Genomic DNA, 142,105 nt, shown 5'->3' with positions numbered 1-142,105 from the left:
TAAATCTCAAACAAGCTATGTGTTTATATGTAGGGATGCTGCCATATCTTGGCGATCTACAAAGCAGTCTATCGTAGCTACCTCATCAAATCATGCTGAGATAAAAGCAATTCTTGAAGCAAGCCGAGAAGTTGTGTGGCTGAGGTCAATGATACATCTTATTTGAGAAAAGTGTGGTTTGAAATGTGACAAAATACCCATAATCTTACATGAAGATAATGCAGCATGCATTGCTTAATTGGAGGGAGGATTCATCAAAGGAGATAGGACAAAGCACATTTCACCAAAATTGTTCTTCACACACGAGCTCCAAAACAATGGTGATATCAACGTGCAACAGATTCGCTGAAGTGATAATATGGTTGATTTGTTCACTAAGTCTTTACCAACTGCAACTTTTGAGAAGATGGTGCACAAGATTGAAATGCGAAGATTCAAGCATTTGGACTGAAGTTCTCATCAGGGGGAGCAAATACGCGTTGTACTCTTTTTCCCTTAACCAAAGTTTTGTCCCAACTGGGTTTTCCTGGTAAAATTTTTAATGAGGCAGTTAACACTCAATGTGTATTACAAGACGTGTGTAGTCTTTTTCCTTCACTAAGGATTTTTTCCTACTGGGTTTTTTCTAGTAAGGTTTTAACGGGTCGCATTATCTATGGACATCCAAAGGGGAGTGTTATTTCCAATGTATTTGGTGGATGTCCATTCAATGAATGTTCTACTTATACATGAATGTAAATGATGTCCTAGTTAAGAAATGTAACTCTTGGGTAGTTCTTTCACCTTATAAAATAGGCGTTCATCTTTTGATAGAAAGTACACACAAAATAAAAGCTTCCTACTTCTCTCAGTTCTTGTGTCAATAATTTTGAAGCTTTAGTTTATAATTGGTGCATTTCTTTTACAACAGAATTCTTCAAAAATATCGATGGTGTGTATCGGATCCTTCAAAAGTAATGAAGTTTTAAATTGCCCGAACAACATAATAAAAATTTATGTAATCTGACTATTTGTTAAAAAATTAGAAGTGAATATCGATAAAATAGTAACCAATATATTATTATTGGTTAAACTGCACCGACAATATAAAAAATTTGTGACAGCATATATAACTAAGAATTATATCAGAAATAGAGAAAGAGGCAAACATCCCATTGTCAAAAACATAAAAGTTAACGAGAATGTTGGTTTTTCTCAGTCGAGTTTTTTTTTTTTTTTTTTTTTAACTTTGATGAGTTTTTTTTTTTTTTTTTTTGGATATGACATGTGACACTATTTTGTCGTATTATCATTATTTTCTAACCCATATTATATACATGAAATATGAAACGAAGAGAGACATTGACATGTGCAAACCCTGGCCTTTGAAGTTTGAACTACGTGCTTTTCCGTATCTTAATTCTTAAGCAAATCCTACAAGATTTTCTCCATGAATTGTGAACGAATTATTTTTAAGTTGTGATATAATTTACCGATAGTACAGTTCAAGGCGTAGATAATTCATCTTCTAAAATTATTCTATCTCTGTATACATGGAAACATATAGCTTGACACGTGGCATGAGAGGAGAGGAACACGTGACAGATGAAGTCAAGCAATGAAGTGTTAATTAATTAGACCGAGAAAAGCGACCCCATGTGAGTTCGGATCAAATCAATCGGAGAATTGGTACGGGTCATTTAAAAAGAACTAACGTTACATAACCGATCCGGATTCAATGTAAAACCATCGAAATACAATTACTTACACTCGTTTATACAATTCATTCTCTATTCCAAAGCAAAACTGTTCCGTCTATATTCTTTTGTTCCGGATTCGAAGTGTTTTTAAAGACTAAGAGCTCATCGGTGGTCATCCTCATTAAGAGATTCCTCCGAGACTCATTCAGCCCAGGCTTACATATCTTATTTATCATTTTCCTTATCTTATATTTACCTAAATATTATTATTATTTTCTTCTTGCTTGTAACAAATCAATTCACGTATTCTTTAAACCACTAATAAATTTAACTGTACCTTTTAAGGGGTAAACAATCTTTGTTTGTCGCTTTAAGTGAGCACTTTATTGCCATAAACAAACACCCAATCTATATAAAAGGCTATAGTTGTTCACTATTAAAATTTTGATGATTTATCATAATTTTGTGACAAACCCATCTATTAAAATCTAACGATTCGCTAAAATTGATTAGCAATTTGTTCAAAAGTTACGATACAACTTGTACTAAAATTTTGGTAATTCGTCGGGATTTGTGGCAAGCTCATTCACCAGAACTCCTAATAATCTCTCGTACTAAATCTTGCTGGTTTTGTGGCTAGAAAAATCTTTTCATCATAGGAATTGAACTCCAACTTTTAGCACGAAGATAGTTTTTGCACGACTTTTTAAAATGAGGCTAAAAGTTAAATATCGGTTCAAAATGATCCTATTTGTGTAAATCTCCCTATATTGTAGTAGAAACAACATTCAATGACACTTTTCAGTCAATGTATTTCAAAAATAATTATTGTCTTGAAGTTTCAAATTGGGCAAGGGAAACTCCAATGTCATCAACTTTATAAGCCGATGTTGTGAAATGTGATTTATAAGTCGTATTTATGAAACATCGATTTATATGTCGTATTTAACAATTGTAATTTATAACTTAAGGCTGTCGAATGCAATTTAATTGCACTTCTAAAGTGAGATTTATAAATTGCCATTTTGCGCTACGATTTATAAGTCGTGCTCTTGCAGTTTTACTATTCATTTAAATTTGTTCAAATCTTTTTCAATACTGTTGTGTTTTTTGTAATGATAATAAACAAAATAATTAACCTTAAACTTTGAACTATATTATTCATAACATATTTTCTCACATGTAATAAATTTTGTAAAATATTTCCACTTTGGTAATAAAAAAAAAATTAATTACCAAACATTGAAAATTTATCTTAATTATTTCATAGGATTATACCAAACCTATGTATTTATTAAAAATATTGCCTAAGATTCCTTTTTGGGAAGTACAAACTTCAAAGTCAATTTATATCATTTCCTACATAGGAAAACAATTAATATAGGGATTTTACACGTTCAAAATCAGTTTTTGCTCAAGCTACTCCAAACACTGCTTTAAACAGGTACTATACCCTTCTTTATCTCTCAAAATTTGCATCCTTTTTTATGGTTTTTGCTTGTTTTTTGTGATATTGGTTTTGTTAAATTGAAGATATTCATGGTAGAAAATAGAAATTCTTGATTCTTTAGCTGTGAGTTTTTGAGATTCTTGATTTCCTTTTTTGGTTTAGCTTGTAGTTGTTATATGGGGTTTGTTGGATTGGTAGAAATCACTCAAAGTTGGAATCTTTAGCTGTGATTTTTTGAGATTCTTGACTTGGTTTTATGGTTTAGTTTGTACTTTTTTTTTATATGGATTTTGTTGGATTGAAGATATTATTGGTAGAAATCTCTCAAAGTTAGAATCTTTAGTTGTGATTTTTTGAGATTCTTGATTTGGTTTTATGGTTTAGCTTGTAGTTTTTGATATGGTTTTTGTTGGATTGAAGTTATTCGTTGTAGAAATCACTCAAAGTTGGAATCTTTAGCTGTGGTTTTTTGTGATTCTTGATTTTCTTTTATGGTTTAGCTTGTAGTTTTTTTTTTTTTTTTTTTTTTTTTTTTTTTTTTTTTTATGGATTTTTTTGGATTGAAGGTATTATTGGTAGAAATCCCTCAAAGTTAGAATCTTTAGCTGTGATTGTTGAGATTCTTGATTTGGTTTTATGGTTTAGCTTGTTGTTTTTGATATGGGTTTTATTGGATTGAAGTTATTCATGAAAGAAGTCCCTCAATATTGGAATCTTTTTAGTTGTGAATTTTTGAGATTCTTGATTTGGTTTTATGGTTTAGCTTGTTTTATATGGGTTTTGTTAAATTGAAGTTATTCATGGTAATAGACAAGTGAGGGTTGCTCTGTTGGTAAAACACCTCCATCCACGACCGGTAGGTCTAGGGTTCGAGTTACGCTGGAGGGGAAGTGTGGAAACATTATAGATCCTCCAAAATGTGGGATAAAAAAAAGTTATTCATGGTAGAAATCCCTCAAAGTTGGAATCTTTATCTGTGATTTTTGAAATTCCTGATTTCCATTTATGGTCTAGCTTGTAGTTTTGGATACGGGTTTTGTAGGATTGAATGTCTTATTGGTTGGAATTCATCTAAGTGGGAATGTGTAGCTGTGATTTTTGAGATTCTTGATTTCTTTTTATGGATTAGCTTGTAGTTTTTTATATGGGTTCTGTTGGATTGAAGTTATTATTGGTTGAAATTCCTCAAAGTTAGAATCTTTAGCTGTGATTTTTGGGATTCCTGATTTCCTTTTATGGTTTGGCTTGTAGTTTTTGATATGGGTTTTGTTGGATTGAATGTATTATTGGTTTGAATTCATCAAAATGGGAATGTATAGCTGTGATTTTTTGAGATTTTTGATTTCCTCTATGGTTTAGCTTATAGTTTTAATATGGTGTTGTTCGATTGAAGTTATTCATGGTAGATATCCCTCAAAATTGGAGTCTTTTGTTGTATTTTTTGGAATTCCTGATTTTCCTATATGTTTTAGCTTGTAGTTTTTGATATGGTTTTGGTTGGATTGAAGGTATTATTGGTTAAAATTCATCTAAATGGGAATTTATAGATGGGATTTGCTTCAATTCTTGAATTTGTTTCATATGGGTATAGATTATATTAGGTTCCTTGCATCAGTTTTGTTAGCACTTCTGCAAAATGGTAGAAATTCTGAACTGGGGTTTTATGATTTTTGTTGCTACTAAAGAAATTAATGGGTAAATAATGAAAATGATCTAAGATTAATAATGAAACCTTAAAGGTGACTGCTTTATGGTATGAAGTGTTAGCTAATTGATCTATATTCTCGGGGGTAGTTGTAATAAAGTGTAGTTAGCCCAAAAGCGGAGCCAGAATTTTAGTTTATGGGTTCTGGACCACAATTCTTTTTGCTTACTGGGTTCTGCATAGATTATTTGTAATATTAAATGATTTTCTTAATACAAATACAGGGTTTGAGCCAAAGTTATCGGGTTCTGCCGAACTAACTACCATTGTGGCTCCTCCCTGAGCCCCAACTCACATAAATGTCATGTTATATATTATGCAACTATTTTAGTTTGCTTGAGGTATTAGAGTTGTTTTAGTGGTGTCTGATTAGATATTTATAGAAGTGCTCTGTACTTCCGAGATTTTAAACCGGAGCTCACTTTCAGTTGAGGTATGTGAGTTTGATCTTCTTCATGGCCAGCCTAAGTTAATTTTCTGGCAGTTAGTTACAGCTGGTGTATTTTTTCTGGTTAAAGACAGTCTATTTAGTAATGGAAGGGAATGGGCTTGAAAAGCGCGGAATGGGTAAGAGGATTTCGTAGTTGAACTCGGCCAGTTTAGGATTGAGGCTTAGTGGATTGAGTTAGTTGCAAAGATACACTCTGTACAAAAAAGAAGATTTGTAATGTTCTTAATCGTGAAAGTTCAACATTCACGATTCACTCTTCAAACCGGCCTATCGCTCTCCTCTATGAAAAGGTTCTTCCGTAATCATGTTTCCAATGATCATCATCTGAACAATGTAGCTTTAATTCTTATTAGGTTGTTAAAGAAAAGAGAGTTAATGTATTGTGTTCCATGGTGAATCTAAACATGTTATTGAACTTTTTGCTGTTGAAGCTGAAGGTCTATCTTGATGAGGTTTTGACACAGTTTTAAATTGTATCAAGAACATTTCTTAGTGATGGTATTTGCAATGGGCACTATGTTTTTGCTATGTGAATATCCAGCACCTTCTTAGTGCTCTGATTGATGAATACAATTATACTTGTTCGTAAAAGAAAAGCAGAAGTTTGTGATGGGAGTATGTCCAACTTCTAGCAAGTCTTTTTTGAAATTTTGAAGAATACAATAAAAACACCCATAACTATAGCATGAGAAGGGTGTATCAAGGCAAGCGAAAAGTGCCGGAAATTTCTGAAGATGTCAACTTGCCTAGAAATTTATCATTCAGACATCGACAGAATTAGAGGATAGTCACATTGTGACATGGACTTGGATACCATTTGATGTTTTGTAGTTAATGGAGTAGTTGGTACTTCTCTCTTTTCTAAGTAAATTTGCTTGAGAATTGAATGAAATGGTTTTGCTATTTTGCTGTCATATTTTTTGTATCTGCATCGAATTCCTTTTCTTTTTATTTTCCTTTCCTTTCCTTTTTTTTTTCTTTTGTTTGAGCTGAGGATCTTTCGGAAACACCTCTCTACCCACAAATGGAGAAGTAGGTCTGCGAACATTGTACCCTCCCCAAACCCCACTTTGGGATTACACTGGGTATGTTGTTGTAATTGAGTGGAATGGTAGATATAGGTACTATAAAAAGCAAAGTCTGTCGGTTTATGTTTGATGAAGAACGTTGAAGACGTAAAATAGATAAATGAATGTATGAAGAACGTTGAAGACGTAAAATACATAAATGAATGTAAGTGTCTCTTTCTTTTTTAACAACTTAAGCTTTTAGATAAGGTGATACAACATACTTCAACAGGCTCAACATAGTAGTAACGCAAGCAGAGACTCTAAGTTCAACTCTCATTGCCGCTCATCAAGAAAAAGATTTCTAACTCGTAATCCAAAGAAAAAAAAATGCATCTTAGGATACGGTGGCATGTTGAACACGTAAATTAAATAAATAAAAGGGTCACCTTTCTGACAACTTAGCTTTTAGATAAGGTAGTACACGGAGTCCAACAAAGCATAATTCTCTTTTGGAAACTACAGTATTGCTATCTATTCTTCCTTTAAAGTGCACATGCATGTTGTTGAGTACGTAAACCGATAAGACAGAATTGTTTGTTCAATTTGGACCTGTTAGATAGCTGATACAAGGATGCTAAAAATCTATCTGTTTTAAGTACTTCTGATTTTTTTTTTAAGTGGTGATGTGAAGTATGTGTTCATTTAATAAATCCTGATCATCCTTCTCCAAAATAATTACTCCCTCCGTCTCAAATTGTTTGTCGTGAGTTCTAAAAATAGTTTTCTCAAATTATTTGTCATTTTAGAAGTTCAAAGACAAAATTAATTATTTTTTCCCCTTTTACCCTTAGTAGTCATTGTTCTTGAAGATGACAAACGTCTCCATTATAGAGTAAATATTCAATGAAGAGAGATTATATTTTAAGACATAAATAAGGGTAAAAGAGTAAAAAAGCAAAACACTCCTAAATAATGTGTTCTTAAGGGGCGTGTAAAAGAGAAACACGACAAATAATTTGAGACGGAGGGAGTACTTTGGAATGCACTTGCAGTTTATTTTCTTATCTCATGTTTCTTCATTTCTTACGTACTTGATCTATGTGGACTCTAATTTGTTTTCAATATGCCTCTAGGTCAGATTGATTCGTAGCTGAGCAGGGGCTTGGGATCATTTGGCAATAATGGCAGACGGCCAAGAAAACGATAAGAATATTGAAATATGGAAAATGAAAAAATTAATCAAAGCCCTACAATCTGCCAGAGGAAACGGCACGAGCATGATCTCTCTTATCATACCCCCTGGTGATCAGATATCTCGTATTACCAAAATGCTTGCAGAAGAATACGGTACTGCATCAAATATTAAGAGCAGAGTAAACCGTCAGTCTGTGCTCGGTGCAATAACATCTGCCCAACAAAGGCTTAAACTTTATAACAAAGTTCCTCCTAATGGGTTGCTGCTTTATACGGGAACTATAGTGACGGATGACGGGAAGGAAAAAAAGGTCACGTTCGATCTTACGCCTTTTAAACCCATAAACGCGTCTTTATACTTATGTGACAACAAGTTTCATACCGAACCTCTTGGTGAACTATTGGAATCTGATGAGAAGTTTGGTTTCATCGTCATGGACGGTAACGGGACTCTTTTCGGGACCTTAAGTGGCAACACACGAGAAGTTCTTCATAAGTTCACGGTTGACCTCCCGAAGAAGCACGGAAGAGGAGGTCAATCGGCTCTTCGTTTCGCTCGTCTGCGAATGGAGAAACGCCATAATTACGTGAGGAAGACGGCAGAGCTCGCTACTCAATTCTATATTAACCCGGCTACTAGCCAGCCGAATGTATCCGGACTAATACTTGCGGGGTCTGCTGATTTTAAAACCGAGCTAAGTCAATCGGATATGTTTGACCCGCGCTTACAAGCGAAGATACTTAACGTGGTCGACGTGTCGTACGGTGGGGAAGCCGGATTCAATCAGGCGATCGAGCTGTCTGCTGAGATTCTCGCTAATGTGAAGTTTATACAAGAAAAGCGGTTGATAGGGAAATTCTTTGAGGAAATCAGTCAAGATACTGGAAAGTATGTATTTGGCGTGGATGACACAATAAAAGGTTTGGAGATGGGAGCTGTTGAAACCCTAATTGTGTGGGAAAATCTTGATATAAACCGTTACGTACTGAAAAATAGTGTGACTAATGAGATTGTCATTAAGCACTTAAACAAGTTACAAGAGGGTGATAATAGTAACTTCAAGGATCCTGCCACGTCAGCTGAATTGGAGGTTCAGGACAAAATGCCGCTGCTGGAGTGGTTTGCCAATGAGTACAAAACTTTTGGTTGTTCGCTCGAGTTTGTGACTAACCGGTCTCAAGAGGGGTCACAGTTTTGCAGAGGATTTGGTGGCATTGGAGGAATTCTTCGGTACCAGCTTGACCTGCGTTCGTTTGACGAGCCATCTGATGAAGGAGAATACTTTGAGGATTCTGATTAAGTCAGTTATGTTAGTTTGACGAGCCATCTGATGAAGGAGAATACTTTGAGGATTCTGATTAAGTCAGTTATGTCTGTCTACTAAGTCCAGGTAATGGATGAGAGATCTACAATTGGTGGAAGTTTTGGGGTTAGCATGGCAATGAGGTACCAGCTGTCATGCGAAATATAAATTGATGAGTATTTTCTGTTGTAAACTTTACTTGTTTTTCCTTTAAACGCGAACAGATTTCTTTCGAACAAATGTCAATTGAAGGGGACTTCTTGATTGTTTTATTGGCCTGTCTGTCATATTAATTTTTTTGAGTTTATAGCAGGGAAAATTTTGATTTATGGTGAATGGGACTCAATGTCTTGTTTGTAATAGACTTTAGATTCGAGTCGTGGAATCAGCCACTGAACTTGGTTGCCTACATCATACCCCTTAGGTTGCGGCCCTTCTTTGGACCCAGCGTGAACGGGGATGCTTCGAGCACCGGGCTTCCTTTTATAGATGTAAGAGATCTTCTGTTTATAGGATGTTCAGATTTAAGCATAAGTAGAATATGCCTTGAAGCTTTAGTGTGCCTAAGCCTCTAGATTGATGGTTTATTTGAGAATGAAGTGTCTCATTAGGTAGTCCTGCCGAAACAATGTCAAATTTTGGACTCCTTTGAAGTTTGGCTTTACCCATAGTAATATCTATACAAAAAAGATCTACAAATAGATGAAAAGAAAGAGTGCAAATATGGTGACATAGTACACAGATAGCAATTTAATCCGAGAAAAGTTGTGTTTTAGCCTTGCGCCCAAGGGTGTGGTATAGTGGTCTATGAAGTGGGTGGAGTATTATGAGGTCTCATGTTCAAATCCCAGCAGAGGCAATAATACTAGGTGATTTGATCCCCTCTATCCAAGCCTTGGAGGATAGAGTTATTCGGTATCTGTGTTGGTGGGAGGTAATAATTATCCGTGAGTTAGTCTAGGTACGCACAAATTTGCCTGGACACCGCAGTTATAAAAAGAAATGTTGTGTTTAGACTCTGCAACTTGTTTGTTCATTACTGTGTAATTGCAGGTTGAGAAGGTAATCACATGTCTGTTTAGGTGACATCCTGCACTACTTCCTAACCGAGCAACTCTGCCGAAATCACCTAATGTTTTTCGTCACTAGTGGACATCCGAAACTTCTCATGCTTGGTCATTTTCTTACTGCCCCAAATCTTGTCGCCTCTGGACCAAATGATATAGCGAAGAAAGCAATGTCAACATTGTTCTTTTCTCATTGCAATGATGAGTAAGAACTTGTAAAGTAATTGAAGCAGTTGTTGACAGTGATTGTCATTAAGTGGTTCCCTCTATTTTTGTTGGTTCTATAAGTACAAGAAAAAGATGGAACAGAAGCAGATCATGTAATGCATGCTGGTGTAAGAATCCTTTTATTGTTTAGTGGTGATTGAAACCAGACATTCATTATCAACTTTTAGTGATAAATTTCGTAAATATGTTTTATGAGTTCAGACTTGACTACAACATCTAGATGTTCTTTTTCTTTGGTTTCCCACCCGGTGTTCAGTGTTAAATGCTCCCTTACAAAGGCGATTTGATTTCCAGTGCTCGAGCTCAAGACCTGTGGTTAAGAATGGAGGGGTTTTTACAATTTGTAAGTTACCACCACATCACAAGTCCTCTTAACGCACGAAAAAGTTTCCGGCACAGTGGCAGAAGGGTTCAAAAAAATATTTTAGGTCATAGATTTGACTTTTAGCCTTCTTTTTAATTTCCCCGTTTCCAATCCTGCCTCCACCTCTGTGTTGTAAAATGCATGTTTCCAGTTGCCAGAGGATTTCAAATATTGTGGGTAAAATTTTACTCACAACAAACCTGTGTACAAACATTTTCTCTTAACAAATATTGAATGCAATATTGACAAACTAATTATTGGAGCAACTGTCTGAATGTATTTCTTTTGGCTCCATCAGGAAAATTGGACTTCACCATTTGGTTATTTTGTGTCAGTTCCATGGCCTCATTCTGCATGTTTTGTCCAACTTCCAAGCATGTGAGGATTAGTTCAATTATTTCGTGATGTTTTATAAGACAAAACTGGGAATCGTTTTTGTCTGAGGCTAGCGTTAACAGAAACAAATTCATGATTTGAATTTTATGGGTTCGAATTTGGAGTCTGAAATTTATTATTTGTACTCGTATAGTGATTTTTTAAAACAGATTTATATGTTCTTAATCAAAGTTAATGGATTCGGCTGAAGGTATATATGCTAGATCCGTGCCCCTGAGTGTTAACCATTCTGGCGCAGAAAAATTGGGTCGAAGACAATGAAAACTAGTGAGATATTATATTTACCATCAGGGATGTACGTAACGGAATTGATGAGATATCGTCATCTTTAACCAAAGTTATCGGGTTTGAGCTATGAGAAGGAAGCAATTCTTGATAGGGAGTGTTTTCCCTACACAGCGATAGTCCCCCAATATAGATATCGAATACCAAATAACTATACGAAAAAGTAAGATTTTATTTAAGATGGTTTGGTGCCATTATAGGAAGGGTTGAAGCAACTCATTGTAAATTAATTGAAAATTAAATGTGTTCAAATAATAATATAAGAACCGAACATAAGAAAATTGCATGCATATATCCCACTTTAAAGATAATGCTCCAAATAATGGCACCTATGGGTGTGGCCTATTATTTCCAAAATTGAATAAAAATTATGGGAGATCAAGGTTCTAATCTAAATCTGAGACAAAAATTATCACATGATTTTTGTTCATTTGAATAAGTTTTAGTAGACAGATTTACGCTACCTAATAATGTGGCGCGTGAGAAGTAATAATCACGCATTCATTGATGATTGAGGTGTGTACAAATTGACTCAAGGACTGCCATTATATAAACAGTGGTGGGGAGAGTACTTTAGGCGTGTGAGATGATTGATTGTAATATTGTAGATGGTGCAAGATGGTCCTATATTTTTTGTCATTCCAGGCTGTTCCTCTTTTTTTAATCAGTTTAAACTGATTTTCACAAACAATAGTACTCTCTTTCACAACACATGATCATGTCATGAACTTCTTAACTGCTACCACATGATCATGTACTTCTTATTACTTTTTTTATAGTCATATCGAAATTTTGGCACCAAGTCCTGCAAGTAAATGAATACGTGATGTTAGTGTTAGGATTTTACTAAGGGAATTCAATATATATATATACATAAAATATAATTTTGATTTTATATATACAATGTTTTGTTTCCGATGAATGGAGTTCGGACAAATTCATTGTGCCCCTTGCTCCGCCACTACGTGATGCTTCTCCTATCCGTAGTAAGAGTCGAACACCTTATTCTTCCTCTTTTTTTTTTTTTGGGTAAAGGTTGTGCCAAAATCAGCCTCCCTATCTTCCGAGATAGAAGTAAGGTCTGCGTACACTTTACCCTCCTCAGACCCCACATTGTGAGATTTCACGGGGTATGTTGTTCTTGCTGTGCCAAAATCAGTTTGCACGTATCTCGATCCACTATTTAATTGAGTACTGCTATTAGCGACAGAACCACATGGGGATTCAATTGAATTTCCTTTGAAAGTTATATATTGTGTAAGTAGTGTATAAATAATTTTTTTTATACATATATAATATTTTGAATCCCCTTAATATAAGAGAGATATTGGTTTCAAATTCCAGTGTGGCATTTTTGAATTTTGTTAAATCCCCTTATCAATACTCCTGGCTCTCTCATACTCTTCCTACCAACACAAGTACGGAATAGTTGTTCCCAACAACGCTCAACAAATGAGAAGAAATCACATAGTATTTTTTGTCTCTATTGGAATTTAATCATAGTGTTCTAAAATTTCTTTCTATTTCATTGATCACTAGGCCAAATTCTTAAATGTCAAATACCTTATTCTTTGTTGCCGTACTAAGCAAAGGCGTAGGTAGTAGAAGCTAGGTGTTTGGCAGAACCAAATAACTTTTGTTCATACTTTGTATTTGTCTTTAAAAAACTCATGTAATGTATACTAGTACTAATTACATGTTGAGATTTGAGTGAAGTACAATAAAAATCCTTGAAATATGACTTATTGGTGTACAGAATAATAAGTTAAGATTCACCAACACAAAAGGACTAAAAATCTCAACTAAAGTTTAAATCTTTAATCGTCTTATTAGCTTGTTAGTTGCTGATATTTTACAATCAACAACGGGCACATATAATGATAAAACATAGTACAGTAGTTAGCTAATTAATAAAGCTATCATTCCAAACCAGATGATTTTTGTATTTCTGACAATATCTAGACATGTAAATATACATTTATGACCCTTTTGGAGGGATGCACGACTTTTTTCCGTCTCTATTGAAAAGGGTAAAACGCAATTGTCTTATCCTCAAACTAGGAAGGTGACCTCAAAACTTTACATTTTTAGTAATCATGTCCAATCAATTTCTTATAATGCAATGAAATAGGAAGGGAAAAAAACACCTATAGTGACCTCATTTATTCCAAGTTATGACTTCTCAAGTTTGCTCTTGAATATTTTTGTTTCCTTCAACGTTTTTTTTGGGAAAAAGAGGGTGCAGTAGCCTATCTAGGATTTTTCACTAATGATGTTAATATTTGAAGAAGTGAATAAATGCATAAAATACTATAACAACAAGTAGTATCATTTTTCTATAACGATTTAGTTAAGAAAATTCAATGAAGTGATGTCTCGTGGTACCGTTTGGAGCAATTGGTAGGAAGGCACGTAAGAAAGGAAAATTGATAATGTAACGTAATGTACATAATATATATTTTTTCCTTTAGACCTGAGTAGTGATATACACAAAAGGGGATTACATTATCACCGAATGATGAGATATGATAGAATCGATCCCTCTGTTCTTAACCAGATTCTTCAGTATTTTAATTCCAAGAGTATAAAAAGCATTTGACTGAAGATGAGTCTATCTGGCATGAATCTAAATTAGCTGATCAATAAACTTCGCCGAGTAGTGTAGTAGGATGATTTTGATCTCTTCTTCTTTAATAAGAGTTCTTGAATTCCAGCTCCGGAAATGAAAAACCTTTTAATAGGGAATGCACCTACCCGATCGACATGAATCCAATTTAGTCGGGCCAATAAACTTTAGATATCGGATAATTAACCAAAAGAAGAAGAAGAAGAAGATTACACTAGATCCTAAGGGACTTCTCATTTTCTTGCTCCTCAATCTCCTTATGTCCTAAAGAAGACAAAGGAGAAGAGGGACAAGAAAAAGAAAAAGAAGCAGCAGAAGAATAAGAAGTAATTGAGTTATTCGAAGTAGTACTCGGAGTAGTAGGGATAACAAGTTCCATAACCAGATCGACGAAAGCACCTAAAACAAATCCATGATTTACTTCCCCATTCATCTTCAAATACCATGCTAATAATTCTTGCAAATTTTCCCAATCTTTAATACCTTGTGTCTCCACCATTTCCTTCATTGATTTCTTGAAATCCAAATAAGGGTCCTTTGATTCCATAGCCCAAATTATACTCTCTTTAAATGGCAAATCATCTTCTTGATTTTCACCTTCTTCTTGTTGGTTTTTACATATTTTTTTTGGTTCTTGAAATATTGAACTTGTAGTACCAGGTTCAAAAAATAGCCTTTCTGATCTAGCCCCTTTTATGATTTCTTCATGAGATTCTGTGGAAATGCTATTGCTGGCTAATGATTGATCTGATGATGAATTTGTGAAAAAAGATTCTGAGGTTTCAGTTCCATCAAAAGGGTCAAAAAAGACTGAATTTATAGTCTTGAAGATGTTGCCATCAGCTCTAAATGATAGAGTCTTGGAATGTGTACAAGAAGGCCATTGCCAAGTGGCTGCTGCCCCTGGTGCTTCTCTTTTCTTGAAAATAGAAGAGATCTTCAATTTCTTGGCCATAATAATAATAGTTTTGAACTTGGGACTTTGAGATTCTTCTAAGTTCTTGTTGAGTGTAGGTTTTAATGGAGTTTTTTGGATATGAAAACTTGACTATTGATTATATAAGGAAGGGAAGAGAGAGGAAGGTGGAAAGGAAATGGAGGCAGTAGGACATTTCATGTGTATATTTAATTGTAGGCTTGAAGAATTCAATTATATTAAATGCAAATGAACATAGCATTTTTTCATCCATAAGATATTTCGGGTTTGAGCCCTGACATGGAGAAAAACAACTCTAATAGAGAGATTATTTTCCGCCCTTAATCAAAGGTCTTAAGTTCGAGCTCTGAGAATGAATATCAACACTTCTATGTCTTTAACAAATAAAAAAATGTACATGGCACGAATTCAGATTAATCGGGTCCTAAAATAAATATCGAACACCGGTGGGAACCAAGAAAAAAGAAAAGAACATAGCCGTACATATTGTTTGTCAACTGAAATTAAACAATGGTGGACTTAAATAAAAAAAAATTAATCAAATGTGCTTAGCCACCGAATTGCAGCCTCCTTTATAGTTTAATGTCTTAATCTCTAACTCATGTACATCTCATGATTATACAATTATACGTTGGGTGTAGGATTCAATGGAAGATTTGTGATAAGATGTGTTTCCTCATACATCATATGCAATAATACCAAAGGAGTTTCCTATCTTCTTGCCATGGAAAATGGCCCTTTTTTTTATATATATATTTTCCCTTTTTTTCCTTTCCTTTTTCCTCTTAAACATAGACATTTTATCTACATGTTTATATATCCTTTCTTGATCAAGATGTATTTTCCCTAAAGAGAAATTTTAATAGTAAACTTGAATAGTAATTGAGTTAATTGAAGAATAGTATTTGAAGTCGAAGTAGAAAAAAAATGTGAAAGTTGAGTCACGTTAGGACATGAAAATCTTAAAGAATTGAGATCTATCCATGAAAACTAGTTTTCTTTACTTGAATGAAGTACATCTTCAAAGCAATATTTTAATTTTACTTGAAGTTCAAATGCTTGACTCGGCGTAATTTAGGAGAGAAACGGAAATTTTAAAACTTTGCGTCTTAAACATATCATAATATTTGTGTTATTATAAGATTTGTGATCTTAAATATGTCATAATATTTATGTGAGTACAAAAATTTCTCATTAGGGGTTAAAAATATGTATATAATTATTTCCAAATATAAGAAAAAAAGTGATTACCATTCATTTTTGGAATGGAATAGTAAGGAAATAGTATTGCAAAATATTAACCATGACTAAGTCAATGTGGTATAAGGAAAAGGACTTAATTGTCATTCTTATGAAACTTATGTCATGTCGTTACAATTAAGTAGATTACTAAAAAAAGAAAGAAAAGAAATTCAGCAAAGGCATGAATAGGCAGATATCATGTGAGTTATTTATGGGAATATTAACGACTCTCCCACACAAAAGCACAACAAATTATAAGATATACACATGACTGTCCTTGGCAATATAATTAAAGAGGTTAGAATTCAGAAAGGGACTGGATTCAAAATTTTATAATAAGTGATACTGAATTCAAATTTTATAGTAAGGTGGTACTGTTATTGTTTTGCTTCTATCACTTTCCTTTCCTCTTATTGCAATGAGTCCATTAATTATGATTGAAGTAATAAACACTAACTTTTACTATAAAAGAATAAAAAATTAGTGAGTACAAATTTCATCTTAAATTACAAACTCTAGTTGGTAATTTTATTTAGCGACGGAATAATAATGAGTATAAGAAAAATATGTTTAGTGAGGATAATTCTATTTAGCAACAGAATAATAATAAATTGCCGTATTAGGATTGCTACGTAATTTACTTATTTTGTAAGTCAATTTAATCTGAAAATATAAACACGTATACACTTTTTTGTGCACATAATAAACTCATTATTAATTATTATTGGCATATATTATAAGGTTTGTCCAACTCTATTGGAGATATCCCAACGGCCATAAATTGATAGCTGCTTTTTTAAAATTTATTTCAGTTCTTCACCAAAAGATGTATAGTTATGATGGGGTATATTCCACTAGTTGGACCAAATGTGCACAATTTTACAAACTTAAAAAAATCAAATGTGCTCTATAGTAGGGACATACTCAAACTCGAGGGATCAGTTGAGTTAATATTTTTTCTTAAAAATACAAATAAAAAATTATAAGATATCTTTATATTGGAGCTTCTATTTAGTTCAAGTTATACAATTTGTTTCAACAGAGTTGTTGAATATTCACCCAAATTAAGGTAAGATTTCAGTTTCTGTGATGCAACCTTATCAACTGCCACACTTTTGAGTTTCATCATCTTACATGGATATGAATAGTTGATGATGAGTTTCCATAACTGCTAGGAGGACCCAATTTTCTTGTCTATTTTAGACCAGACCTTATACTATTTCCCAAAAAAAAAAAAAATGTGAATTTGTTGCTAATATCTCGTTAAATAGTTTGTAGCTAATATAATCTTTTGACAATCTAGCATTAAATAAGATTAGCGATCGATTTTAGTTGTTTAGTGATAAAAATTATCTTTCAATGATTATTTTTTTCTTTTCAATGATTATTTTTTTCTTTTGTAATAGTATATGTTTTAACACCAAAAGAGAAATTTAGGGAAAAGAGAAGACACCAAATTTCTTGTCTCTCTCAGACCAGACCTTATACTAAAAAAAAAATAGGAATTAGCTATGAAATTCATTGTTAATTTGTCATTAAATAGTCCACGAAAGATGATTTTCAGATAATCTGTGTTAAATAGGATTAGCAATGGATATGTACTGTTTAGCAACAAAAAGTGTACGTCACCTTTATTTTTATTTTTTTTTGGCTGTGCTAGTATATGTTTTAACGCCAAAAGAGAAAGGAAAAAAAAAAAGACATTATTATATAGCAGGTCCACGAAGGGCTACAACACATGACACCATTAACTTCATATGTATTTGTACAAACGCCTTTTTAATAAGTTTAAATAATCCAATTTGGAGGAGTTTGGACACCTGATACATGTTTGCAAACTTAAAAGATTCATATATGATCAAGGTACGTAATATATTAAGGATGAATATAAACTCTATTTTCTTAATAACGAATGGTTTTGTATAAATAAGAACAAATAATATTCCGCTAGAGAGTGAGTCCTAGCCCGGTTGGTACGTACAGTCTGTCTGGCGGAGCCAGGATTCACATTAAGTGGTGTCAAAAAAATAGATATGTCATGATCAAGGTTCGAACCCGCAAATTTAGGGACTTCTTGCAAACCCTTAACCACTGCACTAATCCTTCAGCTTGTGTCAAGGGGTGTCAACACTTGTATACATACCTATAAAGTCAGAATTTCACCCTTCTATACAAGTAATTTTCCGGCGAAGGGGTGTCACACTGACACCCCTTGGTCAAGGGTAGATCCGCCCTGCGTAGAGTATTAGGTCCATCACTACATGCTTCCATAATTGTCAATTATGATTTGGTATATTTTTTAGAGGTTTAAGCTGAAATTTATGTCACAAGACGAATATTTTGTTTTCAGTTCAGCTTGTTTGCTTCAGTGCATAAAGAGTGTTTTGAAGTCAACAAACATATCTCAAATGAGCGGTGTATCTAAAAAATCAGGCACCTCCAGTTGTTTAATTATTTTTCTCGTCCATCCAGAAGCGGAGATAGAGTAGAAGATACGAATTCGACAGAATCTAATAATTTTGATCAAAATTATATATTTATCTTAAAAAATTCATATACTATGGTACAACTTACTGATTTAGAACCTATATAGTAAATCAAAAAAGTTAGAATTCAAGATCCATAAACTTTAAATTCTTAATTCGCTGATCATCAATTTTTTAACTTTATTAGTTTGTTCTCCATAAAATGCACTTAATCTATCACATGCTTCCTTTTCTTTTCTTTTAATTTCTTTTTTCCCTTTGAGAGAGTGGTGGTGGAATATCAAGGTAAGTAATCTAATTATATTATATAAAAACATAAGTTTGTCCACAAGTTTGTGAACTGAACTTTCAAGGATTGCATCCAAGTGCAAAGTTCCAACAAGGCCTCAATTATCTATTTTATTTGAAAGTCAATTGCTTTTTTATTTTTTATCTTAAATTAACAAGAAACTTCTGGTGATCCTTCACTCGTGTGATTAGAAGATTTGTGCTAATTAGAATCTTGACTTATTATATTGATATTCTTGATTTTTTTTAAAAAAATCTTTCAGAAGGGGAAAAAATGTATGTGTATGAACTGTTTTGGTCCCCTTCATGATTTATACAAATGCATGCATGGACAATTTGGGGGCACATGCCACCTTGATCACTCTATGATTGGGAAGATTGTCATCTATAATTTTATTAGTTAATCTCAAATATCCAATTAATTATGAGATTATGTACGATAACCACTGATCACAATGTCCCTTAATGAAAGTAGAGAGTCTGATTAATGTTGATAATTTATTGAACAATAAATTAAATAAAGTTGCAAGTGCGGTACTGTTGGTAATAGAAGTCAATTCATATGTTCTCACGATTAATGAAGTGAGTGAAAATTATGGGAGATCAACAAGTTCAAATATCAATAAAGACAAAAACAAGTAGTTCTCTTTATCTGCCTAAATCTTAGTAGGACGAATTATTCAATGTTTATACTGGTGGAAAGTAGTTACGTACTCGGTATGCAGGGGCGGAGGTAGGCTTTAACAAATAGGTTTGACATAATCCAATAGCTAGTGTTAGCCCAACCCTATAAATGTATTAAGTAATTTACTAAGTATGTATATGTACAGAAATTAAAGGTTCAGAAAAAAATTACTAACACTTGAGGTCGCTGTCCAAGAATGCAGAATTCATAAAGATCAAATTCTGGATTCACCTTTACCAGTGTAAAATTGTTAAGGGGTGCACAAACTAGCTCGACTGTTTTAAAAAAATATATAAGTCAATTAAGGACTTCCTAATGTGTGGTTGGGGATGATGTGCTAATATTTAACTAAGAACCAATAATGATAAGTTGATGTATTAGTTAGCATGCTCCAAGAAAGAACTGATGATTTATTCTAAGGTGCAACTATTAATCAAGGACACCCTACTTTCAGAAAGTAATTAATTATTAACTACTGTTTTGTGGTCAATGTCCTGGTGGTTATTCTGTCCAAAACTCTATTATTATATAGGTAGATGCCATACTAGTGTTTCAAAATCTATATATTGACCTAAGTAAGTCATTTTTAGGGGATGGGGAGAAGTTCGAAGATGATTTAATTTGGACATGATAGAAGTTAGTAAAAAGGGGACAACTAACTTTGAACTTGTAGAGTTATTGCACATGCATATGGATAAACAATCTAATCTTGACACAAAAGTTCCTCAGCATTACATTCTTTAAAATTAATGTACTTACTCTTTAAAATATATATGCCAAAATAACGTATTAAATTCCGTGATATTGTGTCCAAGCGAACGTCATCACATAAAATCAAATGAGGATACTTTTACATTTTTATTAAAGAAAAATAAAGCATAAGGAATCGCTGAACTTATTTCTTTAACTGATTATAATAAAAACTAAAAAGTGGATAAGACTAAGCACTAGACCGGTGGACCGGTTTACCGGTATTTTAATACAGGTCCAATTTTTAATTTTTGGGACCGGTTAATCGGAACCGGCCGGTCAAAACCGGTTAATCGGTCAACAAAAAAAAATTTAATATAGTTGTTGCCTGCGTGGACTGGACCATTGGGCAACGGCCCATTTTGCAAAAATGGTCGTTGCCAACTGCTCCAAACGCCCCTTTTGGCCCCCAAACCCCCCAAACTTATATTTTTTACACTTTAACCCATCCCCCACCCCTATATAAACCCCTCTCCATTTTCAATTTTAATCCACACCAATTCACTCCTCTTTCTCTCAATTTCTTTCAATTATAGCTACTTGCAACAATTAGCCACTTTAAATTTCTCTCAATTAAATATTATAAAGTTTAATTCTAGTTTCAATTATTAATTTTGCAATTATAAAAAAAAATGTTGGTGGAGTTGGTGATTTTGCAACAATCCAAAGTAGCTCCAAAGCTTTGGTGGATTTGCAATTCTAGCCGCCTTCACTTTGGTGGAAATTAATCCGGCAATTTGGTACCTTCATTCCAACTCTATCTTTATTTTCCGCTATTTAATTTACGCAATTTAGTTCTAGCAATTTAATTTGTTGAAATTTATTTTCTTGTGATTTATTTGAGTGTGATTAAAATTAATTCTATTTAATCATGTCGAAGAGATTGAGACGTGGTGCCGGTAGTAGTGGTATTGTTAGCGGTGGGTTTAATGAGGGAACATTTGTGAACGAAACACCTAATTTAGGTGTTGATATTGGTGGAAATAATCCACTTTTAGAGCATGAGGTAATGCCACAACACTATACCGACACTTTTAATGAAATTGATGATGATGATGATGAAACACAAGCCCCCGAAAATTCCATAGGAGATACAGGTCCTGCACAATCACATACATAAGACAAATCACCAAGAACTCGTAGGCCACCGCTAAAATTTGAAAATTTATGACTAAAGATAAGGACAGACAAACAGCTACATGTGGTATATATAAACAAGAATTTGTTTTTAGGCAAGAAACTGGTAAGGATGGTGGAACGGGTTCACTAACGGGTCATATGAGATCTAAACATAAGGTTGTTTGGGGAGAGAAAACGGGTTCAAATGTAGGGGTATTCAAATGACAATAGACCCACGAACTGTTAAAAAATTTAGCCATGACAAGAAAAAAAAGCGTGTAAAAATAGCTAAAATGGTTGCTTTTGATGCTCTACCATTTTCCTTTCCTTCGGGTTTGGGGTTTGTTACTTATATTCAACATTGCTGTAATCCGTTATTTGAGGGTATTCCTAGAAGTACTTGTAGAGCGGATATTATGGATTTATATAAAAAAATATAGATTTTATTTGCGCCATATATTTAATTCTTTAAATTGTAGTGTTTCTTTTACCGCCGATTTGGGTCTTAGTCTTAACAAGTTAGTTTTTTTACTATTACATGTCATTGGGTTGATGATAATTGGGTGACGCAAAAAAAATTATAGCTTTTTTATATGATGAAGGGAAAGCTCGTCATGACGGAAAAATTTTAGCGGATTCAATGTCAACTATTATGAATTTTTTTTAACATTTATAGAAAAACAATTTGTATTGCTTTAAATAATGCTTCTAATAATACAAAGGTGGTTGGTCTTTTAAAAAGAGAATTAAACCCTCCGCTAAAAAATATTTTTCATGTGAGATGTAGTTGTCACATTTTAAAATTGATTGTTAGAGATGGTCTTGACTATTTTGAAGATTCTATTAAAAAAGTTAGAAATGCGGCTTTTTTTCTTTTTTGTAATGCTAATAAGCAAAAAATAAGAGATTTTAACAATTCTTGTGTGCAAAATGGCATTAGACCTAGGAAAATTCAAGTAGAAGTTGACACTAGGTGAAAATACACTTACATTATGTTACAACAAGCATATGATTATAGGATTCCCATACAACAGGTTCACAACCATTTTAATACGGATAGTGATGATTGGTTAAATATTACCGATTGGGAAGATGTTAAGGAATGTATTGAACTTTTACAAAAAATTTATAATGCAACTCTTGCTTTTTCTAGACAATTCTATCCCACGGTAACCGAAATTTTAGCCTAATTAGCGGAAATAGCTAGAGTTTTATATGAGTATAAAGATAAATCCGGTTATCAAGCAGCTATTTTTAATATGACAACAAAATTTAAGAAGTATTTTTTTTCCATCCCAACTTTATTTATATTGGGTTCTTTTTTAAATCCTTGTTTCAAAATGTCTTATACTAGAGCATTGGTTGGTCAAATTTATAACTATTTAGAAATTGACGAGGAAGTTGAACAATCTTTAAATGACGCCGAGCTCGCGATTGATTCCGAGTTTAGAAAAAAATTTAGTCATTATTCTACTTTGGAAGAAAGTGCTACACCCGTTGCTCCACGCCCTGCTATTTCTCAAAGTAGCAAAAAGGGCTTAAAGGGTTTGTCGAATTTAAAAGTTTTACATTCACAACCAACTCCTTCTTGTCACGACCCAGCCCCGTGGGCCGCGACTGGCACCCTACCTGGGTACCCAGACCGAATCACACATTCATTTTCAAATCCAAACTTATTTCATAATTTTTCGAAATCATATCGAACATAATTGATATCAATTATGTCTTAAGCGGTCGTGCCAAATCAAAATATCATATCAAATACAAACTGAGCGGCGGAATGGACATCGCCGGTCAAAAGTGCAAATATAAGCATAAAGGCCATTTGGGGCCAGCATAACAAACAGACCGCCTTAAGACCAGAAAACGGAATCAGACAAACATACATAGGACCCTCGCCCCACATATATGACTACAGGCCTCTACGAACTCAAAACAAAGACATATGGCGAGACAGGGCCCCGCCGTACCCAAATAGTCAAATATACCGAATATATACAAAGCAAAAAGAGTCTGTACCAAAAGTGGACTCCGGATCAAATAGGAGTACTCCGGATCAAATAGGAGTACTCCGGAATAGCAAGAAGTGAAGCCTACTGCGGAGGATCACCGATATCTGCACCCGAGGGCATAAAACGCAGCCCCCGAAGAAAGGGGGTCAGTACGAAATATGTACTGAGTATGTAAAGCACGGAGTACAGAAATATGGATCAAAACCGATAGCAAATCAAATGTCAAAATGGAGTACAAATGGGTAGGTCAAAATCTAAATCGAAATCATATACGTATACATAATGCAAATGAAATCATGCAAACGCTTAAGAACGTGGTCGCCACTCCGACGCTGGCGCCACACACAGCATAACACCAGAAGGTTTCAAATCTCCGTACATCCCCGAACACAAACATAATCATAGGTGAGCGTATCGCATCACGTGCCATATCACAGCATAACTCCAAACGGAACCCGGCCCTATGGCGAAGCCTCGGGAACCGTAACACAGCATACGGCCGAATTATCATAAGGCGCACGAATCAAAACCGGCCCGGGAACCGGTGAACGAAGTCATCATAAGGCACGAGCGGAGTCGTGAGCAAACAAATGCAATCCATATTTCAAAATAGCCTTTCAAAACTTAGTAGTCTCATAAGTCATTTCATAGTACAAAATAATCGGATACTTAGCCGATATAAAGTTTCATTTATCAAAACTTTTCCAAAATAATATGTGTAGCTCAGAACGTAGCTTAACATATCGAAATTGTCGAAACATATCCCGTAGACGGGAATTCCAACATCGAAGGTGCCATTCCAAACGTTATTCAAAAGGACAGCCCAATAAGACAAATAGGGCGTCTCGGGGTTAGCAGGCCCACCTCGAATCAAAGTGAGGTGGCGAACATATTCTTACGAACATTTATATGCCAGGGGTCATACATAATCATTTCTAGGTTACCCGACCACATTTCGATAGGTTTCGGACGAATGGTGGCATTCTAGCCAAAATAGAGCCCTTAGGCTTCAATTGAATTGAATGAATAGTAACTTTTCTGTGGATCGGGTTTCGAGGAACAGAAATGCTCCGGAAGGTCTCATATTCGACTAACATACTAGGATATGCCAAATGAAGGAGTGGGAAGCTTTACATACCTCACAGACGTCGTATGCTCTTCCAAAAGTCCAGTCCCGTTTCGTCAAAAATCTGCAAATGGTCAAAGTTACCAATTGAGATTCTTAGGCTTAAAAATGCCTTTAACTTCAATTTTGCCTACCGAAATTTCGGCAGCATTTCCCCTATAAATCTAACATCCCCGAGGCTTAGCTCGGCTCAAAATGCATCAACCACAACAGCCCACACGTCAACAAACAACACAAACAACAATCAAACCATTCTAGCTTCAAGTTCTACTTTGTTATCTAAGTTGGCAACTTTCATTCAAACTTTCAAAGCTCCAATTCTACTCTACATAATCGAATTCATTTCTACATTCAAACTTATACAATCACATCCTAATTACAATCCAAGCCATACACGAAATTACACCAAAATCCATTATTGTCCAGAATTCTTTAAAACATCAAAATTCACGACGAACATTCTAACTCACGTCGTTTCATTCCGAATTCATTAACATCCTTATAGATTCATATCTAAAGTCTCTAGCACCTTAAATATACAATGATATACATAATGATACCGAAGGTATACGCTTTCCGATAATATCCAAAATCATTTTTCAACGCCAATTTCATTCATCAATTAATCATTTACGACATAAGGGTCACAACAACACATTATACCAACTTAACCAAAATCAATTCACATCAATTTTCCTCTCTATGGTTCACGGCCAATACACACTATACACACACACCCACGACTTTCTATTTACATCAAAATTACGGGATCTCCATCTATTTCCAATCCTTAACATATTTACATCAATTTTATAACATAAAAGGGGCAAAATTCTTACCTTTCCTTGAAACCCCGACTTGTCGCAAACGTCGTTCTTGCGCCAAACTAATTATACCCCGTTGAAGAGGGCCTTGAGTACTCCACAATATGTGAAAACTTTGAATTTTGGATCACTAACCAAGCTTGGGAATTTTCTTTCTTTTTTTTTTTTTCTAGGTTCGGCCGAACCTCTCTTATGGGGGTGTTCTTGATTTTTTTGTTGATTTAATGAAAAATACAAAGAGTTGTGGATATATATCCTACTATGAGTCATGTGCTATGCACATGACATTAATACTATGGGTTTGGGCCTACACAAGGCCGGCCACCCTTCCATGGTTTGGGCCTCAATTTGTGTTGCATTTTTCCTTGGCCCAATTAGCTAAAGTCCCGTTTTGTAATTCCCGAAACTAATTTCCGAAATTCCAAATTTACCCTCGGCCTTTCCCGATGTCTTGACATTAAGAATTCCATAACCAACATAGTCACATTTACTAAAATCAAATTATGTCCTTCTAACACCCAAGTCGTAATTATTTCTCGATTTCCAATTATACGAAAACACGGGACATAACATTCTCCCCCCTTTAAGAACATTCGTCCCCGAATGTTAAATTAATCTTATAAGGTCTTATGATCAAGGCAGGAGTGTCCCTTTTTAATAATGACATACATAATTTATTTTATCAATCAACACAACAAACTGAAAAAAAAGAAATTAGATTACCTGTGGATGTCGGAAACAAGTGGGGATATTTCTTCTTCATCTCGTCCTCCGCCTCCCAAGTCATCTCCTCCCGATTATTGTTGCGCCACAGGACTTTGACGGAGGGCACTTCTTTAGTGCGTAGTCTCCGCACCTGTCGATCCAGAATAGATACAGGCTGCTCGTCATAAGATAACTGCTCTGTCACCTGAATGTCGTCAACTGGGAATATCCTGGCAGGATCACCAATGCATTTCCGCAACATAGACACATGAAACACCGGGTGTACGACCTCCAAGTCGGATGGTAAGTCTAGCTCATAGGCGACCTCGCCTATCTTTCGCACGATCTGATACGGCCCAATGTACCGGGGGCTCAACTTACCCTTTCTACCGAATCTCATGACACCCTTCATGGGCGACACCTTCAGGAATACCCAGTCGCCAATCCGGAACTCTAACGGTCGACGTCGTCTATCTGCATAAGCTTTCTGTCGACTCTGAGCAGCCAATAATCGTTCTCGAATAAGCTTTACCTTATCTACAGCTTCCTGGATCACATCTGGCCCAATCAGCTTAGTCTCGCCCACGTCAAACCAACCAATAGGAGATCTGCATTTCCTGCCATACAGGGCTTCATACGGTGCCATCTGGATGCTGGAGTGATCACTGTTATTATAGGCAAACTCAATAAGCGGCAAATGATCATCCCAGCTGCCCCTGAAATCAATAGCGCAGGCCCGCAACATATCTTCGAGCGTCTGAATAGTGCGCTCGGCCTGCCCGTCGGACTGAGGGTGAAAAGCTGTACTGAGACTCACCTGAGTCCCTAATCCCTCCTGAAATGACCTCCAGAAATTTGCTGTAAACTGGGTACCTCGGTCAGTAATAATAGATATAGGGACTCCGTGAAGTCTGACTATCTCTCTGATATACAATCTGGCATAGTCCTCAGCCGAATAAGTAGTCCGAACCGGAAGGAAATGGGCTGATTTCGTCAGCCTGTCAACAACAACCCAGATAGAGTCGTACCTGCGTGGAGTGCGCGGTAATCCAACAACAAAATCCATATTAATCATCTCCCATTTCCAGGCTGGAATTTCCATCTCCTGTAATAATCCACCGGGCTTCTGATGCTCGATCTTAATTTGCTGGCAGTTCGGGCACTGACTAACAAACTCAGCAATATCTTTCTTCATGTCGTCCCACCAATATAAACACCTGAGGTCCCGATACATTTTAGTGGAACCAGGATGAACAGAATACCGTGCATTATGGGCCTCGCCCATAATCTGCCGCCGTAAGCCCGCAACGTCCGGTACACAGAATCTGTCGTCATATAATAATACTCCGTCAGGCGAGATCTCAAACTGAGTCTTTGATTTACTAAGGGCCACATCTCTGTACTGCATCAAAAGAGGATCCTCAAACTGGCGCTGCTTTACCTCCTGAATAATAGATGACTCAGCAACTAGACGAACAGAAATCCCAGAATCTCCAGAATCCACCAAACGGACTCCGAGGCTGGCCAGCTGATGAATATCACGAACTAAATCTCTCTTATCAGATGGAACGTCAGCCAGACTGCCCACGGACTTGCGGCTAAGCGCGTCAGCTACCACATTGGATTTCCCCGGATGGTACAGAATATCAACGTCGTAGTCCTTTAGTAGCTCAAGCCATCTCCGCTGCCGCAAATTTAGCTCCTTCTGCTTAAAAATATACTGGAGACTCTTATGGTCCGTATAGATATCCACATGGACCCCATATAAATAATGCCGCCAAATCTTCAAGGCATGAATCACCGCGGCCAACTCAAGATCATGAGTGGGATAGTTCTTCTCGTGCGGTCTGAGCTGCCGGGAAGTATAGGCTATGACTCGACCGTGCTGCATCAATACACATCCTATCCCAATACCAGAGGCGTCACAATAGACAACATACCCGTCAGATCCCTCTGGAAGGGCCAAAACTGGTGCTGTAATCAATCTCTCCTTCAGCATCTGAAAGCTGCGCTCGCAGGCATCTGTCCACTGGATAAGCCTCGTCAGTGGTGCTGAAATAGAAGAGAAATCCTCCACGAACCTGCGGTAATACCCAGCCAATCCAAGAAAACTGCGCACCTCTGTCGGTGTAGTAGGCCTGGGCCAATTCTGCACGGCCTCAATCTTCTGCGTGTCGACCCGAATACCGTCTGCGCCGACAATATGGCCCAAGAATGCTACAGAAGTCAACCAGAACTCACACTTAGAGAATTTAGCATATAACTTCTGCTGACGGAGAATGCCAAGTACCGTCCTCAAATGATCTGAATGCTCCTCGGCTGATCGCGAGTAAATCAAGATATCATCAATAAACACAATAACAAACATATCCAGAAAAGGCCGAAATACCCGGTTCATCAGATCCATAAATACTGCCCGAGCATTAGTCAGCCCGAAAGACATAACTCTGAACTCATAATGCCCGTACCGGGTCCTGAAAGCAGTCTTCGGGATATCTGACTCCCGTACTCGCACCTGATGATAACCAGAACGCAGATCTATCTTTGAAAAATGTCTAGCACCCTGCAGCTGGTCAAACAAATCATCAATCCGGGGGAGGGGATATTTATTCTTAATAGTCACCTTATTCAGCTGCCGGTAGTCAATACACATCCGCAACGACCCATCCTTCTTTCTGAAAAACAATACCGGCGCTCCCCAGGGTGATGTGTTGGGCCTAATAAAACCCTTATCCAGCAAATCTTTCAGCTGCTCCTTCAACTCCTTCAACTCAGCTAGTGCCATTCTGTACGGAGGAATAGATATAGGCTGCGTATCCGGCATCAACTCGATAGTAAAATCAATCTCCCGCTCAGGCGGAAGGCTAGGAAGCTCGTCAGGAAAAACATCTGGAAACTCACTGACGACCGGAACGGACTGAAGGGTAGGTACCTCCGCGGCAGTATCGTACACACGAACCAAATGATAGATATACCCCTTCTGGATCATCTTCTTAGCCTTGAGGTATGAAATAAAATTACCCCTCGGCGATGCTGTAGATCCGAACCACTCTATGACTGGTTCCCCTGGAAACTGAAAACGGACTACCTTTTTCTGGCAGTCGACATTAGCATAACAGGAAGACAACCAGTCCATGCCCATAATGACGTCAAACTCGAGCATGTCTAACTCTACCAAATCAGCCTTAGTGCTACGATCATAAATGGTCACAGAACAATCCCTATAGATCTGTCTCGCTACAATAAACTCCCCAACTGGCGTAGCTACCTCAAATGGTTCTATAGGCTCAGACACTATCCCAATCTTACTAGCAACGAGCGGGGAAATATATGATAAAGTAGAGCCAGGGTCAATCAATGCATATACAGATCTGGAGAAAACCAGCAATGTACCTGTGACGACATTTGGCGAAGCCTCCTGATCCTGGCGGCTGGCCAAAGCATATATGCGGTTCGAGGGACCGCTAGAACCTGAAGCGCCACCGCGGCCTCGACCGCGTCCTGCCGGTGCTGAAATACCTCGCCCTCCAGGGCGTGCAACTGATGGAGCAGAAGAAGAACCGGCGGGTGACCCTGTCTGCTGAGCAGCACTACCAGAACCGCTAGCCAAAGGACAATCTCTCATAAAGTGGCCCTGACCACCACACGAAAAGCAAGCTCCAGTCGCTCGATAACACTCCCCAGGATGAGACTTCCCGCAATGGGGACAATGGGGTCTGGGTGGCCTGGCCTGGCTGGGACCCCTGGGTACCTGTGAACCTGCTACTCTGGAGCTCTGACCGGCCCCAGACGGTCCTGTACTATCGAATCTCCGGCTGCCTGACTGAGTACTCCAGCCGGACGAAGGAAAATGCCTATCTGACTGCTGCTGCTGAGGCTGTCCGCCTCGAGAATCTCCAGAATAACCTGCGGACCTAGCCCTCTTGGGCGGCCTCCTATCTCGATCTCTGCCAGCTGGATCAGACCTGCGACGGTCCTCCATACCCATCGTATAGGCCTGAAGTCGGGAAATGTCCATGTCTGCCTGCAATGACACTGCCATACAGCTATCAACCAAATACCGGTCCAATCCCATAACATATCTGTGCATCCGATCGGACATATCTGCTACCACTGCCGGTGCATATCGGGCCAGAGAATCAAACTCAAGGTTATACTCGCGAACACTCCGACCCCTCTGCTGCAGACGTAAGAATCGATCAGCCCGTGCCCGCCGTAACTCTGGTGGCAAAAAGTGGCGGGTGAATGCTGTCACAAACTGATCCCAAGTGGCTGGAGGGGCACCCTCTCCCCTAGACAGCTCCCAAGTCTTGTACCAGTGGGTAGCCACATCTCGAAGCCGATGCGAAGCCAGCTCAACTGACTCGGTCTCTGAAGCCCTGACCAAGTCCAGTGAGCGTCGCATCCCCCGAATAAAGTCATGGGGGTCCTCATCGGGCTTAGACCCGAAGAACTCTGGAGGGCCACATAACAAAAACTCCCGAACTCTCAGGCTGTCCCGCCTGTCATCGTCATCATCGTCCCTCCGCCCGCGTCTGCGAGCCTGCCCTGCTACCAGCGTAGTCAGCAACTGTACAGCCTCCCTCAGGGTCCGATCCTCCGCCCCTGGCTGAGGAGCTGGAGTCTCAGGTGCGGGTACACGGACCTCTGGAGCTGCTGAAGGTCCTGCTCCAGGCTGTACTAGTGGGGGTGTAGCAGACCCCTCAGAATGAGGCACATCCTCAGGCAAATCATAAACACGAGCCCGGGTAGCTCGCTGCGCCTGGCTAGTCTCTCCAATCCTCGCCTTGCCCTTCTGGGCCGCCGTTGCCTTCTTCGGAGGCATCACTGCAAACACAAAGGCGAGTCAGATCAAAATCATCCTAATAGCACAGCTCTATCGCACGATCTAAGATTCCAAAGAAAGTAACATCCTAAATGCCCTGTAGCTTCCCGTTTATAGATGTGGTGCACAACACATCGATAAACAAGACTCTACGAGACACGGCCTGTAGACATTCCGAGGACAAACCGCTCTGATACCACTTTTGTCACGACCCAGCCCCGTGGGCCGCGACTGGCACCCTACCTGGGTACCCAGACCGAATCACACATTCATTTTCAAATCCAAACTTATTTCATAATTTTTCGAAATCATATCGAACATAATTGATATCAATTATGTCTTAAGCGGTCGTGCCAAATCAAAATATCATATCAAATACAAACTGAGCGGCGGAATGGACATCGCCGGTCAAAAGTGCAAATATAAGCGTAAAGGCCATTTGGGGCCAGCATAACAAACAGACCGCCTTAAGACCAGAAAACGGAATCAGACAAACATACATAGGACCCTCGCCCCACATATATGACTACAGGCCTCTACGAACTCAAAACAAAGACATATGGCGAGACAGGGCCCCGCCGTACCCAAATAGTCAAATATACCGAATATATACAAAGCAAAAAGAGTCTGTACCAAAAGTGGACTCCGGATCAAATAGGAGTACTCCGGATCAAATAGGAGTACTCCGGAATAGCAAGAAGTGAAGCCTACTGCGGAGGATCACCGATATCTGCACCCGAGGGCATAAAACGCAGCCCCCGAAGAAAGGGGGTCAGTACGAAATATGTACTGAGTATGTAAAGCACGGAGTACAGAAATATGGATCAAAACCGATAGCAAATCAAATGTCAAAATGGAGTACAAATGGGTAGGTCAAAATCTAAATCGAAATCATATACGTATACATAATGCAAATGAAATCATGCAAACGCTTAAGAACGTGGTCGCCACTCCGACGCTGGCGCCACACACAGCATAACACCAGAAGGTTTCAAATCTCCGTACATCCCCGAACACAAACATAATCATAGGTGAGCGTATCGCATCACGTGCCATATCACAGCATAACTCCAAACGGAACCCGGCCCTATGGCGAAGCCTCGGGAACCGTAACACAGCATACGGCCGAATTATCACAAGGCGCACGAATCAAAACCGGCCCGGGAACCGGTGAACGAAGTCATCATAAGGCACGAGCGGAGTCGTGAGCAAACAAATGCAATCCATATTTCAAAATAGCCTTTCAAAACTTAGTAGTCTCATAAGTCATTTCATAGTACAAAATAATCGGATACTTAGCCGATATAAAGTTTCATTTATCAAAACTTTTCCAAAATAATATGTGTAGCTCAGAACGTAGCTTAACATATCGAAATTGTCGAAACATATCCCGTAGACGGGAATTCCAACATCGAAGGTGCCATTCCAAACGTTATTCAAAAGGACAGCCCAATAAGACAAATAGGGCGTCTCGGGGTTAGCAGGCCCACCTCGAATCAAAGTGAGGTGGCGAACATATTCTTACGAACATTTATATGCCAGGGGTCATACATAATCATTTCTAGGTTACCCGACCACATTTCGATAGGTTTCGGACGAATGGTGGCATTCTAGCCAAAATAGAGCCCTTAGGCTTCAATTGAATTGAATAAATAGTAACTTTTCTGTGGATCGGGTTTCGAGGAACAGAAATGCTCCGGAAGGTCTCATATTCGACTAACATACTAGGATATGCCAAATGAAGGAGTGGGAAGCTTTACATACCTCACAGACGTCGTATGCTCTTCCAAAAGTCCAGTCCCGTTTCGTCAAAAATCTGCAAATGGTCAAAGTTACCAATTGAGATTCTTAGGCTTAAAAATGCCTTTAACTTCAATTTTGCCTACCGAAATTTCGGCAGCATTTCCCCTATAAATCTAACATCCCCGAGGCTTAGCTCGGCTCAAAATGCATCAACCACAACAGCCCACACGTCAACAAACAACACAAACAACAATCAAACCATTCTAGCTTCAAGTTCTACTTTGTTATCTAAGTTGGCAACTTTCATTCAAACTTTCAAAGCTCCAATTCTACTCTACATAATCGAATTCATTTCTACATTCAAACTTATACAATCACATCCTAATTACAATCCAAGCCATACACGAAATTACACCAAAATCCATTATTGTCCAGAATTCTTTAAAACATCAAAATTCACGACGAACATTCTAACTCACGTCGTTTCATTCCGAATTCATTAACATCCTTATAGATTCATATCTAAAGTCTCTAGCACCTTAAATATACAATGATATACATAATGATACCGAAGGTATACGCTTTCCGATAATATCCAAAATCATTTTTCAACGCCAATTTCATTCATCAATTAATCATTTACGACATAAGGGTCACAACAACACATTATACCAACTTAACCAAAATCAATTCACATCAATTTTCCTCTCTATGGTTCACGGCCAATACACACTATACACACACACCCACGACTTTCTATTTACATCAAAATTACGGGATCTCCATCTATTTCCAATCCTTAACATATTTACATCAATTTTATAACATAAAAGGGGCAAAATTCTTACCTTTCCTTGAAACCCCGACTTGTCGCAAACGTCGTTCTTGCGCCAAACTAATTATACCCCGTTGAAGAGGGCCTTGAGTACTCCACAATATGTGAAAACTTTGAATTTTGGATCACTAACCAAGCTTGGGAATTTTCTTTCTTTTTTTTTTTTTCTAGGTTCGGCCGAACCTCTCTTATGGGGGTGTTCTTGATTTTTTTGTTGATTTAATGAAAAATACAAAGAGTTGTGGATATATATCCTACTATGAGTCATGTGCTATGCACATGACATTAATACTATGGGTTTGGGCCTACACAAGGCCGGCCACCCTTCCATGGTTTGGGCCTCAATTTGTGTTGCATTTTTCCTTGGCCCAATTAGCTAAAGTCCCGTTTTGTAATTCCCGAAACTAATTTCCGAAATTCCAAATTTACCCTCGGCCTTTCCCGATGTCTTGACATTAAGAATTCCATAACCAACATAGTCACATTTACTAAAATCAAATTATGTCCTTCTAACACCCAAGTCGTAATTATTTCTCGATTTCCAATTATACGAAAACACGGGACATAACACTTCTAATAATGCAAACTTTGATGAATATCACCTTTATTTGATGCAGCCAAATGTGGATATCAACCAACTAGATGATTTGGACGTCTTAGCATGGTGGAAGAAATACAAGACGAGTCATCCGATACTTTCAAGAATGGATCGAGATATCCTTACGGTTCAAATATCAACCGTGGCTTCGAAAAGTGCATTTAGTCAAGGAAAATAACAAATTGGAGATCATAGACACTCATTATCCGGATTTAGCTTGCAAGTACTAGTTTGCATTCGCGATTGGATTAGATCGGAGCGACGCAACCAAAACTCAGAAGCGGTGGAAGGCGAAGAGGAAGAGATTGAAGATTTGATAGCAAGTGGAATAACCAAATGGAAGACTTTAAAGATATCTCATGACACACGTGACAACCCAAAAAATCTCTAATTGTGACATGTCACCATGTGTCGTGTTAGTGTCGTCGGGCACGCTTGGCATGTCACTAGGCCTTAGAATTGCACCAGGCAGCACGAAAAACCTCTAGCAGCGACATGATGCGGTTATGAGTACGACCGGGCGTGGACGGTACTCGGCCCTCCGGATCTTCAAGGGCCACCGGGAGCGCACCGGACACCACGCGACGTGCGGTGCTCTTCCAGCCGACCGGTGCACACCAGAGGCGGACCGGCCGGCCCATCCCAAAGTCCAACTATGACCGAAGTGGCGGATATTAGCCAAATGATTGACACTTCTTGATTTTATTATTCTACTACTTTTTTGCAACTCATGTATTATTTGCAAGTTAAAAAAGACTACAACTTGCAAATAAATCTTATCCATGAATGAATAAAATATATGGCTCATTGAGCTTTCTTCTATTTACTTGTGTTCATATTTTTACTTATATTAAGTTAGGAATATACCTATATTATACTAAGAATATACTTATAATATACATCTACTTAAATTAAAAAATAGAAAGCTATATACTTGAAAAATAACTAAAATATGCTAAGAATATACTTATAATATAAATATACTTAAGTTATAAAATAGGAATTTATAAACTTAGAAAAAACTTAAGTTATACTCCCTTTGTTTCAATTTATGTGAACCTATTTCCTTTTTAGTCCATGCCAAAATGAATGACCTCTTTCCTAATTTGGAAACAAATTCACTTTATAAGTATATATAGCATACATATAACTTAAACATATATAAGTATATATATATATATATATGTGTGTGTGTGTTTAAGTTATATGTATACTATATACTTATAAGTTATTAACTTATAAGTATATATAGTATACGTATAACTTAAACATATATATATATATATATATATATATATATATATATATATATATATATATATATATATATATATATATATATATATATATATATATATATATATATAAAAGTTATATGTATTATAACTTAAGTTATTTATAAGTTAAGTTTTTTCTAAGTTTATAAATTTCTATTTTATAACTTAAGTATATTTATATTATAAGTATATTCTTAGAATATTTTAGGTATATCTAGAATAAATATACTTAAGTTATAAATAGAAAGTTAAGTTATAACTTAATATATATATATATATATATATACATATATGCTATTAGTTAGTAAATATATAAACTTTAGTTATAAACTTATATAACATATATAAATTATACCTACAATATACTAAGAAATACTATAATATACATATACTATACAAAAAAACAAAACAAAAAGAGGTTTTTTTTAAGTATAGAACCGGCCGGTTCCGGTTTTTTGACCCGAAACCGGCCGGTTTCCTAACTGGTTGCCGGTCCGGTCCGATTCAGACCAGTTAACGGGCTTAGATAAGACGACACAACTAGAAGTTCTTTTTCTTTTTTTTTTTTTTTTTGGTTATTCACCATGCACCTACCAAAATTCTTATTCTCAGTGTGAATGTATAGAACCAACTGATGAACTCTAAGCAGTGCAAGGAGCACTAGACGTTCACTTTCTCATTAACAAAGCACATTATTTCACATGTTTTTCATGTATTCATTTACAACATAAAGTGATGCCACATGAACTAAACCAATTGCACATAATTTGAACTGTAAATTACTCTTCAGAAGCTGCTTGAACTAAACCAGAAATGAATTAGTAAATATGAAGCCAGACCTACTCCCTCCCATTCCAGGAATAATTGAAGAGGAGTTATCTCCAATTAGAAACATTGGCATAAAAAAAAAATTGGAATGAGTAAATAACACATAAAATCGAGGGCTATGCGAATCCTCAGACATACTTGAAATGGAATAAAGCTGGACCAAATGAATGTAAACACAATTTACATCACTACGGTCGGGCTATTGGACACAGGGTTAGAAGTGAATTATGAGTCGGGACGAATGTGCGCATCGAGCAACCACCTCTCATCAAATTCAGTGCTCTCCGAACCGTGCAGGATGGTTTCCGCGGCTCAGCAACTTGATCTTCCGCAGAAACCGTATGCCCAAACAGGCCCGGAAAAAACGATAAGGTCTAGCTTTCCTTTTCCACTCAAGTGAATGGCACATGCCATGCTTAGACCCCTTCTTTCCTTGCCTAATGAAAGAGTCCACCACCTGTCTTACTAGTCTCAAATAAGGCCATGGTGCATGTTAATACAGAAACCGTACTAAATTATGTCTTCTTGATTGAGAATTGTACTGTATATGTGGCTACTGTTATTTTATCGGTCTATTTGTTTCCAATAATTAGCCTTTGCTGACCCCGTTCAACAGGAATCACCAAATCAACAGCAATATGACTGATTTGAAACGGTCTATTTGTTCCCAATAATTAGTTCTCTTCGACCCCTCCAATAAGAATCATCCAATCAATATTGCTAAGCCGATTTGAAGACGCTCATATACGAAATGTGCAAAATAATACTCGGACTGGCAAATTCAATTCCTCAAAATTCAGAAACTGAAATTTCACCCCTACCATCAAATAGATTTAGTTAGCTAGGGCATTTACAACACGGCCTAGCTTTCACAAATTTCTTACTTGTACCTCTCCTTTTTTGAATTTTTGGTTTCAACTATATAATCCTATAGTACAACTACTCTTAAACTGCATCTAAAAATAGAGTTCTACTCTACAGGTGCTATGATTTCTACTCTACAGGTGCTATGATAAACCTGCCAAACCAAATCATCTTAACATATGAAAGATAATGGCGGGTAGTGGCAAATGGGCAGGTTGGGTTGATAACAGGTGAAACAAAGTCGGGTAAAAACCCAAACCAAACCACAGGGAAGATTTGCCAGTAGCAAAATGATTGTAATTGAGGAAATGTATCACATGCATTTTAAAACCAAAAGGGGTCATTCATCATTATGTCTCAACAATGAAAATGAGCTTCTAATTAAGAATCCTCAAAGAAAATTAGGGAAAACTAAACAACACATAATCTACCAAAAACTTCCTTCAATAGAACATAAAAATTTTGAAACTATTCTTATTAGTATTTCCTCCCAAAACCTCCTGCACCGCGACCATATGTTGGGAGAGCTGCCACTGCTTGTGGCTCAGCAGCCTGCTTGACGACACCTGGAAGGTCAGACATACCGAGGGCTGAAAGCATGTCAAGGGTCTCCTTGTCAACTTCAATAAGATCAGTCTTGATGGCTGACTCATCGGGAACAAAGTCCATGCGTCTCTCACGCTCCTCCTCTTGCAGTTTGAGGGAAATACCTCTAACGGGTCCCTTCTGGATACGTTTCATAAGGTGGGTGGAGAAACCAGCAATCTTGTTGCGGAGACGCTTAGAAGGAATTATGGCAACTTCTTCCAGGATCTTCTTGTTTGTGTGGAAATCCAAAGTCATTTTGGAGTAATACCTCTCAATTACCTGTCGAGATGACTTCTTCACGGTCTTGGTGCGCACACGACCCATCTTTGCAGAATTTCCTTAATTCAAACCTGTTACATAAATGTTTTTCAGTTACCCTATCAAAAGAAAATTAATGTTTCTAGTTATTCATTGTTAACTTTTCCCTAGGAGAAAAACACTTGCTGATGCATAGTTCATTTTCATGAGAACCTGAATATTTATATCAACTTACTGCAACTTATTGAATCTTTAAGTACAAAGTAAGCACCTATACACATTTTCTTTTTCTTTTGTTCTCAGACAGCAGATGAGAGAGCAAATATATCTCTGCACCAAATTGCATGGTATTAGACTCGGAAAAGGCGTCTTCTATAGACAACTAATCTGACACTAGCCTTCTAAGTCCTCAGACTGACCTGCTATAACTGTACTATCCTTCTGCTGGTTAACACACAAAGCTTCATTTGTCAATTGCAATTACTGGATCTAAGTATTCTATTCTACACAAAACCAGATGAACTGATTACGACCAATTGCAATGTGGATGTTCAAACTTCAACTTAACCGAATTGCCACAATGAAGTTTCTTAATGTCTTCAACAACTAATTTCAGCAATACCTTCAATAACCCATATACACAAAAGTTGTTATTTTTTCAATTCTACATAAGAGAATGCAGATAACTGAAAAACTTACCTTGAAGTCAGTATCCCGATTCCTTTCTTCTATCCTCAATTAAAACTCCAGTTCAATTCCAAATTAGTTTGGTTTTGGCTACAAGAACCCTCTTATTCATTCCACACTATACAGTGTCATTTACTATTCAGATATTCATCTTAGACTATATCTTTTGCTATCAAAAGACCATTTTTTATTTTTAATGGTGCAGTCTGGGCAAGGCTTGCACGCAACTCAGCTATCTCCCACCAACACAAGTTCCAACCCGGCAAATGTAAAAAAATCACCTCTAACTATTTTTTATCATTGTTGTGATTTGTGCCCAAATATCCCTGGTTCATTCAATCTACAATGACTATCTTTTCGCTAAGCCACACTATTGGGTCCCATCTTATACTATCTTTTTCGCTAGCATCAACCTGCAATCTCTTTCTGGACTATGTTGCTCGGACCCGGCACTTTTGCCGTCGTACCTGTGTCGACACGACACTGACATGGGTTAGGGTGCGGGATTCGCGTCAGATCCAGTCAATAGAGATTGGATACTTTGACCAAATCAGTCCGATCTGAGAAGACTAAATCAGCCAGAAAAAGTAGCATGGGTAGACTCTGAAAGTGTTGCAACCTCCACAGAAGAAGAAATGAGGTTGAAAACTGCCAGAAAAGTTCACCTGCGGCGCATGACACTGACAGTTGGCGCGTGATGACGCGTGCAAGGTCGGTTGCGGCTGGGATTTTCAGAGATCAGGTCCTCGGGAGTCGATCTATCTCATGGTGTGTTAGGGTTTATGAAAGGGGCTGGTATGAAGGGTATGTTTTCGAAGTTGGTGGGTTAGGGTTTATGAAAGGGTATGTTTAGGCGGAGTGGCTGGCCCAAAACCATTATAAACTCCTCAAGAAACTTCTATATAACCTATGATAGATAGGTATGTATTTTCCCTAACCCTAATTCACCTGATTAGGGAACAAACTAATTCTCTATAACAGTTTGAAAAAAATATTACTTTAAGGAACCAAATAGAGATTTTTTGAAAAGATAAAATCAAGAATAGAAAGAATTGAGAATACCTAATTTACATTTTTATACTTATATTTTAAAAAATTTGAATTATTTTTTGCCGAATCCCCGCACCCATATCCATACCCTGATCCGTACCCACGAATCTTAAAATTTAGATCATGCCGAATCCGACCTCTAGATCCGTACCCGTATCCGACACCCGCACCCGAGTCCGAGCAACATAGTTTCTGGAAGCTTGCATGCAACTCTACTAATCCACGGGTGCTAACTATACCCAACCAACACAGCTACCAACTCAACAAATGACAAGAAAAGTCACCTAAATATTTCTTCTTCTTTTTTTATTGACAAGGGAACCTGCAGCCGCTACCCTTCAGGTCCGCACAGGGTAAACCCCGCTCCTGTGCAATAGCCTGAAAACCACACAAGAGAGTTAACCCGCACAAGGCAAGTCATGTGCGACGAGCTCGACCCAAAAGGCAAATCCCCTACTTTCTTAATCATTATTGTGATATGAATCCTAGTATACCATTGTTCATTCCAAATTCATGAACAGCTAAGCCACACTCTTGAATTCCATCTTATACTATCTTCAAAAACCTACCACTTACAATCTCCTTGAGCAAACTTGCACGGAACTCTACCAATCCACTAACACAGGTACCAACTCGACAAATGAAAAAAAAAAAATCATCAACAACAACAACAACAACATACCCATTATAATCCGACAAGTGGGGTTTGGGGAGGGTAGTGTGTACGCAAACCTTACCCCAACCTTGAGAGGTAGAGTGGCTGTTTCCGATAGACACTCGGCTTAAGAAAAAACATTTCAAAGACTAATGAAAAAAAAATAAAAAAATCACCTAAATTATTTTTTTAACCATTGTTATGATTTGAATCCTGGTATACCCTGGGTGCCATATTCAACTATTTCATTCATTAATATGGATTTTAACAGTACATAATTTTGCTCAAATCCTAAAGCATTGTGATCAAATAAAGCACATAAATATAAAACGAATGTAATGGTATTATTATGAGAATAAAGCTAGAAAACTTACAAAGAAACGTAGCAGAGGGTGTGCGGCAACTGATGCTATGTGTGTGATTTTCAGCTGAGAAAGGTGAGACTATATTAGGGTTTTGTATTTGTGAATGTCTTTGGGTTTTATTGGGCTTGGGTTATGTAATGTCCACTCTGGGCTCAGGTTAACTAAATGGGCTTGGATTGGACCAAGGTTAACGAAGTGTCTTTTTTTTTTCTTTTTTTTTTTAAGAGAGAAAATAACAAAAAATAACCCTAAAATGCAAAATATTTACCCGCCCATGTCGTCTCCTAAGCTAATTTTGCTTTTACCCAGCTTGGCAGTAAATATTTACGCGAGTACCCCTCGCTCAGAAACCCTTCCTTCCAGTTGCAGAGCCAGAATTTTTACTAAGTGGGTTCAAAATATAAAAAGTACACACACGAAGAAGACAAAGGGGTTCATTATCTAATATATATACATAAAAATAATTTTAACCATGTATACACAGTGTAATTTTCTGCCAAAGGGGGTTCGGATGAACCCCTTGGCCCTTCCTTCCTCCACTCCTGCTTCCTTCATGATGTCATCTCAATGTATTTATATACCATGATGGTATAATTGACTATCTAATGAAAGACTGTAACAGTCTTCTATGATAGTATCTCAGTATATGATATATATCATGATGGTATCATGAAAAACTGAAGAATGTCTCGTTGAAGGATTGAAGCAGACCTACATGATACCATCTCACTATATGTATATAAGATGATATCATAGATACTTTTTTTTAAAGTGTTTTTCAAATAAATGAACATGATCCTCTATGATACTCTGTCAATATATTAGATATATCATGTGGATTTCATAGCGAGCTGATGAGTATTTTTGAAGAAATAAAAGAAGTCATCTATGATACCATCATGGTATATAGCAAGGGGTGATATCATGTTAATATCATAATTTTGGGGACATTTTGAATAAATAGTTTTGAAGGCATGAAAGTTCGAGGTATAGGCAGGTAATTATTTTATTTTTAGGGGCATCTAACATTCTTTTCCCTTTTTTTTCACTCTTTTTTTCACTGCTAGTGCCTGTTATATATTTTGAATTTAACTTAAGACTTATAGATAGTCTAAAAAAAAGGTTCATTATTAAGTCGCTAAAGAATCAACTATTATATGTAATTGTCTTCTATGTAAAGCATAAATTGGTCATATGTTATAAGGATAATTATATTAATGCATGTGTTGCTTTATAGCGATAAATATTACATGAATTGTTATGAATGAATTATTAATTTAAGAGTATTTTTGTCCATAAATATCTCTTATTCAGGTATTATTAATGCACAACTTATATCCTACAGAAAACAATACATAAATTTATGTACAAGTTATAGCACATATATTACAAGTGATTAGTTTAATACCACAAATCTGGCGAGACAAAAATAAAATGCGATGTTAAATATGCATAGTATTTCCTTACTTAGTAGCGTGAAAAAATTTAAACTATATTTTTCTTGTACGATCAACTAAAAGACGTAAGGCAAGAATCGCATTACCAAATCTTCACAAACTCGTTGGAAATATAGTATTTGACAAAATTGACATGTTACATAGAAAATTAGCATGATCCTTTCGTAAATACCGCGAATAACAAGTCCCACACAAAGCCATTCAACAAAAGTTCAACTAACAAAAAGAACTATTTAGTGATTAAAAGACCCAAAAAATTGCTTAATGCCTAATGCAAGTAAACACTTCATTACCTTTTTTCCCCAAGGGTGTGTTTGGTATGACGGGAATTATTTTTCTATTTTCTTTTATTTGGTTGCACATAAGATCTTCGAAATATTTTTCTATGAAAACTATTTTCCTCAAGATGAGAGAAAATGTTTTTCATAAAAATTTGAGGGAAAACATTTTCTGTAGTAATAAAAACACACCAATGTCTTCTCCAACTCACCTCACGTACCCCCCGCCCACCCCACCCCCCCAACTCCACCGCCCACACTGACAAACCCCTCCCCCCCACCCCAACCCTTCCAAAAATATTTAATTTTGTTTTTTTAAAGTCTTTTTTTTTTGTTTTATACACCCCCGCCCCACCCCCCAAATTTTCTATGTTACATAGTACTTTTTTATTAAAAAGAATTTTTTCTTACTCTAAACCCCCATCCCCGTACCCTACCCCACCTCCCAAATCAAACTCTCCACCACCAAAAGTTGCACTCCGAATTTAAAAACTTCCTAGTGATTTTGCTTTGAGTATATGCAAATGTTCGAGCATATGCAAATGCTGTTAAAATGACATTTTTCAGCTTGTGGACTAAACACAAGAAAATAAATAGAAAAAATACTTATATTTCGAGAAAAAATATTTTCCGTCATACCAAACACACCCTAAGATATTATTTCCCTATTAATTACGTGGACAAACATTTCCCAAAGACCTTCTTAAGGAAATAAATTTTGAAAATTAAATTTAAAAAAAAAAACATTTTTCCTTTTTAATTCTCTTCGTCCTCCTCCTCCAAGTACGTGGAATAAAATTTCACAAAAATCGAGAAAATAACAAATATGGTCCCTTATGTTTGATAGTAGTTCAAAATAATCCTTTAAGTATGCACCGAATAGTTTGGTCCTTTAAATTTGCTAAAAGTTGACATTTTAGTCTCTGTCAAATATTTACTAATTTATGGTTCGTTAGATTTGACGTAAACAATGGAAAAAAAATTGACCATAAACAACAAGAAATTCCTATTAAATCATGAAATATACAACACAAAAACTACACTAGATGCTATAAAAAAGAGTACAAATTAAATCTCAAAAAAGTGCACCTAACTCTGAAAAAATAAATCAATAAATAGCAGTAACTATAAAAATTGTACCTCTAAACGTGAGTTACTGCTAATTTTCATTGTTCTCATAATTCTCAAGTCTAACAAACAACATCTTTAAGGGACTATTTTGAACGTACCCTCAAATATAAGTGACCATTTTTATCATTTAGTTGAAGGGTAAAAAAAATATTTGAAAAAAGAAACTTTTCCCTTTTTAATCAATAATTCTCCTCATTCTCTCTCTCTCTCTTTATATATAGTTAATCCATTTTCTCATAAGACCAAAAAACCTTGTTTTAAATCGGCGATTAATTCAATGTCGACGTGGACTCGTGAAGACAACAAGTTATTCGAAGAGGGTCTTGTTTTATACCCTGAAAACATCGGCGATCGGTGGCAATTAATCGCCGATCATGTACCTGGGAAAACACAAGATGATATAGTGGCTCATTATGAGGATCTTGTTCATGATGTATGTGATATTGATTCGGGTCGGATCGAATTACCCAGTTATACTGATGATGACCCGGTTGAATTGGATCAGGTTTCGTTTGGGTCAAATAATAAGAAGAATTGTGAAATTGAAAGGAAAAAAGGTACTCCTTGGACCGAAGAAGAACACAGGTAGTTTTTTTTTTTTTTTTACCAATCAAAAAAAAAAAAAAAAGGGTTTAATTGTCTTGTCGTATTTCTTTTTTTTTTTTTTTTTGGATAATGTGGGAATGCAATTAAACAATTTTGTGAATTATTTCTATATCTTAAAGGTGAAAATTCATGTGTTTGTTGAATTTGGTGTTATGGGTTTTTGTTTATTTTATTTCTAAGATTGTGGGTAAATATAAAGAATAATACTCATTTCCTTATTAGTCCGTGCTAAAAAGAATGACCTGTTCTTATATTTGGAAATAATATACAATGATTTATAGCCACACAAAATATATGTGACTCATTTTACGCCACACGTTTAAAAGTTTTTTCTACTTTTTTAAACTCCGTGTCCAGTCAAATAGGTTCAAATAAATTGAAACAGAGTGAGTAGTATTTTTGGACTAAATTTTTCTTGTATCTGCTTGTTTGTTATGACTAGGAAATGGGTCTATTTTGATTTCAATTTAAGCATTTTTCTTTGTGCTTTGATCAGTGGGAAAAAAAGAAAAAGAGACTATTTTTACTCATCGAAAGAAGAAGAAAAAAAAAAGGAAAAAAAATCTTTGTGAATTATTTCTATCTTTTAAAGGTGAAAGTTAGTTTACATGTTGAATTTGGTATAATGGGTTTTTGTTAATATAGAAAAAAAAAAAACTTTTATATTCTAGTTTGTTATGGCTTGGAAATGGGTCTGTTTTGATTCCAATTTAAGAATTTTTCTTTCTGCTTTGATCTGTGGGAAAAAGAACAAGCTCATCAGAAGAAACAAAAAAAAAAAAAAGAAAAAAAAAAGAAGGAAAAATGTTATGTTGCTTGGACTCTTCAAAAGATGTCGACGGGTATGCATCAGATCCTTCAATAATTGTGCATTTTTTAAGGCTGACACAGATGCTACGTTTTTGGAGAGTCCGAGCATCACAGGAAAATTTGCTCTATTTTTGTTCAGTGAGCTGCCTAAGATTAATTCTCTAGGAGGTAGAGACTAGTTCACTGATATAAGAGTGATTCATGTCATTTGATCTTTAGCCAAAATGCTTAGGAAAGTATCTAGCCTAAGAATAATTCTATTCAAGAATTACATTTTTCTTTTGATCTCTGAACTGGTAAACTGATACAACTTGAATTTTCCTTCTCATTTGTGTAATCCATCTGTGATTGTTCTCTTCTCTGTAACCATGCTCGAAGCTAATAACTCATGCAGCAAAATGGCGATTTTTCAGCCATGTGGAGGGCGGTGGTGACTAATTTTTCCAGCTTGAGACAGTCGGGCCTCTTAATCTTCGTCACAGTAATTTGACTATTTTGATAGACATAGGCAGTTTTGTATTGTTCACTATTTAGATCATTCAAAGGATTGTTTGATTGGGCTTAATTGTATGGTGAATTGGTGCTTCCAAATATGAGCTTCAAGAGCTGTCGACAGATTCGTATGAGTAATTGCTTGCACATTTATTGCTTGGTCAGTAAGGATTCATATAACCGATCCTAACTAAATGGGATTGGGCGTACTTATTAATCTTGTCCCTGCCATTAGAGGGTCATGGGCTCATTTCACTAGAGTACATATAAACTACATTGCTCGGATTCTTCAAAAATTGTGACGGTTACATGTCAGATCCTCCAAAAGTAGCGGATTTTTGGAGGATCTGACATGGGTGTGGCAACATTTTTGGAGAGTCCGAGCAGTAGCATCTATAAATATAATTAGATAACTAAAGTTATACTTAATTGTATAACTGACATTGCTGTTCTATGGCTGTTATTTGAGGCGTAGTTGTTGTTTTTGTTGTTTATACAGTCAGACTTCTATATAATATTTCACTATAACAACCATGTTTTTCTGTGGAACAGATCTTTCATGTTATATGTTGTATTATGTGTTCTCTTTAACAATATTTTGCCATAGCAGCCTAAAAATATTGGAACAAACGATGTTATTATAGAGAGGCTTGGCTGTAACTCAAATTGTTGTTCTATGGTTGTTATTTGACTTAAAATCCTAATATTCTTGCGTAGGTTATTCCTTATCGGGCTGGACAAATACGGGAAGGGTGACTGGAGGAGCATTTCAAGAAATGTAGTGATATCAAGGACGCCAACACAAGTGGCAAGTCACGCTCAGAAATACTTCATTAGACAGCAGGCGATGAAGAAAGAACGAAAAAGGTCTAGCATCCATGACATTACAACTGCAGTGGATACCAACGCAGTACCTCCTCAAAGCAGCTTTCAGAATCAACGAGGCAGTCAAAATTTCAACTTCACAATGTAGGAGGTGAGTACTGAGTAGTAGGAAACAAAACGAACACTCATACCTGTACATAGAAGGGCCACCTGCAATCAACGTTCGAACTTGTAAAGTTTACTTTTTCTATTTGACAGTTGATTTTAATTAGTGAATCCCGGAGCTTAAAGAATGGGTATTTTCTCCCGATGTTGGCAGAACAGTTAATGAAATTGTTGGTAAAATGGTTTAAGAACAGAATGGTGCTGAACTATTTTAGCTTTAACGTCATGTATTCACTAGTTTGTGTCTTTATTGTAGTTCCATGTTTTGGTTTTGGTGCTAGTGTCTTGCCAGTAGGCTACAAAGCCGGTAAATGAACCTGGAAAAATGGTGGGAATTGTGGTATATAAAATTTTGAGTAAAATAAAAAACATTCAATATTCTGTTTCTCTTTCTTGTGGCCAAGATAACACTGGACAGAAACTTTGTTGAAAATTTTGAAATGGTCAACCTTTTGTGTGTGCATTTTGATATGTTCCTCAGGATAATCGAAAAGTACTGATATTTAGTAAGGGCCTGTTTGGACATACTATTTTTTTATTTTTTATTTTGCTATTCTCCACTTTATTTGTTTCACAGAACTCTTTGATTGTTATATATTGTATTCAATTTTTCACTCCAAATTGAATTTGAGTTTGTCAAGTTTGAAAAACTAGTTCTAACCACTTTTTCAAGTGAGAAAAAAAAAATTCCTCCCAAAACTTCTAACATTTTTTTTAAGTGAAATATATGTTCAAACGCAACTTCAATTTCTAAGTACTCTTTTTCAACTTAACATCAAAAACTATCTTTTGTCTAAATGCCTACTAAGTGTCTTGATCCCCTGACCTATTGCCATTCAAGTGTATATGCTGTGTGTTAGTGATAATAACAAGTCACTTTTATCTTCCACAATAGTTGGCTTTCCATTGGGAAACTTTTTATACATATGGGATCAAGTTGGATGTGTGCACAGGCTTGTCTATTTTGGTCCGACAGACACAGGCTATAGCTATATCTGAAAATTTACTAAAATTTTATCATATATTAAAGGCATAATACATAAATAGGTCCTCAAACTCGGTCTCATTTTTTAGGTATGCCATCCAACTTTGACTGTGCACAAGTAGGCACCTCAACTTGTCTCCATTTTATTAGTTGAACACTTTAACTTTCAAAATGATCATCTAGACACCTTCACATTAGTATCACGTCAACATCTGTGTTTACCTGTTCAATTTTTAACAAGTTGAGGTGTCTACTTGTGCACACCTAAAGTTGGAGGGCATACTTAAAAAATGAGGCCAAGTTTGACGGCCTATTTATGTATTATAAAATATAAATCATGAACCTACTATTTGGAAAATATAATGGGTTCAGCAGCAACAACTTGTTCAACCTATCAAATTTAAATTCTGAATTTGCCTTTGACGACCAGTGCACTTACTACTCATTTGTTGATAGTAGGTGCTAACTTCGTATATACACAAAAACCTTTCAAATACACACAGAAGAAGAGAAGTTTGGTTACCATTGTTAAGATTTAAGCTGCATTTGCCCGTCTTTTATGTTGAGGCCAAAGTAGAGAGACTAGATGTTCTATTCTTTTATATTTCTAGTGTAAGGACTGTAATGGTTTTGGTCTCTGATAATTATCACTTCATTAGTTTTCAACGATTAGTATAGTATCTAGCGCCTTTGAAATAACTGATCAGTGTAGTTCTTTTGTTTGACAAAGGGAGTTTACTTTGGGACCGACATTAAAGACAATAACCATATCGTATTTCACCTTGTCTTCTGCATTTTTTTAATTGACGGTGTGTATGGGCGACATTGTGCGTACATCAACTTGGAAGAAATCACCTAGAGCTTTTTTGCTTTCACATTATTCCCTAGTGTTTTTTGCTTTCGCATTATTTGAACCCGAGACCTCATAATTCTCCCACTATTCATTGATCACTAAGCCACGCCCTAGTTTTTACCTTTCGTTATTTTGCATCCCGTGCAAAATACTGTCTAGGAATATACGCTTGACCTGGACAGAATAGACGATTAGAGAACCCAAGCAGATGAACCTGGATCCACATTGTGCTGTATATTGTTCTGAAACTCACTGACCAACTAATTTGGATTCGCGCTAGCCCACTAAGGACATCACTCTGCGACACTAAAATCATTAAATATGCTTGCTTTGGGCCACAGCCATAAACAAGTCGCTATATCATTCCCAATACTCGAGACAGCGATAACAGACTACACTATGATTCACCACGCGATAACAGACTAAAATGTGGTGCCAACAGAATCAAACTGGTCCAAACAAGATGATATTGATTGTTGAACAAGGCGTGTTTTTCAGCCACATTGAAAACTCCAAGGACGAAAAAGCATGATGCATAATAACAACTATTGCAATAGTTTGTACAAGGAATGGCATGATCAAGAGCTACAGATAGTCATTATCCATTTATTTGTCGAAGGTACTTGAAAGCAAGAGTTTGAGATGTCAGTTGACCCAAACGCATATGAAAGCAAGAGTTTGAGATGTCAGTTGACCCAAACGCATACTTCAGCTCTTGTTAGTCTCTTCTTCAGGCTTCTGCTTAAAGAAAAGAAATAGCGGGGTGAGAAAAAGGGTCCAGGATAATTCTTTTTTAAAAAACAGACATAGATCAACAATTTAACCGAAGATCACATGCATATATCTGTAGCCAGGTGGTAAATGAATATCCAGCATCCTAAGAAAATGCTCACCCTATGCCAACTAAAACATGCACTTTTAACAAGAATTTGTTTGTTTTCAGCTGGTTAGCCAAAACCTAAAGATAGTAGCGGAAATCAAAACGTACCAAATACAAAATAAGGAACAAACTCATAGAGCAAAATTGAACATGTATGTATGACTATACATATAAAACAAGCGAAAAGAATAAGAGAAGGATTCAAACCTTATCGTCCTTCTCTTTCTCAGCTTTCTCACGCTCTGCCTTCTGCTTTGCCTTCTCCAATCTCTCCCTTTCCATTTTCTATTCACCAAAAAACAAAACAAAAAAACACATGAATCACAAAACTTACATCATCCATCAAAAAGAGAACATAACAACAGAGTTAGCTCCAATCCCAACTACTCGGAGTCAAAGCAATTCAGAATTTAGAGTTAATGAGTTTGGAATTGATACAATTATTATTCATCCTAATTAAGTTACACACACGTGATATACATGTATGTGTGTGCGTCTGACACATAATATACAGTTATACACATACATGATACATATATACAAAACTTAGAGCTTGTGAGTTTGGAATTGGTACAATCTATTATTCACAGTAATTTTTCTACACACTCGTGATTGCACATATACCTATGTGCGCGCGCATTCTCAGAACATAGAGTGTGAATCAAACCCATGTTTGAATTGAAATTGAGATACGGATGCAAGCATATCAGGTCTGACCTGAATGTAGTGAATTCTGTCAGAAAACCATTAACATCCGCCTATTATTCGTCCTAGTTATTTTACACACAATACACATATGTGTATGTGTGTACATAATATACATATTACATATACATATATGCAGAACTTAAAGCTATAAGATTTGAAAATGATACAATCTATTATTCATAGTAATTGTTTTAGATCCGCCTATTTTCGGATCAACTGTATAAATCACCTGTATCCATTTCACTCTATTCAATCACAATCCATTCAAATAATATTAAATAACAGTAAAAAATCATAAATTGCGAAATAAAAAATGTTAAAAAAAACACACGAAGACTTCATACATGATGAATATAGATATGTGTGTGCATTTATCTGTACATACATACATACATACATATACATATACATAATACAAGCAGTGTTATCAAAAGCGAAAAGCGCAAAAAAGCTCTAAGGTTAGCTGGGGCTTTAAGCGCAAATAAAGCGTGGGCTTTAATGAAAAAAGGCGCAATGGTGCAAAATACAAATCTATATATGGTTAGTCCAAGACTAATAATAATAACCATGAATAACAAATATATGGACAAAAGAATTGTAAAAATATTACGATAAAGTGAAATATGAATTATCTAGTGTCACCCCTTCAAGGGAGGCTCATTGGCAAGGAAAAGTATGTCTTAGAGCCTTGATGATGACATTGAAGCGCACATAAAGCGAGGCGAAGCGCTCAACATGGTTTGAGCCTCGCTTCAGGGCTTAAGCGCGCTTTAAGCGCACCTTTGACAACACTGAATAAAAGTAAAACTTAAAGCTCATACGTTCGTAATTGGTACAGTACTATTATTTACAACAATTTTCTACACACTAATAATTACACATGGGGATGCTAACACTTTTATTCCTTCAATTACTGGTAAATTCTAATTTTAGTCCTTGTGATATCTAACTAAGCACATTTAATCTTTAATTACTTGAACTGTGCACTTCTAATCCTTCTTATATTTATACATATTCTTAAAAGTATATTACCTTCAAATGCGGAGTAACAGTACAAACTTAACTTAATACATAGTTAATTAGATGGTGAAATGGTTATACTTCAGGAAATTTGTGACTATTCACAAGCAAAGGGATTAAAAGTGTACATTTCAAGGGTCAAATGGGCTTGGTTAGATATCATAAGGACTAAAATCAGAATTTACCAATAATTGATGGACCAAAATTGATATTAAACCCTACATGGGAAATTTGGGTGAATGATTAGATCCGCTTATTTTCGGGTCAACTGTATAAATCATATGTATCAATCTCACTATATTCGATTATTTCGATCACAATCCATTCAAATATGAACAGGAGCAATTTTGAACCCCCTCGACCAAAAATAAAAATTACAGTGTATATATAGGGTAAATTTTTTATGTTTATGTACAGATATTAACTTTTGAACACCCTGAATAAATGTAAAAGGTTAGCTCAAGCAGTCCAGGGTGTTCAAAATTGTCATGTGTCCTAGGTTCAATTCCTATCGATAATATTATTTTTTATATTTAGCTTTTGTTATTTTTTTCGAACCCCTGAGTAAAAATCCTGAATTCGCCACTGATATGAATAACATAAATTTGTGAAACATAAAATGAAATTAAAAAAAAAACAAGTGAAAAAATGGACCTTAATGTAAATGTTTTCTTGAGCACGTTCTTCTTCACCTAAGACTTTGCCATCACTGAAAGATCGAAGACCTGAAATTGATGATCGTTGACCTTCTATTAAACGACCTAATCCACTACGTGAAACGACAGATCTCATCGCCATTTTTTGCTTTTATACTGTGTGATATTGATGAGTGGAAATTAAAGAGATTAAATGTAACCTAAGTGTGATTGGTGTTTTGTTATTTATAGAGGATAGTTAAGTGGGTCCAGTTTTTGACCGGGTTTTTTGGGTCATGGATAAGGTGGAATATACCCACTTTTTAAATTACTACTTTCGTCTCAAATTATTTGCAGCTTTTTTAATTTATTCGCTCCTTAAAAAATATTAATTTAGAGGGTATTTGATTAACTTTACGTAATTTATATTTAAGTTATGATATCTCTCCATTAAATGCTTATTATATTTATGTGTCTATCTCTATAAATTACAAAATTATCCTAAGAATAAATAAGAAAAAATAATTAATTACCTGTTAATTTGAGACAGTAATCAAGATTCAGCCTATTATGTACTCCCTCCGTTTCAATTTATATGAATCCATTTGACTGGACACGATATTTAAAAAAGAGAGAAAACTTTTAAAACTTGTGATCCAAAATAAGCCTTGAAAATTTATGTGACTGTAAATCATTCATAAAGTGAATTTATTTTCAAATTAGGAAATAGGTCATTCATTTTGACACAAACTAAAAAAAATAGGTTCAAATAAATTGAAACAGAAAGAGTATTATTTGTTGTTGTTATTCTTTCTTTTCTTCATTATTTTCTACTTGTAGCATGTTGTTATGTTGTTGTTAAGTTCATGTCCAATCGCGACTGACTTCCAATCAACTACAATTTCAAATACTTTATTTTAACAATTTCACTCGAATATTATCCAAACGCCTTACCAAGATTTATAAAAGAAACAAAGGATTAAGTGGTTTTTGCATTTTCCTCATCACTTATAATCGTGCTCAACAAGTCTGTTGGCATTGGCCTCTTACTGATTTTCCCAACCTTGGGAAGAACCAAGTTCCAGAGTACAAAACTCAACAGATGAAATCCTGAAAATGTGCTCTTAGATCAACAGAGAAATCAAAGATAACTTAAGGTTGCAAGGAATTCATGCATTGTCATGTCAACTTTCATCTCAAAAGCTAGTTAATTCAGGTAAAATACGTAAGTTGCTTAGGTTTCATTACAGCAGTAATATCTTCAACATAGATAAAGATTCCTCTAAATGCTTCAATGTTAAGCCTGTGGTCTTGCAACAGGCTCCAGTGCTTCAATTGTCACCACGCTATTACCCCGAATTACCTGCAACATCAACCAAGTGAAACATTAATGACCGCCATAATTAAGGGATTTCTAGAACAAACGAGACTGTGAGATAACTTAAGATGAGCAAATACAAGATATCCGAGACTAAATAAATATAGAAATCATTCAATTTCAACACCATCAGAAATCCTGGAACAGGTGTAAACGAGATAGGGGAGAGGACAGGAGCAAAAAAGGCCGCAAAAGACTCACCACCATGCCAATCTCATTCTTCTCATTGCCATTGACCTCAACAGTGTTGTCAATAACCAAATTCATGAACTGATCGAACCCACGAAGAGTCCCCACAACTTGACGGTTCGCATTCAGCTTGACTGCAAAAGGTATACCACATTACTGTTCTGAAAGCTACATAATGAAGGAAATGGACTAATAGAAGAGATTATGTGATTCAGACGTTGAACATTGATGATTGATACTTCAAACTATGAATTCTTTCCTGATAAAATAACATTGATCCTTAAACTGTAGACATGCTGAAACTTCTTACACCACTTAAGTGAAATTCCAGTGGGTTAAGATAATAAATCTATTTTCCTGTTACTGTCAACAAATTCACACGGTTTAAGCTGCATTGAAAATATACACTTAATCAAAATGCAAGGATAGACCATCTTGTTTTTCACTTTGCATTACTTTTTAACACGTCCATCTAAATAAAAGTCACTCTTCTTCACATGTTGGATGTAGAAGATTTTTTTTGATCCCCGTATACAGTATACTAAAAGAAGAGAACCTACACATTAGATGTAGATGTAGATGTAGATGTAGAAGATAAGTCACTGCATTTCAGTTCTTAGTTTTTTCCTCAAATGTAAGCTTATATAAATACGCAAAAATAAGATCTTATTTTTCAATGCAGAGTAGAATATGATTCCGCATTATGCAAAAGTTGGCACATTATTTGAGAAATTTAAGCAAATCTCAATGGTTTGAAATGCAGAATCAGCAGTTGTCTTACGATAGCAGAAGCATCATGTCAAATGGGAGGAGAAAAAGGCTTACAGTCTCAATTATTACGGAAAACAAAACAAAAAACAAGTACGCCTCAATCCCAAATTAGTTGGACTTAGCTACTTGAATCCTCAATATCCGTTACGTTTTGTTTGAAGTTGTTTCATTCCAACACACAATAATTTATCTTCTTAAACAAACTAGGTACCCTGGTGAGAAGTGTTAGAACCTAAACTCAAACATGCGGCCTTGGATATAAATTTACCCATTTATATGGTTAGAAATTGTGGAAACGGGAAAACAAAACCCCAGGAACTTTAAAAATAAAAAATACATAAAAGCAAGAGTATACTTAAGCTGTAAACGGTCTTATCCTATGTGCCCTGAACCTTAAATACTAAACAATATCCCTTAAACCCAATATAAGATGCAGCAAAAAGGGAGCAGTCACACAAAGCTCAAAAAACATAACCACATTCATGAAAATCAGATTCTTAAAGGAATACTTAGTACCCATAACAGAAATCAATCCAAATACAGAGGGGTCTCCAATAGTTATTGATGCACCAATATTAGGGAAAACAAAAACCAAATAAGCAATAAAAAGACAACGAAAAGAAAACGTATGCATAAGCATAACTGGCCTTCTACGCCCTAAACATTAAACCCTACCTGGTATCCGTAAAAAAGAGTTTTTTTTTTTTTTTGGTTCCTTCCTCTAAACAAGTTGCAGCAAAAATAAGTGAATGGTCACACAAAGTTCAACAACTTAAGTAAGTTCCAAAGACTACATTTTGAAGAAATACCCACTAAAGATAACGACAACAAAATCCCAATCCAGGCTAAAGAGAAACAAATAAAGTGGATGAGTTTCAGAAATCACAACAAAAAGGGTTTTTATGTTCCCTTAGACTCTAAACGAGTAGCAGCAAAAAAGCAAGCAAATAACCACAGAAAGTTCAACACCATAAGTAAGTTCCAAAGATTGTATTTGGATGAAATACCCACTAAAGATAACACAAATAAAACCCAAATCAAGACTCAAAATAAAGAGAAACAAATAAAAGGGGTTGAAATTCAGACATAAAAACTAATTGGAGCTGCTTGTCCATATACCTAACCAACAACAACAATATGCCCAGTATAATCCCACCAGGTGGGGTCTGGGGAGGGTAGAGTGTACGCAGACCTTACCTCAACCTTTTGACGGGTAGAGAGGCTGTTTCCGAAAGACCCTGGGGAGGGTAGAGTGTACGCAGACCTTACCTCAACCTTTTGACGGGTAGAGAGGCTGTTTCCGAAAGACCCCCGGCTCAAAGAGAAATGAAAAAGCATCAGGAATAATAAACAGTAATAATAAGCAGTAATAGCATCAAGATAATACGACAAATAACATAGTAAACGATATAATCGGAGTACAAGCAAAGACAAGGACCTACCAGGCCTTTGAATGAATAATATATTAATATTCTGATCTCACTTAAATTTAGTTCTCTATGCTCTGTAGCCAATACTTGAAAGATGCGAGGATAGATTATGCACTTATAAGAACAGATCCAGTTAATCTTTTTAAAAGCTAACTGAAAGATTTACAAACTTCAGGGAAAATTTCATAGGAACAGCTGGAATCTGCAGCATGAAGTGGAAATCTAAGGCATGTGAAATTCTATAGCTCATCTGTTGACACTTTCTCATAGCTAGATAGTATAAATACACCTAGATTGCACCAAACTTTCTTCTCAAAATCATAAAAGGAAATTGAATGAATTTCAGACAAGACGAACATTGCAACAGAATTCTAAGATCAAACATAATAAAAACAATGCTTTATCTTCTTCTTTTAGAATGGTAACATAAAAAATGCTTTATCTTGTTAAAAAACTAATGCGCGAAACTTTTAGAAATGCTATAAGTAAAAAATGTGCTTTTCAACTAGAAGTGCTTGTCCATATACCTAACCAAAGACCAAAAACAAACTGGCCTTCTATGCTCTAAACCTTAAACCCTGTATAATATCCCTAAAAAAGTTCCTTTTTTCCTGGATAGGTTCCCTTAAACACTAATCACGTTGCAGCATATAATAAGTAATTAGTTCGCAAAAAGCTCACAGCTTTTTAAGTAAGTGCCAAAGACTGTATTTTGAAGAAACACCCACTAACCATAACACAAATAAAACCCAAATCAAGACTCAAAATAAAGAGAAACAAACAAAAGGGGTTAAATTTCAGAGGTAAACACAAAAGGGTTTTTAACCTACTTTGAAGCTGCTTGTCCATATACCTAACCAAAAACCCTAAAAAATGTTCTCCCTTAAACTCTAAACAAGTAGCAGCAAAAAATCAAGCTAACATTCACACAAAGTTCAACAACTTGAGTAAGTCCCAAAGACTACACTTTGAAAAATACCCACTATAATCCAAATCCAGACTCAGAATAAAGATAAAACAAACAAAAGGGGTTGAATTTCAGATATAAAAACAAAAGGTTTTTCACTTACTTTGAAGCTGCTTCTCCATATACCTAACCAAAAACAAACTGGCCTTATACGCCCTAAACCTTAAACCCTATACAATATCTCTAAAACCCTAAATAAAGCCCCCTTTTTGGGGATAGGATCCCTTAAACTCTAAACAAGTTGCAGCAGAACACAAGTAACATTCACACAAAGGTCACAACTTAATTACCTTCCAAAGACTCTATTTTTATCCAGACTCAAAATAATGATAAAAACAAATAAAAGGGGTTAAATTTCAGATATCAACACAAAAGGGTTTTAACTTATTTTGAAGCAGCTTGTCCATATACCTAACCAAAAACAAACTGCCCTTTTATACCCTAAACTTTAAACCCTATATAGTATCTCTAAAACCCTAAAGAAGTTCTTTTGTTTTTTGGATATCATCCCTTAAACAAGTAGCAGCAAAAAAGCAAGAAAACATCCACTGTAACAATAACATAAGCAAAATCCAAATCAAGATTCAGAATAAAGAGAAACAAACAAAAGGTGGGGTTTAAGTTTCAGATATAAAAACAGAAAGGGGTTTCAACTTACTTTGGAGTTGCTTGTCCATATACCTAACCAAAGACAAAAATTAGAATGAAAAATTAACATCTAAAAAAGAGGAAAATTAGATATATTTATTGATCAAGAAGGATGTAAAGATTGTAGACATACTTTTTAAGATCTGGAGGCTGACCTGATCTGCTCATCTTTTTCTTCTCTTTTTGTGTTTGAGTTTACTGAAAGAGAGGCAATGGAGGCTGAGCGGCCGCTTGTGGTCTAAACCCCTAAAAACCTTCAACTTTTATCTTTTGAAAACTTGCCTACCAGAAGAGACGAAATTACAATTTTAAACTATTTTTTATTTTTATTTATAAAATAATGCAAATATACTATTTTCGTTGATCGGATTTTAAAATAAATAAATATATCATTTAGGTTATTTTTTTATTAAAAAAATGTGACGTGACTTTAAAAAAAAGTCTATCTATCTTTTTGAGTAGACATACTTTTCTAAAGCCATATAATAATTTTTTTTTTCTGATGGGCCTGGTCTGGTTGGTTAAAAATGGGTAGACTTATTTTTTTAAAAGTCGGATATATTTTTTTAAACGAACATACCCGACACACCATGGCTTTAGAAAAATGTCTATTAAAAAAAAATAGGTAGACTTTTTTTAAAGTCATGCGGTATTTTTTTTAATTAAAAAATAACCTAAATGATTTTAAAAAAACTCCCGTCAGTAAAAAAAGGTATATTTGCACCATTTTGTAATTGTAGAGGTATATATATATATACACCACTTTTATAATGAGGGTATATCTGCTTTAAATCACAAAGTTGAGGGGTATATTAGCACCTTTGTCCTTACAACTATCTGATAGGAGTTTTTTAGATAAATTTATTTTTAATTTTACGGGTTTTTATCATATATTTTCGTTTTAGACATAGGATTTGAAAATAGCATTAAAAAATTTAGGTTTTATTCAAATGGTAAGTGGCCATAGAAAATAAAAGATCTACTACTGTAACTTTTTAACGTAAAATGCATATCTAAATATAAATTAACTTTCTAATATGCCATTTTTCTATTCAAATTCCAATACTCCATCCGTTCAAATTTAAGTGATTTAGTTTGACTGAACACATATTTAGATAATATAAAGAGAGTTATTCTAAATTAAAGATGTGTAATATACTAAGGTGCCGTTTGGCCATAAATACCCAAAAATATTTCACTTTTTTTTTTGAAATTTTGGAGTTGGAGTTGTGTTTGGCCATAGTTTTTGAAATTGTAGTTTTTGGTGAAATGTAGTTGTAAAAAAGTGAAAAAAGTGGAAAAAATTGAAAAACAAGTTTTTTGAGATTTTGGTATTCCGAAATACAACTTCAAGTTGTATTTGGAATTTTTATGGCCAAACGCTAATTCCAGAAAAAAGTGAATAATTTTTATGGCCAAACGGCACCTAAAACTTCCCTTGAATTTCATGATTTTAAACTTGTCACGTATGATATTGAATTGTGAACTTTCTACTATATTAGAAGCACCGGATGGTGCACTTTTTCGTCGTCCGTTTGTGGGCCCAAAAAAATTGTGGGCCCACATATTAAACACAAACCAACCAATATTAAAAAAAAAAAAAAGTGTGATCCCCATATTAAACACAAACCAACCAATATTAAAAAAAAAAAAAAAGTAAAAAAAGTGGAACCCACCATCTCCAAATTCACAGAGAAAAAAAAAGTGGACCTTATATTAACAAAATCAAACAATATAAAAAAAAAGTGAATCCCATATTAAAAAAACAAACAATGTCAATAAAAAAAAGGGGCAGATTTTGTATTCGTAACAAACACTAATATAATAAAGTTTTAGATATGGAGCACAAACTATAATGTTATATTAATCGTGTTTTGAACATTAAAAAAAAAAAAAAAAAAAAGGTGGAACCCGCCATCTCCAAACTCACGGGGAAAAAAATGGGCCCCATATTAAAACCTTTGTTTTCAGCTCTGAATTTCAACCTCTTTTCTTTGTTTCTCTATTCTCAGTCTGTATTTGACATTATTGCCTTTTCTGTTAATGAGTATTTTTTAGAATATTTTCTTTTAAACTATGGTTAAGTAATTGAGCCTTTTCCGCTTATCTTTCATAGAAATAATTATTAAGAGAGTAAAACCCTTCCCTTTCCCTTTGAACATAATACTTATCACTACTAGAGATGGAGGTAGATGGAGGTTTTCCCACCGACATTCAGTGGAAATTTTGTGTTATAAGATCTGATTTTCTCACCTCATTCCACCGAACCAGCTCACTAAAAAACGCATGGTGGGAAACAGGTTTCCATTGAAACGCTGGGGAATTTCATATTTTTTTCGTGTGAAAACACTCTATTTAGGTCTTTCCCACCGACATTCAATGGGAAATATCCACTGAACATTTTTCGGTGGAAAATTAAGTGGGAAAATAGGATTTTTTTTAGTAGTGTATGTTATGTGATTGTGCTACAAATTCTGATAAACATTTCCATGTATAAACATATGATGTGCCTACCTTTACATACATGTGAAATCATATTCTACTCTGCATTTTCAAATAACAATGATTATCACTGCTATTGAGGTGCTCATATTGTGTTTTCATGTTTGCATTTGTCTTCTCTATAACACAACCAGTCAAAATCTATATGTATTGAGTAGAGTGGTTTATGTTTTTGTGATAACAGAAACCCCAAGGGCCAATGTCCCACAGTTTGAAACTCGGTGTATAATTAATGAACCCGTCTCTCTACCTTTCTCCACTTACCAAGAGACATATAACTTTTTCCTTTTCGTTGTTTCAATTTTTTTTCCAAAACATTGTTTAGTTATACATTGGATTGATTTTTAGGTTAGTTTTGAAAGATGAATGAAATCTGGTCAATTTTTTTCCACTCGTAAAACTTCAACTTTTTTCAAGTGAAATGCATGTCCAAACACGATTTCAACTTTCAAATACCATGTTCAACTTCAACTTCGAAAACACTTTTTTCTAAGTTTCAACCAAATCTATGTCCAAACGCCTACTAAATACCGGATTTTTGTATGCAGTAATGTTCGAACCCATGACATGCCCCTAACCACAGTCCCACATGACTAGTGTGATCTATATCTTTGTGCTTTAGTAGAAAAACTCTTAGGATCTGGTTCGAGATAACCGCTTGTTTCAGCCTGTCTTGAGGCTTACATATGATTAAGATTGATTACCCTCTATCAAAATGAATGTGAATTCTTCGATGCTGTAAATATTCCACGAAATAGCTCAAATGCCAATTTAACAAATACAAGTCTACAATTGAAAAATGATAGGCACTTGTATGAATTGTCCACAATTGAACTAGCTCAATGCGCCCCTTCACGTGTGGGCTTATTCTTCATCTTGAGCCAAACACGTAGAAATTCCTTTTGATAATGGGGTGGCAGTTTGACTCGAGCCCAGTATGTCTGCCTGCCCTAGTATATCGAACTGTGTGACCATAAGCTTTTTAGAGAGAGCACATTTTTTAGTTACTATAGCATTTCCTAGGTTCAGGTTTATTAATGGCGAAATACATTGTAAATGTATAACGTATTTTGTATTTTATGTTTGTTATATCCAGTTGAGTAGGTGACACAAATTTCATTCATTTAACATGTAAAGTGTCCTAGATAGAGGAAGAAGTAGAAACTAAGATACACAGTCGACAATTATTTGTCTATTCTCCAGACTTTGAATTCAATTCATTTGATTTCTTTGTTCAAAAAGGTACTTTTTTACTTGCTCTGTTGGATTTAAGTGCACTAAATAGTTCGTCATCTCAAATCTCTTTGTATGTTTGTGTTACTTCTAATCTTTTGCATCATATCCATCTTCCTTATTGTTATTCTTCATTTTGCTTATATCTCTAGTTTCCATGTGCTGATCAACAACTGTTGAGAATATAATTAATTAAACAAAAGCATGCATTTCTCTAACAGCTTAAGCTTCTAGATGAGATGGTCACCCTCTTCATCAAAAAACTCTGTATATCGATACAAATGTATCTACTAGTCTTCGATGCCACCATTTGAACCTTTTATGTTCTGCTTAGGCATAATAAACAATTGACTTTGACTGTGTTCTTTTAATAGCATTGTCATGTATTTGGCGTGATTAATGTTTTTTTTTTTTTTTTTCTCTCTTTATTAAGAAGTTGCAATGTACGCAGTACCCGAAGCTATTGTTGAGGTCACGGACGAGAATTCTGTGCCTGGACCAGTAAACAAGGTATCATACAAGAACATTCTTTTTTTAATTGAACATAGTAACTTATTAGAGTACCTTTTGGAAATGTGCAACAACCCCTGTTTCTTCTTCTTTGTTTACTTGATAAGGAAATGGATGGATAAACCACGCGGTGGAAACGCCAGACGATGGTTGGAGGAGGATGAGCTGATCCTCCTTGACATTTTACATAAGGGGAAACATGTTTCCAAGTCTGATATCATCCTGGCACAAGCTTGGAGAGACATTATCCATGAGTTTTGGGCTAGGACAAGCGACCGCAAAAGGTATGATGAGCAATGCATCAAACGGCAATATCACAGACTTAAAAAGAATTGGGCGGATTTCAAAGAACTACTCTCGCCATGCTTGGGATATGAACGAGACCAGGAAACTGATAAAATTGTTGCTCCTACTGACGTTTGGGCAAATCATGTGGCAGTAAGTTTCTATCATTAACTAGTAAGTGCAGACGAGGTGCCAGGATAATAAAAAGAAATAAACACATGAAGAAACCTAAGGGATTTAACACCTATTATATATACACAAGAATAGATTTTAACCTTGAAGGACCGGTTGACACCCCTAGCTGCTTTGGCTCTATTTTTTCATAGAACTCATCGTAAGTTACAATTTGCTAGTTACCATGATTTAATTACATTATGTTCGAATTGAAGGGGTCTAATTGTTTATTCAAAAATTTAGTTTTCTTGTTTATGTTTTTCTCATTTTTGTTCAATAGAATTTGATCAAGAATTAGATCGAATCGTATAATACTTCTGTTGGATCGTGTGTTTACTTCTGAACCAAAATTCTTGCAAATCGAACCATATTAGCCCAAAACGGATCTAACTGATTGAATGTACTCCCTAATTTGATGTCTGTCATAGTGATAAGTTTGTATTAAAGACAATGGCACCTGTAACCTTCAAATTATGGATCCGCTTCTGTATATAGTGTAATTTTCCTGTGAAGGGATTATTCGGATTCAGATGAACCCCCTCGCGCCCCCTAGCTCCGCTCCTTAGTGCAGTTATGAACCAACTTGTTACACCAACTGGTTGTTTTCCGTCTACAGAGATTCAGTGATTACAAGAGGTGCGAATATCATGGCCTAAAACATTTTGACAAACTGGATGAGATGTTTGGGCAGAAAGAAGAACATAACAATGATGACTTGCCAATGTCTAGGCATGGTAAAAACATTGCAACTAGTTACACACCATACAGTGCAAAAATCTTAGACCACGTCAAGCAATATCTTCAGAGGAAAAGGGAACATAAGGAATCATTGCCGCTGCCTGAGCTGTTGGACAGCTTTTATTCAGAAAAGGTCGTGGTTACTCAAGTCAAGTAATGCATATTTTTGAACAGTTTCAAGGTGAAAAGATGCAATTTGGGAAGGTAGTAGAACAACTTTTGGACCGAGGAATGCGTGTAACGTTCATGGATATGACGGATGAAAATCAAGCAGCTTGGTGTAGAAGTTTGGGGAAAATGTGAAGGTATCAGCCTCACTTGTACTAATTGTATGGCTTGTTCTGTGTTGGTATTAGATTGAACGCTGGATACTTATTAATTGTTCGACTTGTATTGAATATTATGAACATATATTGTATATTTGACATGTACTAATAGTTGGAGTTCATGTTTGAGACTGAATTATATTCATCTAAAGTTGTCTTTCAAGTTTCAACTATGATGATTTTCATGGTTGTCTTCATACTCTGTTGTTTCAGATTAACTAAAAAATATCTAGTTTTCTAGACTCTCTGCTTCTGTTATACAACTTGTATATCGGAAAGATATATTGCCTACTTTTTTGTATGAATATCAATTAAAAGCATCCAAAGGTGTAGTCTAGTGATAAATAGAGTGGGAGGACAATCACGAGGCCACATGTTCAAATCTTAGCGGAGGCTAAAATCACGTGATTTTCTATTTGTTTAAGTCTTGATGGATAGAGTTATCCGATATCTAGTTCGAAGACCATCGACATTAAAAAAACAGAAAAGGGCAAAAACGGCCCTTAACTAGTGAAAATAAAGCAATTATGCCCTTGTTTGTTTTTTGGCACAAAAAACTACATTTACTGTTAGTGATCAAGTGGAGCAGATATGCCCCTGAACTTTTGGAAACAAAGCAATTATACCATCCGTTTGCTTTTTGGCACAAAAGTACCTTTACCGTTAATCAAGTGGAGTAGATATGTCCCTCTCTATAACTATCAAATACACCATTGTTAAATATACATATATTCTTGTAAAAAATGTTACCACCTTTTCCACTCGTAATAAATGTACGGCTACCTCCAAAACCAAAACCAACATAGTTTTCATTTACGTTTGACCACTATGTTGAATTAATCCTTAAAACAAATATAAAAGAAGAGTCTCGTTAATCATGCAGCCACCTTTTTGCATAGACCTCCAAAATATATGCGTGATTGCATGGCGACAAACAGTCAAACATGTCATTTTTCAAAAATATTTAATTAATGAAACATCCCACCCCAAAATAGACGGATCATAATTTGAAGTTTATGGGTTCCTATGACGATCTCAAACTAATACTCCCTTCGGTCCAAAAATAATTGAGTTATTAGACTTGGACACATGGATTAAGGAATTCATTTACTCTTAAAAATTAAGAGAAGTATTGACTAAAATACCCTTAATTAAGAGGGGCTTTGAAACGATAACAAGCATCTGTTCATTGAATTAAGATTGTGTCAAGGGTAAGTTTGAAAAAAGAACAAAATACCTTCTCGATAGATTAAAATCTCAATTATTTTGGACCAACTTTTAGAGGATAAATCCTTAATTTTTTGGACCAGAGGGAGTTTATAATAACAACTGAGTTCACAATCAATTATTATTGATATTTAGTAGATAAAAAGTTATCGAGTTCACGTGAAACTGCAAATGACACTCTAGGTTCGACCCTGCAGCTCCCTTTTGTTTCCGTTTATATGATCCTTTTTTTCTATTTGTTTAAAATAAGATTATTCCTTTTAATTTTGGAAATGATGATATAACCTAAAACATTTTGTTCTAGGTTACTGATAAGTTTTTATAGTCATGTAGATGTTATGACATGTTTAAGTTCACAAGTTTCAAATAAATTTACGAAAAAAATACATAAATTAGCTACGAAGTACATCAATAATCTGTCCCTAACTAGCTCGTAGCTAAAACATGTTTTTGATAATCTGTCTTAAATATGGCCGACGTCGAATTTTTCCGTTTAGCAACAGAAATTCCATGTTGATATCTAACTTTTTATATTATATGACATATTTATGATCATAAGTTTTAGAGATCTTTCTTTCTTTTGTTAAATTTCATGCGGTCGAAACGCGATCAAATAAAATGAAACAAAGGTACAATAATATTAAACATTATTTTTTGGCCTCACCAATTCCAGCCAAAACCCCATTTGGCCTTGCAACCACCAGGATAATGATATATCAATTCAATTGTCAAATAACATGTGGGAATTAAAATCCTTCTTATTCTCTTCCTTCACCTGCCTACTTTGAAAAAAGTCTTCTCCTATTCTCCCTCTTCTTCCTTTTATATATCTTACTCTTTTATCCATCTTTTCTCTCACAGCACATTCAAAATTTATTTGCTAGGCAAAAGACTTTGTCTTCAAAAAAGCCTTCTCCCTTCTACATTCGAAGTTATTGAAATACCAACAATATTTTCTATGAAAAAAGAATTCGAGCAAATTTGTATTCCTTTCCGGTAGAACATTTTCCGAAATAGGAAAAACTACAAGCTAAGCACCATTAGCTAAGCCTCACTTTTGCAAGACCTTGGCATTCTCGCTTTTGTTATTGATAATTATTAGCGATACGAGTGTAGCAAGAAAAGAGACTATAGGTGAGACAATACTCATACATAACTGCTACTTCTGGGAGACATCTAATCGCACGTCGAATCAGTGGCTGATCCAGTAATCACATGCAGGTTTACGGGTTCGGCAAAACCTAGCTAGTGCTACAAACCTTTTTAATATCTATACACTCGAAAACTTATAAATACAGTTAGATATATATTTCGGAAACCACATAGCCCTCTCAATTCAAAAGCCACAACGTCTAAATTCTGAATTCTGCCTCTCGTGTTGATTGACTATGTCTCTGCAACCTCATGATAATCAACAAACCCTTATAGACGATGAAAAACATGTTGTAAATTCTACAGAGAGATTTTCCTATCATGATCCACCTGAATCTTTTTGCCTCTCTAAAGATTCAGAACGAGATTGGTTTGATCAAAATGCAGCCATGCAAAGAAAAACCTCAATGAAATTTGCATTTTCAGGCAAAGCCAATAATAAAAATTCCAAGATTTTATCTCACAATTCTGTCTCATCTTTAAACCAACAAAATCGAAATCCGTCACTTTTTTCCATTCCCAAGACTAGAAAATCTTTCTCGGCTGATGGACATCCACGTGTCAACAAGGCAGCGAAACCAAAATCCCGGTTCACTAGAAGCCGGTCTGAACCGGGGAAAAAGATGTTGAGGCAGGTGTCTGAACCGGGTTCACCAAAAGTGTCATGCACAGGTAGGGTCCGCCGGTCCAAGTCAAAGAAAGATACTAGTAGGACAATAAGAACCGGGTTTTGGAAAAAGGTTAGAGCGGTTCTTAAAATCCGGTCCGAAGAAAAAGGAGTGGCTGGTGTACGAACTGCTGAACCGGACCTGTCCGTGTCCGGTTCAGTAGTTCTGAAGCGATCTACGACTCGTCGATGGTCAGAGTAATAAATTGACTTGTTTTTGGCATGTTGAAATTTTTTATGATAAGAGATTATCTATATGTTTGAAAAATATTTAGTTGAACTTTTTTAAGTTTTTGGAGTTTGGCTTGTTATGCTACTTAGTGTTTTGTTGTTAATCATATAAAAGATGCTTATTCTCTTAGTAGGTGAAGGATTATATTATTAGTCATGTTGAATGAGTACTTCGTTTTTGGTTGTTATGCAAATTAAAACAACTCCATTTGGTCACCAGATTTTTATAACAAAAAGAGTAGTTAAAGAGTACATGAAATTAGGTTGACAAAGAGTAGTTAAAAGTTGAGTGGTTATTTTCACGTAACTTCCACTTTAGAAGATAAGTTTAAAATTCTGAAAATAAAAATCATTATGTCACTTGAAATACTCCTCAAATGAATTCTTATCCAATGAATATTGATATGCCCTTAATGACTAAGGACAATTTCGAGCCAAAATTGTAATTGCAAGGCATGGATGAGCCAATCTTCTAATACATAAAACATCACACAAGTTCAATAGTCCCAAATTCAACAGTAATCAAATGGATAAGTTGAGAAAGCAATATGGTGTTTGACAAATACTTCAGGTTATGCCATAAACCAGACACAGTTATGCCCATCTGGGAGGCAACATACCGATTTCTTCATTTATTTCATTTCCGCATCTATGACACAAGAATTGTATCGCTCTCGATGAAGCAAAATGAACTCTTTAACATTTTTCAAACGACGTCTTCTTCCTTGTGCGTATGAATAACACAGTCAGCTCTCGGGTACGAGATACAGGTAAGCAAATAACCCTTCTCCATTTGATCATCATCGAGAAATGCACCTTCAGATTGATCAACTGATCCAGAAACCAACTGGCCCGCACAAGTACAGCAAGAGCCAGCTCTGCATGAGTAAGGCAACTCCATTCCCGCTTCCTCTGCTGCATCGAGGATGTACTGATCATCGGCGACTTCAATTTCGTTCTCGTTACCATCAGGGCCGATAAACTTCACCTTGTACGCTGCCATTGCGGAGACTTTGAAGGAGGACGATGACGACTTCAAGCCAAATGCTTTAGAAATACTCTTTATGGAACCCAAAGAGGTTTGGGGCTTGGTAAAGGCGGAGGATCTAATTGATGGTGCAACTTTGAGCAAAGAACCTGAAGGAATGCTTATAGTCGACATACCTGCACCTACATAGAATTGTTTGATTAATTAAGGTAATTTAATCTGTCAACATTATAAACCAAAATCTAACAGAACTAAATAGCAAAGAAGCATGTGTTGTGTGGAAGCAGATGAACACAAAGTCCTAACAGCAAGCATCTTGAATTTCATTAGCATCAAACTATTCCCTGGATATGCCATGCACAGCAACGATAAAGCAAAGATCCTAGCTAGTGGTAAAAGCCCCACAGGCTTAGCATCATCTCATTAGAGGGCTCCACTTTAATTAGCATATGGCAATATGCAGAGATCAATCAAGTGTAAGCAGGTTAGTTTTCACACGTGTCGGCTGCAAGACGAACTTGATATTTAGTTTCTAAGTGCTGAATTTACGGAGATGATGAGAGTGTAGGGAAGTGGAAAAATAAGTGGTTTCCAGAACCCAACAGAACCAATTTATCTATGCTTTACAAACATAGTTAAGAAGAAAATAGTAGTATTTGCCTTCAAAACATCTTGGATCAGCATCCCCTTAACCCATCCCACGTTGTCTCTACTTTATAACATAATTTCAATTACCTAGAATTTCCCAGTAGCAGAGCAAAAGACCAGTTCAATAGCCACTCAACCTTATTATTTAGCACACTTGCGTATCCAGGGCAAGTGCGTCGGTCACACACACATTTCAAGTGCTTTTTTTCTTTTTCTTTTGATAAGTCACATATTTCACATGCAAAGGTTCAATTTATGAGGCCTGAGACATTAGGAGCTGTATCTTGGCCTGATTCAGGATATATTGACATCAAATCACGATTTTATTTTCACAAAGGGAAATTCATTTCATATGTTAAGGGAGAAAAGAAGCAACCAAATGCTGTTTATCCCCTCTTTGGTTTAGTAAGACTTAGATCTTTATCAAATACGAGAAGTAAGTTTGTCTACCACACAGACAGACACAAATGAGTCCTAAACTTCCCCATGCTTAGTTCCAAGTATATTCTCAAATTTTTCCTTTTGGAATTCAGAAATTTTCTTTTAATGTTTGAAACTTTGAATCAGGGTCTTCCCAACTACAATTTTTAAAACTTAAATAATTGTTGATAGAAAAAAAAAATGCAACAATCTAATTTTTTTTTTCTTTTAAAACATCATGTTGCTTACACTCTGATTCTCAATTCATAAATAACTATCAAATGGTATTCAACTTACAAGAATCAAAGTTATGATACCTGTTGATTTTCTTTTAACGTGCAGTTTTTCTTTTACTGGAAGCTGCCTAGTTACCCCCCCCCCCCCCCCCCCCCCAAAAAAAAAAAAAAACAATGAATTGAAAAGTTTAAATTAGAAAAAGCATAAACGTTTGGATAAAGTACTGTTTAAAAGGGTAAGCTTGAAAAGTACTAGCATATTTTTCTTTGCACAATATAGACATAAACCTACTCAATACTCATAAAAAGTAGGCCAAGGCTCCCAGAATCTAAATCCTAACAAGTTTAGCCAATTTCCTCAAACAACACACCAGGGCCAAGATTCAAACAAACTTCAAAACATCCCTTTGAGTTTTAGGCAACAATTAATAAGCCAAGGATAATTCATCATTTACACGAAGAAAGAAGATAAGGTAGCAAAAGGAAGAAAAATCTTATCTTTTCTCCCTTGTAGGAATTTCACAGCGGTTTATGCATGAATATGGTTAATAGGAACAAAAGTAAATATTTAAAGACCAGAATTTCACGTCTTTTTATGTTGTGCATGAATAATGATTACTAGTATGAACATAAGCACTCTTTTTACTTTAATTTTGTATCTGTGATGAAACACACTAATTCTTAGTGCGGAACTGCGGATGGGACACACTACAGCCTACTTTGTGCATTTTCTGCAATCAGACTTGTATAGGAACACCGTTGGGCAAAATTGTGAACAGAGCTCGGAGGTTTCAAACATTCAAACTTATGCAATCACCGCATACGAACAAAAACGCACTCACGAATTCACACACGCATAGTGCTAAAAGATATAGACTTGGATCCGACTCAACTCTAAAAGTTAGCTCAACATATAAGGAATATCCAAGACAACATAAAGATACTATATAGCCCATACTAGCAAACTCTAACATCCTCACACGCCTAAGGTTAGACATTTGGAGCATGGATAACAACAGCAAAACCAGAATTTTCACTAAGGGGATTCAAAACACATAGTAAACACGCAAAGAAGCCAAGAGGAGTCAACATATACTATATACATAAAGAACAATTTTAATCTTGTCTAATTTTCTGGTGAACGGGAATTAGACGAACCCCCTTGCACCCCCTAGCTCCGCCCCTATGGATAACATAACATGGGGCCCACATTTGGTAACTCAACATAACGGACAAGTCACATCAGGTTACAAAAAAAAATGAACCTTGAATCTAACTCAACCCTAATCATTCAAAGATTGTATAAAGAGGCTATAACTCATACATTCACAACCAATGTACTCAAAAAAATCATAAAAGGGTGGTGAGTGTAGCATTATTCTTCATCAAGTTATTTAACACCCTGGATCTGTCTCTCTAAAATAAAAGCATACAACAAAATTGATTTGGTCCAAGAAACAACCATTTTCTCTTGAAAAAAAAAAACACCCATATACAAAAACAACAAAATAAAACAACCCCACAACCAGAGATCAACTGAATCATAAGATTCCACAAAAAAATCTCCCAATAATCAATACATAAATCAGCAAAGAACAGTAAAGGGAACATACCAAAGTGAAAAATATGAACTTTTAATCAATTAGTTAACTTTCAGTGCCTCAAAAAGCTCCTCTTTTGGTCTTTTGGAAATCTTTGTAAATTCAGATACAGAAAAAGAACTTTTGTTAAACTGCTGTATAGTGGCAAACAAGTGGAAGAAAGTCAAAAAAAAAAAAAAAAAAAAAAAAAAAAAAAACAAAGGAGCTGTCGTGGTCACGTGATCTAAGTGGGGCTATGGGCTCCACTGCACTTGACTTACATCTTTGGGCCTTTCCACACCTGCATGAGTCCAATGTTAGAGGAAGGATTTGCACCAGGTAGCCTATTTAAGCAGGAAATTACACCCAATTTGCATGATTGTCCTTCAAAGGCGCTGGTCTTTAATTTTTGTCTTTCGCTTAAAAAGGTGATCGAAGGTATCCCGAGATTCTGGGTTAGAATCCCCGTTCAGTAAAAAAAATAAAAATTGCAAGGCATAAGTTCATATGAAACTATGTCTATTCGCTATGTCAGGGGCGGACACACATGGGGCTAAGGGTGTCATCCGACACGGCTTCGTCAGAAAATTTTATTAAATATACATGTATACAAGATAATAACCCAACAGTGTGATGAAGAATAGATCCGAGAAAGAGACTTTCATTTCCAGTCTCCTATTTATTTATTTTTATTGAATTTTATATTTTCTAAAAGGAAAAATAGTGGATTATCTCTTTTTCTAACAGATAAAAGAATCTAAAAAAATACATAGATTAAATAAACTGACACCAATTCGTAACAAGCGTTCTTTAGTTCAGTTGGTATGTGTTTAAAATCTCGCATTTGTGGTTCCAGGTTCGAACCTGGCTTACAACTTGCGTTTTAATTTTTTAGTCTCTCTCTCCTTCTCCTGCTTTGGGTTCCAACTTCAACGAACCACTGATCTTTTGCCAAAATAAGGAGCAGCTGAAACATTTTATAACATTGATAATACTTATTTGAATCATTGTAGAATTGAGAATATTCAGGAAAATTAAGTCCTAACTTAAACAAAATTATTCATTCTTGTCTATCATTGCAAGTTTCTCTTAGTAGTTTTTTTCTTCTTCTTTTTAATTGGAATTTTTTTAAAGATATTTGACATTTTATTTTCTTTGTGGACTGAATTTTATGATATTTAAAGTTTATCTAAAATGATATTTTAATTTATAGTTTAACTTAAATTTCATTGAGATATATTATTATAAAGCTTCGAAAACTAAGTTAGAATACAAAATTTATCTAACGTGGAAGACAGGGTCAATGAGTCGAAGTAGCATCGATTAAGTGAGTTGTTTGGCACCTTATATTGAAAAAGATGTATTTAGTATTAATTAATTCTAATGAGGCTATTAATAATATTTTTCAAAAGAAGAAAACGACAAGGAGCGTTGTAGTAATGAATTGTGTTTTTTAAATATGATGTTGATAAGGAGTTGTTCACTTCTTTAAATGTCGACACCGCTTATGAAATATCTTGCGCACGCCACTGCGCTATGTAGTTACATAGAAACTATGCCGGACACGGCAAAGTCTTCAATGAAACTACATAGAACTTATGCCTATAAGCATAGTTGTGAAATTAAGGTAGAAGTTCATTTCCACAAACCTTTGCCGGACAAGGCATAGGTTCTATGTACTCCGCCTGAATATAGAAACCTATGCCTTACGAAATTATTATTATTTTCGACTCTGTTGGGGATCGAACCTAGAATCTCTGGTGCAAAAAAGGGTACTTTAGCCCATGAATTTTCATTAAATGAGAAGTAGGGCCAAAAATTAAAGACCAGCGAATTGGGCCAAAAATTAAAGACCAGTCCGTTTGAAGGGAAATCCACGCAATTTTTTGATAATTTGTTCTGAAAGTGAGTGGTCTTGAACTTTTGACCACCTCCGCTTGTCCCATGGAAAACTTTCAAGGCCAAAAGTTAAAACTTGTTAAATTAGAAGTTTTGTCTACGGGAAACGGGGTCAAAAGTTAAAGAGTCACCCACCTCCTAGGGGACAATTCTCACGGTTGTCCCTATTTTGGGGTGGTCTTTAATTTTTGTCCTTCGCCTAAAAAAGTGATCGAAAATACCCCGAGATTCTGGGTTCGAACCCCAACTCAAATAAAAAAAAAATCGCAAGGCAAAGGTTATCCCTTAAAAGGCAGAACTTAGTTATATAACTTTTGCCTTAAGGCATAACTAACTTTCGCGAAACTTTGCTTTGCGATTTTTTTTTTAACTGAGCTGGGGTTTGAACCAAGAACCTCGGGATATTTTCAACCACTTTTTTAGGCTCAGGAAAAAAAATTAAAGACTAGCAATTTGAGGGGCAAAAATTGGACAAAAATTAAAGACCAGTGCCTTTGAAGGACAATCCGTGCAAAAGAGACCCTCCAAGGTCAGGTATTGGGTTGTGTTTTAAATTGGTCCAGGTTTTAAGTAGTTTTTTAACTTTTTTTTCTTAATATTAAATATTGTCTCGTCATTAAATCTCACCGGAAAATAAAAAATCTGGTAAAGATGGCCATTGAAGCTAAGTAGGTAAAGTAAAGTAGCTTTTAAAAGACAAAATATAAATTCAGGACTTTGATGGTCAATTACTCAAAATTGAGGGACCATTTGAGCAATCAACTTCTTTGACGTGATACTACTGTCCGTAAATAAATATTGTCTCTATTTTCTTTATGAAGTTACAAGCAATTTATTCACGATCCAACAAAGCCTCATATATTGCTGATTAATTTTTTTTACCTACTTTAGGGAGTCTTTATATTCATAGAACTTTAGAGATGGTTTTTCATAAAAAGTCATATTCTTTCACGAATAGATATATTCATTCAATTTAAGACCCAAAATATTATAAACTAATTCTACCTCCATAATGCATATTTAATTCTAGTAATTTTCCACAAAGTGGTGATGAATTCATGACTTATGCAACATCTTTTTTATATTCTGAAAAGCCGCTTGATCCATAAAATTAGGAAAGAAATCAAGAATTATACAGAATAAAATTGTTAACACCAGCCAGTTCATACCAGAGCTAACCTGTCATTTGTTTAATCTATTCAATAACCTATATTCGTAATGGTGTACACCAGCACTAACCTGTAAATTTTTGTCTTTTTTGGTTAAGCAAATAGATTAAATTTAGTGGACCAGTTCTCAGTTTTGAATTTATGAATTCGGTGTTCTAAAAAAGGCAGTTTAATTTTTAGGTTCTGAATAAATTATTTATACATGATATTTAAACACAAATAAAAAAACAAAGATTTTAGGAGTAAACTTTTAAGTTATATACATTATACGCTGACAATTTAAAGAATCTTTACAGTATCAGTGAAATTCAATCGGTGATAGCTGGATAGTACCATTTTAATTACGTTTATCGAGAGATTTACCAGTAATTACATGATAAGTGACATGATTATATAGTAATATTTCTTAAACCGTCAATATACATAACTCAAAATTCAGTAATATATATATAGATGGGAAGATGCTCTAAATGGTGTTGGTTTAAGACTTGAAAGCACAATGGCATCATCATCAGTTGTTTCTTTGATTTCCAAAAAGATCATCAAACCCTCTATTCAAACTCCTATTCCTCTTAGATCTCACAAACTTTCCTTCCTTGATCAAGTTTTTGATATGTCTATTCCTTTTGCATTTTTCTACCCGAAAAGGGGCAATGACAAGTCTTCTGAACCTAGCCACGTGTCTCACCTACTTGAGAAATCTCTTTCTAAAACTCTTTCGTATTATTATCCTTACGCGGGAAGGATAAAGGGTGATCGCTCTGTTGATTGTAACGACATGGGAGTTGATGTCTCCAACGTTTGTGTCCATTGTCCCATGTCGGAAATTCTTAAACGCCCTTACACCAATGGTGAAAACGTAGCTTTTCCCCAACGTCTACCTTGGAACCACACGGACGAAGGAAATTTAGTTGTGGCTCAGGTTAGCTATTTTGATTGTGGAGGAATAGCCATTGGTGGATGCTTATCACACAAGATCGGGGATGCATGCACTATCAGCAATTTCTTCTACAATTGGGGGGTTTTGAATCGTGACAAAAGTGTAACATTATCTCCTCGCTTTGTAGGAGAATCCATTTACCCCCAATCTAATGATCCTTCTATTGTTTCAACTATCAAGCCAGAAGAACCAGGATATCTAGGGAAAAGGTTTGTGTTCCCTTCCGCTAAAATAAATGCCCTCAAAGCCAAATTTTCCTTTGATTCAGGAGTTCAGAATCCAACTCGCACTGAAGTTGTGAGCACGCTAATTTACAAACATGCTATAGCTGCAAGAACCACGAATTTTGGTTCGTTTAAACCATCTTCTTTGTTTCAAGTTTCATACATGCGCGAAAGGCTCAACCCGCCTCTTTCACAAGATGCATCCGGAAACATTGTGTCCGGCTTCTCTGTGGAAACAACTAACGAAAGAGAAGTAAATTGTTCTAGACTAGTAAGTGAATTGAGGAATGAGAAGGAGAAACTTGATCAGGACAAAGCGAGGGCTATAGAAAATGCATTTATCTCTGAAGTAGTTGATTTGCTTGAAAAAGGAAAAACCCCATTCAATAGCGACGTGCTTGACTATTATTTTTGTCTAAGTTTGAACGCGTTCCCTCTCTATAAGACGGACTTTGGTTGGGGGAAGCCAGCTAGAGTGAGCCTCGCGACGGGCCCCTTCAATAGGTGGTTTCATCTGATGGATAATCAAAGCGGAGGTGGCGTTGAAGCTATAGTCATGCTCGGCGAACAAGACATGTCTATATTTGAAAGAGATCCCGAGCTTCTGGAGTTTGCTATTCCAGTTCCAAATCATTAATACTCTTTTTCAACTTCAACTCCAGATACTCTTTTTTTTGGGACTTCGACAAACTATTGTCCAAAGGCCTAATCCTAAGGGTCATTTGGTCCTGCTAATTCTTATTATGTTTATGCTGTGAAGTTCCTTCAACTTGTGCCCTGTGCTAAAATGAATTGTGATTCATTTCCAGGTTGCATGAGGTATCAGTAGCTGTTAATGATGCAGATTAGTAACCATTTTCAAGTGTCATGTTCCATTTTTACTTAATTTTCTTCTTTTCTTAAATAAATCGGCAGGAATCTTTAGAAACCCCACCCCCTGCCAACTCATGTTTTTCTTTTTCTAAAAATTCTTGGAGGGAAAAGAGCTGAGACAAGTGTGGGCGTCAGTTGTTGGGGCAGATTCAGGATTTGAACTTTATGGTTCGAGTTCGAATTTTACTACTAACTTATTTGATTTAGTGGATATGAGATCAATTATTTGTACTTATTTAGCAATTTTTTAAAATTATATACAAGGTAATTCGAGCCAAAATTACTGAATTCTGATGAAACAATAAGGTACCACCCTCTACATCCGTCCTGATTGGCCACCTACTTATTGTCTTACTAGTGTCTGGACACGTGCGTTGCACGTGTATTCCATAATTTGACCTTATAAAATTTATTATCCACACAAAGTAAATTTTTTGCTATATATTGGAAATCTTTTGATAAATGAGTATAATTAAAGTAGACAACAATTTGTTTTCGTTTCTTATCTCTAGGACTTTGATTCAGGTAGAAGTATTACTTTTACTTTAGTTCTTTCTTTTACTATTAGTGGAACCGAAATTTTTACTAAGAAAATCCAAAATATAAAGAAGTTGACACATGAAGAAAGTTTTAGATGAAGGGGTGTCAATTAAGTCCCCTTAGATGTAAGATTAATTCAGTTGTTCCTCTTTTTAGTCATTGCTTAAACAAGGTCCAGAGTTAGAGAATTCACCTTCTTGTGATTGTTGACTATTACGTCTAATTACCTCTGTGGCTACAACAACTGAAAAAAAAAAAAAGAAACAAAGAGAGCACTACTTCCTACTAAAAACAATAGAGATTATTTCCTAGCCAAAATTTGCATAGATCAAAATATATTTCATCAATATAACTTGGAAAATATAATTAAGAAGAAGAGAAACTATAGAATAAGCAAAAACATTCACAAAAAGCATATTAATAAAGAATAAATCTACCTGATGTGAGGTGTGTAGATTATTTTTTGTGTGGCAAATAATGAACATGTATGATACATTAAAAGAATAATAATTTTACTAAAAGAAGAATTCATTAATTAACTTGAATATTTTCTATAATGCAAGGTCACAAATAACATAAAAAATAATCCTATCAAAAAATAATAATACTTGTGATCTATTGGAGGTTGGCTGAAGTAAGCCAAGCTAAAAAACTAATGGATTTCTGATAGAACCAGGAGAAATAGGATAATGTGATAACATAATCTTCTTTTAGTTACTGTACCCATATGGATCATGAGACTGGGAATTCAGAGGCGGAGCCAGGATCCAAAGTTCATGGGTTCGGGGTTCAAATTCTTTAAAGTTATTGGGTTCTTAATTAATTATTTGTACATATTTGACAAAAATTTTAATACAAATATATGATTCGGACAAAAGCTATTGCGTTCGGCTGAACCCGCACCCAAAGGGCTGGCTCCGCCCTTGACTGGGATGGAGGCTTGGCCCATCCAAAACTCCCATCACTTGAAACATTGCTACATATATGTACAAATACAACTATATCTACACATCTGAAATGAGGAAACAGACTACTTATAAAACACAACATACAAAGAAGAGCAAATATGTGCTGAATGCCTGATGCATGTAATCCAGAATACGTTAAGGCTGTGAAGGCATATGTTTTCAAGTTAAGCTCGGTTTGATAATATTTATAGCCAAGAAAATTAAACTTAAAACTGACCTAGAAATCTGTAAAGCCCCCTTGAAAGTCCAAGCATCACCATCCTTTAATATGTATTTAAAGGGAAATTATGAATTTATTATGAGCGCTTTTAACATTTTTATACGTTGAATTTTTTGGAACTCTAAGCATCAGCAAATAGTTGATCCAATTACACGTATCTAAGCCACTTTCTTGTGTTTAAAGGGGTAATTAGTATTTTGTATATTTGTTAATTTAGATAATTACTCCAATTTATTCCAATCCTTATTCTAGTAATTAAATTAAGTTTAAAGGGTAAAGATGTCGTTCAACATTTCATGGACATTTTAGTAATTTAACTTTTTATGCTACCACTTTTAGAATAGTCTGATATGATATGATGATAGATAGATTATTTAGTTTATTAATTATTAATAAAAGATTTTTTTTCTTCAAGAATAAATTATACCTGCATATGAATCTGGTCTATATTACTGAATCATTCAACGTAACTTTTCAAATTTTTAACCTTATGAGAGTAACTAAGAAAATTAATGCATTAATTGTTGAAAGAACAAATATTATAAATAGTGTTTAAGTGAAGGGTAAAATGGTTTTATTTTAACTTTTGAAAGATATTACTGTAATCTAACTTTTAACTATGGAGCTTCCCACTTTTAATAATATATATGATTCAGGGCAAAAAAGTGAATGGAGGAACAAATCAAGCTCAATTCAAACAACTCAAGAAAGCATTATAAATATTTTATCTTCCCATTAGGTCTTGTGTGGCTCATTAAATATTTTATTTCTTGCTTAAAGTTTTGAGCACATGGGTTTATTCTATTGAGTATTTGAACCATTCGCTGAGCTTTTTTGACTTCTTAATTCTTGCATTGCTTGTTTTATTCCACTTTATTATTATCTTGTCAACAAAGAAAATGTTTGTTTTATTTTTTCAATAATCTACTAGCTGGTCTGCATGTGAGGTGAAAAAAGAAAATGCTTGCTAGATTAGTGCTGTTATGCAAGAAACATCCTTTGCTTTTCATTGTTCCATCTAAAAGGATGTTCTTTGGTACCCCTCAGAAAAATTTCCCTGTGATTTGGCTTATGTTCATTCATTCCAAATTTGGTTATCTCTCTATCTCATTCTTGGAGCATATTTAATCTAAAAGGTGCAATCGTTTTTTCTTTCTATTGTGGGTTATTGATAGATTGTGGTATTTAGTGGAAATAGTTGAATTCTTCCAATTCTTGCATTGCTCTCGCAACTAGAAACAAAGGTTTTTCCCACCTCATTTCCATCGAACAATCTCACTGAGAAAACGCATGATGAGAAATATGTTCCCATTGAAATGCTGGAAAACTTCGTAAGTTTTCTGTGTGAAAACTCTACTATTTAGGTTTTTCCCACCGACATTCAATGGGAAATAGCCACTGAAATTTTTTCAATAGAAATCAATGGGAAAATAGTGATTTAGAACTGTAGGATTTAGCTGCAACTTCTGTTTTGTTCTGGGATTGAATGATGGAATATTCTTGGGATTTTGAAATGTCATTACAGAGTTTTTTGTTTATATTGGTGTTGGAATTTTCTTGTGTTTCTGGATTTAATCCTGCAGATAATTACTTAATAGACTGTGCATCCTCAAAAGATACTAATGTTGGTAATAGGATTTTTTTAGCTGATAAATCAGCTTCAAAGTTTCTTTCAACTGTTCAACATATATTGGCTAATACCCCTTCAAAATCAATTACAAAGGCTGATGATTCACCTCTTTATCAAACAGCTAGAATTTTTACTCAACAATCCAGTTATAAATTCCCAATTACCCAAAGTGGGAGACGCTGGATCCGCCTGGAGGTAGATGGAGAAGTAATGGTTTTGGCTAAAAAAAGTGGGGAAGTAATGGGTTAATTTTTAGTAATTTAACCGACGGCGGTGGGCTGCTGTGACAATGGCGGAGAAGAAGAAGGGGAAGAGTGGTTTGATGGGGAAGAAGATTATGTATTGTATTTTTTTTAATAGAAAAAAGAAAATTACATGGCAAGATTCCATTGGTATGGTATAAAATAAAAGAAAATTTATATATACACATGGCGTCTATGTGGATAGACAAGAGCTCCTAGTCAGCAATCCGTTAGTGATAAGGGTAAATGTAACAACTTTCTTAACGGAAGGGACAAATATGAATCAAAACTTTAACGGAGGCAACTCTAAACTATAAACTATAGTTGGAGGGTAATTTTGACCCTTTTCCCTTCTCAATTTGTAGAATGCATCACTGTATTCCCACAAGCACAATCACTCAAGTATTATACATCTCAATGTAAAAAATGGATAGGTCCATTCTTAATAGGTTTACGGAAGTAATTATATGCAGAAGTGGATTCAGAATTTAGAATTTACAAGTTCTGCCAAACTTTCGCTTGTCACCTAATCCAAGTGTTCCCACAACCCGTTTATATTACTGGGTTCACAGTATTTTATTTGTACATAATTGGACTTTACTGGATCTTTCAACATATATATGGGGTTTAAGCCAAAGTACTGGTTCGTGTCAAACCCTGTATAGTGTGCTCCCCCCGGGTTATAAGGTCATTATTCTCCTCCTATCTCAATGTAATTTTATTTTCTGATTAATAAACTAATACATAGTTTATTCTCCATGAGTATTGAAAAGTTGTGGTGGACCAGTAAGTATCCGTTCACCCTTAATTAAATCTTTTGAGTTCGTGCCCAAAATAAAATTACCTTTGGTAAGAACGCTTTATTCTCAAAGTGAAATTTTCTGACACAAATCCAAATTAGTCCGCTCTAAATCCAATACTGGTAAAAACAGAAAGTAGGTGGTCTTAAGAAATTTGTTACATATTAGCATTATTATCACAAAAAGATCCTGGATCCAGTACTATCAAGATAAACAATCAATTAAATTTTCTCATTCAAAAGGGCCTTCCATATATCATATTTTACACTATCATCCCCACAAGGAAACAAGTGGCCAGCATCTTGTTGCTCATGATAATTTATCCAGGGAAGTTTTTGTGCAATGAAGCTTTGTAATTTAACAGACACAATTCCATCATCAACGCCATGCCATAAATGTACGTTGCCTTCATTATTTGAAAAAGGATTTTTCATATCCATAGGATCAAATTCTGGTTTACCAAAACCAATAATTAGGTCTCTATGGAGGGACTCAAATTCTCCTTGTTGTGTAACATATGCCTGCATATAATTAATACCACTAGTCAGCAAAATAAAAGAGCACAAAACAATGTTTATTGGGTAAATAGGAAAATATATTTTCTAGTGAAAAAAATGGAAAGAAATATTATTTGGTTAAGGAAATTTTTTATCAAGTGAACAATTATGATTTGGTGGGATAGAGTTTATTTAAGAAAGAACGGAACACTTTGCAGAAATTCGTAAACTGGATGACCATATTCAATAAATTTGATTGTTTGGAGATGGGTCGGGTGGCCTGTCATGCCACGTCATCTTTCGGGTACAAAAAATTGATGTTTCATTTGAAATGATTTTTTGATAGAATAGGGTTAAGTTGGATGTTTTTATAGCGACAAAAGAGTGATGTTAACCCATAATTAGCTTATGATCATTTGAGAAATTAATTCAACGAAAAACTATATGTTCCTCTTGGACTCTTCAAAAGCGCTGCCATACTCTTGTCAAATCCTCTAAAGATAGATAATTGTAGAAGTATCCAACACAACCATGACATTATTTTTGAAGAATTTGAGTTACATAGACGAAAAGACTAAATTAAAGGGCATATTTATGTACCTGCTGAAGTTGCATCTCATCAAGCGAGGAGGCAATTTTGAGATCTTTTGGAGACAATTTAAATTCCCCAGTTATAACACTAAAACCAGGAATATATTGTTGTGTGTTCCACCAATACATAAGCCATGGGGCATAATATGCAACTTTATAAATCCATTGGTCTCTAATTAATTGCTTATCATAAGCTTCTTTAGTCAAATTTGCTGGAAGTCCTGGCCACCAATAATTGATTGCTGGGGCCAATAATGCAGCTCCTGCTAATCTATTATACCAACAAAACAAAAATATAAGATATTTGGATTTAGTTTATATTATACGCTGACAACGTTTATATCATGTTTAACTTGTTATAAAGTGTTAGTTATTATTTGTTCTAGGTTATCAATTAATGTTTATCGAATGAAGCTACCTGCAAAATATGTAATTATCTTTTAAATGATCTAATCATGTAAATGTATGTTATACTGTCACTGCGTAGAAGTTAAACTCTATAAGATTAACGAGAAGACAGAAAACCACAATGCTATGAAATTATATGACAATAAAAATAAGATTTAAGTTATACACACTGACACCGTATCGTTTTTTTTTTTTTTTAAATTTACGTACTATATCAGTGGACTAACAACATGTGATAGCAAGTTAACTGGTTACAATTTTTATCATACTATCAATTAACGCGTATCAAGAGATTTACCTATAAATTTTATCTAATAATTGACCAGATTGTGTAAAAAAAAAAATTGACAGCTAAGTGCATAGAAATTAAGTGGTAACAATTATATCAAAAACCCCAAAGGTTTTCCTTAATCAACGTCTAGAGTTCGAGCCCTACTGGTATAGAGAAGTCACCTCTGGTAGGGACTGCTTTACCGCCCAAAGTGAAACTTTACAGCGTGAAATTCAAATTAATCGAGCCCCAAAACAATAAATGCAGCAAGAAAAAGGACATACTAGTATAGTAAAAGTTGATGTTACCTTTGAGGTATGTACTTAAGGCAGCCCCAAACAAAGTGCGCACCCATAGCAAATCCCATAACATAGAATTTATTTCCAAGTTCCAATTGGTCAGCAAGCTCTTCAATATCAAGAGCTAAACTTTTAAAAGTTCTCTTTGGATGAGGATCACTTTTACCATAACCTGGTCTATCAAAGGACACAAAGTATACCCCTAATTCTTCAATTGCTTGCTGTGAAAAACAAGTGATTTCATCAGTCTATTTTTTTTTTTTAAATCTTCAAGCCTTGAAACATCTAGAAGATTGAGGATGTTTTTGGTATGACGAAAAATAAATCGTTTTTTAGTGTTTGGTTGTTAGAAAATATCCGCAATTCTTGTGTTGAAGACTTTTTAAGACCAGTAAAAACTGGTCACTAAAAATCTTTAGACGCCGTATTGAACGTTGTTTGGGGACCAAAATAATTTCCGTTGCTAAAATTTTTTAATGTCCTATTACTGAATCTCATCGCTATTACTATTACAGAGGGATCCTATAACAATACATGGCAACCAGAAAATTGTCGCTATTGACTTTTAGGGACCAGAACATGACTTTTATGGACCATTTTTCCGATCGCTAATAGCCATTTTTCTTGTAGTGTTGCTTTGACCAACATTTCACCATTATTATCGATTTCTGATACTCAAAATTAAAATTTCATTAAAACGCTATGTGATTTGCTAATATTCTAATCAATCTTTAAAAAAATATTTTCTTCAATTTATTTAAACAAAACGCCGCGAAACATTTACCAAAAAGTAAATTATTTTTCAATTTTTTTAAGGAAATATGACTTCCATCATACCAAGCTCACCCAAAGTAATTCGATAAGTTTTATACGCACCGGAGTTATAAGTGAAGCCTCAAATTTGCTACCACCAAAGCTATGGACATAAATGACATTATACTTAGCAATCTTTTTGGGCACACCATATTCTTTGTACACCAAATTCCTTCCATCTCTAAGTTTGATTCTTGGTGTGAGTGATGGAACACCAGCAGTGCTGCAAGTTCTTGGAGGAGGTGGAATAATGGCTTGATAGATCAACGCTAAAAGTACCACTGGTAAAGCCAATAGTACAACTTTCTTCATCATTGCTGAAAGACAAACACGAACAACTAATATAACTTAGAAGTTGTTCGTTGGTATATATAATAATAGCAAAGTTTTTGAGCTAATCGACAGTCTTGATTAGCTTCAGAGTGCAAACATACACAACTAATAATTCGAATATGTTTGTTGGCATAATAGTAATAGCAAAGTTTTGGGAGACCAGTGTCTTATATAGCTTTGGAGTGCAACAGTGTACTGTTGGTAGTGGGAGTAAAAGGAGTCAGTCCATGCCCTGCTACAATTCTTTATGGCTTATTAATTAACAATATTTATTTTAATCTATTTTATTATCATTTTTGTTAAATATTTTAATACAATGTCATCACTCATCTCACATTTTATGTTCTTTTCTTAAGAGAAACCTTAATCATATAGTTATATCTGACTAAAAAAATATTTGAAATAAAAGTATATGTTTTGTATGAAGATTTTTCTCGAAAACCCTGAAAAACCCAAGAAAACCGAATAACCAGAGAAAACCCAAGGTTGAAAAATCCAAATTTTATTGATTTGGTTTGGTGTATAAATTTAAAAACCCAACGCTATTGGTTTGATTTTGTATTTAAAAAGTCCGAACCAATCCAGTCCATGTACACCCCTACCTAACACTGAAGACTTCGTAAAAATGCTGTCTAAACTGTTATCACGGGTTAAATCACACTGATAATAAAAATATCTTTTATATCATCAGTTTAGTATCAGCAAATACATCACACAACATAAATGTTAAAAATGTGAATATAGAAAAAGTCCAAAGAATAGATATGCATTGATGATAAAAAAACCAAAAAAAATAAAAACAGAAATTGAAGAAGATCAGATATGAACCTGGGCCTGAATAAGCAACTCTTTGAGCTATAGAGGAGGAAGTGCTATCTTCACGTTGTTTGATTATTCTCTTGTGGTATTGTTGCTCCTTTTATTGAGTATCTTTCTGGATTTTAAAAGCATAAAACTTAATTAAGACGTCTTATATAAATTATTCATTACCATAATATAATTGACAATTGTAAAAACTTTACATAAAATAAGATAAAAAAATCGAGAGTGGGGTAGTTCCATAAATTGTTTGAATGCTTAGTACGCATTTGTACATAAATAAAATGTGATATTTAAAAAAAAAAAGAAGTTGAGAAACGAGTATTTGGAAATTGAAGATGTGTTTGAACATGTATTCTAACTTGAAAAAAAAAGTAGAACTTTTTTTAGTGGAACAAAAATTAACTTGGTAAATTAGTCAAAAACCACTTTTTCAAATTTGAAACTGTTTCAAAAATAAAAATAAAAAATCAGTTCAACATATTACCAAAGGCTGTTTTAAACTCTTTTTTTTTTTTTTTTGAAAAGGTATCATATCCAAATGGGCCCGTAATATCTTATTTAATCGAAATTTATGCTGCTTTAAAGAAAATGATGAAAATGCCACTAATAATACACTAATTAATTTCATTAAGTTATTCATATAGTTTCATTTTATTTTAAATTTCCTCTTATCTCTTATGTACGATTATTTCTTTTGTAGTTGTTGATCCACAACGAGACATGAAAAATGACCAAGTAGTATACATACAAACACACACAAAGATTATGGCCTCGACAATAATTCGTCATAGAAGAATGAACCTACTTTAATGATTGAAGCACGTCAGATTTTCTTTATTAAATTAAGAAGAAGACCAAGTAGTCTACATACAAACACACTGAAAGATTATGGCCTCGACAATAATTCGTCATAGAAGAATGAACCTACTTTAATGATTGAAGCACGTCAAATTTTCTTTATTAAGTTAAGAAGAAGAGTGTTTGAATTAATTTGCGCACACCTCGATTATTTATTCATGAAAATGGTCAGATTATCCTCCTGAATAATTTTAAATTAATTTGCACACACCTCGATTATTTATTCACAAAAGTGGTTAGATTATCCTCCTTACTAATTGGTTGAAATTCATTGTTTGTCCCCATTTTTTATTTTTGCATATGTTGTAAAAATAAGTTTCTCTAATTTTAAATATACTGCAGTTAATATTTTTAGCCTTCCATTTATGTTTCTTCTCCGATTCTTCTTCTTTTTCTGCAATTTTTACAAATTTTGCTATTATACATCTGATCCTTTTCATGTAAAATATGAGCAACCCCAAATCCTTCTACAATCCAAATCTTCATTAATTCTCCTACTCGTTGCTCTCTTGTTTGGCTCTTCCTTTAAGAAGTTATTGTGTAACATTCGCAAAATGTCCACCGAAACGCCTATGAATTTTACAGTCAACTTGATGAATTCATTTTAAGAATGGGACATCTCAATTGGGCAAGATTCATATTGAAAAACTATCCAAAAGCATCAAGTAATTCGTGGTTGCGAGTGAATATCACCAAGAATACCATAGTCTACAATTTTTAGATTGAAAATATTGTTTGGAGGGGAAAATTCGAAGTTAGATGATCTTTTATCGTTAAAATCATATGAGTACTAATTATTTGAGCTCAAATCTTTGGCTAAAACACTCATTTTGTAATTTGCTTGAAATTTTTCAAAACTCTACTATTGATCCATTGAAAGTGTTGAAGAAGACAAAGTGCAGATCATCTTGACATAGTGAACCGATTTTTTTTCGTAAGTCCTAACTCCAAACTAACGAGGAAATAGAATCTCTTGGCTTCTTACAATTTGAATATAAGAAAATGTTTTTTTCAGATCTCTATGTATTTTTTTTCAGGTCTCTTATGTCTAAAAATGAAAGATCTCTTGTAAAAAAATCATAAAATTAAAAAAAAATTGTAAAAGGTCAAAAATCCATTTCTCCGCGTAATGAGGAAATAGATAAATGATGGTTTTTGGTTTGACATACTTCTACAAGTGCACCAATTACTTAAATTACTTTGATGATGATGGCAAACAAGAACTTTTGGTCCCAGTGATCTTTTAGGTCATCTTTTATTTTTATCTTTATTTTATATTCAATAACTTCCTTAATCATTAGACGTTCATAAGATATAATAATAATTACGAATTATAATAAGTTGAAGCTGCGATATGAGTGAGATTAGGTGAAAGCTCAGCTCTTCATCCTTTATGAGTTCATGTCAATTATTGGATGTAGCTATAGTGCACGAGCAACATGTTGAATCTTACTTGAAATTGGGACAATTGCAAAATTGCGTATTGAATATTACTTTCTTGCCACTTGTGGATAATACATAATATCAGTGGAGGGTACATCTCTTAGGCGAGGGGTTGATTTGAATATTGTGTTTTCGATATAAAACATAGATATATAAGTGAAAATGTAATAAAATTTTAGATATGTGTGCAGATAATTTTAAAAGTACAATCAGTATGGTGTGAAGAATCTTAAAGGTCGAATTCGTTAACTTTAAATTCAAGTAGACCCGTCTCTAATTAATATACATATATACTCAAGTACACAAAATTTCTTATAAGCGGTGCTTCCATTTAAAGAAATGAACAAATCAAAGACAAAATAAGTAAAATACAATTCAAGAATTTAACTTCGATACTTTTAAACGAGTTTTCATTTCTAAAAGTTTATTCATGATAATTTAATCACTAAAAATATAACTCTCAAGAAAATTATAACTCAAGAGAAAATTCTTTTCCCTATTAAGACTTCAAAAATATCATCTATAAAAAGGAGCTTTGGCATAGTGTGTATAGTGCCAACACGGCAACACCTATTGGTGGTAATAACGATATGTGGCCGTAGGCTTAACGAAGGTATTCACAGGTTTATCTAATTTTGAGTTGTTTTTATTGGATTTGTCATATTGTTCTGTTGTATCTGTTTGAAGTTTGTACTAAATTATTATTAAAATAAGATCTATACTGATGTTGATATCGCAAACGGTCATCGTGATTATGTTAATATCAAATTCTAGAACCCATGGAGTGGCAATGTATTTACGGAAAAGGGTAAAAAAAAAACCAAACATATGGGAAATGACTCACAAATACCCTTCATTTATTTATTGGTGTATAAATATCCCTAACTTATTTTTTTTAGCTCAAGAATACCTCTAAAACTAACACCCCAAATTGATGTTTTTTTGCAAATTAAAATAGTCACATGGCTTATTGTGACCACATCTATTACTATTTGTGAGGCATTTCTCATACGTCGGGTGGATGAAGGGTATTTCTCTTTTATCTGTTTGAAATTTGTACCAAATAATTATTGAAGTAAAATTCGTACTGAAGTTGAAATCGCAAACGGTCATCATGATCACGTAGATATCAACTTCTGCAACCTATGGAGTGACAATGTTTCTCCTAATGATGAGTTTTTTACTGGATTGGTTCCGTTGTTCTCTTTTGTTTGTACCAAATAATTATTGAAATAAGGTTTGTGCTGGTGTTAGAAATAGCAAACGAGCATCATAATCATGTAGATATCAACTCCTACCACCCACGAAGTGGCATAGTATATATAGTATTATTTCCTTTTTATATGAATTCCGACCCAAATATACTTTGATAACTGTATGGGGTGAAATTACAAATCCCGACAGGTGGATGGATCAGGTGGTGACGCATGGGATCAGACATGTGTCATTCGAGAAAGCGCCCGGTCAGTTCATCTACCCTGTCAACGAGCATCCTGAGCCAACAATCACAGGAGTCGTGGCTCCGGAGAAGAGGAACCGAGCATAGGGTATTGACTGGACAATATAAGATCTAGAGATTAGTCATGTACAAAAGACCCCAGGACTTCGCCAGCCGTTACTCAACCTTGATAATGGGCATCCTTTAAAGGGCTCAATGAGAGCATGATTCGTGAATCTTGTTCCTTGAAGCTTAGCTATGAATAAGACCTTACATTCTTGTTGAAGGGGATTCAATTTCTGATTAACACAGAACACCACACTTGTATTTAGTTCCTGAAAGTTCTTGTTCGTTCATAAGCTTTGTAACATCGTTGCCAAGGTCAACTCAAGGCTCACTATGGCCACTTTGTCAGCTTATAACACCGAAATTCAGACTACTCTGGTTTATTTATTCAATTATTCACTTCTTGTTATTTTGTCCTTTAATCATACTCTTGTATTAAATTTCTCATCTAATCGAGGCGGTCATCTCAATTTCCGTGTCCGTAAATCATGTGTACAAACTCAATTGTACCATTTTACTGGTAAACAATAATTTTACTATAAAATTAGTAGGCGAGCTAAATACAATTTTCTAAAATTGCAATTGCATGTCGTAATTAATTTTACTTACGTACGATGTAAATATTTTAGATTTTGGGGTACAAATTTGACTTTAAACCAATTTGTTAAAACTCAATAATAATATAGGCCGACCCAAGATTTTAAAAAATCGACAAGAAAATCTATTTTCGACAGTGATATTTATTCCAAAACATTGATCTACTCACCAATACTTCTTCCGTCTCAAATTGTCTGTCGTTTTTTTTTATTTTACACGTCTTTTAAAAAATACTTATTAATTAGGAGAAGTATTTAACTAATTTTACCTTATCTATGTCTAAGTTATAATCTCTCTCCATTAAATGTTTACTCTATTTATGTCATGTCATCTCCATCAATGACAAAATTATACTAAGGGTAAAATGGTAAAAAATAATTAATTGTGTCTTGAACTTCTAAAATGATAAATAATTTGAGATAACTATTTTTAGTAACCATGATACATTTGTTAAATATACTCAATATTTTCTAACAATTAGCACCTAGCTTGTACAGTACTTTGCTAATATTCAATTTTTGTCATATATACGATGACATAAAAACCACGATATTTATCACAGGTGCAAAACTCAAACCTCTAGTTTAATATACTTTATTATTGTTACTTTGACTCTCTCTTTCCAGAAGGTTAAAAAGCACTCAAAGAACGATTTAAATAATTAAAATAATAAAATTGAAGATAAAAGGTACTGATTAGAATAATAATGGGTAATCAACTAGAATTGGGTAATTGAAAGGGGAATTGGGGGAATCCGTTAATATGAGGATTTATTCGAAAACTTTCTTAGCAATGGGGTAATTTTGGCTAGTCAGTATAACAGAGAATAGGTATGAACAATATATTAAAGTAAAGGAATAAATTTGGACCTTTTTCCTATATAATAATTTTTAGACAATGAAAACACATAACACTCCTCATTATTTTCATTAAAATTAAGACGTTTGAATCTGAATGTACATCTGAATGATTAAGATGTTGTCATTAGTTCTGAACACTGAATAATTAAGACTGTTTGTTTTTAACATCTGAATGTGCATAATATATTTATTTAAAAATAATAAATATACAATAAATATTAGAAAATAAATACAAATTTAACAATATAAAATTATTATTTGACAAAAAAAAAAATGAAACGTTTATGTTTGCTAGTAATGATGGAGATGTTTGTAGTGGCAGTAGGTGGGGTTTTTAGGGGTTGGGTGTAACACCTCAGACCTTTAACTAAGTTTTGATCATGATTCTAGATTTAGAAAAATCAGATAGAAGTGTTGAAGTTGAAAACTGAAAATTTCAGATCAAGTGTGGACCGTACTTCAAAGTACAGGATCCAAGTGCAGGACGCACTTGGAAGGACGGTACGTATAGGTGTACATTAAGGGGAAGAAAAAGAGAAGACTGGAAAGTGGCATCAAAAGTACGGGCTACAAGTACGGCCCGTACTTCAAAGTACGAGACGTACCTGCTGCCCGTACTTCACCAGAGAAATTAGCTACTCACTGAATTTGACATTCCAGGTACGGGCCACAAGGTGCGGCCCATACTTCAAAGTACGGGACATACTTGGTGTCCGTACTTCGTCCGCTTCAGTGAACAGTATAACTACACAGACTCAGCCTTATTTTATTATTTTCAAATTTCTGAACCCTAGAACTACCTGCTCTCTTCCTCCATCACCAAGAACACTAAGGTAAGCAATTCTAGCCTATTCCAAATGGATTCTAATATGTATTTATAAACATTAAGCAAGAATTCATTATTCTTAACCTAAGGTTTTCAAGAAAACCCATCTAAAGGGTTCAAGACTTAGGCTTTTGGGATTCTTCTCAAAGTTCGAACCTTTCTTGCAAAGTTTGGAGCATATACAGGTATGTGAGGCTAACTATCTGTGTTAAGAAATATTCATAATTCTCCCTATGCCTTATTCTACATGCTTATCAGTAATTTGACTCAAACTACAGTTTAGCCCTAGTTTCTTGAATAGTTCTAGAACTAAGAACTGCTATCTTCTAGGGTTATAGTTTCATAATTCGTTCATGGTGATCATTTTGAATATCATGAACTCAGTACGTAATCATTATAGACTCGTTTATTGACATCACATGAGTCTCTATCAGTGTATGGTCAGTTATTAGCTTAAGTTCCATAATCAGAAACAGTTATCATGCTATCAGCTATAGCCAGTCTCAGTCTTGTAAATTGTTTAATGTTGAACACCTGTATCTGCATTTTTGGGTCATAGGCCACATTTTATGCATACGTATTGCTTGGGCCTGAGGCCACAATTTTGGTGCACATTATTTGGACCCTAGGACAGTTTATATTTATAGTTATACATGTGATTCTTCATTCAGAACAGGAGTACTTCAGATCCTTGCCTTCTTGTTTAGTTCAATTTCAGTTTTAGTTTTAGTACTTGTATTTCTTCTTTCAATTGCTTTACATACCATTACAATTCAAATGTGCTGATGTCCCTTTTTATTGCTCGAGAGCCTGCATCTCGCGATGCATGCAACGATATATAGGTTGACGATCCAGCTTGCTAGGACTACTCGTCTCAGCTGCTTAGTGATCTCAATTCCTCCAGGGCGTTATCCTGCTTTCAGTCTTACCAGTTTTAGACAATTATATTTTCAGTATCTTAGAGGTTTCATAGACATAGTCTAGTCAGTCATATATTAGCAGACTTTGATGTGTTAGCCTTGATGGCATTTATTTCATATGTTTTAAACTTAAACATTATTTCCGCATTTTATATATTTCAGCCAGACTTTTTTTTTAGTAGATCCGCATGTGTTAATCTTGTTTCCTTATTTTTGCATGTTTTGATATCACATGTTGATTCAGTTAGCCTATGGGTTAGCTCGGTCACACGTAGTTAGGCACCGAGTGTCGTGTTACGCCTAGGCCATCGTTCGAGGCGTGACAATGGGGGGAGAGGGATTATGGAGGTGGTAGTGCGGTGTTCTAAGGGTAGGGGTCGGAGGTGGTGAGGAGGGTGGTTGAGGGTAAGGTTGGTGAGTGGTGGGGCTACGGTGAGGGGTTGGGTGGTGGTGGTGGGTGGGTGGGTTTTTAGGGTGGGGTGGGTATGTGGGGAGGTTAGGGTGGAGTAGGGTGGGGGTGATTTTGGTGGTGGTGGTGGTGAGTGGGGGGGTAAGGGTTAGGGTGGGTAGTGGTTGGGATGGATGGTGGGTAGGTTTGGAATGGTGGTGTGGTGTTCCCCCCGGGGGTGGGTAGTGAAGATTTGGGGTAGGTGGTGGGGTGGAGCTAGTGGTAAAAATTATCCATACAAAATACCTCTTAATGATATTAAGACTTTGTTCAAAATCTTAATGATTAAGACTTATTCAGACCAAATAAATGCTTAGATCTTAATGTAAACAAATGATTTAATGGTCTAAGGTCTGAACGATTCAGATCCTGACTTCCATTAAGTGCAAACAAATGAGGCTTAACTATATAACTAACTAGTAAATTTGCTCGCAGTTTGCGCAATTATAGTATACCTTACTAAATTCTTAAGATGAATTTTAGATGGAACTCTGGATATTAAGAATAACTATAAAATTTAATTTACACATACTTTTTATCTCTCCATTCTCTTCACAAATGTATAGTTGCATGTGTTCAAATATTTGTAACAAAACTCATTTTGAGATCTTTAGTTGTTAATTTATTATCGGCATTCTTTTTATTTAGGAAAAAAGAGATAATATTGTTTAACTTTTCTTACATAAATTTTGAAACTCCCTCTTTATATTTATAAATATTACATTTTGTTTGTCACACAATTAACTTTAGTAGAAAATTACTCCACTTCAATAGTTTATTCCTATTTTAACATGTCACAAAAATTAAAAGGGATTGAAAACTAAAAACAAAGGGGGCTACTACAACTTGATTTAGCAGATTTTCGACCTGTAGAATATTGAACCTCATAGAATTTGAGAATAAGTATATTCTTTTTTCATCCTGACTATCATCTATAGCTAGCAGAATTGGATGCTCATGTATTAGTTTTTGTTCTTCTTTTTCAAGTTGCCTTGGTTTTCTTCCTATTTTTTTTTTCAACTTAATTCCTTTCTTCTTTCTCCTCTAAACTTGGCACATACTGAGCAACTAAAATTGCTCTAGCCTCTTAACAAAAATAAAATAAATTTCCTTGAACAATCGGACGTAATTTAAAACGACACTTCCAATACACCAAAATCTAAAATAATCATCTTTACCAATTACAATTTTTCACGAGTTTCTTACATATAAAACACACTATTAAAAAAATAAAGGCATCATGACTCAAAGTTCAACGGAAAGAAAAAGAGAGAATATAATATGAGACTATGGATAGGAAATTTTTTGTGAGACTTCAATTTGTTTATCATGTATAAATTATATTATGATTTATAGGTAGAATACGAAGCACATACCCAAATTTTTGTGAGTGTGACTGCGTCTCCAAGGCTTCTGCCTTCACCGCCATCATTTTTTCCACCTTTGCAAACATATCGTCATTTTTTGTTGTTAAAGTTGTCGTCAATCTCATGTTGTTGAGCGAAATTTTGATATTTTCTATGGGTTGGTATGATCTTTTTTCAGAATTTAGTCGTTATAACAACAAAGATCTCTCCCCATAATTCTAAACGGGAACTTGAGAGAAAGTGTACTACTCTTCCATTTTCACTTATCTTTTACGGTGAAGAGCTGGCGGTATGCCTTTATTTACTTTCTTTTCGTGACATTTAATTTAATGGTGAAAAGTGAAATTGAGAATTGGATGGAACCGGACGGTAAATGCAATCTGTCCTTAAAACAAAAATAAATAATTGAATAGGAGAAAATGAAAATGCAAGAATAGGAGAGGAAATACAAAACGGTGTATGCAATGTATGGGGGAGTAAAAGTTAAAGGCTGACCAAACAGTTAATGCGCCTAACGTTTGGAAAGTGAAAAGGCACCAAAAGTGTTAAAGAAATGAACGGCTTTGAATCGAAAAGGCACAAGCATTGTAAAAGAGTAACTTTTGTGCTTGAGCAAAATAGAGAAAACTCAAAAAAAATGAGGAAAAAGATAAATAAGAAATCTGGCTTTAGAGAGTGCCACATTACCGGGCCCATGTCTCTCATTTATATAGATTTATAGATATCTAGCATTTTTTCAACTTCTTATGGCAAAACGGGAGGCCAAATGATCAGTGAGTTGAATGTTTTACAACTTCCAATATCAAAAGAGTTTAAAGAGGTTACAACTTGCTATGGTATCCTATTGTTCAACTTTCTTCATATTATATTACATTCATTTTAGTTTATGAAAAGCCACAAATAAACCGTTCTTTAATTAATTAGACCATATCATAATATCACAATAATACAACATAATCTCAATTTATAGTCACGGGCAGCTGGTGATTGAACACGAGAGGGGGTTCACTGTGAAGCGTGCGTTGGATGAATTTCACATCGAAATTGGAGAGAAAAATAAGAAAAAGTTTTAAAAAAGGCATTTTTAGGATTGGTAATTGAAAAATAGTCATAGCTTCAAAAGTTATTGAAAAATATTCACAGATTCAAACGTTAATGAAAATAGTCAATTTTTTGAAACCATGCAAGTGTCACGGATTTTGAACTTAAAAGTTTCAGGACACTGTTAGGGTTTTTTGCCCTGGATTTTCTTGACAAATAATTTTCATCTTCCTTCTTCACATAATTTTTATCACTGCTGCTTGTCATGATTAAAAATATTATGAGTTAAAAATTGGTTTGAAAATATTTTGCTTTATTTTTAAAGATGCACCAGCAGGAATGTTGAAAATATGATTGAAATTCATCTCCACATGTAGTATTTTGGACAAAATCTTCATTATCGCGAAATCAATTGCAACTCGATTTGAACTAATCGCCTTGAACCTCTCTTCAACCCGTTGAACCATTGGCTCTGATACCACTATCATTGTCAAGCATATCTTGGCAGCCATGACCGTCTGCCATCCATCCTGCCATAGTGTTATGTGGAAAAAGCAACTACCAGGCCACAGAATGGGTAAAACATACCCATGTCTGTGATCACGGGCCTAAGTAGCATGACTACGGCGAAAGTGGCCACCTGAGGAGTCAATAGAAGGAAATAGAGGAAAGCACTTGGTGTTTTGGTCCTGTCGTCTAGTATAAAACTTAGCACAAGACACAAAATCGGACCCACTAGGCTTAAGAGCTTGACATAGTTTGGTCTTATAAAAACTGGACTTTCCACTACATACTTTTTGAGTGATTCATAGGAATTGAACAATACACTGAAGATAGGTAGCATAATCGCCCCACAGAAGAAACTAACGCACTTTTTTTTTTCCTTTCACTCCCAAAAAAGCATCCAGGAGCAGCATTACACTGCACCCTATGTAAGTTATAATGTATAAACCGATCCAACATTTCCTCTACAAAATTACCCACCCACGGCAAAAACCCTTCTGAGTTCTACAATGGACAATTTAGAGAGGAAATGTTGGATCGGTTTATACATTATAGCTTACATGGGGTGCAGCGTAATGCTGTTCCTGGATGCTTTTTTGGGAGTGAAAGGAAAAAAAAATGTGTTACTTTCTTTTGTGGGGCGATTATGCTACCTATCCTCAGTGTATTGTTCAATTCCTATGAATCACTCAAAAAGTATGTAGTGGAAAGTCCATTTTTTATAAAACCAAATTATGTCAAGCTCTTAAGTCAGTGGGTCCGATTTTGTGCCTTGTGCTGAGTTTTATACTAGACGACAGGACCAAAACACCGGGTGCTTTCTTCTATTTCCTTCTATTGACTCCTCGAGTGGCCGCTTTCTCCCTAGTCATGCTACTTAGGCCCGTGACCACAAACATGGGTATGTTTTACCCATTCTGTGGTCTTGTAGTTGCTTTTTCCACACAACACTATGGCTGGGATGGATGGCAGAGCAGCCATGATATGCTTGACGATGATAGTGATATCAGAGCCAATGATTCAAGGGGTTGAAGAAAGGTTCAAGGCGACCAGTTCAAATCAAGCTGCAATCGATTTCGCGTAATGAAGATTTTGTCGAAAGTACTACATGAGGAGATGACTTTCAATCATATTTTCAACATTCCTGCTGCTGCATCTTTAAAAATAAAGCAGAATATTTTTAAACCAATTTTTAACCTTATTTTTAACCATGACAAGCAGCAGCGATGAAAATTATGTGAAGAAGGAAGATGAAAATTATTTGTCAAGAAAATCCAGGCCAAATGGGGAGATTCGTTAGGGTCTTTTGCCCTGATTTTCTTACCAAATTTAAGTTTTACTCTCTTGAAGGAAATTCAAAGTATTACCATAATTGATTTTACTTTTCCTGAAGAGAAAATATAATTCTCTTCCATATTGGCTATTCCTTGTCCTGGAGGAAAAGCTTTGCACATCTATAAATTGAAGACCTACTTCCCACAACTAGAACACAATAGCATCCACAATGTAGTCATTAAAGAGTCTTTGTTTAGGGGGAGATTATTCTCCCAATACAGTTTATGCTTCTTTATATTAGTTTTTTAATATGTAGGCCACTTGACCAAATCATATTATAATATTATGTATTTTTAGTATGTTTTATTTATTCTTGATTTATCGTCGTTCAATGTTTGCAATTGTAAGTTTTCGCATGACGTGCTGATTATTTCGATCCCAACAGATACTATCATGGTGTTCCACTTTTTTAAGGTTCGAAATCCATGACACTATCATGGTGGTTAACTAAAAAAATTTAATCTCTTTAAATTTTTTCTAGAAGATTTTCTTTTTACCTATACATGTCCACTCTATCTCCGTGGCCCTAAAATGATTTGATTAATTAAAGAACAGTTTACTTGTGGCTTTCGATAAAAGTAGGATATAAACTAAAAAGATTGTAATTAATGTAATATAATGAGTTGAACAATAGGCATACCTAAAAATGCTTCTGAATCAAACTCTTTTGAAACTGAAAGTTGTAAAACATTCAACACTTGAATTGGCCTCCTCATTTGCCATAAGATGTTGAAACTGCCAAATATTGGTTATATAGTTAGTATTAATATATACAGGAATGACGAAATTAGCCCATAAAAATATGATCCATTCAATCCGTTAAATTTGGGCAGGTTTAATGACCAATTATTTATTAACTCAACCCATTTTGACTCGTCCAATTTATCCCATCTGAAAGTTGGTTGATATGTAGTCCAAAGTGACCCATAAAAATCCTTATCAAAATATCTCTAATTTTTTTATTTGATATATTATATAGAACCATAATAAAGAAAAAAGTCGTTCTATTAGGTATTTCAAAAAATTATAAGAAAACAAATAGAAATTAAAACTTAGTACGAGGGTAAATGAATTAATTTAGCTCATTATAACTCGTCCAAATTCTCAGTCCAACTCGTATATTTGATACTCCTAGTACAATAAAACATTTCTATAACGACATTGTTTTCCCTAACTTTTTTTACCCACTAGCGAAATGTTGTTATCGAGAACATATATTTATAATAACATAACATGTAAAATCAATTCTAGAGAAAACTTGACCGTTATAACAAAACATTATTATAAAAAGTGTACATACCAGATGCTTAAAGTAGGAAGGCTAGAACACAGCCCAAATTTATTGAAGAACTCTTGCTATTGTTCATTGTGCTCTATGGAGAAAACAATGCAATTATGAAGACAAAAAAAGAAGTTGTTATTGGCTCCATGTTAAACTTATAGGGAGCTAGAGCCCAGGGGAGTAGGTTGTGCTTGTGGTTGAATATGAAGGAATAGTAGTTCTGAGTCGGGATGAAAATGAGATTCCCATTGACACATATATTAATTATAGGAATATTGTTTCCTTTATGTATTTTAAAAACATTATCACGCGTATGTCAATTTCACCTTGACATCATCTTTTCAATTATTGTACTTCTTATCATCTTGTGATGTGAAACGTTAGATATTATGGAGTGAATATGTTAGAAAAACTCTAAATTATAGTCATTTTGTTACTTAAATTATTGGATGTTTCTGTTATTCTCTAGACTGTATTTTCTTCAAAGTAAAAACCCCCAATTGAATATGTGACAAAATACTTGGCGTGACTTGTTGAGAGACGCATGAAAGATGATAAAAGTCTGAAAAAGGAGTCTACTTGTCACAATAAATTCATGGTAGTCAAGGAGGGTTCTGAGAGCACTCAATAGTACGATCATTATTTAAGAAAAGTTTTTATATCTTTATCATCAGAATTCATGGCCAACACACCCATGTTGGGTGCTGTTTCATGATACCACATTGTGGTTTTAAGAAAAGTTTTAACCTATTCACTCGTTCATGTAGGCTGTAGCATTTTATATTTCTCCAGGGGTATTATAATATGAGTTCATGTTAATTTAGGAAATTTTGGGAACACACAATAATTTAGGTATGAAACTCATAAAATGCTAATGCGATGAGATTCCTAGTGCCAAATAAAAATTATGAGTATTTTATCTCCCTCTACTTCTGTGTCAGATTTACTGGAAATTGATTGCCAAAGCCAATAGTGCAGCTCCGGTTAAATTGACTAAAATTTATGAGCAACATGTGAAAATGTCCGAACTCCTGCCTCACTTGTTTTGAACCTTCGTTCACACTTAACAAATTCTTTAAAAAAATCACTTCCGCCTATGAAAATCCACTAGGCAAAAGTTATGTTGATTGTTGATCATAAGTTATGGGCATAAATTAGTTCAGCCTATGAGGCAGGAGTTCAAAACATTTCAATAAGTCAGAAACATTGAATCTACTTAACTGGCCCCAAGTTCTGCCCCATAAACAAAAACTACATGTGTTTGCTTAAGTATTCACAAGTTATGACGGACAGGCAAAACTTGAAATGGAAGGAGTATATATATCTTTATTCAAGCTGAACAACAGTCAACGGATAAAGATAATTCCACTTCTCATGATCAGTATGAGCATTTAGGCAATCTTAGACTCCTCAGAGGCTTAATTTATTTTGAACATTCCAATCTTTTTGCCTTTAAACATCCAAGCTGAAAACTAAGGCTTTGAAAGACTATACAATTACTACCATTTCTGTAAAAATCAGTTAAATTTTTCCAGATAAAAGGGTCTTCCATATAGCATCTTTTACACTATCATCACCATAAGGAAACATATGTCCAGCATCTGGTAGCTCATGATACAAGATCCATGGAAGGTTTTGCGCGATGAAGCGTTGGAGTTTAACAGAGACAATGCCATCTTCAACACCATGCCACAAATGTACAAAGCCTTCATTGTTAGGAAAAGGATTCTTCAAATCCATAGGATTGAATTCGACTTTACCAAAACCAGTTGCAATCAGGTCTCGATGGAGTGACTCAAACTCCCCTTGTTGTGTTACATATGCCTGCATTTAAATATTGTCATGAGCAAATGAAAACAACATCAAATTAAGATACCTAAGGAATAGAACAAAGCCAGAAATTTTCGCCAGTTACGTTTTCCCTTTTTGGGACCACTATTTAGTAAATGACCCTCTTTATTTCTCTCGTAACTTATGGACCTTTTAGAACACGGTTGAAAGATCCCTGTTGAATGAACATGAAATCTTATGCGAAAACATTAGACCTTCTAAAATTTTGTAAGTAAATCAAACATTAGATGACAACCTAATGTTTTGTCTATAACATTGAGAAATATACGAGCAAACACTAGACCCCAGTCTAACGTTGTCTGAGAGGGTAATGTTCTGAGGGTTATTTTGGCAAAATTTTAAAAATAGGACAAAATCTATATTGGGGCTTAATAAAGGAACATTTGGATAATCAGCCAGCCATGGCAGGTTGCCCAAAGCTAGAAGCAAGATGGGGAATTTAAAACCCGATATCCTCCAATCCAAATGGCAGAGAAGTTTCCATATTTATACCTCCTCTAGTTCTCTTGTTGGAAGGGCAACCATACGTTAAACTACCAAGAAACTAGGGTAAACTAATATGATCATGACAAGTTGATCATTTACAAACCTATCCCTATCGTTAGGGCGCCTTTAAATCCCTCGACGAGGGAGGCCCTACGTCGCCTCTCCCCCTCCAAGCCCTGTAATTTCCTCTTAAGACTTTGGGAACAACAGCAAACTCTAAAAGATAGGGCTTTGTTCACCTTTGAACACGAACTCTGTTTTGTTCTCAGTGGAAACCCGCCTTACAGATTAAATGGCAATAAGATAAGTTAGAGTAGAATATTGAAAGCTTTTGAGTAAAATGCTTGCTTTTGCATAGGGACAATTGGTTCAAAGGTATAAAACTATTCATCGAAGTTAATAAACGAAAAGAATAATAGGTATGATTATGCACCTTTTGAAGTTGCATCTCACCAAGTGAGGATGCAATTTGGAGATCTTGTTGAGACAATTTGTGTTCCCCAGTTATAACACTAAATCCAGGAAACCATTGTTGAGTATTCCACCAGTACACAATCCATGGAGCATAATGTATAACTCGATAAGCCCATTGGTCTCTAAGTAACTGCTCATCAAAGGCTTGTTTAGTCAAGTTTGCTGGAAATCCAGGCCACCACAAATTTACTACTGGAGCCAATAGTGCAGCTCCTGCCAAGCTACCAACCAACAAGGTGGGGAAACAAAAAAACCTCAGAGATGTGAAAATATATCAAATAGTTAGCAGAATGGAATTTGTCCATATACTATCTGAAATTGAGCGACGTGAAACTTTTGGTATAATACTATCCCCCGTTAGGAAAAAGTCGCATTTCTGCCTTTACCTCTAATGCAATTTGTACTTTTTTCTTGAAGAATTTGGACATTTGAGTCCAACTATGTTGCTCGGACTCTTCAAACATGTCGATAGATGCGTGTTGGATCAGTAATGCAATTTTTGAGGATCCGACAAAAAATGCGGACATTTTGGAGAGTTTGAGCAGCATAGAAGTCCATGCATTTTATGCTGGAAGCCTGCTAATGGTAAAAGCAAACATAAAACTGATATGCTAACGGCAAGGTATGTGTTGATAAAAAGTACGGAAAAGGGCCTAAAATACCCTCCAACTATTAGAATTGGTGCAAAAATACCCTCCATCCACCTTTGAGCCCCCAAATACCCCTGTCATTCACCTTTGAGCTCCCAAATACCCCTGACATCCACCTATGGGGTCAAATATACCCTTATTTCTAACAGTCTCATGTTGATGCCCAATTTTGTCCATCCTTTTGTCCAATTTACATCGTTAAGCTTCTATTTTAATATTAATTATATTTTTTTTATCACAACCTATAGTTAAATTTCTTGATGATCTCTATTACTATTATTATTATTATTATTATTATTATTATTATTATTATTATTATTAGTATTACTATTATTACTATTATTATTATTACTATTATTATTATTGTTACTATTATTATTACTATTACTATTACTATTACTTCCCTCTACTTTTATTATCATTATGAAAATCGAGAAATCTATTTGAAATTACTATATTCCCCAAATAAACCAAATAATTTTTTTTCACCCATTTCCTAAAGTTTCTACCCAGCCCATAATCCCTTTCCAACTAAAAATCCCCAAAGGCATCAGGTTACCCCCAAAACCAAATATCCATAACTCATTGTTATTTATTCAAAATTTCTAAGACCCCGTCATCTCTAAATTTTCTTAAAATAAACATTCCCCGATTCTCGTCGAAATTCCCCGGCTACAAAATCCCTTTCTTTGTGCCTTTTATATTCTTTCATTTATTCTAGTTTGATTTTCTCTTCTCTTCTCTTTTCAATTCCACTTTCTTTCCTTAATTCATTCACCTTAATTTCTTACTAGTAATCATAAAAATCATAGCTTAATATCTTCCTTAATTGCGAAATCGAAACTTTCTCTTTTCATCTAATATGCCAAGAACAAAATGACAGAAGTTTGGACAAGGGCAAATTTAGACCTTTTCCCATGATAATAATGAAGAACATAAGAAAGAAATATAGAAAAGTAGGACATCTTAGGAGTAGCTTTGATCTTACCGTTCAGGTATGTACTTAAGGCAACCCCAAACAAGCTGACCACCCAAGGAAAATCCCATAACATAGAATTTAGTTCCAAGTTCCAATTGGTCAGCAAGCTCTGCTACATCAAGAGCTAAACTTTTAAAAGTTCTCTTTGGATGAGGATCACTTTTTCCATAACCTGGTCTATCAAAAGGCACCACATATACCCCTAATTCTTCAACTGCTTTCTGTGACAAACAACAAGTTCTTTCAGATGTCAATTTAAAGCCTCAAAAATGTAATATTCTCCTTGCCAATTTTATATGACACTATTTTCTTTATAGAGTCTATTTGACTAAACTTTTGAGAAGTCAAGCTTACTGTTTTAAACAAAAATGTTTATTGAGGCGTTTAGCTAAATTTTTAGAAAAAACGTAAGTGTTTTTGAATAGTGCGTAGCAGAAGCTGAAAAAAGTAAGTTTATCTCGAAACACTTTTGGAACCTTAGCCAAACATAAATTGGTGCTCTAATATTAGCAAAAGTGTTATTCAAATTGATTATTCAAACACCAATTTTTGCTCTCTAAAAGTTTTTTTTTTTTTTTTTTTGAAAAACACTTTCAAAATAAGCAAATTTTGGAAGCTTATGCCAAACCGGCTATACTCCCTCTATTTTATACAACACTCTTTTCTTTTTAACTTTTTGCGATTTCATCTATATTTGAAAAACCTTTAACTTTACTCTTTTAATTTTACCTTTAATGATATTCTCTTGCGACCATAGAAATATCATGACATATCTAAGACCACGAGTTCTAAGGTACATTTGGTATGTGCTATTTCTTAAACTTCAAACCAGTCAAAAGGCGCCATATAAAATGAAACGAAGGGAGTAGATAAGAGAAATCCTATAAGACTGAATAAATTTTACGTACCGAAGTTATAAGGGCAGCCTCGAATTTGCTTGTACGAAAGCTATGAATATATACAACTTTATAGTTGGCCAATTTTTTGGGCACCCCATACTCTTTGTACACCAAATTTCTTCCATCTTTAAGTTTGATTCTTGAGGTGAGGGATGGATCACCTGAAAAGCTACAAATTTTGGGAGGAGGGGGGGAAATAGCTTGAAAAACTAAGGCTAAAAGCACCAGAACTGAGGCCACAACAGCTTTCTTGATCATTGTTGAAGACAACAAGTAACTAATTAGAGTAAGTTTTGGATATGATTGTGGTGATCAATTGCTCTAATTGGGTAATAAGATTTGATTATGAATCTACATTTTATAATACTCTTTCCCATCATATTTAATTATGTATTCTACTCAGAGGCGGACCCACCTATTAGGAGAGGGTCACATGCCACCGCTAACCTCGGAAAAGCCATATAGTGTATATATCTTAAAAACCTTTATATATTTAAAAGGACCCCGATAGATATCGACTACTTTGGTGTAATTGGTTATTGGGCTCCTTATGTCCTTGCATGAGGTCAGCTCAATTGGCATAGGTAGAGGAACTTGCGTTTTAAAAAATAGGTTCGAGCCCTGCGAGAACCGAACTAACTTTGGTATTTAAGTGGAGATGGGTAGAGGGGCACGCCCATCATCTCGAGTTTTGAAGGCTGCGATTGGCCCAAAGGGTCAGCTTTGGACGGATTTTTCGATCAAAACAACAACAACAACATACCCAATAATATAGTCCCACAAGTGAAGAAGAATTTCTTGATTATAAAAAAAAGCCAATATTTCTAACCATAGGGACATGATGCGGTGGAGAAAGGTAGAGGAGCGAGCCCATCATCACTGAGTTTTGAAGGTTGCGGTTGGCCCAAAGGATCGGCTTCGGGTGAATTTCTTGGTCATAAAGAAATACCAATATTTCTAATAGTAGGGACAATGATGCGTGAAGAACTATGAGGTCTCAGATTTACATTATATGTATTAGGTGATTTCTTTCCATATGTGTGAGCCTCGTTGGGTAGAGTTACCCGATAGTTGTACTGGTAGGAGGCAACAAATATCCGATGAAATAGTCGAGGTGCGCGCAAGCTGACCGCGAACACCGTCATCATAAAAAAATACCACCTTTCAAGTCCAAATTATTCCAAGAAAAAACAAGAATATTTAAGTGATGATCAAGACTTTTGACCTACTTATTGAAGGAAATCAACCAAAAAAAAAAGGGGAAAAAACAAATGGGATAAAGTTATAAGTTCCTACTGATACATAAATAATACTCATAGTGGATTATTATGCACACCACAAACGAAGGAAAGATAATTAACAGTTGTGGTGATGCAGACGGCAAACAAGAAAATATATTCTATCAATTGGGGCTAGTGTTTTTTTCTGATCCTCTTTTATTTAAATCAGTATTTGTTATTCATACTTCCTCAACTGTTCAATATCTTTCATAAATTATAATGATAATTGTCCTTATTAAAAAAATGATAATTGCAGAAATAATAACTTGCAGCAGGATGTATAGGCGGGAATTTCTTGATAACCGAGAAATCCGCGAGGGCCTGTTGGCGCACGGTTCAAAATTTGGTGAATTATGAGTTTGCCCATCTACTCTTCTTCACTTAAATAATAATATTGTTGTTCATCGAGGATCTTAATGCACGCCTAACCCACACATCAAGAGTTGCGCTCTTATCACTGAAACAAATACATCATTATAATTGTACTCCATGAATTTTCAATTATTGGAATGTCTTTATAGTAGCCTCATTAAAATAATACTATTAAGTACTTCTCGTTCTACATAAGACACCGGGCAACAACTCAAAAAGTTCTTGATAAATTACCGACAAATCTCTTTCAATAGATGCAGTGGCAACTGCTAGAAGTAAAGCAAGTTTTGCTAAGCGAATACACAAGAGAAAAATTTAGGGGAAAGAACACCAATGCCCACTACACACAAAATAATTACCCTTTCATGCCCCCCTTACTTTCGTACACCAAAAGTATTTACCCTTTATACCCATTGTAACTTTTGTAGGTAATTGTCTCTTTTTTCTTTTTTTTCCTTTTTCTACTTCTTATCTTCTATTCTTGTTTTTTTTTTTTTTTTTGCTCTCCGTTTTTATTCATTTATTTTTATCCCAAACCATACTATTTTTTATTTTTCTTTTTCACCATAATCTGAATACATATTTAATTCTAGCTCCTTTCTTTTCATTTTTTTTTATTTCTTTATTTATTGTTCCTTTTTTTATTTCATTTATTTATTTATTTTCTTTTTTTATCTCCATAATCTACTCCATTCACTTTTTTTTCTATTTTATTTATTCTTTTTTTTTTTTAATTTCTACTAATTTTCATTTACTTTTTTCTCCTTTTCTTTCATTATTTCGTTATTTTCTGTTTTTTTTTCATAACCTAATTCTACAAACCTTTTGCCTCCTTTTTTTTTTTTTTTTTTTTGTGTGTAAATCAATAAAAAGATAACTGATATATTATCTTTTTAGTTTATTTTATTTTTTCTATATCTCAAAAAATAATTTATTCTAGCATATAGTATATCAAATCAGTAGCAGTTGAAGTATATTGTGATACCCACATGGTATATATGGGTATCAAACAGGACTGACGGTTCATTCCTTCCAAAAAATCACTCGGTCGTCTATGATACCATGTTATATATCATATATTGATAGGGCTTCATAGATGGCATATTCATTACAAATATTACTCATTCATACCCACATATTATATATCATATATTGGTAGGGTATCATAGAGGACTAGTTCATTTCTTCATGAAAAATACTCCTCAATCATCTATGATACCCACATGGTATATATCATATACTATATGTATACTGACAATGTATCATAAAGGTTAATTCCTTCAAGAAAAACACAACTCAATCCTATGTGATACCCACATGGTATATATCATATATTATATAATGATAAGGTATCATAGAGGACTGGTTAATTCCTTCAAGAAAAACACAACTCAATCCTCTATGATACCCACATGGTATATATCATATACTGATAGTGTATCATGGATAACCGAACCACCTGATATATTGTATACTCGCAAGATATCATAGAGGACTGATTCATTCCTCTGTGATATTGATCCATTCCTCTATGATACCAACATGGTATATATCATATATTGACATAGTTTCATAGAAGATTGATTCAATCCTTCAAAAAGAAATACTACTCAGTCCTCTATGATACCTACATGGTATATCATATACTGACATGTATCATAGAGGACTGGCAATTCATTCCTTCCAAAGAAACACCCAGTCCTCTATGATACCATCATGATATATAGTATTACTCAGTCCTCTATGATGCTCACTTGTTATATATCATATACTGGTAGAGTATCATAGAGGACTAGTTCATTTCTTCAAGAAAACACTCCTCAATCCTCTATGATACCCACGTGGTATATATCATATACTATATACTAATAAGGTATCATAAAGGACGGGTTAATTCCTGCAAGAAAAACACAACTCAATCCTCTGATACCCACATGGTATATATCTTATACTATATATTGACAAGGTATCATAGAGGACTGGTAAATTCCTTCAAGAAAAACACAACTCAATCCTCTATGATACCCACATGGTATATATTATATACTGACAGAGTATCATGGATGAACGACCCACATGATATATCATATACTCGCAAGATATCATAAAGGACTGATTCATTCCTTAAAACAAAAATAGCTCAGTCATCTATGATGCCCACATTGTATATATCATATACTGATAGGGTATCATAAAGATTGATTCATTCCTTAAAAATAAAAAAACACTTCTCAATCCTTTATGACACTCACATGATATATATCATATATTGACAGAGTATCATAGAAGACTGGTTCATTCCTTTAAGAAAGAGCCCAATCCTCTATGATGCCAACCTAATATATATCTTATACTGACAAAGTATCATAGTAGATTGGTTCATCCCTTCAAAAAAGGGCTCAGCTCTTTATGATACCAACCTGGTATCTATCATATACTGACATAATATCATAGAGGACTGATTCATTTTGATATTTTAACTTTCAGATTATTTTTAGCAAGTTTTACTTGTGAAAAAAGTCAAAAAAATAGAGTTATATTTTAGATATAGTTTTATTTGCATTATCAAAATAAGAAAAAGATGTTTCTATTAACTTAGATTAATAAATAAGCTAGTGACTTTAATCTAATTATTTCTCTCAATTACTTCTTGTTGTGGTTTAATTAATAAGTTTTTATTTTTATTTTTATTAGTCTCTAAATAATTAGCTTTTCACTCAGCATGTTGTTGTTGTATAAATAATTAGCTAATATTTTTACCGTATTTATTGTTAACATTGAAAAGAAAACAAAAAGACAAAAAAAAAAAAAAAAAAAAAAAAAGGAAAAAGAACATATAAAGACTATTTGGACAATTTATCCCCGTTTCAAGTGAAGACAAATTCGTAGGCAATGTAATTAGTTAAATACATACAATAAATGAAGGAAAAGTACAAGTGCACTACGTATCAGCATTTCCTTCGGTTGGGTAGGCGATGTAATTAGTTTTACTAGGGGCAAATGCGGGTAATTATTTTGATATCTATGGGTATTCAATGTTGTTTTTCCAAAAATTTAAACTTTTATTTGTTTGTACTAATCTTTCTGAAAGGTTGCAAAGCCCATTTAGATTAGAGAAATCAAGGTGTAATAATCTTTCTAAAATAGATAAATAACTCTCTCTCCCGGTTGTGTATTTTTATTCAATTTTTCTGATTTTTGTTAAAATCTGCAGTTTTTTAAAGCTATATAGGGATATGGGTATGAATAGCTAAATCAAACTAATTTTTTTTTTTAACAGCTAATATCCGTATATTAGTATGAATCAAATTTAACAGCTAAAAGAGAGTTAAATCAAATTAGTACTTTTTTCATAATTATATACAGTATGTAGGTATAAATAGTTAAACTAATAACTTTTGGAGCTAAATTATTATATGGATATGAATTTAAATGAATGTTCATAAATTGGCCGTTCCTTCTAAGCTGATCCTTTTAAGTTTTAACCCAATTTCAACCTAAAAAACAGAACGAACTCAATAACAATTCACAAAATGGATCTTTCCAGCTAGTAATTGGAAAAAGCCCAAATGCCATTAGAAATGGGTCATTTGCACTTTTATAATATTTTGTGCTGGTCTTTAATTATTGGCCTTCAAACGGGCTGCTCTCTAATTTTTATCGTTCAAAATCGAACTTACACCTATAGGACATGCGTTACGCATCAAAATATGCACAAGTTATGGCAGCGCCCTTAAAAAATGTTATGCCCATCTATACATAAGTTCGATTTTGAAGAACAAAAATTAAAGACCTGTCCATTTGAAGGCCAAAATTAAAGCCAATCCATTTGAAGAACAAACCGTACAATTACTTCATTAGAAATATAGATGGCCCAGATAGGTCACCATCTAAGCGAAGATCTGATTAGATAATTCAGATAAGAAAAGAGATCAACTGATAGTTGGGGATTTGGGGTGTGAAACTCGCGAAAAAATGATAGTTCATGTGACTTTTTTGGACAATTTTTTCCTTTTCCTGCAGTATTGAATATTCGCATTTAGGTCTGACTAAATTTAAATTCGTATCGAAAAATTTCACATTAAACGTAAAGTATTCTCCAACAAAGAAACTTCATACCTAGGGCTTCAAATCGAAATGTTTATTTAAGGATAAACAATAGGCTTCATATATTGTAATACAGTATTAGTAGTACTCCTAATAACTTACAAAATACTTGTAAAATTGTGCAATACAAATATCAATTTAAGATAAGTAAAATTTTGAAATTTGACAACGCCAAATCCAATTTATTCCGCGAGAACTTTTAACAATAAGTTAACATCACTTGTACAAATTCTTGCGCACACAATTGCCTCCATTGATGTTTGATGAGAAGATAAACTTATCACAATATAGCGGCGTAGATATTCCTAATGAAGCGGTTTCAATTGAATCTTTTTCGTCAAAAATTATTCTGCTTAAATAGGATAATATACAAAATTTCGTATATATAAATTATTGATCCTCCTTGACATAATTCACATCTTAGGTGAGACAATTTTACATTTTTTAAAATTATTTTTAAAAGATTCCAGCCCATGTGAAATAATGAAATTTATGGTCTAAAGAAAGAAAAAAAATGCTGCTTTCATGTCCTTAAAAAATGGAGAATCAGAATATTATTTTATTTATTATTTAAGTATTGGTTCACGACCTTGTACTGCTTGAAGTATGTACTGCATTACAAAGTGCATGTACTACCACAGAAATATTGTACAGCTCTAATATCTGATGAACACCTTTCTATCTAAATGTAGTTGAGGAAAATGAAAGTTAGGTCCAACCAATACTCCATATAACTCATACAAGAATCCTCTCATTTATGACCGAGTTATCTTTGTCCACTTTTAGTTATATACTATTAAGACTGTTGGATAATATTTTCATTGTATCTATTTTTTCCGTTTTACTTACAAATGATTTCACATTTTAGGGGATGATTCGCTTCCGGTGGAATGATGTAGGTGCCATCATGGCTCGTAATTTTATACCATTTAGTGTTAAGTTTCGTATTGGACTCCTGATTAATTTAAATTTGTACCGTATAAGATATTTTAAAGAGGAAAACTATTTTCTGTCAAAATCATTTTCCTACCCAAAATTCAAATTTGAGATCTTTAATTAAAAGTTCAGAAATCTATGTATCTCAGCATAATTTCATCAATGATATCCAAAAAATTTCTTACTTTAAATAATTTCATTAATTTACTTCTACTGTTAAATCACAAAGTAGAGAGAGGGAGCAAGTTTATAAGACCTTGATCGTATAAAATTAGTGTTAAATTTTCGTATTAGACTCCCGATTAATTAGAATTTGTACCTTATAAATGCTTTCTATCAAAATTATATTCATACTTAAAATTTGAATTCGAGACCTCTAATTGAAAGTGAAGAGATCATAACTATCCCAACATATACAATCATCAATGATATTCAAGAATCTTCTTACTTGAAATAATTTCATTAATTTACTTCTAAATGTCAAAATTAAAATCACAATATAGAGAGAGGGACCAAGTTTATAAGACCTTGCTACTGCTAGTAGATATTTAATCGACAATGAATGAAAACAGTTTAAGATAATGGTCAAAAACACATTTTGAATTATCACTTTTTCGTGAATTTCACACCCATGTTCCTTTTTCTACCCATAATCACAATTTATGAAAAATAGTTTTACAAACTAAATCAAATCCCAAATTAACCACCTTTTTATCATATGAAAGAAAAAGTTAAAAAGAACAATATAAGGAATCTAATCTTCAACAAAAAAAATGTAATCTTCTATTATTATTTTTCTCCTTTTTTCTCGTGTATAAATTAGCATCCCTTTTTCATGAAAAAGACTTTCTTTATAAACTATCACCTTTTGCGAATTTTATGTCCAAACTATCAGATGTTCCCTTTTCCTACACGAACTAGCACAATCTATGAAAAATAATTTTACAAACTAAATCAAAATCCCAAATTAACCTCCTTCTTATCATATGAAGAAAAGTTTTAAAAAAGAACAATATAAAGAATCTAATCTTAAATTTTTTTAAAAAAAATGTGATCTTCTATTATTATTTTTCCCCTCTTTCTCCCGTATGATTAGTAGTTTTTTTTATGAAAAAATTGTCTTTCTGAACTACCATTTTTTTGCAAATTTCACGTCCAAACTATAAGATACTTTTTTTGTCTATCTAAACTATCACAATCTATAAAAAATAGCTCTACAAATTAACTAAATCAAATTCCAAATTAACCGCCTACTTATCATACGAAAGAAAAAGCTAATAAAGAACAATATAAAGAATCTAATCTTAAATACTTTTTTTTTATCTATCTAAACTATCACAATCTATAAAAAAATAGCTCTACAAATTAACTAAATCAAATTCCAAATTAACCGCCTACTTATCATACTAAAGAAAGAGTTAAAAAGAACAAGGCAAAGAATCTAATCTTCAAAATATATATATATATATATATATATATATATATATATATATATATATATATATATATATATATATATATATATATATAATGTTCTATTAATTATTTTCCCCCTTTTTCTCATGTATAAATTAGCAGCCTTTGACACCTCTCATATTACACACAAATCAAAAGGTCCAATTTTTCTCTCTTTGACTTTCTAATATCACCATTTTTTTCTTCAAAAACCTCACAAATTTCTTCATCATGTCTCAGGTACTTTTAATTTTCTTTATTTCAAAATCATAGTTTTGAATCTTTTATATGCACTATGAATTAGTTTTTTTTTTTTTTTTTTAAATCATAATTTTGAATTGATTCTTTGAAGGGGTTGATGCGTTTTGCATGGTTAGTGGAAATTTCGATTTGGGTCATTTTTATTTTAGTTGAATATTAAAATATTAAAGGGGTTTGAATGAAATTGTTGTTTATAATGGGAAAAAAAAAATTCCCAATTTGTTTGAGATTAAGGCATAGTTGATTGATTAATTGAATTGGAAGAAATGAAACTAAAGTTCAATATTTAAATCTTGGTTTTGATGGTAATTTAAAGAATAGTTTTGTAAGTAATTTGGTGAAGAGTTTGATAAGATAGGAATTTTGATATGGGTAATTCTTGTTTCAGCTTAAAAGAGATTTTCTTGGAATAATTTTTTGTTTTAATGGGAAAAATTGAAGCTTTACATGATTTTGAGCTATTAACTGTTTGATGATGGATGAATTTGTATGTTTACAAACGTGCATGGTCTAAGCTAGGACAGCAGATCCATGAGCAAGAGCTTTGATAGCTAAATTCAAAATTCATTAACTAGTTTGATTGTTTTCCTTATAGATTAGAGTTTTGCCCCCTTTGGTTAGGTTTGATCTGTTTTGGTCAAGCCTGATATTTATTTCAGATTAGATATCTAGATTCTAGGTTTGTTTTTTTCAGTGCTGAAGCTTCAGTCTGTCAATTTTTTTTCTTGATTTTTTCCAGTTAAAGAGTTGATCCAAGTCATCCCTTGAGTGGCTAAACATCATTATTGATTTCCCTGTTTCAAATACGTGTCAGAGGGAGCTCTTTTTTCTTTTTCTGTATTACTGTGGTGTCCGGTCCAGCTTTCATGCACCTAGGCTAATTTCAAGGGGTACCTGATACCTCCTACCAGCACACAGGCACCGGGTAACTCATCCCCCAAGGCTTGGACAAATGAGAAGAAAGCACCTAGTGTTTTTTGCCTGGTTCTCCACCTACTTCATGGACCACTAGGTCACACCTTTGGGTGCAGATTCAGAGGGAGCTCTTAGTACTAGAATCATAGCAGAACTGAATCAACTGGTTCAGAAAAGTGCTTTTTCAATAAGTGTTTTTTAGTGAAACGAAATAGCAATTAATTGATCGAATTTGAATGAATGAACTCGTTGTTTTTTGGTGAGAAGAGGGGGAGGAGGAATGGTTGTTGTGAGTCCTTTGAAACCTTAGAATGTAAGTAGCTTAAACTGGCAACTAAATTATGTGCTGCCTAATTGATAATTGTGTAATTTGCTTATGTTTTAAGCTATCATAACTGCTTCCTAATTAATAAGTGTGCTATTTTCTTATGATTTATGCTATCATAACTCTACATCTCTGCAACTGTCAATCTAACAACAAAATTTTCTATGCCTTTGTGCTGGCAGACTGTTGTTCTCAAGGTTGGCATGTCATGCGAAGGCTGTGTTGGGGCTGTCAAAAGAGTTTTGGGGAAAATGGAAGGTAAACTGTTGTACTCAGAGTCCTACTGCTTTACGACATTTTACTAGCCTCCTGTGTAAGAATGCCACAAGGAAAAAAAAAAAAAAGGATTGCACTTATGGAAATTTCTTGTTACAAGTAAAATATATTACTTCTTTAGTTTCATTTTATATGACACTCTTTTCTTTTTAGTCTGACCGAAAAGAATGGAACTTTTCTATATTTAGAAACTCTTCAACTTTGAGATTTTTTATTTGACCCTTAATGATATACTGTTTGTAGTCATATAAACGTTATGACATGTTTAAGACCACAAGTTGTTAGGGTGATTTTGATCGGTCTTGCTTTCTTAAATTTTGTGCCCAGTCAAATACCACCATATAAAATGAAACAATGGAATAAGATTTTTTTTTTTTTTAAATTTTTTATGATTTTCTATTAATTGAATACATCATACCATCACTTTTGTTATATGGAGGTGATGGTATCCTTAGGTCCTTGTAGCCTTTATATATTCTAGTTTCTACCACTTAACAAATTTGCTCTGGGCTTGACTAATATCGACTCACATCTTCATAAACAATCTTCAGGTGTAGAAACTTTTGACATTGATCTGAAGGAGCAAAAAGTAACTGTGAAGGGCAATGTTCAGCCAGACGCTGTTCTCCAAACTGTTTCAAAGACCGGAAAGCCAACATCTTTCTGGGAAGCAGGTGAATCGGCTCAAACAGAAGCTGTTAGTACAGCTTGATGATGTCTAATGGCCTGGAATTGTATGTTAAGGCTTGAGCTTTATATGACTTTATCAAGAATTCCTCTGTGTAACAGTTCAAATCTAAATTCCAATAAGTTCTTGATCATTTCGGTGTTGTTTTGTTGCGATATAGATGGCGAGTGCATTAGTTATAATGGAAAGGAAAATGTTAGAACTACTTCTTGCAGATAATATTGCCTTGATTTCTGTCTCTGGTTAAACATATGAGTAAACAAAATGAAGGTGCTTGCAAGAGGAATTGAAGGTAGATCTAGCTGATCTGAATCCATGACCATAATATGGGTGTTTGAATCTGTTAATCAGTTTTGAGAAAATGAATTTGTCAGGAATTCAGTGCAAGTTCCTAAATGCTTACTTTGTCTGTTAAAATGCTTTGTTGGCTCTGTTGAGGAAAGTAAATTACTTGCATTATCATACAACTACTGAGCCTCAATTGAAGCAAGTTGGGGGCGGCTAGTTGAATCTTAGTGTTGTCTTGTGTGGATCCATCGCTGGCTGTCAATTTGCCTTTCTTTCTTTGACCCGAGAGTCTATCGGAAACAACCTCTCTACCTCCCATAGTAGGGGTAAGTTCCGCGTATATGCTACCCTCTCCAGACCCCACGATGTGGGATTATACTAGATATATTGTTGCTTGGGACCATGAACAAGCTCCCGCATGCAGAGTCAATTCATTCTCTCTACCTCCCATAGTAGGGGTAAGTTCCGCGTATACGCTACCCTCTCCAGACCCCACGATGTGGGATTATACTAGATATGTTGTTGCTTGGGACCATGAACAAGCTCCCACATGCAGAGTCAATTCATTCTTAGCATATGATAGCCGGTGAGGATCCATCGCTGGCTATCATATGCTTGCTTTTAATTACAGTATAATATAATTACCAGATGTACTGGCGTAAATTAAGACTGATTGTTGTTGCATCCAAGGGTGTGGCTAAGTTATTAATGGAGTGGATTGATTTTTCCTATTTGTCCAAGCTTTGGTGAATAGATTTAACCGGTACGTGTGTTGGTTAGGTACCCCATAGAATTAGTTAAGATATGCACAAGCTAATCAAACACTATGCTAATAAAACATTGTTTGTTGTTTTGCCATTATCATAGAAATGGAACTGATCAAAGAACAGGCAAGTCCAAGAAAATTTCCAAAATTGGAGTTTTGGTTTAAGCTACTAAACTATTCCAACCCAATTTGAAATTTAATCATTTCTCAAAATGTTCACTTTGATGTGCTCCCAATTATTCATCAGAATATCTTCACATACACTTGAGTTTCTAACATTGTGCCCGTAGAAGAGAGAACTGAAAAGAAGTTTCAATGTCTTGGCAGTACTTTTTCTTCATGTTATTGTCCATTAATCCATTATTAAAGATCCATATCTATGGAAACACTCATTTCATGGTCAAGGTAATGTATGGTGTATTGCTGTTAATCCATGGAAGCATCACATCCAAGTAAGATTTAAGTGTAAAATGTTGTTATAGGTGCGTAACAATCATCCTATGTAACATAGTTTAACTATAACAACCATAAAATATAAATACCAAATGTTACTGTAGGTGTTTAACAATCAATCATTATAACAAACAAACAAAAGGTACGGATAAACGAGACTAGTATATGGATGGTTGACTGTATTTTGGTTACCCACTTTCAATAGCTGGCGAAGGAAATGGTCATATAAAAAGAGTTATTGTATTGGGAGGTTAAGCTCTATGCAACAACAATGTAAAAGATCTTATATAATCACGTTACTTATAAGGTAATAACAACTCCTTTGTAAGGTAGTTATAGGTAGATCTCCATGTCAAACATTAATTAAACGTTGTAAAATTAGTAACTAACCCGCTATAGCCGGTTAAATTATAATGATAATGCAAAATTCTTTTTTTACGCTGTCTGTGTATATTTGTTATTGGAGAGATTCGTCTTCCTTTTTCTAATAGCAGAGAGCAGGCATGCCCCTTGCTACTTGTTATACAATAGGACTGGAGTTAGTGGTATAAGTTATCAGAGAAGTCATAATGAAAAGTCAGACTTTATAAAACTTATAATAACGAGTTGACATTTAATATCTGGGCTATGAAAAGAGAACATAGTGGCTACCAACAATTAAAATAAACAAGCAAACTTAACTTCAGATTGGACTAATATATCCATTTTCAACACTTAGAGGCTACCAACTACTCAAATAAACAAGCTTAAGAACTTTAAATGGGACTGTTTTATCCATTAAGAAATAGATAAAATTATATATACTAACAATTTAATAAAGTTACACCTTATCAATGTACGTTAACATGTAGCAGGTTAGTCGCCTTACCTTCCAGGTCACTAATCCCACTTATCATCGACCCTTACATAGATTTCGACCTGATAGTGTAAATAAAATGTTGTCAATAGAAGTTAAGCTCGAAAGAAATTACCAGGTAGATTTTTGTCACCGCGAGATATATTGGAAGCGGCTGATCATTTGATAGGGCTGAATTTTGGGATGAGTGCACTTGACGATATGAATCATCTGAAAAATAAACGTATTTGTCCTGTAATCTCCTAGTATATGAAAGCGCGAAAAAGTGCTTCAAAGCGTGTAATTCGATTTCCTACACTTTCATTCCATAGCCAGAAAATAAATTGTTGAAATCAAAATCATTTAGGTTGAAAAAGATTCAACAACGAATAGAAAGATCGATTCTCTGTAACACAACTCAACGGGATTCCCCTCTTTGTTTGTTTGATTCGAATAAGAAGAGCCCATTGAGTTATTAAGAATCATAATGAAGAAAAAAAAAAGACTGTCAAATTAAAATTTTGCATTAATATAATAAGGTGGTAGCTTTGGAACTCTTCAAAAGTCATACACACTTGAGAAAACTTCAACTTTGAAGTTTGTATTACAGGCAATCATGTTCTGTTTTAATAGTGACAAAAGATTCCTCAAGTGTACATTTTGGAAGTAGCTACAATGCATATTACAAACTATAAATGCTCCATGGAGTTCATAAATTATTCATCATTTGAACAAAAAGCACAGTAGCTGCTCTTGAGCCAAGAAAAAAGAAAAAGATGAATTCCAAGAGCTTCAATTGTTCTGTGGTCGCGTTTGTTTCCTGCTTGATTTTATCTCTTTCAGTCTCGGCCTTGGGTAAACGACCACCCTCCTGTCCGCTAAAAGTAGGTTACTATTACCACACTTGTCCAAATGCTGAAGCCATTGTGAGAAATGTTGTGTACAAAGCCGTTTCTCGTAACCCAGGCATAGCTGCTGGCCTTATCAGGCTACATTTTCATGACTGCTTTGTGAGGGTATGTTGACGTATTTTTCTCTAATTTTCTTGTGCTTCTCTTGATAATCTCATTCTTCGCGTTACTTTTTTCTGCATACTTCACAGTGTAACCATTTCATCTGAACTCGTAAGCTATTAGAGAGAAAGCACACTTTTAGTTACTAAATAATGTTAGGTCTTAACATGTCCCCTCACATGTGGGCCTATCTTTTTTCATGGAAAAACACGGGGAAATACTTTTTTGCTTTTTATGTGATGGTCAGATTTGAACTCAAGACCTGAGCCAGCTCTGTTAACGTGTTGAATTGTGTTACGAAACTCATTAAGCTTTTAGATGAGGTAGTCAGAACAGTTCAACACGTGCTACTCTTGATAATTTTTTTTAACTTAAATACTTTTTTCTGCATTTTATGTACTTTAGGGATGTGATGCATCTGTGCTATTGGATGGGCCGAATTCAGAAAAGGAAAGCATAGCAAACAAAAACAGTTTACGAGGCTTTGAGGTGATTGATGCAGCTAAAAAGCAGCTCGAGGCTGCATGCCCTGGAACAGTGTCGTGTGCAGACATTCTTGCCTTTGCTGCTCGCGACAGTTCCAACAAAGTCGGGAAAATAAACTATGATGTCCAAGCAGGACGTCGTGATGGGCGTGTTTCCATCAAGGACGAGGCCTTGGCCAATCTTCCCTCTCCGTTTGTCGGTGTCAAGGAACTAATCAAGAACTTTGCAAGAAAAGGGATGTCAGCTGATGAAATGGTGACCCTCTCTGGTGCACATTCTATTGGTATTGCTCACTGTGCTGTTTTCGCGAGCCGATTATACCCTCAAAACAAGCAACAAAATCTGCCAATTGATCCCGAATACGCAAGGATGTTAAAGTCCATTTGTCCACCAGAAGCACTTACAAATGGAACAGGAGTAGCTAATCCTGCTAATCTTGATGTTCTAACACCAAACAAATTGGATAACAGATACTACATGGATTTGAAGAGTAAGAAGGGACTTTTAGTTTCTGATCAAACATTGATGAGTGATCCTAAAACCGCTAAAATGGTGAACTTTAACGCAAGGTATGGTCGCGTGTGGGGTAAGAAATATGCGGAGGCTATGGTGCATATGGGTACTTTGGACGTCCTCACGGGGCGGAAGGGTGAGATCCGGAAAAACTGCCATTTTGTGAACTAATTTGTGTCATCGTGAATCAGGAGGAACTGCCTTGTTGTTAACAAATTTCTCCTTTTTTTTCGCCTTTAGAGTATTGTAAAGCTCTCGGGTATTATTTCAGCTTTTCTTGTTATTGTTATTATGAGTTGTAAACATCCCATTTAAGTGAGGATGTTTTAATCTTTGTTCAATTGTAACAGATGAATCTTCTTAATAAAAGTTATTCTTGATTGGAAGTTTCTTTGTTAAAGAAAGAATTACTATTACTTCTTTTCGTGCTTAGCATTACTCCTCGCTAAATTAGTATGAGATTCTGTGAGAACTGTGAAGTACCAAAGTCATGCAAACACCAAAGATCCTTCGGGGTGAAATAAATTGCTATTTTCTAATCACTTTGGCGATGATCGGTTTTTTTACGTTCTAAAATTGGTGCATTTTCCTAAATTAGTGAGGCCACTTTTCAAGGTTGAGATAGGCTCTAAACTCAGTGCTGCAACTGATTGAACATCTGTAAAAGCAGCAAAAAGAAAATGAAACACCTTTTAGATTCTGCTGATGTTAATTCCACTACGACAATGAGTTTAAGGCTCGTCATGTGAACCTGATATAACTCCCGGGAAGGTGAGCACAAGAGTTGGTACAACCTATATTACATTGAACGTACTCATGTTGAGTACGCAAGTGTGGAACTTGGAATTGGTGACGTAAAGTCAAACCTTACTAAGAGGCCTCAAACTTATCTAATAAAAATCGTATATTAACGAGGCAATGGACTTACTTTCTGATATGTAGATAAATAGCTGATTACCTGAGTAATAGAGTAGGAATGGAGTTTGTGGTATAAGCTATCAGAAAAGACTTAATCAGATAAAGAAGTCAGACATTTTACAGCTTGTAATAGAAGTTGACATTCAATACCCAGGATATGAAAAGAGAACATAGTGGCTACCAACTAATCAAATAAAAAACCAAACCTGACTTTTAGAATTGAATTCGTTTATCCTTTAAGAAACTTACTATGTAAATTTTTGGTTCGAAAAGAATGAGAATTTGAACTCCTGAGATATGAAAATTAGCCTGTGGATTCACATTTTGTAGAATGGAGGTATTCCTTTATCTTGTCAAAGCTTTCAGGCGGGCTTTAAACTATTTTCCTGCTAAATTTTTATATTAGAATTTTTTTTATTGGCTCGCAAGTGGTTATACAAGAGAAAGTCAAAGTCTGATGGACTGTTGATCGCTACAAGGCTCGTGTGGTAGCCAAAGGTACAACCAGCAAAAGGATACATACTACGACGAGACATTCAGTCTAGTTATGAAGATGTCATCAAGTGCGATTAGGTATGACTTGCTTGATGACGGAAAGAGAAGACATCCCTCAAAGCCCCATTAACGCAAAACAATTCGATTCCTAGGTTTTAAAAAATTTCATGGATGTAATAATGTGGTTGCTGTTGAACTCTTCAAAAGTCATACAGACTAAAGAATACTTCAACTTTGCAGTTTGTATTACAGGCAATCATGATCTGTTTTAATATTTTCTTAAGATTCCTCAACTGCATATTGCAAGCTATAAAATGATCCATGGTGTTCATAAATTATGCATCACTTGATTAGAGCTATATAAAAAAAAATATAATAGCTATCTGCTCTTGATCCAACAAAAGAATGGATTTCAAGAGCTCCAATTGTTCGGTGATCGCGCTTGTTTCTTGCTTGATTTTATCTCTTTCAGTCTCGGCCTTGGCCAAACGACCACCATCCTGTCCACTGAAAGTAGGTTACTATTACCATACTTGTCCCAGTGCTGAAGCCATTGTGAGAAATGTTGTGTACAAAGCCGTTTCCCGTAATCCAGGCATAGCTGCTGGCCTCATCAGGCTACATTTTCATGACTGCTTCGTGAGGGTACGTTAATGTCTTTTTCCCTAATATTCTAGTGTTCTCTTGATAATATAATTCTTCGCATTACGTTTTTCTGCATGTGATCTTTGTGACCAATTCATCTAAACTCTTAAATTGTTTAATTGTCCCAACTCGTTCCCTCCTGTGTGCTTTGATTTTTTGCCCTTTAGGTGGCGGTGAGGTTTGAACTCAAGACCTCAGCCAGCTCTGTTAAGCTTCTAGATGAGTGTGACCAGTTTAACGTGTGCTACTCTTGATAATTTCATCAACTTGATATATTTCTGCATTTTATGTACTTTAGGGATGTGATGCATCTGTGCTATTGGATGGGCCGAATTCAGAAAAGGAAAGCATAGCAAACAAAAACAGTTTACGAGGCTTTGAGGTGATTGATGCAGCTAAAAAGCAGCTCGAGGCTGCATGCCCTGGAACAGTGTCGTGTGCAGACATTCTTGCCTTTGCTGCTCGCGACAGTTCCAACAAAGTCGGGAAAATAAGCTATGATGTCCAAGCAGGACGTCGTGATGGGCGTGTTTCCATCAAGGACGAGGCCTTGGCCAATCTTCCCTCTCCGTTTGTCGGTGTCAAGGAACTAATCAAGAACTTTGCAAGAAAAGGGATGTCAGCTGATGAAATGGTGACCCTCTCTGGTGCACATTCTATTGGTATTGCTCACTGTGCTGTTTTCGCGAGCCGATTATACCCTCAAAACAAGCAACAAAATCTGCCAATTGATCCCGAATACGCAAGGATGTTAAAGTCCATTTGTCCACCAGAAGCACTTACAAATGGAACAGGAGTAGCTAATCCTGCTAATCTTGATGTTCTAACACCAAACAAATTGGATAACAGATACTACATGGATTTGAAGAGTAAGAAGGGACTTTTAGTTTCTGATCAAACATTGATGAGTGATCCTAAAACCGCTAAAATGGTGAACTTTAACGCGAGGTATGGTCGCGTGTGGGGTAAGAAATATGCGGAGGCTATGGTGCATATGGGTACTTTGGACGTCCTCACGGGGCGGAAGGGTGAGATCCGGAAAAACTGCCATTTTGTGAACTAATTTGTGTCATCGTGAATCAGAAGGAACTGCCTTGTTGTTAACTAATTTCTCTTCTTTTTTTTCGGCTTTAGAGTTTTGTAAAGCTCTCGGGTATTATTTCAGCTTTCTTGTTATTGTTATTATGAGTTGTAAACATCCCATTTAAGTGAGGATGTTTTAATCTTTGTTCAATTGTTACAGATGAATCTTCTTAATAAAAGTTATTCTTGATTGGAAGTTTCTTTGTTAAAGAAAGAATTACTATTACTTCTTTTCATTCTTAGCATTACTCCTCGTTAAATTAGTAGGAGATTCTGTGAGAATGTGAAGTTGGAAGTAAAAAAGTTTTGCAAACACCAAAGATCCTTCAGGGTGAAATAAATTACTAACTTCAAAGGCTTTAAAATTGAAGGGAGAGATAAAAGGGAGGTGACTTATTTCACGTATCTTGTATATATGCTGATGATACCATGATCCTGTGTGATGCAGATAATGAACAAATTATACATTTGCTAGCTTTTGAGGCTGTTTCTAGTTTCAAAGAAATAAGAGATGTTTTGAAAATCAAAAGGGTCATTTAGCTACTGTTAAAAATAGGTGCTTTCAATATCTTTATTTCTAGTGTAGGGGTAATTCGATAGAAAGTTTGGGACAGTTCATGGATTTTACAGAAGCTTTAAGATTGTAATTGTTATAGATTTGCTGTAAGTTGTATGCTTCCAGTTTCTTCTTGGTACCTGGTTAATGAAATTTATCACTGCTATGAGTTTAAGGCTCATCATATGAACTCCATATCACCCCGGGAAGGTGCAAACAAGAGCTGGTTTAATCCATACTACATTGATTCAGCATTTGCTTTAACGTACTCGTGTCTTCACAAGTGGCTCTTGGAATTGATGGCCTAAAGACAAAACTTAGTAAGAGGCTTTATTAAACTTATCTAATAAAATTCATATATTAATGAGTCATAGGACTTTACTTTCTGATATGTAGATCAATCAAACTGGAAGTTGAGTTATACAGTAGGAATAGAGTTTGTGGTAGAAGCTATCAGATAAAAGACTTGATCAGATGAATAATTCAAGACATTTTACAACTTATAAAATAAAGAGTTGACATTCAATTCCTAGGACATGAAAAGAGAACATAGTGCCTACCAACTAATCAACTAAAAAAGCATACTTAGACTTTTAAAAATTGAATTTGTTTATCCATTAAATAATTCTGTGCAACTTTTTATTTCGACAAAGATGAGAATTTGAACTCGCCAAATATCAAAATTTGCCTACGGATTTGCATTGTGAGTCAAGTTTTCCAGATTCAAGTATGTTTTTCTGTTCTACCAATAGATGTTTTTACCTCATCAACATGTGATACATTAGTTAAAAGTTTATCAATTTCCATTCAGGTAAACCACAGTAAATCAAAGCAATCATCTCAGCCTCCCTATGAGCACAACTTACTGTCATTTAGTGAAGGAAAAAGACTGTCAAACATGTCATGGATATAATAAGTTGGTAAGAGTGGAGCTCTTCAAAGGTCAGACAAACTAAAAAAAGACTTCAACTTTTCAGTTTGTATTACAGGCAATCATGTTCTATTTTAATAATGTCAAAATACTCCTTAACTACATGCTTGAAGCAGCTACTAAGGCATATTGAAAACTATAAATGATCCATGGTGTTTCATAAATTATGCATCACTTGATTAGAGCTATTGAGGAAAAAAAAGCCATAGTAGCTAGCTGCTCTTGAGCCACAAAAAAATGGATTCCAAGAGCTTAAATTGTTCTGTTATTGCACTTCTTTCTTGCTTGATTTTATCTCTTTCAGTCTCGTCCGTGGCCAAACGACCACCCTCCTGTCCGCTGAAAGTAGGTTACTATTACCATACTTGTCCCTCTGCTGAAGCCATTGTGAAAAACGTTGTGTACAAAGCCGTTTCTCGTAATCCTGGCATAGCTGCTGGCCTCATTAGGTTGCATTTTCATGACTGCTTCGTGAGGGTACGTTGATGCCTTTTCCTCCAATATACTAGTGCTTCTCCTGATAATCTCATTCTTCGCGTTATATGTTTCTGCATGTTGAACAGTGTGGCCATTTCATCTAAATTCTTAAGCTGTTAGCGAGAAAGCACACTTTTAATTACTAAGGAATTATTTCTCAACACACCCTTTCCCGTGTTGGCCTGATTTTCTTTCAACAAACACGTGGAAATACTTTTTTGCTTTTTAGGTGACGGTCAGATTTGAACTCAAGACCTGAGCCAGCTCTGTTAATGTGTTGAATTGTGTTACCAACTCATTAAGCTTTTAGATGAGGTGGTCACAATAGTTCAACACGTGCTACTCTTGATAATTTTTTTTAACTTAATTACATTTTTCTGCATTTTATGTACTTTAGGGATGTGATGCATCTGTGCTATTGGATGGGCCGAATTCAGAAAAGGAAAGCATAGCGAACAAAAACAGTTTACGGGGCTTTGAGGTGATTGATGCAGCTAAAAAGCAGCTCGAGGCTGCATGCCCTGGAACAGTGTCGTGTGCAGACATTCTTGCCTTTGCTGCTCGCGACAGTTCCAACAAAGTCGGGAAAATAAGCTATGATGTCCAAGCAGGACGTCGTGATGGGCGTGTTTCCATCAAGGACGAGGCCTTGGCCAATCTTCCCTCTCCGTTTGTCGGTGTCAAGGAACTAATCAAGAACTTTGCAAGAAAAGGGATGTCAGCTGATGAAATGGTGACGCTCTCTGGTGCACATTCTATTGGTATTGCTCACTGTGCTGTTTTCGCGAGCCGATTATACCCTCAAAACAAGCAACAAAATCTGCCAATTGATCCCAAATACGCGAGGATGTTAAAGTCCATTTGTCCACCAGAAGCACTTACAAATGGAACAGGAGTAGCTAATCCTGCTAATCTTGATGTTCTAACACCAAACAAATTGGATAACAGATACTACATGGATTTAAAGAGTAAGAAGGGACTTTTAGTTTCTGATCAAACATTGATGAGTGATCCTAAAACCGCTAAAATGGTGAACTTTAATGCGAGGTATGGTCGCGTGTGGGGTAAGAAATATGCGGAGGCTATGGTGCATATGGGTACTTTGGACGTCCTCACGGGGCGGAAGGGTGAGATCAGGAAGAACTGCCATTTTGTGAACTAATTGTGTGTCATTGGGAGATCATAGCTTGCCATGTTGTGAACTAATTTGTCATTCTTTTTCCTTTATGAGTTTTGTAAAAGTTTCTAGAACTATTTCAATTTTCATTTTATTGTTTTTGTGAGGTGTAAGCATCCTAAATAGTGAGGATGGTTCAATCTTTGTTGAATTGTTACACATGAATCTTCTTAATAAACTTTGTTCATGATTGAGAGTTTTTAAAAGATAGGATTGTTACTTTTTTTCATGCTTTGAAGTAGTTCTTAAATAAACTTATTTCAATTTGTTACACCTCTCCCCTCCCCATGTGAATTCACCCCGAGTGTAATGCCTTAAAGGCCTTTTTAAGCTCCTCGCTCGAACGGATTCGACAACCATGATGCGCCCTCCACCCACTTCTATTTTTGTATGTGCCCAAAAGCCAGCCCGCCCGGCTTTAGAGACCTCGGAAGACATTCAAGTGTTCCTGTAATAAAAGAATACCGACTCCGTCCGCCGTTACTGTGCGGGAATATCAACCGGTCGATACCAGGTCGGTCCTAGGACACTATTCACCTTGGGAGTGATTCGGCCATCGAGCTAATTTGTGGGGTAGGGGATATAACTAGAATTACTTCTGTTTGAACTAGTGTGACATGCTGCGAGAAATTGGTAAGTACAGAAGTTTGCAAAATGCAAAGCGCTAAATTAGATTGCAAACCAAAAGTTTTGGGGTCAAAGAAATTGGAATTTGCTGGAATTAGTACTAACAATGGGGCAACTGCATTGAAACTTAAGGCCTAGGGCCCAAGGCAGATATATCTACCTTGGAGGCACTAATCTATGTCACATTATTAGGAAGAAATTGAAAAATATATCTATTTTTTAGATATCTAATTAAGGTTAGGCAGGGTTTCAAATAACAAAAATGCGTTATCATACGCATATTAGAAGTATATAATATTTACTAGTTTTTGCGCACGTGCGTTGCACGTGTATCCCATGTCAATCAGTATAATTTTTTTTAAAGACATAAAAATTGTTACGAAGTGTATGTAACTGATTAACATAGAATTGGAGAAAAAAAAATACAAGTTCAAGATAGGGCGAAAACAAGAATTAAAATGCTTCAATGTTATACAATCATTCTAAAATTTCCATAAACTAGAACTACAATTTCATGAATGCTCATCAAAAGTCACATAAAAGAAAATGAACTTACTTGAATTGATACTTACAGAGTAAATTTGTGTTTTGCCAGACGAACATAGATAGCGGCCTAATTAAAATCACAAGATTTTTACGAAAATAGGATATTTCATTTGATTTCAAAGTCTACTTATATAAGTTATATCTGATATCAAAATTTGCTTTGAGTGGCTGATGATCTTCTTCAACAGAATTTCATCAGTAATTTAATCGTGCGCCTTTTCGTTTTCTTTGGCGGATTAGAAAATTCATTAAGATATTCATTATGGTAGTAATGGGTTTTCAGCTATAATTGCCATACCAAAAAAGTTATAATTGTCATTAAAATTTGAAGTTAATGTAAAAGAAATGAATGCTCAAGTCCAGATATATCTTTTCTGGAAATCAAAAAGGCTTCACGGAAAGCTAATTATCTTAATGGGTCCCACAGTTTGTATTTTTCTAATTTTTATTATTTTCTTGTAGAAAAATGTTACTGGAATAGTGTTTAATCGTAAGGGCAAATATGTCATAACATTTTATATGGACATTCTAGTAATTCAACTTTTGACTTTTCACTTCGATTGTTCCTACTTTTAGTATAATAATGCTTAAAAAGATTAATTCAAAGAAAACATCAATTTTGGACATGAAATACAGCTTTGGAAATCCATCGCTCCGATCAAACTCATGTACAAATTGAACTGTGGCAAATGACAATAGATCAACATCGCTTGTATAAAATCTTGACTATGCAATTAAGTAAACCATATCAATAGTAAAATCATAAATAACTATTGGCATCCCGCGTTTATACTAAAGCTAGCATTTTAATCTCAGTTATGAAATTAAATTTAAAATACATGGAGTATTATTTAACTATAGTTAAGTCATAAACATGTACTACTCCCTCCGTTTCAATTTATGTTAACCCATATGACTTGAGACGGAATTTAACAAGAAGAAAGACTTTTAAACTTGTGGCGTTAAATGAGTCACATATATTTTGTGTAGTTATAAATCATTGCATAAAGATAAATTGTTTTCAAATATAGAAAGGGATCAGTATTTTTGGCATGGATATAGATTCACATAAATTGAAATGGAGTGTGAGGACCCCACCGTGCAGCTCAATTGGTGAGAGTCGTCTCCTTTGGGAGAACAAAAGGCTTGAGGTCACGGGTTCAAAGCTCTGCAGGGCGCAGCGAACTGGTGTGATTTCCTGTCCATACAATACCTGAGTATGTCAAGCATGCATGTCATGGAGGGGGCCCGCAAGGGGTCTACTCACCGGTCCTGGGCGACCCAGGCGGTGGGGTCCTCACAAAAAAGGCGACTTTTTGTCGAGGATCCGAAGGTGTTACCCATACATGCAACGGGTTGCCCTCTCATACATACATGACATGCATACATACATGACCCACAGAAGGTGTTACCCATTCATGCAACTGTGAGGACTACTGAGTAATTGTGGCAGTGAAATCACAGACAATTCGAGATAGCACGCTGCAGCGCCTCGAACCCGTGACCTCAGGCCCTTTGTCCCCCTGATGGAGCGCCTCTTACCAGTTGAGCTGACCCCACTGGACACGGTTTCATAGACTCCCTAAGACTCTTGAACCTAGGCTCTGATACCAAGCTTTGTCACGCCCCGAACCATGGCCTGGACGTAACACGGCACTCGGTGCCTGACTGGATGTGACCGAGCGAACCACATGGCTTGCTGAATCATCATGATACATAACATAAGCGGAATATAACGTGAATGCATGATGAGCCTTTATAAAACATGGTAAGTCATAATACTTAATAAAATACTTGTTTAAACATGAGTGAGCCAAAATGGCTATACGACTCCAAATTTCTGACATGACATAACTGACTTGTCTAGTCTATGAAACCTCTATCATGAGTCTGACTGGAAAACATACTTACTGGGACAAGGCCCCCAGCATACCTTTAGATGCATAATTAATCATAAAATAAACGTTGACTAAACCCCGAATGAGATGGGGCTCACCAATAAGCTGATACGAATGTTGTCCTACTGGGCAGATGTGTCGTCCTGTATATCAGTACCTGCATCGTGAAATGCAGGCCCCCGGGCAATAAAAGGGGACGTCAGCACATTGAATGTACTGGTATGTAAAGCAACCGAAAGAAACAACATGGGACATGGAATAACATGATAAGAACTGAAACTGAAAACCTGGACATGAACATGGGTATGAGTGCATATGTATATATATAACATAAGTAAAAACATGATAAGTAGGGAGAGCAATAACTTATAACCGATCCATGGTCTGGTGCTTGCGTCCCGCCAGCAGAACACTCAGTCCTTGCCAGGGAACATGAGATTTGATAAAATATGAAAGGATCCAATCATTATTAGAGATCGTCCGGAACATGGGTGGAGCGATCCTCATCCTACGGTGGCTACGTAGTTTCAGGCTATCTGAAGCCCTCCTCGGTAATTAATGCAACTCCCAAAACATGAACATGAAAAATAGTGGCACTTGCTGCCCATGGTATATCATGAATCATAACTTGCTTGTACATAGTGTTCATGAATCATAACTTGCTTGTACATGGTTTTCATGAATCATAACTTGCTTGTACATGGTTTTCATAAGATAACTTGTCATAGTCTTGCAAAACGTGTTTTTCGTTCATGAGTAATAACAATAGTTCGAAATCATATATATATACTTGTCTTGAAAACATGCTTGTAACTTGCTGGATGAAATCATAAAGTTTCATATAAACATAATGAGAACACATGAGGAAGAATTCATGATTCATGGAGTAAGCTAGGATGCCTAATATCCGTAATGGAAGATTAGGAATACAATAACGAACATAGATACAAAATTCATGTACATACATACATAATTACGGGCTACCAATATGTTGGGTTTAATGCCCTAGGATTTGAACTTCATAGATTTTACGAAAACGGATCATGGGGAAGAACGTAGAGATTCCCACATGTGGATGGAAGTTCTACATACCTTAACTTCCCGCTTTTGAGCGTATCACAATGTCCTTCAATCCCTTCAACTTCAATCTATAGCAATACAAGCCATAGTGATTCTATATTAGCAACAATATCCATGTTTTGTTCATCTAAGCATTTTATCAAACACTTAGTGGGCATGAAGCTCTATAACCCTCATTAATGGTGTTTTCTTCACCCAATCCCCATTCTATTACTCCTAGCTAATTCTACAATCTCAATTAGATGTAATTAACATCATTCTTCATCAACCATATGAATACAACAATCCCAAGTCAACAATCCAAAAACCCTAGCATAGTTCATATAATTCTCTTTATCAAACCCATTTACTATTCTCCCAAGAACTTATCAACACTTTAATCATCATGAAATATCATAAAACTTACCTTGGTTATTGTAGGAATAAGCCTTGAGTTGAAATACTTCACTTGAACAAAACCCTAGTTCCACCTTCTATAGAATTTCTTGACTTGAATGGATTTGATGTGTTTCTCACACTTAGTTTTGGTGGATTGATGAAGTGGATCTTTTGTTTCACTTGCATTCTTGCATATGAAGTGTTTGGATGGCTCTAGAGAACCCTTGAGTCGTGTAGGAGAAATGGGAATGAAAAAAAAAATGGGTTTGGGTCTCTTATTAACATCTTAAAATCTGACCCATCGGGCAATTCTACGCCCATTTTTACGTTCCGTATAATGGTTTTACGGACCGTATAACTCACCGTAAAACCATTTCAGTGATTTGGACATTCTGTGCTCATTTTACGGTGGGTTTTACGTCCCGTATAATGGTTTTACGGTCCGTATAACTTACCGTAAAACCATTCCAGTGATTTGGACATTCTGTGCTCATTTTACGGTGGTCTGAGTCAATTTTACGGACCGTATAATTGTTTTACGGACCGTAAAATTGAACCGTAAAACTGACCCTCAAAATATCATTCTCTGTGACCATTTGACGGACCGTATAAATATTTTACGGACCGTCAAAATGTTTTACGGACCGTCAAATGGTCCGTCAAAATTCTTCTGCTCGGACAGTCTGTCGTATAATGGGCATAACTCTTTGCACAGATGTCCGTTTGAGGCCCATAATATACTGTTGGAAAGATATTTCAAAGGGCTACAACTTTCATCAAGGAAGTTTTCCCAAATTCCAAATTAATAATGGGGTTATGGTCGTTGTAAGTAAGACCATCTATAAACTCACTTGCGAACATGCCCCGTAGAGTGGTTTTCAACTTTGTTTTGCCCAAAGACTCTTCTCATGTCTTGATTGGGTTTCAAACACCATTTATACACTACTAAAATTGGGTTCATTATACCCCCCATCTTATAAGACAAATCTTAACCCGAATGCACGAGGTGTTACATGGAGGAAGTATAATTTAGTGTAAATGCGGAGGAAATAACAAAATGTGTTATCATACGCGTATTAGGGCCCAACTTATTCGAATTCTGGTCGTGTAAGACTCATTTAAAGTGGAAGTGTTCTCTACTATAAAAAACTTCATACTCAGATATGATCCAAGACCTCTAACTAAAAGTGGAGGAATAATATTGTCACGCCCCGAACCATGGCCTGGACGTAACACGGCACTCGGTGCCTGACTGCATGTGACCGAGCGAACCACACGGCTTGCTGAATCATCATGATACATAACATAAGCAGAATATAACATGAATGCATGATGAACCTTTATAAAACGTAGTAAGTCATAATACTTAATAAAATACTTGTTTAAACATGAGTGCGGAAATAACATGAATGAGCCAAAAGGCTATACGACTCCAAATGTCTGACATGACATAACTGACTTGTCTAGTCTATGAAACCTCTATCATGAGTCTAACTGGAAAACATACTTACTGGGACAAGGCCCCCAGCATACCTTTAGATGCATAATTAATCATAAAACAAAAGTTGACTAAACCCCGAATGAGATGGGGCTCACCAATAAGCTGATGTGAATGCTGTTCTACTGAGCAGATGTGTCGTCCTGTATATCAGTACCTGCATCGTGAAATGCAGGCCCCCGGGCAATAAAAGGGGACGTCAGCACATTGAATGTACTAGTATGTAAAGCAACCGAAAGAAACAACATGGGACATGGAATAACACGATAAGAACTGAAACTGAAAACCTAGACATGAACATGAGCATGAGTACATATGTATATATATAACATAAGTAAAACATGATAAGTAGGGAGAGCATTTCATAAACCGACATGTGATATCACCACGTGGGTACGTGGAGTCTGGTACCTCGCCGGACCAGCAGAGCCTCAATACCTTGCCAGGGTATAAGGTGGTAAATCACCACGTGGGTACGTAGAGTCTGGTACCTCGCCGGACCAGCAAAGCCCTCATACCTTGCCAGAGTATAAGGTAGTAACGTGCCTGATGGATCCATTCAGTGTAAAATTAAGGTATCGTCTTATCTGGGCGGAGCGATCTTTGTCCTACGGTGGCTACGTAGTTTCAGGCTATCTGAGCCTTCTCGGTAATTTGTGCAGCTCCCAAAAACATTAACATAATATAGTTGGCTAAGAAGCCCATGATTTTCGTGAATTAACTTGCACTTGTCTTGTCATAACGATTCACGAAATAACTTGTAAACATGGTTTCATGAAATAACGTGTCAGCATGGTTTCATGAAATAACTTGTAAATATGGTTTCATGAAATAACTTGTATTTAGTATGTATGTATCTTGTATCATAGCATGAAAGTAATTATATAATACAGTTGCATGAAAACTTGTAGACATGTAGGATATTCATGAAACAATCATCCTTAGTCAAAAACATGCATGCAAGAACCCATGGAATACAAGATATGGGTTTTCATAGATTACAGACGAATTCTCAATAATCATAAAGAAATATTAAGAACTCAATGATAGAATTATAACAATTCATACATAATATAATCATGGACATGGACCTAGGGTTATCATGAGCATGGTATTGAAACCCTAGTTTTAGTAGAGAATCATAATTTTATGGATTATGAGGCGTGGGGAAGAACAATGATGTTCCCACACGTAGATAGTAACTCTACATACCTTAACTTCCTACTTTTGAGCGTATCACAATGTCCTTCAATCCCTTCAACTTCGATCTATAGAAATACAGGTCATAGGAACTCTATATTAGCAACAATATCCATGCTTTGTTCATCTAAGCATTTTATCAAACACTTGGTGGGCATGAAGCTCCACAACCCTCATTAATGGTGTTTTCTTCACCAAATCCCCATTCTATTACTTCTAGCTAATTCTACAATCTCAATTAGATGTAATTAACATCATTCTTCATCACTCATGTGAATACAACAATCCCAAGTCAACAATCCAACAACTCTAGCATAGTTCATATAATTCTCTTCATCAAACCCAATTATTATTCTCCCAAGAATTCATCAATTCACAACTATAAATGATTAGGGAGTAGAAGCATTACCTTTTATGAGTAGTCACCACGAAATCAACATCCCCAAGTTCGATTTTTAGCTTAGAATGACGGCAAAAACTTGTACTACACTTTATCCTTCACGAGCCTCGGGATTCGGGGCCTTCAACTTGGTTGATTCTCTACTTTCTTTCTCTAATTCTCCTCTCTCTCCCTTTATCTCTCTAAAATCTGAAAATATGGAGGAAATGGGGCTGCTACGGTTAACATTTCCCTTAAATACCAAGGGGAAATGGGTTTGACCCAACTTGAAATCGGGTTGGGACCTTTCTGTCTTAAAACGTCCATATCTCCCTATCCCGATGTCACATGTGGACCCACGACCTATGGTTGGAAAAGTATTTCAATTATCTACAACTTTCGTTCTTTGAGTTTTCCCAAATTCTCAATTTATGATAGGGTTATGGCCTCTCGAAGTCAGCTGACCCGAAATGTACTTACGGACCAAGATACGCCCCATGTTACGGTCCCGTAACACGAAGTACGGACCGTAACTTGGTACCGTACCTTGGTGAAAATTTCCAGTGAGGTTCTGGAAATTTTCTCTGTGTTACGGCTCACTTTTACGGCCCGTAACACGAGTTACGGCCCGTAACGTCACCGTAACGCAGACGAAATTTCCAGCGAACAGACTTCAGTAAAATGGGCATAACTCTTTGCACAGATGCCCGTTTGACCCCCATAATATACCGTTGGAAAGATATTTCAAAGGGCTACAACTTTCATCAAGGAAGTTTTCCCAAATTCCCAACTGATTTTCACTAAAATGGACCGGAAGGCAGACGTATCGAAAACTTAGCCGATTCTATAGGATTTCAAGTGCCTTACTATTAGCCATATTGAGACGATCATATCTCCTTGCTCCGATCTCTGATTGGCTTTGTACTTATATCGTTAGAAAGGTATTTCTACATACTACAACCTCATTAAGGGTAATTTCCCAAATTCCAAACCGATCAAGGAGTTATCGCTGCCCGAAATAGGCCTATCAACCATTTTCGCAAAACGTTCAAACCTTCAGTGTTTCCACTAGAACTCTAATGATATGAGCTTAAACTCAGTTCGAAGATGCGGGGTGTTACAAATATCTATCCCACCCAAATCCTAGATGGTGAGTCAGAAGTACATAAGATAAAGCAAAAGGTCAGTGAGAAAAGCACCTTAAGAGACAACAGTAGAGTCCGTGCCTTAATGAAATTAAGTTAGTAATTTGTCAAACCTTAGCATTTGTTTGACTGATAAAATCAGTCTCCATAAATATCTTACTTCATATTATAAAGTTCATCCACTCATAACTAACCTCTTTTATCCAAAAAAAGTTAGTGCTCAAGGAATGAAAAGTCAGTTAAAAAATCATTACTTGTGGAAATACTCCTAACTCCATATAGGTGTATATTCATTGGTTCTTTCCTGATCTTTTACAATATACTAATCACAGAGCGTCGGACTAAAACAACTTAAAGATACTTTTAATATGGTATGACATTTCTTGTTATGAGCCATGCCCGTATATTTTCCCAAAAAGCACTACGCTGCATATGATTTTTTTTCCTTTTACCTACCATGCAGGACTTTATTCACACACTCAATAATATTCCTATCAAACTAAGTTTCACATGTCCAATTATCCCATGGGCTTATCCGGAGATATGCATGTCATCCACATCAATCTAGTATTTATTGTCACCAAAGTGTACTGACTTCTTTTTTGTGTATGCATCTTTAAAACTATGGATAAAGGTAGTAAATCAGCTTGCGAATTTGCTTTCTGCTTATCTATATACCTTTCTTCATAAATAGCAGGTCGAATTCACTGTCTACATCTTTTGGCCGGTACACATAGATTATGCGCGCTTATACATAATATTATACATAGATTGTATATTCAAGGGCTATTTTAGTTTAAGCAGTTTGGGGAAATTTAGGTTAATTCTTCTATCTTTTTTCTTGGCATGATATAAGACTCTTCCTTTGGTTATATCTTTTCAGTATATATAAAGGTGAAACTTCTGCACTAACTGTATTTGTGAAGAACTTATACGCAAACGTTAAGTCTTGAAAAGGGTGTTTGATTCAGTGACTTATATCTTTTATGGTTATCATAAAATCTTGAATTGACTGAGAAGAGGGTGAAAATGTCAGCAACTATAAGCAAAGATGAACTAGCCAACTCTATAAGCCGACGATCGACGAGAATCATGAGCTTTGGATCAGCAAGTGGAAGAAGTTGGGCTTCAGCAAGTCTTAGGGAAGTTTTTACTGCACCAGGAGGTGATGTTTTTCAGACAAGTGGGAGGGAAAACGACGACGAAGATGAGTTAAAATTGGCTGCAATTGAGAGACTTCCAACATATGATAGGGTAAGGAAAGGAATTTTGAAGCAAACATTGGATGATGGAAAGATTGTTGATCAAGAAGTTGATGTTACAAATCTTGGATTGCAAGATAAAAAGCAGTTGATGGAAAGTATACTTAAAATTGTTGAAGAAGATAATGAGAGGTTTCTTCTTAGGCTAAGAGATAGGACTGATAGGTAAAGTACTTTAATCTTTCTTGATACCAATCTCTTTTCATTATCGGGGTCAGCCTATGCACACCTCGACTATTTTATTAGGTATTTGCTACCTTACATGCTAGCACAGGAACCAGATAACTTTGTCCACTGAGGCTCAGGTAGATGGATAGAAATCACCTATTTGTCTCTATGATGATTTGAACCTTGTGTCCCATGGTTTTCACCCATGAACACTAGATATCATCCTTGGGTGCAATAATTTCTTAATCTTGGTGTTTGACATTGTTTCAATGATGCAAATTATGTGTATATGAATAGGAATATTGATGTTTCTTTGTGTTTCATGAAACAGGGTTGCGATTGATGTTCCAAAAATTGAACTTCGGTTTGAGCATCTTTCCATTGAAGGAGATACATTTGTTGGATCTAGGGCATTACCTACTTTGTTGAATGCTACCATCAACTTTATAGAGGTACTATTTCCTTTTCAGAAATTAATCTTTCAACAATTATTCTTAGGTTCTATGTTGTTTAATTTTGCTACCAAATGAGGACTTTGTGCAGTAGGAACATGTAATAATTAATTGTTTCTCTTTTATGTTACAAATTTCATAGGGGGCTCTTGAAAAGATCAAGCTTCTCCCTTCGAAGAAAAGGGTCGTCAAGATACTTCGTGATGTAAGTGGAATTGTAAAACCATCAAGGTATGTTCAATAAACGATGTTCCATCTATAATCTGTTTGGCAAAACTTCCAAGATCTGCTTATTTTTAAAAAGTGCTTTTCGTCAAATAGACATTCCATCTGTAGTCTGTTTGGCAAAATTTCCAAAATCTACTTATTTTAAGAAGTGTTTTTCGTCTCATAAAAAGTATATGCTTTTTGTATCTTATAGGATGACACTACTTCTCGGGCCTCCAGGAGGTGGGAAAACTACATTGCTAAAGGCACTTGCTGGAGTACCAGACAAGGATCTAAGAGTATGTGACTCTTCAACTTCCAAAATTATGGCTTAAAGTGTTTAGTCTATGATGTATATCTAACTATTAGTTCGTCTATTTAGGTTACTGGAAAAATCAGTTATTGTGGTCATGAACTGTCAGATTTTATCCCTCAAAGGACTTGTGCTTATATTAGTCAGCATGACCTTCATTATGGAGAGATGACAGTCAGAGAGACGTTGGATTTTTCCGGACGTAGTTTAGGAGTTGGAACAAGATATGAGCTCCTCACTGAATTGTCAAGGCGTGAAAAGGAATTGGGAATCAAACCGGATCCCGAGATAGATGCATTTATGAAAGCTACAGCAGTTGCAGGCCAAGAATCAAGTCTAATCACAGACTATATTCTTAAGGTTAGATCCTGATGTTAGTCATAATAATTCCGTGTATTTCAGAACTGGTATAAGGGGTATCTTATTATTTGGGTAATCTGCAGATACTTGGGCTGGATATTTGTGCTGATATAATGGTAGGTGATCAGATGAGAAGGGGTATATCAGGTGGGCAGAAGAAGCGGCTGACGACAGGTTTCTAAACTATTGCTCCATCCGTTCCATTTTACATGACTCTTTTCTTTTCAGTCTGTTCTAAAAAGAGTGAGACCTTTCTATTTTTGGAAACTCTTTAACTTTACACTTACCACTTACCCTTAATGACATGCTTTTATAGCCTGATAAATGTTATGACATGTTTAAGACCACAAGTTATAAAGGCACTTTTAGTATGTGTTGAAAGTCTTTCATTCTTAAATTTCATGCTGAGTCAAATGAGTATGCACCTTATGACACTTCGTATCAACTATTTACTGAATACAGGAGAAATGTTGGTTGGTCCTGCTAAAGTTTTCTTTATGGATGAAATCTCGACGGGCCTTGACAGTTCTACAACATTTCAAATTATCAAATACATGAGGCAGATGGTCCATATAATGGATGTGACTACGATAATATCCCTTCTTCAACCTGCACCAGAAACTTTTGAACTTTTCGATGATATCATTTTGCTTTCGGAGGGACAAATAGTCTACCAAGGTCCACGTGAGAACGTTCTTGAGTTTTTCGAAAGTGTTGGATTTAAATGCCCCGAAAGGAAAGGAATTGCTGATTTTCTCCAAGAGGTTACTTCTCTAAAGGACCAAGAACAGTATTGGTTCAGAAAAAAACAACCTTATAGATTCATTCCAGTGGCTGAATTCGCGGAATGCTTTGGCAATTTTCGTGTTGGACGTAAGCTTTTTGATGAACTAGGAATTGCTTATGACAAAAGCAGAGCCCATCCGGCTGCACTCATCACAGAAAAATACGGTATCTCCAACATGGAGCTCTTCAAGGCATGTTTATCAAGGGAATGGCTATTGATGAAGCGGAATTCATTCTTATACATATTCAAGACATTCCAGATTACTATCATGTCAATAATAACCTTGACAGTATTCTTTAGGACAGAGATGAAAGTCGGAAAGATTGCAGACGGAGGCAAATTTTACGGGGCATTGTTTTTCAGCCTCATCAATGTGATGTTTAACGGTACTGCAGAGCTTGCATTGACCATTTTCAGACTTCCCGTGTTCTTTAAACAAAGAGATTCTCTATTTTATCCTGCCTGGGCTTTTGCTCTCCCCATATGGCTTTTAAGAATCCCCCTCTCCTTTATGGAATCCTTGATATGGATTGTCCTTACTTATAATACCATCGGTTTTGCTCCAGCTGCAAGTAGGTATGTACCTGTCGTTCACTCCTATAGACTATAGCAGAATACTCCATCTGTTTCAATTTAACTTTTTTCTTTGACTTGGCACGGAGTTTAATAAAATAAAGAGTTTTGAATCTTGTGGTAAACTAAAGATGTGTGTTATGCACCAAAATTCCGTTTGAATCTTGCGATCTTAAAAATGACAGGCAAAATGTTAGAATTAAAGAGTTACCAAATATAGAAAGAGGCATTCTTTCTTAAACAGACTAAAAAGGAAAGGAAGACACTTAAATTAAAACAAGGGGGTATGATTTATGGCTAATGTGAATATTTAATACATCCTGAAACTAAGTTCAAAGTAATCAGACTTACTTTATTTTCACCACGGAATATTTTCAGATTTTTCCGCCAATTCTTGGTATTTTTCGCTCTGCACCAGATGGCATTGTCTCTTTTCCGTTTCATTGCTGCAATTGGAAGGGCTCAAGTAGTTGCAAACACTATCGGTACTTTCACTCTACTGATAGTCTTTGTGCTTGGTGGTTTCATTGTTGCGAAAGGTCAGTTAAATATTGTTATTTTACATCACAGATCTATAGGTGGACATAGATTACTAAAATTGATCGACGTTCACATTGATGTCCGATATTCTTACTGCCATTTCTTATTTGTGATTATAGATGACTTGGAACCGTGGATAAAATGGGCATACTATGTGTCTCCCATGTCATATGCACAGAATGCCATAGCCATCAACGAATTTCTGGACAAAAGATGGAGTACTGTAAGCTCTACTATTCGTTCATGATAAGTGACTACCATCGACATTTGATTATATTTACATACCTATCTTTTCATGTTCAGCGTAACAATGATACGAGTTTCTCCGAGGAAACGGTGGGAAAGGTTCTTCTTAAGTCAAGGAGCATGTATTTAGATGACTATATGTTCTGGATATGTGTCATCGCTCTATTTGCCTTCTCATTTCTCTTCAACTTCTGCTTCATCTTGGCGCTGACATACTTAAACCGTATGATAGAAATTCCCTCTCTTCTATTTGAAATTTCAGAAATTTATTTGTTGCTCTCTGATCCATTTTTGTAAATAAAACCGCAGCATTTGCTGATTCTAAATCTGTTACAATGGAAGATGACAAATGTAAGAAAAACGAGCAAAGAAACCGTAATCCCAAAGAAGCAACAGAGAAGAGTTCAGCATCTACCACCGCGGCGTTTGAAGGTTTGACAGTCATATACATATCCATTTTCCGTGTCTTTAGATTTCTAATATACTTTAGAGATACTGCTGTAAATTTAAGCAATTCCTGAATGATTGTTGCAGGTATAGATATGGCTGTAAGGAATAACTCGAGTATTGACGAAAAAGCAGCCAAAAAAAGAGGAATGGTGCTTCCTTTCCAGCCATTGTCGCTTGCATTTAACCACGTCAATTACTATGTCGATATGCCAGCAGTAAGAAACATTCATCGGGTTCCAACCGTTGATACTGTTATGCTTAATTTCTTTCTCATCACCCGGTTGTATGCCTGTCAGGAAATGAAAGCCCAAGGAATTGAAGAGACTCGTCTCCAATTATTACGAGATGTTAGCGGCGCTTTCAGGCCTGGAGTCCTTACAGCCTTAGTTGGTGTAAGTGGAGCTGGTAAGACCACTTTGATGGATGTCCTAGCAGGAAGAAAAACTGGTGGCTACACTGACGGAAGTATCGTAATTTCTGGTTATCCAAAAAACCAATCAACTTTTGCTCGCATATGTGGTTATTGTGAACAAAATGACATCCATTCTCCACATGTTACTGTTTACGAGTCATTGATATATTCAGCTTGGTTGCGTCTCTCTCCAGATGTCAAAAAGGAAACTAGGACGGTATAGACTCCTATCACCTTTTCCGGTTTGTTTATATTATGTTCATGTCCGCAAAAGTCTCATTTTCTGCTTCTGCATATGTTTCTAAACCTTCCAATAACAATAAGAATCTTTATTTATATTTTATGTTAAAGCCATGTTTAAGAAATCCGCCTGTGTGACCTTTCTGGTCACACATTGCTGGTCCCGAGCCGGGAAAAAAAAAAGGTCGTAATAGGCTGACAGCCAACATAAAACCAGCGTAAAGCCAGTCAACCCCATCTATCATGGGAGGTGAAGGACTAACTTGCCTAGTGTTTTTGTTCAGAATTTCGTCGAGGAAGTAATGGAACTAGTTGAGTTGAATCCACTCAAGAATTCTCTAGTTGGCCTGCCAGGGGTAGATGGTCTCTCAACTGAACAAAGGAAGAGACTGACCATAGCTGTGGAACTGGTAGCAAATCCATCTATTATTTTCATGGATGAACCTACATCAGGACTCGACGCTAGAGCTGCAGCAATTGTGGTGCGAACTGTGAGAAATACAGTGGATACAGGCCGAACTGTCGTGTGCACTATCCACCAGCCAAGCATAGATATATTTGAAGCTTTTGATGAGGTAAAGATCGGAATATTGGCTTATAAAGAACGACAACCTTCTATATTTAGAGTCAGTTTGACATAAATTTCCCGTTTTACTCTCAGTGACTTGATTTATAGCCACAAAGATGTCATGTTTAAGACCACAAGTTTTGAAAGTCGTTCTCTCTTTATTAAACTCAGTGCTCAGTTACACATTCACATATAAAACGGAGGGAGTATAACTTTCTTTCTGCTCACGCGAATGACTACCTTTGCAGCTGTTGTTAATGAAAAGAGGAGGACAAGTCGTTTATGCTGGACCTCTCGGACATCATTCTCAGCTATTGGTTGAGTATTTTCAAGTCAGTATCATCTCATCCAAAATTTTCAAATTCTCACGGTGACACTGTATAGATAAATCAGTAATTAAAACTGTTTTTTCCAGTTTGTTCCTGGGGTTCCTACAATTAAAGAGGGATATAATCCGGCTACCTGGATGTTGGATATCACCACTCCAGCAGTTGAGGCTCAACTTAATGTGGACTTTGCAGATATTTACACGAACTCGGATCTATATAGGTAATAAGAAGATAACATAGTCTTTTTCATTTTACTTTCAGTATTGTGTTGCTAACTACCTCACTGTCGTTTACAAATCAACTTTCACAGGAGGAATCAAGAACTTATCAAACACCTAAGTGTTCCAGCACCAGGGTCCCGAGACCTTTGTTTTCCTACGAAATACTCCCAACCGTTTATCAGTCAGTGCAAGGCTTGCATTTGGAAACAAAACTTGTCCTATTGGAGGCATCCACAGTATAATGCCATAAGGTTTTTTATGACAGCAATAATAGGAATTATATTTGGCATTATTTTCTGGGATAAAGGGAAGAAAATGTAAGTCATCGTCTTGCACAAGAACTCGTTTTTCTCCTTTTCCTGTCACTATTTTATCGATGAATCAATCATCTAGGCGTCATTTCATGGAACCCTGATGGCATAATCATGATAACAGGTACAAATTGCAAGACCTATTAAATCTACTTGGAGCTATGTATGCTGCTGTTATGTTCCTTGGCGGAACAAATACTTCAGCTGTCCAGTCTGTTGTGGCAGTAGAGAGAACGGTTTTTTATCGAGAAAGAGCAGCAGGGATGTATTCTGCTCTGCCTTATGCATTCGCTCAGGTAAAGGAAGCACCAAACAGAACATAATTTGTAAAAAACATATCATTGTCAAAGAACTAAATAGTCCATTTTGCCCTCTGCAGGTGGCCATAGAGACTGTCTACGTCGCAATCCAAACATTTATTTACAGCCTCCTCCTATATTCGATGATCGGTTTCCACTGGACAGCTGCTAAATTCATTTGGTTCTATTTCTTCGTTTTCATGTGCTTCATCTACTTTACTATGTATGGAATGATGCTTGTAGCACTCACTCCGAGCTACCCGATTGCTGCCATCGTCATGTCATTCTTCCTCAGCTTTTGGAACTTGTTCTCCGGTTTCCTTATCCCTAGACCGGTAAGTAAATCAACCCCTGCACTATCAAAATGAGTTTAACTTCTCTGCAAATTTTATACTATAAGATCACTTAAAAGTACTATCCAAAAGCACGCATTTTAGCTCAGAAGAAGCAGAACAACGACAACAACAATATTGGCGCCTCAGTCCCAAACAAGTTGGTGTCAGCTATGAATCTTTACGATTCCATTTAATCTCAACTCATGTCATCATCACATCAAAAGAAGCATAACACTTTAACTGAAATCTAAAACATTGAAAAAGATTTCAGCATCTGATACATCAAAATTTTGCTTTTTGCAGCAAATTCCAATATGGTGGAGGTGGTATTACTGGGGGTCTCCAGTATCATGGACAATATATGGTCTTGTAACATCTCAGGTTGGTGACAATAACGATAATGTTGAGGTACCAGGCGTTGGCGAAATACCATTAAAGCTGTATCTAAAAGAATATTTGGGATTTGAGTATGATTTTTTAGGAGTTGTTGCTGTTGCACATGTGGCATGGGCTGTTCTATTCTGCTTTGTTTTTGCCTATGGCATCAAGTTCTTGAATTTTCAAAAGAGATAAGTGGAGTTGAAGACAATAGAAGGTTTAGTGTACGCATAATTGTACATAAGCTAGGCAGAGAAAACAGTTGTTGCTGGTATCCTCTTCTATGTTGCTCGGACTGTCCAAAAATGATACCGCACCAGTGTCAGATCCTCCAAAAAAGCACTACCTTTGAAGGATTTTACACGCACCCGACGACATTTTGAAGAGTTCGAGCAACATAGATCATCGATTTATTTCTTGCATGTTACTCAAATAGTTCTTGTGTCATCCAGATGATTTATTAATTTTGATGTAGTATGAATTTCCTTTGTAAGAGTTTTGCTCCTTAACTCTTGTGATATTAAATAAGTTGCATGCATTGACATATGGAGTGTCAGATGGGCAGGTTCTGCTGCATTTGTACGGTTTAAAACCAACGTTCAACACAAAATCTTTTTTTTTTCATTTGTTTGTTGTTGAATAATCTGTTTAATTACCAAATCTAACTAATTCCCTTTTATGTATCATAACTATATCAAACTATACTAAAAAAACCTTGTGTTTATATGTTTTGATAGGTTTCTTGATGAGTTTGATCCAAACTTTAGATAGGCTGACTTGAACTATGTCCAAATTGATCTGTTAATGAATATATACCTGTCCAACCCACTTTTGTCCAAATGAGTTATATTTGATTGGGCTAAAATTTGACGAGAAAAATTGACGAATAGTTTTTTCTTTTGCCATCGTTTTAAATCTATTCAATGCTTAGCTACTTTTAAATTTTCCCCATGAAAAAAGAAGAGCACGTACTAAAATAGGAAAAGAGAGAAAAGTTTAGGATTAATTTATAGGGTGAGATTATGTTTTAGCCAGAATTTTGGAATTGCAAATTCTTTTTAGAGCAAAAAAAGGAAATCTTTATTATGTGGACCTTGATTTGGATAACTAGATCTCTAACCTTCAATTATTAACTAAGACATATGTCGCCCATCCAAGTAGGAAAATGGAGAGAATAAGAAATGGAGAGGAGCCTCATCAGGATTCGGAGAGAGTGGTATCCTAGAAGGAAATGAAAAAGTATGACAAAAACCCAAGATTCTGGTCATTTCAGTTTTATTGCTGTGCATTGTTTGTTTGTTCTGTTGGCTGATATTGTTATCTAGAGACAATTTTACCCTTTGGAGAGCCCATGTCACTGAATGAGGTGGGGCCACTGAATTTTCAACTTTGACACGTATGACATAAATAACACTTAACATATGCTCCTAATTAGACTTTGAGCCATCACTCATTAGCCCATCACCCAAAAAGGATAAAAAGGTACTCCTATGGGCTGTGATGATATTCTCCTGGAAGCTTGAAAATCAGATTTTTGAGCTGATTGAAGAAAGAAAAAAGGTACTCCTATTCTTGGACTCGAACTTTTTGTTAATTGAAGGTAGTTGAGTATCAAATTTTGGCATTTGATATACCTAACTAAAGCTAAAATATGTACAATTTTATTAGTTTATATTTTTTTTTGCCCCCTTTAAGCCTTGTCATTGTCGTTATCTTTTTGGGTTAATATATTATTAAAAAAATGAGAATTTTAAATGATTTTTTAAAAGATTATAAATCAGGGACTCTTTTTGAAATAAAAAATATGATATCACATAAAATAAAATGAAGGAAGTAATAAATGTCTGAAGTTCATTCATTTTTACCTGAACTTTAGGGAGAAAGCATGTCTGATTAGTTTCGAAGTGAGTAAACGTGCAAAAAGAAATTAAAAAATTAGTATAAATTAAATGACAGTGTCAAAATAAAATATGTCAATAGTATTAAACATAGACAAATTGACATAAATAGCTGAACCAAATAATAGCCAGCAAATGTGTATTCTTTATATATTAATGTATAATATACATAAAATATATATTTTTAATATAAAATAGTACATATTTTTGTATATTTGACTAACAAATGTAATTATTTTG

The 142,105-nt window shown here is 35.2% G+C and overlaps 17 protein-coding genes and 1 long non-coding RNA gene across 24 annotated transcripts; 10 read left to right on the top strand and 8 right to left on the bottom strand.

Moving 5' to 3' along the window:
* Positions 1-2,971: 2,971 nt before the first annotated feature.
* LOC132640117 (eukaryotic peptide chain release factor subunit 1-3-like) lies at positions 2,972-9,065 on the top strand. 3 transcript variants are annotated; one of them, XM_060356555.1, is made up of 2 exons: positions 2,972-3,123; positions 7,429-9,065. In XM_060356555.1, exon 2 carries the CDS (start codon positions 7,477-7,479, stop codon positions 8,788-8,790), a length of 1,314 nt encoding a protein of 437 aa, XP_060212538.1. In that variant the 5' UTR covers positions 2,972-3,123; positions 7,429-7,476; the 3' UTR covers positions 8,791-9,065. The 3 variants fall into 3 exon arrangements, with proteins under 3 accessions (XP_060212538.1, XP_060212539.1, XP_060212540.1); XM_060356556.1 differs by having other exon boundaries at positions 2,990-3,123; positions 7,434-9,065; XM_060356557.1 differs by lacking the exon at positions 2,972-3,123 and adding an exon at positions 6,501-6,518.
* A 4,517-nt stretch (positions 9,066-13,582) lies between these two features.
* LOC132642180 (transcription repressor OFP13-like) lies at positions 13,583-14,863 on the bottom strand. Its single transcript, XM_060359443.1, has one exon. The coding sequence runs from the start codon at positions 14,712-14,714 to the stop codon at positions 13,974-13,976; it is 741 nt and encodes a 246-aa protein (XP_060215426.1). The 5' UTR covers positions 14,715-14,863; the 3' UTR covers positions 13,583-13,973.
* A 22,340-nt stretch (positions 14,864-37,203) lies between these two features.
* Positions 37,204-40,669, bottom strand: LOC132640116 (small ribosomal subunit protein eS17). The gene is made up of 2 exons (XM_060356554.1): positions 40,516-40,669; positions 37,204-37,841 (listed from the first exon to the last, which is right to left on the bottom strand). The coding sequence occupies exon 2, from the start codon at positions 37,813-37,815 to the stop codon at positions 37,381-37,383; it is 435 nt and encodes a 144-aa protein (XP_060212537.1). The 5' UTR covers positions 37,816-37,841; positions 40,516-40,669; the 3' UTR covers positions 37,204-37,380.
* A 2,897-nt stretch (positions 40,670-43,566) lies between these two features.
* On the top strand, positions 43,567-46,491 carry LOC132640115 (transcription factor DIVARICATA-like). Its single transcript, XM_060356552.1, has 2 exons — positions 43,567-43,957; positions 45,998-46,491. The coding sequence occupies exons 1-2, from the start codon at positions 43,650-43,652 to the stop codon at positions 46,251-46,253; spliced, it is 564 nt and encodes a 187-aa protein (XP_060212535.1). The 5' UTR covers positions 43,567-43,649; the 3' UTR covers positions 46,254-46,491.
* A 2,067-nt stretch (positions 46,492-48,558) lies between these two features.
* Positions 48,559-51,575, bottom strand: LOC132640114 (uncharacterized protein At2g27730, mitochondrial-like). The gene is made up of 3 exons (XM_060356551.1): positions 51,371-51,575; positions 49,196-49,273; positions 48,559-48,846 (listed from the first exon to the last, which is right to left on the bottom strand). The coding sequence occupies exons 1-3, from the start codon at positions 51,512-51,514 to the stop codon at positions 48,817-48,819; spliced, it is 252 nt and encodes an 83-aa protein (XP_060212534.1). The 5' UTR covers positions 51,515-51,575; the 3' UTR covers positions 48,559-48,816.
* Positions 51,576-52,461: 886 nt separating this feature from the next.
* Positions 52,462-57,006, bottom strand: LOC132640111 (probable small nuclear ribonucleoprotein G). Of its 3 annotated transcripts, none has more exons than XM_060356550.1 (4): positions 56,890-57,006; positions 56,745-56,767; positions 52,931-53,052; positions 52,462-52,714 (listed from the first exon to the last, which is right to left on the bottom strand). In XM_060356550.1, exons 2-4 carry the CDS (start codon positions 56,761-56,763, stop codon positions 52,649-52,651), a joined length of 207 nt encoding a protein of 68 aa, XP_060212533.1. In that variant the 5' UTR covers positions 56,764-56,767; positions 56,890-57,006; the 3' UTR covers positions 52,462-52,648. The 3 variants fall into 3 exon arrangements, with proteins under 3 accessions (XP_060212533.1, XP_060212531.1, XP_060212532.1); XM_060356548.1 differs by having other exon boundaries at positions 56,868-57,003; XM_060356549.1 differs by lacking the exon at positions 56,745-56,767 and adding an exon at positions 55,950-55,972 and having other exon boundaries at positions 56,868-56,982.
* LOC132640113 (uncharacterized) lies at positions 53,121-55,943 on the bottom strand. The gene is made up of 2 exons (XR_009582162.1): positions 54,965-55,943; positions 53,121-54,892 (listed from the first exon to the last, which is right to left on the bottom strand). It is a non-coding gene; the product is annotated as an uncharacterized LOC132640113 (long non-coding RNA).
* Positions 57,007-60,643: 3,637 nt separating the features above from the next.
* Positions 60,644-62,585, top strand: LOC132642179 (uncharacterized). The gene is made up of 3 exons (XM_060359442.1): positions 60,644-60,979; positions 61,087-61,417; positions 62,055-62,585. Exons 2-3 carry the CDS (start codon positions 61,094-61,096, stop codon positions 62,331-62,333), a joined length of 603 nt encoding a protein of 200 aa, XP_060215425.1. The 5' UTR covers positions 60,644-60,979; positions 61,087-61,093; the 3' UTR covers positions 62,334-62,585.
* Positions 62,586-64,513: 1,928 nt separating this feature from the next.
* LOC132642178 (uncharacterized) lies at positions 64,514-65,920 on the top strand. Its single transcript, XM_060359441.1, has one exon. The coding sequence runs from the start codon at positions 65,118-65,120 to the stop codon at positions 65,748-65,750; it is 633 nt and encodes a 210-aa protein (XP_060215424.1). The 5' UTR covers positions 64,514-65,117; the 3' UTR covers positions 65,751-65,920.
* A 232-nt stretch (positions 65,921-66,152) lies between these two features.
* On the bottom strand, positions 66,153-69,840 carry LOC132640110 (ferredoxin, root R-B2-like). Of its 2 annotated transcripts, none has more exons than XM_060356546.1 (2): positions 69,685-69,840; positions 66,153-66,949 (listed from the first exon to the last, which is right to left on the bottom strand). In XM_060356546.1, the coding sequence occupies exon 2, from the start codon at positions 66,939-66,941 to the stop codon at positions 66,486-66,488; it is 456 nt and encodes a 151-aa protein (XP_060212529.1). In that variant the 5' UTR covers positions 66,942-66,949; positions 69,685-69,840; the 3' UTR covers positions 66,153-66,485. The 2 variants fall into 2 exon arrangements, with proteins under 2 accessions (XP_060212529.1, XP_060212530.1); XM_060356547.1 differs by having other exon boundaries at positions 66,153-66,943; positions 69,685-69,835.
* Positions 69,841-73,218: 3,378 nt separating this feature from the next.
* Positions 73,219-74,520, top strand: LOC132642122 (acyltransferase Pun1-like). The gene has a single exon (XM_060359391.1). It carries the CDS (start codon positions 73,219-73,221, stop codon positions 74,518-74,520), a length of 1,302 nt encoding a protein of 433 aa, XP_060215374.1.
* A 4,698-nt stretch (positions 74,521-79,218) lies between these two features.
* LOC132640109 (uncharacterized) lies at positions 79,219-83,305 on the bottom strand. Of its 2 annotated transcripts, none has more exons than XM_060356544.1 (5): positions 83,197-83,305; positions 82,099-82,352; positions 81,232-81,443; positions 80,254-80,515; positions 79,219-79,677 (listed from the first exon to the last, which is right to left on the bottom strand). In XM_060356544.1, exons 2-5 carry the CDS (start codon positions 82,348-82,350, stop codon positions 79,378-79,380), a joined length of 1,026 nt encoding a protein of 341 aa, XP_060212527.1. In that variant the 5' UTR covers positions 82,351-82,352; positions 83,197-83,305; the 3' UTR covers positions 79,219-79,377. The 2 variants fall into 2 exon arrangements, with proteins under 2 accessions (XP_060212527.1, XP_060212528.1); XM_060356545.1 differs by having other exon boundaries at positions 82,099-82,373; positions 83,197-83,285.
* Positions 83,306-97,481: 14,176 nt separating this feature from the next.
* Positions 97,482-102,334, bottom strand: LOC132640108 (uncharacterized). The gene is made up of 4 exons (XM_060356543.1): positions 101,524-102,334; positions 100,625-100,836; positions 98,946-99,207; positions 97,482-97,999 (listed from the first exon to the last, which is right to left on the bottom strand). The coding sequence occupies exons 1-4, from the start codon at positions 101,770-101,772 to the stop codon at positions 97,697-97,699; spliced, it is 1,026 nt and encodes a 341-aa protein (XP_060212526.1). The 5' UTR covers positions 101,773-102,334; the 3' UTR covers positions 97,482-97,696.
* A 7,421-nt stretch (positions 102,335-109,755) lies between these two features.
* On the top strand, positions 109,756-112,262 carry LOC132640106 (copper transport protein ATX1). The gene is made up of 3 exons (XM_060356540.1): positions 109,756-109,904; positions 111,348-111,423; positions 111,993-112,262. The coding sequence occupies exons 1-3, from the start codon at positions 109,896-109,898 to the stop codon at positions 112,151-112,153; spliced, it is 246 nt and encodes an 81-aa protein (XP_060212523.1). The 5' UTR covers positions 109,756-109,895; the 3' UTR covers positions 112,154-112,262.
* Positions 112,263-112,485: 223 nt separating this feature from the next.
* LOC132640107 (peroxidase 5-like) lies at positions 112,486-116,837 on the top strand. Its single transcript, XM_060356541.1, has 2 exons — positions 112,486-115,487; positions 115,890-116,837. The coding sequence occupies exons 1-2, from the start codon at positions 115,248-115,250 to the stop codon at positions 116,652-116,654; spliced, it is 1,005 nt and encodes a 334-aa protein (XP_060212524.1). The 5' UTR covers positions 112,486-115,247; the 3' UTR covers positions 116,655-116,837.
* Positions 116,838-118,301: 1,464 nt separating this feature from the next.
* On the top strand, positions 118,302-119,604 carry LOC132642177 (peroxidase 5-like). The gene is made up of 2 exons (XM_060359440.1): positions 118,302-118,541; positions 118,840-119,604. The coding sequence occupies exons 1-2, from the start codon at positions 118,302-118,304 to the stop codon at positions 119,602-119,604; spliced, it is 1,005 nt and encodes a 334-aa protein (XP_060215423.1).
* A 1,569-nt stretch (positions 119,605-121,173) lies between these two features.
* Positions 121,174-123,202, top strand: LOC132642176 (peroxidase 5-like). Its single transcript, XM_060359439.1, has 2 exons — positions 121,174-121,588; positions 121,986-123,202. Exons 1-2 carry the CDS (start codon positions 121,349-121,351, stop codon positions 122,748-122,750), a joined length of 1,005 nt encoding a protein of 334 aa, XP_060215422.1. The 5' UTR covers positions 121,174-121,348; the 3' UTR covers positions 122,751-123,202.
* Positions 123,203-131,842: 8,640 nt separating this feature from the next.
* LOC132640105 (pleiotropic drug resistance protein 2-like) lies at positions 131,843-140,511 on the top strand. The gene is made up of 20 exons (XM_060356539.1): positions 131,843-132,943; positions 133,278-133,398; positions 133,541-133,629; positions 133,820-133,904; positions 133,988-134,278; positions 134,362-134,452; positions 134,741-135,641; positions 136,017-136,177; positions 136,298-136,401; positions 136,482-136,647; positions 136,734-136,856; positions 136,959-137,089; positions 137,171-137,503; positions 137,811-138,101; positions 138,343-138,426; positions 138,510-138,643; positions 138,734-138,961; positions 139,080-139,251; positions 139,335-139,589; positions 139,893-140,511. Exons 1-20 carry the CDS (start codon positions 132,546-132,548, stop codon positions 140,160-140,162), a joined length of 4,428 nt encoding a protein of 1,475 aa, XP_060212522.1. The 5' UTR covers positions 131,843-132,545; the 3' UTR covers positions 140,163-140,511.
* The last annotated feature ends 1,594 nt before the right edge of the window (positions 140,512-142,105 follow it).

The sequence above is a fragment of the Lycium barbarum genome, chromosome 5, assembly GCF_019175385.1.
Source record: "Lycium barbarum isolate Lr01 chromosome 5, ASM1917538v2, whole genome shotgun sequence".
NCBI classification, from domain to species: Eukaryota; Viridiplantae; Streptophyta; class Magnoliopsida; order Solanales; family Solanaceae; genus Lycium; species Lycium barbarum.
This window is presented reverse-complemented; position numbering and strand designations above follow the sequence as displayed.

Bases quoted from the DNA above. Each gene is read 5' to 3' on its own strand.
- LOC132640117 (XM_060356555.1), top strand. From the start codon at position 7,477: ATGGCAGACGGCCAAGAAAACGATAAGAATATTGAAATATGGAAAATG.
- LOC132642180 (XM_060359443.1), bottom strand. From the start codon at position 14,714: ATGGCCAAGAAATTGAAGATCTCTTCTATTTTCAAGAAAAGAGAAGCA.
- LOC132640116 (XM_060356554.1), bottom strand. From the start codon at position 37,815: ATGGGTCGTGTGCGCACCAAGACCGTGAAGAAGTCATCTCGACAGGTA.
- LOC132640115 (XM_060356552.1), top strand. From the start codon at position 43,650: ATGTCGACGTGGACTCGTGAAGACAACAAGTTATTCGAAGAGGGTCTT. The intron at 43,958-45,997 runs GTAGTTTTTTTT...ATTCTTGCGTAG, and splicing joins TGGACCGAAGAAGAACACAG to GTTATTCCTTATCGGGCTGG.
- LOC132640114 (XM_060356551.1), bottom strand. From the start codon at position 51,514: ATGGCGATGAGATCTGTCGTTTCACGTAGTGGATTAGGTCGTTTAATA. The intron at 49,274-51,370 runs GTCCATTTTTTC...TTTGGTGAATAG, and splicing joins AAGAAAACATTTACATTAAG to AAAATGGAAAGGGAGAGATT. The intron at 48,847-49,195 runs GTTTGAATCCTT...TTCTTTAAGCAG, and splicing joins AGAAAGAGAAGGACGATAAG to AAGCCTGAAGAAGAGACTAA.
- LOC132640111 (XM_060356548.1), bottom strand. From the start codon at position 56,902: ATGAGCAGATCAGGTCAGCCTCCAGATCTTAAAAA. The intron at 56,768-56,867 runs GTATGTCTACAA...GTCTTTGGTTAG, and splicing joins CAGCCTCCAGATCTTAAAAA to GTATATGGACAAGCAACTCC. The intron at 52,715-52,930 runs GTGAGTCTTTTG...TTGATGTTGCAG, and splicing joins AGAATGAGATTGGCATGGTG to GTAATTCGGGGTAATAGCGT.
- LOC132642179 (XM_060359442.1), top strand. From the start codon at position 61,094: ATGGATAAACCACGCGGTGGAAACGCCAGACGATGGTTGGAGGAGGAT. The intron at 61,418-62,054 runs GTAAGTTTCTAT...TTCCGTCTACAG, and splicing joins TTTGGGCAAATCATGTGGCA to AGATTCAGTGATTACAAGAG.
- LOC132642178 (XM_060359441.1), top strand. From the start codon at position 65,118: ATGTCTCTGCAACCTCATGATAATCAACAAACCCTTATAGACGATGAA.
- LOC132640110 (XM_060356546.1), bottom strand. From the start codon at position 66,941: ATGTCGACTATAAGCATTCCTTCAGGTTCTTTGCTCAAAGTTGCACCA.
- LOC132642122 (XM_060359391.1), top strand. From the start codon at position 73,219: ATGGCATCATCATCAGTTGTTTCTTTGATTTCCAAAAAGATCATCAAA.
- LOC132640109 (XM_060356544.1), bottom strand. From the start codon at position 82,350: ATGATGAAGAAAGTTGTACTATTGGCTTTACCAGTGGTACTTTTAGCG. The intron at 81,444-82,098 runs GTGCGTATAAAA...TGTTTTTCACAG, and splicing joins AGGCTTCACTTATAACTCCG to CAAGCAATTGAAGAATTAGG. The intron at 79,678-80,253 runs GTACATAAATAT...AATTATATGCAG, and splicing joins ATGAGATGCAACTTCAGCAG to GCATATGTTACACAACAAGG.
- LOC132640108 (XM_060356543.1), bottom strand. From the start codon at position 101,772: ATGATCAAGAAAGCTGTTGTGGCCTCAGTTCTGGTGCTTTTAGCCTTA. The intron at 100,837-101,523 runs GTACGTAAAATT...TGTTTGTCACAG, and splicing joins AGGCTGCCCTTATAACTTCG to AAAGCAGTTGAAGAATTAGG. The intron at 98,000-98,945 runs GTGCATAATCAT...ATTTAAATGCAG, and splicing joins GTGAGATGCAACTTCAAAAG to GCATATGTAACACAACAAGG.
- LOC132640106 (XM_060356540.1), top strand. The intron at 111,424-111,992 runs GTAAACTGTTGT...AACAATCTTCAG, and splicing joins AGTTTTGGGGAAAATGGAAG to GTGTAGAAACTTTTGACATT.
- LOC132640107 (XM_060356541.1), top strand. From the start codon at position 115,248: ATGAATTCCAAGAGCTTCAATTGTTCTGTGGTCGCGTTTGTTTCCTGC. The intron at 115,488-115,889 runs GTATGTTGACGT...TATGTACTTTAG, and splicing joins TTCATGACTGCTTTGTGAGG to GGATGTGATGCATCTGTGCT.
- LOC132642177 (XM_060359440.1), top strand. From the start codon at position 118,302: ATGGATTTCAAGAGCTCCAATTGTTCGGTGATCGCGCTTGTTTCTTGC. The intron at 118,542-118,839 runs GTACGTTAATGT...TATGTACTTTAG, and splicing joins TTCATGACTGCTTCGTGAGG to GGATGTGATGCATCTGTGCT.
- LOC132642176 (XM_060359439.1), top strand. From the start codon at position 121,349: ATGGATTCCAAGAGCTTAAATTGTTCTGTTATTGCACTTCTTTCTTGC. The intron at 121,589-121,985 runs GTACGTTGATGC...TATGTACTTTAG, and splicing joins TTCATGACTGCTTCGTGAGG to GGATGTGATGCATCTGTGCT.
- LOC132640105 (XM_060356539.1), top strand. From the start codon at position 132,546: ATGTCAGCAACTATAAGCAAAGATGAACTAGCCAACTCTATAAGCCGA. The intron at 135,642-136,016 runs GTATGTACCTGT...GAATATTTTCAG, and splicing joins TTTGCTCCAGCTGCAAGTAG to ATTTTTCCGCCAATTCTTGG. The intron at 139,252-139,334 runs GTAAAGGAAGCA...TGCCCTCTGCAG, and splicing joins TGCCTTATGCATTCGCTCAG to GTGGCCATAGAGACTGTCTA.